This window comes from Pteronotus mesoamericanus, unplaced genomic scaffold (genome assembly GCF_021234165.1).
Source record: "Pteronotus mesoamericanus isolate MK-2021 breed Mesoamerican mustached bat unplaced genomic scaffold, CSHL_Meso_final contig_256, whole genome shotgun sequence".
Lineage (NCBI taxonomy): Eukaryota > Metazoa > Chordata > Mammalia > Chiroptera > Mormoopidae > Pteronotus > Pteronotus mesoamericanus.
The window spans coordinates 996,029-1,140,207 of NW_026555108.1; the positions used below are offsets into that span (position 1 = coordinate 996,029).

Here is a 144,179-nt window from a genome sequence, read left to right on the forward strand (position 1 = left end):
TCAGCTCTACTACTTCCTAGCAGTGTGATCTTGGACAAGTTACCTCACCTTTCTGCATCTTAGGTTTCATATCCTGTAACACAGACGTAATGATACTTACCACATACAGTTGTGGTGAAGTTACAATGAAATAACTTTGTATGCAAAAAGTGCTGTAACAAATATGTGGGGCTGCAGTTACCTCGTTTGCTCCTGATGAGGGGAATAGGGCAAGCATTATGAACTCCATTTTTCATAGACCCAGAGACCTGAAAGTAAATTTCCTAAGGTTATAGGATAAATAAGAGGCAGAGCCAAGTTCCCGGTCTTAATCTCCCAGGTTAGAAGATTGCTCTCCTTCGGGGAAGTAGAAAGGTTATGGACTCCACAGCTCCTGGCTCCTAAACCAGCATATGCGTGTGGTGTACTACCCTCAGAGAAGACTGGTACCTCATTGGCAGCATGCCTGGCCCCACTGAGGGAAATGGAGAGCAGTTCCCCTTTGTCCCCAGCTCCTCCTTGGCCCTGGGGTTCTTAACTACCCCAGCTTCTTAATCAGGGAAAAGGAGGTAGTGCCCTACTGTCTGAGGTTGGAGGGAGGAGAAATATAAAAGCTTTCTTCCATAAAGGACAGCTGAAGGATGGGCCTGCTCTGGGGGGATTCCGAGGAGAGCACAGGAACCACTGTATACAGTGCCTACTGTTTGCCAGCCACTTTCTTATGTGTACATTTATTCAGGTAATAAACATTTACTGAGTATCTACTGTTTGTCAGGTGCTGTGCTAGATGCTGGCAGTGCAGTAGTGAACGAGAACAGAGGGGCAGGGCACGGAGGGCAAACAGGTGATAACCATAAAGAGCACATGGTAATATTCTCATTTTATGGATGAGAAAACTGGGTCTCAGAGAGGGGATATAAATAGATCACAGCACACTATTGCTGGGATCCAAAATGCACGTTTGTTGTGTCAAACTTGCTATTCTTTCTGATATACCTTCTACTTCCTTGGAGCTGCTGCCTGTAAATCATTTCCTTTACTTTGATAAGTATCTTAACATTCAGATGGCACCTTTAGAAGGTACTCCTGTGAGGTAACACTTGCAAGAATTCCCTATCAACGTGTCATGACAGCATACCTGAGGGCCTGAGAACACATAAGCTGCTATTGGCATATCTCAGTTTATAAACTTTAGTCTAGTAGTCTCCTAACAGGAAGCAGAGGAGAGTGGGTTCCAAATCATGAGTCCTGATGAAGGGCAGAGAATATAGGAGGAAAGGTATAGTGGCTGGAAGGAGGCCCTAAATATATAGAAGTAAATATAGATTAATATTTTTATAACTCTGGCAGGACAAGGAAGAAAAAACAAGATGAATATTGGTAAAATTGACAATAAAAATAAAAAATGTTTTCTGTTGCAAAAATTAAAGTCAAATACAAAGGACAAACTGGAGACATATCTGCAAGATATTTGACACATGAGGGGCTGATATCTTTAAAAGTATAAAGAAGTTTTATATGTAAATAATAAGAAAACAACTCAGGAAAAATTGAACAAAAGATATGAATCAATAATTTTAAACCAACAAATATAAATAGCTAACTTAACAGGAAAAAAGGCTCAACATCACTAGTAACTAAGTAATTGAAAATAAAGACAAAGGGGATTTTTTTTTGTGGTCTAGCACATTGGAAAAGATTAAAATGACTGATACTCCAGCATATTGGTGGGATAAAAATACTTGCATGCACCGCTCATGGCAATAAAAGTTAGAACAGTATCTCTGAAGATTATTTGGCAACATATATCAAAATTTAAAATTTGCTTACCCTTTGACCCACCGAGTAATAAATGTGGACCAGTGTGTAGAGACACATGCATAAAGTTATTCATTACAATGCTGTTTGTCAGTACAAAATTGAAAACAACTCAAGTGCCTTTCGACAGTAGAATGATTAAACTTTGGTACAGTCATGCAATGAAACACTATGCAGCTATTTAAAGTGGTGAAATAGATTTATATTTGTTGACATACAAAGATGCCCATCAGAAATACTGAATGAAAAAAGCAGATTATAAATCAACATGTAGAGAGTGTAATTTATGGGAGATGTGTATGTGCTCTCGTGTTTATTCTGGATTATATTAATATAAATATCATTTCTAGAAGTTCATCTCTATATTGGGTAGCATTCTCCAGGGTCCAGCTTCAGCATGGCATATTACCAGGCACACAGACAAATAACAAACTGGGGTCTGTCCAGAAGGAATTCAGTAAGCTAGGAGGGAATGGGCCCAACTCATGGAAACAGTTGAAGAAGCTGAAACTAGAAAGGATAAAAATTACAGGGAAACTGATATGGTCTTAAATAAAAGAAGCTCTTCGAACACTCTGGTTCTCTTGTGATTGAGTAGGCTATACACCTATGTATAGAAAATGAGCTTTTCACCACTAGAGGTGTGTAGGGAGAGTCACCGAGTCAGTTAGATGGCTTCCAAGCCAGGTTCCTTCTAGTTTTTGAGTCTCAGACTTGACGAATGTTGTGGATTTGCACTGCCTGCCTGGGGCTGATGGGGAAGGTAAGAGCAGGGGACCCTGGCAGTAAAGCCCAGTTGGACCTACTGTGAGTTCAAGTAACGACCACAGTCAGCTGGTGTCCCTCCTACAACCCTTTTGAGAGATTTCCCCTTTCCCTGCCTGACCTCCCTGCTACATCAGCCCCTCTATTCTCCCACAACATCTGACCAGTGGGAACTATAGGACTTCCAGCAAGGAGATTGACACTCCCATAACTCTTCCCTCCTTTTGGATCAGAGAGTTTAAATTGGCTCTATTACTAGGCTGAATAGGGAGGTGGTTACTTAGGTGGTGTTATTACAAGGGCACTAGACCAACGCCAATCTCCCTATTTTAAGAGACTTCCCTGAATGCCTGATTTTTCACCGTTAGGGTTTTGTCCTTTGAATCTTGAATGCTTTCCAAAATTCCTTTGCAAAAATGCCAATAATTCCGGGAAGGGGATCACCTTAAGCTGCCAGGAAAAGGGGAGGGGTGGGAAAGGGCTTATGCATTCTGCAGAAGGCCTCTTCTAAGTGTCTAGAGGAAGTTTCGTATTCTGGGAGGCTGAGCAAGGCAGAAGAAGAAAGGAGGCTTTGGGGAAGATATTTTTCGAACCAGGGGCCCAGCCTATTCTGTGGTTAAAGCTTACAACAGCTAGACTCAGTAGTTCCTATGCCTGGCTACACAATAGTATCACCTGAAGGGCTTTTGAAAATACTGATGGCCAGACTTCACTTAAGCCAGAAGATTCTGGTTTAATTGGTCTAGGGTTGGGTCCAGATATGGTTATTTTTGCATATCTCCTAACTGATTCTAATGTGCATTTAGTGCTGTGAACTACTAAGCCAAGAGTCACACAGTCAGATGTAATCCTGCTTGGAGCAAAATGAATTAGATTAACCTCCTGGTCCCCGGTAAAGCAGGACCATGGGGGAAGGATGATGCTACCCCACTGGACCCCAGTTACAGCCCCTTGCTTCAAGAATATTTAGGGTCAAGATAGCTAGTTATTTGTGTAGATGATCAAACTTTCTGGTGTGCCTGGAACTTTTCTGGTTTTAAAAATGAAAGTCCTAAATGCCCACCAGTAGATGATTGGGTCAAAAAATTATGGTACATTTACACAATGGAATACTACGCAGCAGAAAGAAAAAAAGAACTACTAAACTTCACGACAGCATGGATGGAAGTCGAGAGCATTATGCTAAGTGAAATAAGCCAAGGGACGAAAGGCAAATACCATATGATCTCACCTATAAGTGGAACCTAACCAACAAAACAAAGATGCAAGGAAAATAAGAACAGCAACACTGAAAGGAAAAGAAACCAACAGAGACAAGAGGGAAGGAGGGAGGGGGGGCAGGGGAAAAGGAAGGGAAGGGGAAAGTCAAGGAACATAGAGCAAGGACTCATGGACAAAACCAAAGGGGAAGAGTTGAGGGAGGGAGGGAGGGGGCAAGGGAAAGTGGTGGAGGGGAGGCAGAGACAAATGTATTTGAAAAAAAAATTCTTTTAAATTAAAAAAAAATGAAAGTCCCACTCTTTGGCAAATCAGAAAGGTTTGTCCCCCTACACAGGGTGACTACAAGTATTTAAACCTTAAGCCTTTTGAGCACTGATTGAAACAACCACTTCTTTCTCAGTTTTCTCTTCTGTAAAACAGGGATAGCCTTTAAATGTTTGTTCTTCTTCTGTTACTGGCTACTGTAAAATGCAATAACATTAGTGGAAGGGCCGAGTCATCTGTAAAGCACTGCACACATCACACTACTGGATGGAATGTTATAAATAATAAGCAGTACCTGCCAGGCTGAAAAGGTCACAGGATTCTTGCCAGGTAAATCTGCAGCATTTATCATGGTGGTGGGCTGGCTCTAATTTTTTCTTTTCTTATTTCCCATGGGTCCCTTTACTTCTTTCTCCAACATTTAAAAAAATCGTAGGATATCAGAATTGGAAGGGACCACTGACAGCTTTCAGTCTTATTCCACCATCAAACAGATGGAGAGATGGAGGCAGGTTTAGAAAAGTAAAATAATCAACCGAAGATTATAGGACTCGTTAGTGGCAAAGCTGTGACTAAAATTCAGCATACCTTGATGTCCAACCCCTTCATTCCAAAGTTACGTAACATTGCCCAATCACCTCCCTGAATCCCCTGGGCCCATATGTCCTCTTGGAGGGCATTGCATTTTTAAAAAAAATATTTTTAATTATAGTTGGCATACATTATTACATTAGTTTCAGGTATACAATATAGTGATCAGACATTCGTATAACTTATGAAGTGATCACCCCAGTGAGTCTAGTTATTACAATACTATTGACTATATTCCTTATGCTGTACTTTATAACCCCATGACTGTTTTTTATAACTGGCAATTTGTACATCTTTTTTAAAAAAAGATCTTATTTATTTATTTTTAGAGAGGGGGATGGAGGGAGAATGAGAGGGAAGGAAACATCCATGTGTGGTTGTCTCTCGAGCACCCCCTACTGGGGACCTGGCCCGCAACCCAGGCATGTGTTCTGACTGAGAATCGAACCTGTGACCCTTTGGTTTGCAGGCCAGCACTCAATCCACTGAGCCACACCAGCCAGGGCACAACTTGTACATCTTAATCTCGTCCCCTTTTTCACCCAATAGGAGACATTGTATTTAATTTCTCCCTCAAACACTGAGTACAAATAAAAACAAAAAGAAGCTCAAGGGACTGTGGGAACTCAGAGCAGAGGAACCAAATTCAGCTGGGAAAGTGATGATGGTCAGGGAGGACCTCTTAGGTGAAGTCACCTGATACTAGAAAAAAAGTAGTAGTTCTTCAGGTAAACAGAGGAGGAAGCCATCAGGGGAAGGGCATTTTAGGCAGTGAGAACAACATATGTAATGGCTCAGAGGAGTCAGAAAACACGGCTTTTCAGTTCAGTCCAGTGTTTGGTGTGACTGGAGAGCAGGGTGATGAATAGCTGGACAGATGAGGGTGGTCATGTATGCCCTGCTAAGGAGCTTGGACTTTAGCCTGTAGGTGTCAGAACACCACTGAAAAGTTTTAAGCTTGGGTCATACACATAGTTAAGTCTCTTTAACCAGTTATAACTTCAGGACAAACAAAAAGGAATTAACAAAAAAATATGTGAAAGAGTTATCCCCGATCTCAGAACAAAGCTAACACTCACTTTCCTGGTCCGAGCTGCCGAGTAATGAAGCTGACACCTAGCCCTGACTCATCACTAGTAAGCCTAGCTCCAGTGTGGAGGTTCAGCCCCACCCTATCCTGTCTGGGCTGAGTCTAGGCTGAGACAGGTAGATTCTGGGCCCAGGCTGGCAGGCCTTCAGGCCATCCCTCTCAGAGTGAGCCTCCCAGGTTTCTCTGGGGCCTGGGGCCCAGGGGCCCAGGGGTTCCTCTAACCCTAGAAGGTACTGCCCCTGACATTGCATCCCCAAGGTCTCTTCTTTGATTCTTATTCCTATCTGCATAGCAGAATTTTTTCCCCATCAGTCTTTTGTGTTTCATGTAATTACCCCTCCTACTCTCAGGTCTCCTTAGCACAGGGTTCTCTTTCTTTCTCCTCCATGGAATTTCCCTGTTGCTCATTCATTAGCTGACAGTCTAATGGGGAAGGCAGACAAAAGTAGTTATTGGGTAGTGGGAGAGTCAGGTGTCAAAAGCATAGTGGGAGAACAGAGAAGGAAGAGAGTTTTTGTGGAGACGAGAAGGCTTCCCAGAGAAAATGATACTTGGCTTGGGTTGTGAGGAATGAATAGGAGTTGGTGAGGTAGAGAAGTATTAAAAAAGTGATGAAATAATAGGCTCAAAGGAACAGAATTTTGGACTTACCTGGGGATGATTAGGTGTGGTTTAAACATAGAGGAAATACATGGTGGGGTGAGGGAAGGCAGGAAATGTGGGTAGAAATGTTGACATGAGATGGCTCAACTGCTTCCTCTCCACTTGAATGATTCGTGGATACTCCAGATTCACCATATCCAAAAATATCATCATCATCTTCTTGTCTTACAAGCTCGTCTTATTCTAGGGCTTCTAATCACTAAGTTTCATCAGTTTTACCCCTTTAATGTCTCTTATCACTACCATTCTAGTTGAACTGAAGAATGACTATACCTTTTCCTGTCTATGATGAAAACTATTTATCCTCTTCTTTCCATTCTTAATACTACCATTCTAGTCAAAATGAAAAATAAATTTACTTTTTCCTGTCTACAATGAAAACTTACATGACTGATCATGTCTTCCTTTTTACAGGGACCCTAGGATGATCACAGACAAATTCACAGCTCAACTGTGTGAGGCCTAGTGGTTTCCATATCTGCAGTCTATTCCTACTGATATCTCTTCCTCTGTCACCATTATCAACAGGGTTCCTCAGTTTTGACTTCCTGATGCTGATGCCTGTTATCCGGATTTTAAAAGTGTATTTACTTATTTTTATAATTTTACTGTGTTTCTGTGGTGAGTAACCTCAGATCATTTGTAGAATTAGTTGAGAGATGGATGGATTGCGAGATGGTTGGCCCACAGGAGATAAAGTAGTTCAGACGAGATTGGGGGCGTTCAGGGTGGTACAGCCATAGACGAGATAAAGTAGTTCAGATGATCATTATTTTTGCCTGAACTGTTAAAATGGCTTCCAAACTGAGTTCTATACCTTGCACTTTATCTTATTCCTTCTAGTCTGTATCCTTCTGGCCTGCAACATTATCCTTTCTAAAAGCAAAACCTGCCCTGGCTGGTGTGGCTCAGGGGATTGAGTGCCAGCCTGTGAACTAAAAAGTGCCAACCTGTGAACTAAAAAGTCATCAGTTTGATTCCTGGTCAGGGCACATGCCTGGATTGTGGGCCAGGTCCCTGGTTGGGGGCATGTGAGACACAACCAATTGATGTTTCTCTCATACATCAATGTTTTTCTCCCTCTCTTCCTCTGTCTCTAAAAATAAATAAAATCTTAAAGAGCAAAACCTGATCAAGTCACTCTCTTGCTTTAAAACCATCAGCAATTCCTCATTGCCCTTAGGATAACATTAAAGATCCCTGGTGTGAGATGGAGAGGCCTTTGTGAACTTACAACTTTCACTTATTCATACCTATTGAGTACTAACTATACTATGTGACACTGTGCTAAGTACAGGCACTCAATAGTGATAAAAATGACACTGTTCCTGCCCATATGGAACTTATGGTCTACTTGGGGAGACAGATGAATCAATTCAAGACTCAAATAAATGTATACTTACAAACTGTGCTAAGTTTTCTGGAGAAAGTTTGGCTAGTTCTCTGAGAACATATGTCAGGGTGACTAAGTTTTAGGAAATTCTACAGGAATTTACATTTGATCTAAAGGAAGGATTGGGTTTGTGTTAATTAGGTAAATTGTAGGGGGTGATGAAGCATGTGCCCCCTGCAGAATAAATAGTATGCAGAAATTTTGATGGATTAGACAAACATGATACATTTTAGAAACAGAAAGAAGGCCAGTGTGGCTGGGATAAAAAGCAATAGGCAGAGCTGTTTTGAGAGGCTGGAAAGGTAGGCAGGAGCCAAACCATATAGAGCTTATAAAGGTCTGACAAAGATTAGGTTCTGCATCTTAAGAGCAAAGAGAAGAAACCATCAAAGATTTTTAAGCTGGGGAATGAAATGGTTAGATTTCCATATTGAAAAGATTTTTCTGGCTTCTTTGTGGATAATAGACCAGAGGGGAGCCAGAAAAATGTGGGGAGATCAGTTAGAAACTGACTAGGGTATTGACATCAGGGATGGAGAGAAGTGGGCAGATTTTAGAGATATTTAGAAAAACATCTCTCAATGGACTGAAATGGAGGGGATAAGGAAGAAGATGTGAAAATGGATTTGAGAAAGAATATCAAAAGTGTTTTTAAAAATGTTGAGTTGGAGGCATCTGTAAGGTAGAGCCTCTTTGCCACATGACCTTGTGCTGTAATCTCATCAGAAGTCTCTAAATTTCTGTGATCTTTCTTGCTTCCTTGACTTTGTAGATCCTGCTCCTTCTGTCTGATGCACCATTACTCCTCCTGCCCATCCTCACTTTACAGGAAGAAGAAGTAGGGAGACAAAGTCTCCAAGGTGTGGATGTGAAGTGTGTGTGTGTGTGTGTGTGTGTCTGTGTGTGTCTGTGTAGAATAACTGAGTGAGCATGGTAGTTAAAAGTGTGAGTCCTCTATCAGAGCATCTGGGCTAATATGCAGTTACCTCCAAGTGCTAATGACTTTGAGCAAGTTAGTTAATCTCTCTCAGCTTCCTCACTTACAATGTGGAGATACATTGAAATAAAGAACAACCTGACAGTAACCAGAGGGCAGGAGGGAGGGGGATGGGGGGGAAAGAAGGGGAAGGGTCATCAAGAAACATGCACGAAGGACTCACGGACAAAGCCAAAGAGGGGTAGGATTGAGGGTGGGAGGTGGGAGAGTGGTGGAGGGAAAATGGAGACAACTGCACTTGAACAACAATAAAAAAATAATACCTATGATTTTAAGTTGTTATGAGGATTAAGTGAGATATTAATGGACATAAAATACTTAGAAAGGTGCCAGACACATAATAAGTACTCAATAAATATTGACTGTTGACTGTAGTTAATATAGTTGTGTGTGTGTGTGTGTTTGTAGTGGTGGGGGGTGGACATGGGCAATGAAGACACTAGCATGACTAGGAAAATCCAACTGTATCAAAAGAGAGAGTTGGAGTTGGCTGTGGATTGGGAGGGAGAACCAAAGATCATACTGTCCACAGTTGCCACATGAACACTCGAACTTAGGCCGGGATGGAAAATCCTGTGATCTTTCCACTCAATTTATATCCCCCTTTCACTGGGAGGAAAAATGGAGAGAAAATGTATACTAAAAAGCAGGGTGCATTACTTCAGCAGGAAAAAGTTGAAATGCTCAAGATTTGGTTTAATGGAAGAGATGATAGGTCCACTGTCACTATGTTGTACATCTGAAACTAATATAATGCATGTCAATTGTAATTGAAAAAAGATAGGTCTACTATATGGGAGATTGTATATAGCGGTGGAGGTAGACGGTAGTTAAAAGAATAAGGCTATTACTGGGTTTGGTATCTGGAGAGCTGGATTCTAGTTACAGCTCTTATAATCACTCGCTCTGTGGTCTTGGGCAGGACTTATACTTTCTTTGAGGCTTTTCATATCAGGGCTATGAATCTCTACCTTGCCAAAGCAAGAAGTAAATGAGATAAAAAGACACAACATGTGAGAAAACAGACCATCACCACTACCATCTACAAATAACATGTGAGCAAGCTTGTGACATTGCACATGGCACATGGTGGCTGCTCCAGAAAAAGTTTTAAGATGAAAATCAGCATCTGTATATATGAAAATAATCTGTATAGTCTTGCATGAACAGACAGATGGGTGATATAGAATATTAGACCTCTTTTTCTGAGAAATAAAATAATGTAGATGTTGCCAGGCTTCCAGCTTTTCTATTACCAAACACTTGCTGGGAAGGTATTGGCTTCTTTTGGGCTCAGCCACATGGATAAATGGCCACTCCATGATGAGGAACATTATGGAGGGATGATGTATAAGGCATGACCAGCATGCATTTATTTATCTAAACAAACCAATATTACTTGAGATCCTTTTTTGTGTCAGGCACTATACTGCATGCTGGGGCTGTGATGGTGAGCCAAACAGTTCCTGCCCTTATCAAAATCATGGTGTAATGGGGAGTGGCACAGTTTTTAATAGTTGCTATAACAAATTACTACAAACTAGTGGCTTAAAGCAACATTAATTTATTCTCTTACAGTCCTGGAGATCAGAACTGTAAAATGGGTCAGCAGGGCTGCATTCCTTCTGGAGGATGAAGTGGAGAATCTATTTCTTGACCTTTTCTAATTTTTTGAGATTATTTGCATTCCTTAGCTTGTAGTTCCTTCCTATATATTCAAATTATGTGAATCCTCACCAAATAACTCTGACCTCCTGTCATGCTTCCCTATTGCACTTATGAGGATCCTTTTTTTTTATTAATTGAATTTCTTGGGATCACATTGGTTCACAGGTGGTATATAGGTTTCAAATGTACAACTCAATAAAATATCATCTGCACATGACATACTGCACCCATTACCCAAAGCAAAGGCTCTTTCCATTCCTATTTACCTACCTTTGCCCACCTCCGCCTGCCCCACTCCCCTTTCCCTGTGGGTATCACACTGCTGTCTGAGTCTATGTGTTTTATTATATGTTTTGGCTAATCCCTTCACCTTCTTTCATCCAGTTCCCCGACTCTCCTTTCCTCTGACAGGTGTCAGTCTGGTCCATGTATCCATATCTCTGTTTCTATTTTGTTTGTTAGCTTATTTTGTTCATTAGATTCCACATATAAGTGAGCTCATATGGTATGTGTCTTTGTCTGACTGGCTTATGTCACTTAGCATAATGCTCTCCAGGTCCATCCATGCTATTGCAAAAGGTAAGATTTCCTTTCTTTTTATGGTTGCATAGTATTATATTGTGTAAATGCACCACAACATTTTTATCCACTCATCTGCTGATGGGCACTTGAGCTGTTTCCAAATCTTGGCTGTTGTAAATAACACTGCAATGAACACAGCGGTGCATATATTCTTTCAAATTAGTGTTTCAGGATTCTTAGGATATATTCCAAAAAGTGAGATCACTGGGTCAAAAGGCAGTTGCATTTTTTAATTTTTTGAGGAAACTCCATGCTGTTTTCCACAGTGGCTGCACCAGTCTGCGTTGTCCCCAACAGTGTACTAGGGCTCCCTGTTCTCCAGAACCTCGCCAGCACTTGTTTTTTGTGGATTTGTTTATGACAGCCATTCTGACCGGTGTGAGATGATATCTCATTGTGGTTTTAATTTGCAGTTCTCTGATGATTAGTCACATTTAACATTTTTCACATGTCTATGGACCATCTGCATGTCCTCTTTGGAGAAGTATCTGTTCAGGTCCTTTGCCCATTTTGGTTTTAATCCTCACCTGAGGATATGTTTATTGATTTTAGAGAGAGAGGAAGGGACAGAGAGAGAAACATCGAAGTGAGAAAGAACATCAGTTGGTTGCCTCCTGTATGTGTCTCAACTGGTGATCAAATTTGCAACATAGGTATGTATCTTGATCGAGAATTGAACCTGCAACACTTTGGTGTACAGGGTGATACTCCAACCAACTGAGAGCAACCCCACCAGAGCCCTTCGCCCATTTTTCAATTAGGTTATTTGTTTTCCTGGTTTTGGGTTGTGTAAATTCTTCATATATTTTGAAGATTAACCCCTATCAGATGTATCACTGACAAATACGTTCTCCCATACTGTGGGTTCCCTTTTCACTTTGATGGTGGTCTCCTTTGCTGTGCAAAAGCTTTTTAGTTTGATGTAGTTCTGTTTGTTTTTTTTCCTTTGTTTCTCTTGCTGTAGGATATATATATAGGCAAAAATATTGCTGCAAGAGATGTCTGAAAATTTACAGCCTATGTTTTCTTGTAGGATTTTTATGGCTTAGTGACTTACATTTAAGTCTTTAATCCGTTTGAGTTTATTCTTGTGTATGGTGTAAGTTGGTGGTCTAGTTTCATTTTTTTTTTTGCCTGTAACTGTCCATTTTTCCAACACCAATTATTGTGAAGCAACTGTCTTTACTCTGTTGTATGCTCTTCCTTCCTTTGTCAAATGTTAATTGACTATAAAGGTATGGGTTTATTTCTGGGCTTTCTATTCTGTACCATTGATCTATGTGTCTGTTTTTATGTCAGTACCAGGCTGTTTTGATTACAGTGGACTTGTTTGATATCAGGTAGTATGGTTCTTCCAACTTCGTTCTTATTTCCCAATATCATTCTTGCTATTTGGGGCCTTTTGTGGTTCTATATAAATTTTTTGGAATATTTTTCTAGATTTATGAAATATGCCATTGGTATTTTAATAGTAAATGTATTGAATCTATAGATTGCTTTGGATAGCATGGACATTTTAATGATCTTAATTCTTCCAAGCCATGAACATGGTGTATGCTTCCACTTACTTGTATCTTCCTCAATTTATTTCTTCAGTGCTCTATAGTTTTCTGAGTACAGGTCTTTTACCTGCTTGGTTAAATTGATTCCTAAGCACCTTGTTTTGTTGTTGTTGCAGTACCGAATGGGATTGTTTCCATAATTTCTCTTTCTGAGAGTTCATTACTGGTGTATAAAAATTCCACCAATTTCTGAATATTAATTGTGTATCTTGCCACTTTACTGAATTCATTTATCATTTATAGTAGTTTTTTGGTAGAATCTTTAAGGTTCTCTATGTACGGTATCATGTCATCTGCAAATAATGACAATGTTACTTCTTCCTTTCCAATTTGGATGCCTTCTATTTCTTATTCTTGCCTGATTGCTGTGATTAGGACTTCCAGTACTATGTTGAATAAGAGCAGTGAAAGCAGACATCCCTGTCTGTTGACATTGGGGCCACCCAGATAATCCAGGATAATCTCCCTACTTTAAAGTCAGCTGATTAGCAACCTTAATTCCATCTACAATTTTAATTCTTCCTTGTCACATAATATTATATATTCACAGATTCTGGGGATTATTATGTAAGCATCTTTGGGGGAGGCATTATTCTGTTAATGTCTACCACAGTGAGGTAGACATTAAACAATTAAGTGCATAGATAAAATATATTATTGAATACATTATTGCAAACTATAGTAAGTGCTGTGGAGGAAACAAATCTCTGGGACTGAGAATAAATAATTTCTTAAGAGGGCAGGGCAGAGGGGATTCTATTTTAGAAAGAATGTACAAAGAAAGGAGTTATATATTTAAGCTTAAACCTAAAAAAAGGGAAGGAGCCAGCTATGCAAACAATCGAAGGAAGAGTGTTCCTGGAAGAGTGTACCAGGGGAAGGAACAGCATCTGCAAAGGCCCTAAAGTGAGAAAAAGTATGACACTGAACAAGAAATAGAGGTATCCCAAGTCTGGCCTTGTCTAAGGAGTAGAAGAGCTCAGGAAGGAACAAAACACCTTGAAGGGGTGAATGAGATGATAAGTAAATGCAATGAGGTAAAGGGGTTTCATTATCTTCACCTCTGTTCCCTATATAGTCTTTAAAGTCAGAGCCTTAGAAATGAGAAGCAGTCCTCCACCCCAGCCAGCAGGCAACCCCATGATCCATGCCGTATACTGTGCTGATTAAGATCCCTAGAAGATGGAAACAGCCAAAATGTGGAATACCACAGGGCTGGTGTACTTGTAATTCAAGGACACAGCCAGCCAGTGGGTGGATACAGACAGAAGTTTTTGCCCAGGAAGACAGGATGATCTCATTTCTATGGCAAGCATCATTAATCAGGAAGTCTGGAGCTGGGAAAGTTTCTGGGAGATGAGGAGAGAATTCAAGCCACAGCCCTTAACTTCAGGAGCTGTTGTTGGAGATCTGGAACTCATGTGACAAGAGAAATATGACTGCCCCAGTTTCTGGATCAGCCACTGGACAAGAGAAGCCAGCATTTTTTCTCGGTCTCAGATCCTACCCTGAACAATCATAGGTACTCTGTCCAGGCTTGCTCTTGGCATAGAGACCCATGAGCCAGGGTCTATGTCTTTATTTGTCTCCCTAAGAACCACTCAGTTTCTATTTTCAGGAGATGCCCCCAAAGCAACAGAATTATAGCAGCATTCTTTTCCTTCTAACTTGCTTGATCGGTGTTGCTCTTGAGTTTGGAGACCCAGTAGAAAGAATACTGGCCTTGGAGTTAGGAAAGCTTGATTTTTCCCTGAGCAAGTCCATTTGCTTCTTTTGGCCTTAGTTTCCTTACATATAAAATGGTGACGTATAGTGTAAATGATATTAAAGGTGTGTTATTCTAGGATTCTGATTCCTGTTTTCATTCCTTAACAAGATATGGGAAAGGTGGGGTTAGTCAATGATGAAGGATCCATCCAGCTCTAATATTGGGTGTTTCTATCAGAATAATTAGCTGGGTGTCTTTGGACCTGGTCATCTGGCAGCACATTTGATGCTTTTGTTTACATGAGGAAAGTAGAGCCAGCATTCTTGGCCCCTAATCCTAAAGCCTTGGAAAAACTGAGACTGAGGGATTTGGGAGTAGTATGTGTGTGAGGCATTATACCACTAAGCAGCACATCCTCTGAAGCCACTGGAGAGGTTCAGGAACACATGATCTGACTGGTACTAGGGGCATACAAAACCTGGCAGACAGCCCTGCATTTTCCCCACTGAGACAAATCTATCCATCGGTTCTCATCTGTAAGTTCACATATGGCTAGGTTGAACATAACCAAAGTGTGTTTGAGGAGTGGGAAGGAGGTGAAGGGTTCTCAAAATATAATTGGGAATATTTGAGACCTGCATTTCTTAGATAAAACAATGTTCTCATATTTTCTGCTCTGAAATTGGAGGTTAAGAAATGTGAAAAAGTGTTTCAGGTAGCTGAATCTACATATCAGCAACTTAAAAATAAACAGTAGGCCCATGCACACACATATATGCAAATGGACACACAAACAGGCAAGCATGGAACCATACAGAAAACACACACGTTGTAAAAGAGTGGCACATCTGGGCCCAGGAATACCCTGGTAGGAGAAGGAAAAACGAGCTAAGAATAGGAAGCTCTGTTCCGTTAGTTGGTTTTATCTCCTAACAGGAGAAATTGAGGCAGCATAAAAGGCAGCTAGGGCCCTTAGAGAATCTGAACAAAATACAAGTTGATAGACATGCGGGCTGACATGAGAATGGTAGGTTCTCTGGTGCATCTGAGCAACCTGTCCTGAGCTCCAAGGTCATGCCCCTTCTGAGTGGAACATGAATGTGATCCCTCTCTGGGAACAACTACGGTCCAGCCCAGAATGGGGAAAAAAAGCAGAAAAGCAGCAGTCGACAAGACAAAGCAGGATGTAGGAGGGCTGTCAGGTGAACACTGAGGACCTCGGGCCCTACCGGAGCCGGGGGAGGAAGAAAGCACAAGGAAGGCAGGAGAGATCAAGGGAGGACTTGGTGCGGAGACAAGAGCGGGCACACTGTGCTGGACCGTGTGGCGAGACAAGCCTGGCTCCGGGGGAAGGGCTGTGCTCAGGAGCTGTGGGAGGAAGAAGAGGCTGCAAAGGTTAAGTGTGCGTGTTGGGCGGAAGGGTCACCTGGTGGCGGAGCACGGGTACAAGGTGCACCTCTGAAGATCGCCACGGTGCCCGTGTGGAGGACGGCCATGTCTAGGGTGGCTGAGATGGAAGCAGGGAGACCAGGGAGCGCCGGTGGGGGCTGACCCAGGGCACGGGCCGTGGAGATGGCGGGGAGCTGTGATGGAGAACAGGGCTGGATGAACAGAGGGCACGGGTCAGGCAGAGGAGACTTAAAGATGACGCTACAGTGGTGCGCACACAAGACGGTGGTCACGACAGAACTGCCCACAGACACAGAGCCTCTGGGAAGGGAGAGGGCGAGCACGCCCTGCAGAACCTCCCGGACAACCGGCCACCGAGCAGCCACCTGGTCAGCCACGAAGGCGAGGGTGGGGTGCACAGATGGGTAGCTTCTTCCTGGTGCATCCAGGTTGAACAGTGGGCCCTTCGTGGAGGGGCCATATGTTCCGAGGGGGGCTGTTTGCTCTCTGCACCCCACAGGCAGACAGGCCACGTACGGGTGGTCTCTGGTCACTGGTCGCAGGGAGCAGGGCTCGAGGCCAGTGCCTCTGCGAGGAGACTGGGAGACCTTCCCTGCGGGGCTCCTGTCACATGCCCTCAGGACATGGGCTCAAATTGCATTGATGTTGGCTGGCTGGGGGAAGCTCTGGAAAAGCTGCCAGCTTTATCAGAGGAAAAGCCAGAGAGAAACACTCTTCCCTCTCACTGTGGTCCATTAGTATGATTAATAATGAATATTCCTAGGCACTTGACATTGGCAAGATGCCGTATCACCGCTGTTTCCTATTACCCACTCGCTCTCCCGAGCTGTCTAGCCTGCCCACTGAGGTGCAGGGCTGATGGGAATCTTAAAATGCATCTCCTTCCTCGGTTCGTCGGGTCACAGGTGAGGCTCATGGAAAGACGATGCCCTTCGCACTTGCAAGACCTGTGCCCAAATCTCTGCCCCACTGTCCACAAGCCATGTGACTTCTGGAGAAGTCACTTTGCTCCTCCTAGACTCAATTTTCTCATTTCAACCTCTAAAGATTCTTGTTAAATTTTGAAATGGCCTCCCCACAGCTCAGCACATGATATGTGTTGATGTTATCTTCTGCCCTTTTGTTCAAACCATAGCTTTTGTTTCTAAGAAGTGAGTGGAAGATTAAAGATGGTTAAAAGTAAGATTTCCCTACTGCTGTTTGCAATCCCAGCCATATTGTATCAAGAAGACCTCTTCATCTTGGGGAAACAGTGGTATATTCTTCTGCATACTGTCTTGTTTGTGTAAAGGACACAGATAGCCTAGTGCTTGGGCTCCTGTCCTGCGGGAAGGAAGAGAGAGAGAAAGAGAGAAGGCTTCAAGTCAATGTTTGTCCTCATCTCTCTGCCACATTTCTCTCCTCAGAATGGAAGAGAAGCGTGACATCAGAGTCTTAGTTAATATTTTCTCCAAGTATAAGAGAAGAGCAATTGTACAGAGTGAAGCAGAAGAGGTCTAACTTAGATATAAAGAAAGACTTTCCAACAGTGATGAAAATGAAGAGCAGCTCTCAGAAAGTACCTCTCACTAAGTGGCCCCAGGCCTGACACTAGCAGCAGCCAGTGTTGATTTGCAGCTTGGCCTCACCTAAGCACCTACAAGCCCAGCACAATTAGCAGCCATCTGTAGGTTGCTTTATAACTCATGCTGGATGGCACTGGGCAGAATCTGGGCAGTGACAGACCTTGGCCTGCACCTCCCAGAGACCCCAGAGACAGTGTGCATGGTGGACAGCTTCACATCATATCAAAACACCACCTCTGAACCATCTACAAAAGTAACATACTAAAGGGGCGGACTCAGCAAGCAATAGAGCTCTGCTGAAGTAAGTTCTGTTTGATGGGGTAGGCCCCTGCACAGCTGATCCTCCAAGGTGGTAACAGCCAATCCTTGCAGCTGATTGGCCTGGGGGTAAATCTATCCCATTGACCTGCTAACAGATATAAAGGCTCAACTACAAAAGCTCACACAGCTCACAAAAGGGAGCATGCACCTTGAGTACCCATGGTGGGTAATTGGGGAGACTGTGCCACTGGACCCTACAGGATGACACCTACTACATTATGCCTGGGAGACATAACAGCTCTACCTAATACATAGAAAGAAACACAGGGTGACTGTCAAAATGAGGAGACAAAGAAATATGGCCCAAATGAAAGAACAGAACACAACTCCAAAAAAAGAACTAAACAAAGTGGAGACAAGCAATCTACTAGATGCAGAGTTCAAAACACTGGTTATAAGAATGCTCAATGAACTTAGTGAGGACCTCAACAACATAAAAAAGAACCAGTTATAAATCAAGGATACACTAACTGAATTGAAGAATAATTTGCAGGGAATCAACAGTAGAGTAGCTGAAGCTAAGAATCAAAACAGTAATTTGGAATATAAGGAAACAAAAAAAAATACCCAATCAGGTCAGAAAAATGAAATAAGAATTCCTCCAAATAAGAATAGTGCAAGGAGCCTCTGAGACAACTTCAAGCATACCAACATTCGAATCATGGGGGTGCCAGAATGGGAAGAGAAAGAGCAAGAAATTGAAAACCTATTTTTAAAAAAAATGAGAGAAAACTTCTGTAACCTGGTGAAGAAAATAGACATACAAATCCAGAAAGTGCAGTGAGTCCCAAGCAAGCTGAACTTAAAGAGGCCCACACCAAGGCACATCATAATTAAAATGCCAAAGGTTACAAAGAGAGAATCTTAAAAGCAGCAAGAGAAAAGCAGTTAGTGACCTCTACAGGGGAGCTCTCATAAGCCTGTTAGTTGATTCTCAACAGAAACTTTGCAGGACAAAAGGGATTACTAAGAAAAATTGAAAGTGATGAAAAGCAAGGACTTACAACCAAGATTACTTTATCCAGCAAAACTATCATTTAGAATCAAAGGACATATAAAAAATTTCCAAGACAAGAAAAACCTAAAGGAGTTCATCACCACCAAAACAGTATTACATGAAATGTTAAAGGCTCTTTTTTAAGAAGAAGAAAAGAAAAAGATGAAAAATATCAACAATAAAAATGGCAATAAATACATATCTATCAACAATTGAATCTAAAAAGTGAAATAAATTAACAAGTAGAACAGACATAGCAGACACACACTCATAGATACAGGGAACATTTTGATGGTTGCCAGATGGGAGGGAAGTTGGGGAGTTGGGTGAAAAGATGAGGGGATTAAAAAGTACAAATTGGTAATTACAGAATAGTCATGGGGATGTAAAGTACAGCATAGGAAGTATAGTCAACAATATTCTAATGAATATGTATGGTGTCAGATGGGTACGAGATTCATCAGGATGATCACTTAGTAAGTTTATAATGTCTAATCACTGGGGTGTATGTGTGAAACTAATACAATATTGTATGTCAACTTTAATTTAAAAATAAAAATGATTTAAGAAAAAAACTGTCACTATTCAATGGATTGGGAGCAGGTGCTTCCTTATCCAAAATATTCCTGGGGTTCAGGACTGTTTCCTACCCAGTATCTCTCAGGTATTGCATCTCCTGAATTATTGTGTCCTCTGAAGAAAGAATGCCATATAGAATGCAGAAGTTTCTTTATTGCAGTGAGCTTAGGTCTTGGGCAGGAGGTGATTACAAGTCCAATTGCATTTCTCTCTTGAGCTTGGCATAGGCTTTCACATAAATCAGCCGTATGCAGTTTATGCTTGCTATTCCCTTGACTTTGACACTTAAACTTGCTGCAGTTCCAGATCAGTCTCAGCCCCCTAGGGATTCTAAGCCTTTTTACCTGCACCCCATGCCTGGCTCTAAAGCTCAGGTCAAATCATCTTTTTCATCTCCGATCCCCTGATTCAGATGTCCCCAGCTTCCTTGGAATCCAGCTTCAGAATGTCTCTGTACCACTCTTTGCTCTACTGGCTGTCATCTAGCTTTACTGCTTGAAAAATATTTGCCTGTTTCTTTTTGAACTTTCTGGATTCAGCTCTTCTAGAAACCCAGTTATTTTCATAGTTCTTATTTCCCACACCAAGGGTAGCCATATATGTGGGGATATTTAGCCCTTATTCCCATGCCTTTTCTCTAGAAACACTGGCAGAAATCTCATCATATCCAAATGTAATTGTGAGGATTACGCTGGTCCTAGGAAGACTGAGCTAACTCAGTTTACATGGGATCATAGTAAGGAGTGAGGTGGGGAGAGATCAGAAGTTCTGGCCATATGACATGAAGTGTTTTGCAAAGAGGTAGCAAACAAAGGCGTGTTTCTCTCGATATCTTGAAGAACAAGAGAGCAAGCACCTCAGCTGCCTCTGCTCTGAGATGAGTCCCTCCTAGCCAGAGAATTTCAAATCTAACCTTTAGGAAACATCAGCTTCTTGACTATAATCACCATATCCAGCTTCTGTTTGGTGAAGTGGGAGGGGAGACACTACTTCCCTGGTGCTAGCCTTCAAAATTTCCTGCTTGTGTTATTTCAACAGGTTAACCGAACTATTTGTCTTCTCTATTACCCCCTGAATCCATTATCCACACTGGTAGCCCAATCTTGTGTAAGTCCTTTCCTCTTTCTGATCCTCAGTCCCTTGACCTTAATGGAGGTTCTGATCACTTTTCATCACTTTGAATACTTAAAAGGGATTGGTAATCTCTTTTGGTCTATGATTTTCTTCCATTTCTCACTCTTCCCCTTCCCAGAGGACCAGTTATTCTCTTTCAGTCCTTCTTCCCATCAGCTTTCTTAGCTTCTCCACCCTCTGACCTCCCTTCCCCCACTAGGTCTCTGGTGCCCCCTTTCCCTTTTAATAGAGTATTCAGCTTCCTGATGTTCCCTAATCATCTCTCTCTCTCTCTCTCTCTCTCTCTCTCTCTCTCTCTCTCTCTCTCTCTCTCGCGCGCGCGCGCGCGCGCGTGTATGTTGTAAGGGGTTGTTGGAACATGAATGACACACAGGGGGTTTCCACTTTCCAGAATGGATAATGAAAGTTGGAATCTACAATCAACTGCCCCTCCCCCTTTAGGCACTTAGCCTAGTTCCAGGCCCTTGTGGGCTCTAGGAGAATATAAATGAGTGAATCAGTGAGTTCTTTGAACTTCTGGGAGAAAGGGCCATGGCAGTGCCAAGGAATGTGATTGGCTGCCATTGCTACCCCTGCTGCTGAGGCTTTCTGGGGAGTGATACTCTTCCTTAGGTCAACTGCTCAGCTCAAGGAAATGGTTTGGGCAGGAATTTCATTTATTCTAGCACACATCAATGAATCTTGGAAGTCATGAGAGAAACTGAGGCACATTGACTCATGGACACTATTGAGCTGGGAATGCAGAGAAGCAGGAAATAAGACTTGATTCCTGAGAGCAAATGCAAGGCCAGTCTTTATGCCACCCTACTAGACTCATCTATTTTCCTAGGGAGTCTACTCCATTTCTCATTCTATAATGTCAGAGTGAAAAAGGATGTTGGAAGCCCAGGAGTCCAGCCCTTTCTTGTTAAAAAAAAAAAACAAAAACAAACAAACAAACAAAAAAACAAAACGGAAACTCAAGTGCAGAGAAGAGAAGAGAAGGGACTTATCCCAAGGCCACACAGTGGTCACAAAGTGAGTTAATGACAAAGCTATGACTAGAAGCCAGGTGTCCCAACCACCCCTCTCAAATATCCTTTCTGTTGTCCTAAGTTGGCTCATCATCCCAGAGGTGTGTGGTGCTCTACTTTACAAAGGATACTCAGGACAGTTGTCAGTGGATAGGAGGAAAAAGGACTATGGCTAGTCACTTTCAAACTAAAGCTCAAACAACTGGTTAACTGCTGCAGTCTAGAACACTGCTGTCCTGGGATTCTGTTACCTTGACAAGAAATATAGAGGGGCAGGTGGACACATTTCAAGAGAATGGACTGGGGATACCTCTAACCTTGAGGAATTACAGCCTTATCAGAAAGTGAATTATGTAAATTGGTGAGTGTATTTGGGCAGGGGCTAAAGGATCAGGACATTGATTTGAAGAAGATGGAGTCTGGGATTTGAAGGAAAGAAAGTAGTTGAGGACAGATATTGGGAAAAGAAGCCCAATTCTGATGAAAATGACAAGTGAGCAAGGATAGGGAGGAAATATGATGGGAATAGGGATATAGAGTCCTACAGAAGAGAACAGAAGACATGCTGGATGAATTGAGGCAGTTTAGCCAAGGAGAGTTTCAGAGGGATAGTGGAGATGTTAGGGACAGCAGGGAATTTGTGTGGCTCGTGGGGAGCAGATGTGACATCCACAAGCAGAAGCCACAGAGGAATGGAGTTCGGAATAAACCAGGAGGAACTTTCTAAGAGTTGGAGCTGTCTTGACAGGGAACAGGCAGTTTTGATAAGTAGCGAGATCTCCATCAGCGGAAAGTTGCAGTCAGGGGCTGCTTAAGTCTCTGCCAGGGTGCGGCCCAGTGTCCGGTCCCCCTTTGGGGTGGGGCCGGATGGCCCGGATACGGAGGGCTAAGGGCTGTGAAGCGGCTGGGAGAGAGCAGGGTGGGTCTGTGTAGAGGGTGGGTGCTCCCCTTGGGGCGCCGAGGCCCAATCCGACCCCCACGTGGCTGGCGTTGCCCCGCCAGGGCAGGGCTGGGCTGGGCGGGGCGAAGCAAGCGGCCGGCAAGGAGGCGGGCACGAGGGCGGGGAGAGGCGCGGAAGCCGGGCCACATAAAGGAGCGGGCGGTGCGACGGGGGCGGCTCTTTCCTGGGTGGGGTTTGTGAAGTCGTGGCCCGTTAGCAGGAAGCCGAGCAGTCGCCCCGACGCTAGCGAGGGACCCAATCCGAGCCCTCGGACCCCGGAGTTCGACCCGTGTGTATTGCGTGTTCAACGCTGCCCGACAGCTCCTAGCCAAACTTCGCCAACTCCGCCGCCTTTGCCGCCACCATGCCCAAGACGGTGAGTGCAGGAGGTGGGCGCTGGTAGCCCCGGAGGCTCTAGCCGATCCGTTGACGATGGCCGAGGGCTTGGCCAGCCACCCAGCCCGCTCGGGATGCCGCACCCTCCGCCAAGGCCTGGGGTGGGAAGGGGCGTGAGTGGAGTCCCGGTCTGGCGCGCCTTCGAGGCGGGCCGGGGGGGCTGGGTTGAGGTGGTCCCGCACTAGAAGTGTGGACTGGGCGGGGCAGGCCTGATTATCAGATTCCAGTTCCCTGCGTCTGGGATGCGACTGCAGGGAAGGCTTCCTTAGGGGCCCAAGTTCTCCTCTTGTCCCTGACAGGCCACTGGCACAGGAAAGAAGACTCTGGTTCGGAGGGGAGCACGTCCCCCAGTCCAGGATTTGGCACCTTCTGGGGCAGGGGTGCCACTGTCCAGGAGGGGCCTTGGGAAGCGAGAAGCAAGGAGGAGGGAGATGTTAAGGGCGGATCCCACACCCCCACTCATCTTCCCCACAGACTCCCCAGGCAGCCTCAGCTGTTTCCCACTAGGACAGGAGGATAGTTGTGGAGGGACTCATCAGAGCTTCTTTCTTTTACCCAGGAGTGCTAACACTTAACTAGACACCATTCTGAGGGGAAGGTCTGCCCTATTCCCTAAGGGGAGAGCACTGGTTTCTTCCTTTTCTCCAGTTCCCAAATCCCTGCCCTTCAAGCCATTACTTAATGGCTCTCTATCTCTTACTTTCCTTTCTGGACTGTTCTGTGGAGTGCAGATTCTCTTCTGTGGGGCCACACTTTTCTAGAGTGGCGGTAGCTTCTAGGATCTGGTCTCCACCCCACTGGCTGTTACGAGGAGAGCAGAAGCCTCTTGGGAGTGGGGCCTAGGGGGGCCGGATGCCCAGGAGGGAGGGGCGGGGGAGGAGTGTGTCTGAATAATGAGCCGTGCTTGCTTTTGTGCAAGTCATGCCAAATGGCTGCTGGGGCCCTTCCCTTGCCCAGGGAGGCCTGGTGACCACCCTGGTTTGAGTCCTTTATGCCAAGCAGCATGTTGGGCTGGCCTAGGATATGCAGTTCTCATGGAACCCTCTCCCTATGACTGCCTGAGCCTTGTTAAGCTGAGATAGTGGCTAGTAGCCTTGAGAAGGGCTGAGGGTCTCTGGATGAGAGGAGTAGGAGAGAGGGGGCAGTTCTTTGGGGTGTGTGCTGAGCTCTGGTTGCCACGTTGCTATATTCCAGCCTTACTGCCAAGTCATTCTTGCCCTTCCCGAACCCTGTCCTTCAGAAAAACTAAGTTTTCAACAAGGATGCGGTTCTACCATCTCTCTCTCTCTTCAATTGCTTTTGGTTTTATGGTGTGGGGCTTTTCCATACTTGTCCCTCTGCCCCCACCACACACAAAATGGGAGAAAACAGGTTTGAAAAGAGAGGGAAAATACCCCACTGTTTCTGCCAACACAGGATTATAAAGAACCTTCCAGGAGCCTCCCCTTGGATTTAGCTCTCTCTGGTTGACTCCTTGACTCTTCTTAAGGTATGGCTTTGCCTAAGTAGGTGGGTGCATCCCTGGGAATAGACAGTGGCATTTCTCTTCTCTAGTGGCATTTCTCATTCTCAATTCCGTGCTCACATTTAAACACAACTTGAGGGTCTGGAAATTGTCTCAAAGTGGCCTGAAACATTCATTTCATCCTTAGTCAAAGTGGCAAAGAAGATGGTTGTGGTGATCCTTTTCTTGGGTGTGAAGAGAGACGAATATGAGCTGTTTGAGGTCAGACCTAGGGTTACTGAATGTTCCTGAATACTGAACGCATTTTTTATGCAGATTGACTGACACTGGAATCAGGTTGGAAGGAGAGGGCTGAATTTTGATGGACAGGAAGATCTGGATATTTTTCCATGTTATTTGGCTCGAGAAATAGTCAACTTCTAGGAGAAACAACTATATCATGCCTTTTAACTTGAAAGAGATCTCAGAGGCTATTGATCTAATAACTCAATAATGAGATTATTTAGGCCTACAGGAAAGGACCTACGCAAGGGCACATGGTGAGAACCAAGATTGGGGTTCAGCCTGTTTGATACTCATCACATTGACCCTCTATTCTGACTCAGGGATTGGGTCCTTAAAATTGAGTCCCTTTTTTACCCAAAGCAATTTGCCACCTTTTTTACCTTTTTTTCAGGACTTCCTGGTCCTCAGATAAAAAGAAGTGCATAATTTGGGTAAAGCAACCAACATTTGCATTTGTATGGTCTCTTGGTGAGTTAGGGGGTCTCACAAAGTACCTCCTGTTTTCTCATTCCTCATCTCAATGTTGAGGTGTCCAGGGGCATACCCTAGTTCACTACATACCAGCTAGTAGATTTAATGAAGGAATAAAATTTCCCTGTTCTCTACTTCCTCTTCACTAGTGTGCTTTAGGCTATTTCTGGAGTATGGCAGAAAGGGAAGGGTAATGAAAAAAATCAAATCCATTCATTCATATGAACCATGTCTACAGTGTTTCCAGGGTTAGTTTTCACTTTTGCAACCAATTGTCTCCCACAATCAGCCCAGCCTCCCCTAAATCTGTTAAAACATGCCCCTCTGCAGCAGGGGTGGGGGGCCACCCCTGCCAATTCTTGGATTCTGCTTCTAGTTGCCAGTTTTACTGGGTCTGTTTAGTAGCCAGAATGGAGAACTTATTAACTGCTATTTACACTTTCTGATGATTATAAGAAAATTGCAAAAACAAAACAAAACAAAACAAAACAGAGCTTTCTTTCTCCCTTCCTACATCTGTTAACTGATTTTTAGATCACAAAGTCTTTGGGACATTCTTGGATTCCCTAAAAAGAGATTGTTTTGAGGAACATAGAGCAAGGGCTCATGGACAAAGCCAAAGTGGGGAAGGATTGAGGGAGGGAGAGGGGGGAGGGGGGCAGGGGAAACTGGTGTGGGGTAGGCAGAGACAAATGTTTTTGAAAAAAAATAAATTAAAAAAAAGACGTTAGGAAAAGAAAAAAAGATTATTTTGAATTTTCAAGGTGTTCTTGAGTTTTTTTGTTTGTTAGAGTTGAAAAGGTTCTTCACAACTGTCAAGTCGAACATGTATCATTCTATAGATGGAGAAACTGGGACCTTCAGATAGGGAGGGACTGACCTAGAATGATGTAGCATGCCAGTAGTAAAGTTAGGACTTGAATCTAGGTCTTAGTTAGAAGATCAGTCTTGGTAAAACCTCTTCAGTTTGCTGGGTTTTTAGCCCTAGCTCAATAGGTCAGGGGAAGGGTGATTAAGTGGTCATTGATGGGACCATCCATGTCAGCAGACATAAAGCCCAGCTCCTCAAAGTATTTGAAGGTTTCTGGGTTTGCATTCAGCTAAACGTTAACAGGGGTTGTGTGGACTGTTTATTCTCCTGCCATTCCTAGCATTGCTTGAGCCACTCGAGTGGCACTAAAGTGGTACTTGGTGAATAGGAGGAAAAATCTCAGTCTTTTACCCCTTGAACTAGTCCTGCCTGCAGACTTTAGGGTGGGGCATCAGATCAGGAATGGAGGTTATGTGAGAGAAGGGTGACTCTTTGGATCCTGCATCCCCACTTTTTTGGTTCTCCAGTTTTCTTGGCCCTTTGTGAAAGTATAGGTGATAGAGATAGAGCAGGGACCAACTTGGAGATTTCTTTTTGAATAGCCCTCTGGGCAGGGAGGGGATGGTGGGACAAGAAGGCCTTTATGAGATCCTTGAAGGTACCAACTGATCTATACTCTCTCTTTTTTTTTCTGAACAGTTTTTATTACCCAGATGGGATGGGGCTCAGCCTTTCTTGGCTGCTGCCTTTCTCATGGCTGCAAGGACATTGCTCAGCTCCTCTGTCTTTCTCTTGGCATGGGTGTGTGTCCCCACCCCTTTCTTGAATTTCAGAGCCCTCTTGTCCTTAGAGAGCTTGAGCAGCTCCATGGCACGCCATTTGTAGGGGGTGAAGCCACACACCTCTCAGATCATGTCCTGCACGATCTTGGTGTGCTTGGTGAGACACCTGTGGCGGTGGCTGTGCCTCGGTTTGCTTATGTTCTTTGTTACTTTGTGGCCCTTGCTAAAGCCCATGGCTATGAGGTAGCGGAGAGTTACAGCTGCTGTTCTACACTGGCTGCCCTCTACACTCTTTTATGTTAGGCTTGGAAAAGGGAAGATTGCTCTGTGAGTGGGTGGCAGAGGTGGTATTGATGAGTAGCTTGCTAACTCTCCATTATTCTCTAGCTGCTTGTAACAATAGCTTGTTTTAAGGTTGTTCGTACTTTTCACTTTCTTTCTCTTTTCAGGGGACTGCTTTACTGAGTGCTGGATCTGTATGGGACATTTAGAGGTCATCTAGTCGAGCTCTCTGATTCCAAATTTAATTGTCTCTAGATGATGTGAGATGACAGCTACATATATTCTGAACTCTGTTCTAATAGTGCTCCTTGACAACAGTGTGTCTAGGTCTCTTTGTATTTTCCTGGGAGCCCCCCTCACTGGAATTTATAGCCTCAAGGTCTTCAGAGGGGAGAAGATCTAGTATACCAACACTACTAGGGTTGGGCCTTTCACGGCTAGAGTTACTGAAAATTGGCATCATTACTAGTTCAGAACAGTCTGTTTCTGATCTTTCAAATATAGAACTAAGTTTATCGTGTACATCTTTACCAACTCATAATCTTTTCTCCCTGCTACTCCACCCTACTGTTCTACCCCCATAGAAAAAATAGAATACAAGGGCAGTCTCTTTTGGGGCAGTCTATTGGTCAAGTGAATGAGGTGCTCCTGTCATAATTGACTGGCTTTGTTGTTTATCCCTCCTCCCATTTCATGCTTCATAGAGCTGAAAAACTTTAATTCCAGGTTCTGATTTGTGGTACTTGGAGGATTAGCTCAAGATTCCATTGATTTGGAAGGTGGGTATTAGGAAATGGCAAGTAACACTGACCTGAAAATTTTTCTCTTTTCTTTTTCTGCGTGAGAACATCTTCCCTGTCCTCAGTGAACTGATACAAATAAATGGGCCTTTAGGCAGGTCTCTGATTCAGGCCCTCTATCTCTCCAGCTTGTCATGAGGGAACTGTACAAGTAATAGGTATACTCTAGGGACCCTTCTGATACTGGTGTTCTTGAGACATTCTTTCCTTAAAATTTCAGTGCCTTCTCTGTACCAGACAGTGTATGCTGACAATACAAACTTGAACAGCACTTGCTAAAATACATGTTCTTGACCCCTTAACCTCTGGAATGTTGTTTCTTTGTGGGTACCAAGTTGAGGATGGAGAGTTTTTAGCTTGGGAGTTGGCTTATTTCATTGACTGAAGAGTCTCAAACAAACACTGAAAACTTCATCGGTTTCCCTCCCTTTCTTCTCACTGCCTGTAAGTAGCATAGACCTGTTGTAGTTCTGCTGACAGGTCAGGAAACTACAAGGTTATATTTAAGATTTCCTTTTAACCTCATGAATGTCGTTGTTTGATATTAAACTACTAAATAGTAGACATTATTAAACATTTAGTAGACCTTTAGTAAACTACTAAAGTAGTTTAAAGTAGACATTAAAAAGCTGGTAAGCATCAACCAAGCTCCTAAGGTATCTACCACCGGTGAACTGAGGGCTAGCTGTTCTGGGGTACAGCAATTCAAATGTCTCTGTACTTAGGATGACCAAGAACTTCCTCAGCCTTAAGCTTCCTTTTATCCAATTGTTCTGGATGGTCTAAGTTTCTCAGGAGTGTTTTGAGCCACAGATGAACCGAGCTGGTTTTAAATATTTTAGCTCAACCTTTATGTTTTAAACGGGGACAACAAAGCCCAGAAAAGGGAAGTGATTTGAGTGAATTGGTAATAGGGTTGGCTCTAAAATCCAACTTGGCCTGGCCCGTGGTATAGGGGAGGAACTTCTAATGTCTGCCTTTTAAATGGCACTTCGTGCAGGGTGCTCAATGTTTTCTTCCTCTGTGCTGAGGGTGACTTGACCATAGTGTTATTATGGTCATGGGAAGAGCAAGTCCTTGTTAGTGTGTAGAACTGACCTCAGAGGTTACTTTATATGGAGATAGTTCAGGCTCCAACTGTGCCTTTGGGACTCTTTGTAGCACTTCCCAGGAAGGTAAGTGTTCTGCCTTGACTGTGAAGGGTGGTGGAAGGCGGATGTGTGCACTGAAGGGAGGTAAGGAGAGGATAGAAGCAACAAACTGCTACTTGAGACTAGGTCTCACTGTCCTAAGAGTCTTTATAGAGTATAGTTATTTATTTTCTATAATTATGCGTAGAGGTCCTCCCCCAGCTTGTTAGGGATCACATGAAGTTAGTAATAGTTTGGGTAGGAGAACTTGGCTTTCCTGATTCCCAAGTCAGTGGTCTCTTGCTGGATTTGCTCTCTTGGAGCAATGACTCTTCACCCAGGGGACACAGAGTTCCAGAGAACTGGCTCTGTGGTGATTATATTAACAAGATGGCTGCAGTGGAGTTCCCCTATATAGCTTCTGCTGTAGAAGGTTTCAGTTAGTGAGTGACTCAGTTCTTCTGGGGCCTCAGAATGACTTTTTTCTCTTCCTTCCTGCCCCTCACCCAAATTCCCCACTTTCTTTGTCGTTTAAAAATTTGAGCTGTGACCTCTTTGTATTCTCAGTACTCCATCTTAATCTGCTCCTTGAGTTAGGAGGATTTTATGGTACTTTCCACTTTGGTGACAATATTTGCTGCTGTAGCAACCAGTTGAATACAGACTACAGTCTCCTGGCCTCAACCCTCACTAGTCACCTTTAGGTGTTGTAGGCAGGTAGCTAGCCAAAAAGTTTTCTCCAAGCCTTTATAAAAAGGGTGCATAAATTAGTGGTGGAAAGCATAGACTCTGGAATCAAACTGCTTGGGCTCAAAATCACAGCTCAGTGACCAGCTAGGTATGTAGCCTTGGGCAAGTTACGTTACTTTTGTGCCTCACTTTCCTCAACTGTAAAGTGAAGAAAATAACAGCTATCTCATAGTGTCGTTGTGAGGATTAAATGAGGCAATTCATGTAAAGTGTTTAGAATTGTGCCCAGCATCCAAAAAGTGCTATGCAAATGTTACCTATTATAATTACTGCTATATGCCCAACCCTTTTCTAGGTAAGATGGTGAGAAAAAAGGCAGGCAGCTGCATTCTCACCATTTATTGACTGGTTACTAGGTACTATTTACTATAAGCAATACAAATAAACTTGTGGAGGATACAGTTGCTGCCTTTGTAGATCTCCCTCCTTCATGTTTCTGTATGAGATAAACCAAGGAATAGAGCTTAGTGATTACTCTTTAGGTCCAAAGCCTAAAAACAGCTTTCAGTTCTAATGCCTTTGCTATGAGATAGTTATTTGGGATAGCATGGAAATAAGGGGAGGGTTTCTTAGTGTGTGGCTGTGATAGGTTAAGAAGTGTGACATTTTCTGGCCAAGGTCTATCTACAGTATCTGGACCTTAAACTTGGGGAAAGGGCCATTTCGGTTACTTTCAAGGCATAGTTCTTTGGCTTTGTGTAATGACAGAACTAAATTTCAAGCTTCTTTCAATGGGCTTCTTGTGGCATAAGGTAAGTGTTGACATAGCTCCTAGGCCTCTAGTGTAGTGACCTACCACTGTGCTTGCTTTGCAGTAATGTTTTGCCAGGTAGCTCCTGTGATTACTGATTTTGAAGGTTGAAGTTTCTTTTCATCCTGGTAACCATTTTACTTTGTGGGAATTTGATAAGATACTTTGTGTCGCCAGCCTATCAATCAGGGCTTAATGAAAGAGAAGTTGAGATGGGGGCATTTGGGATACAAAACAAAGTATAATTCTGAGGAATCCTTTCCTGAGTATATATTTGGGAGGTCACAGGGGCCAGAGCCTGGAATGGGGAGCAAGGCATGTGTATCAGGCTTGGTCAGCATTTTGTTCCCTCTCTTTAATCCTTGCCTCCCTTAAATACCTGGGAAGGATTAAGGCTTGCTTTTCTCCAGTGAAGTGTGTTTAGATAAGGCTCATGACCTTGCTATCTTGGTCTATTTTGCCTCCCCATCCTTTTTCAGAAATCTAAGCATGAAGGTTAGATGAAGTACAACCAGAGGCTCTTACCTGTTAAAATTTTTAACTGGGGTTGACTAACCGGTGGTATGGAGTTGGAGGGTGGGGGTCAAGGTAACAGCCGATTTGGGTGTCAGTAGTTAAGTTGTACAAATCGTTGCTATCTTTAAGGGTTTTAAGTGAGCTAAATTCCTTTCCAAACCTTGCACATACTCCTGGGAGACTGATGAACCGATAGCAGTTTCCTTGCTGAGAACAAAAGTCACTTAACCTCTTTGCCTTTGATTTTTTTCCTCTAACATGAAAATACCAACAATATGAGAAATATGTAGCCATAGTAGATCAAAGTCCCTCTGTTCAGGTACCTTATTCTTCTTGGCACCTGGCCCATGGTGGACCTAATGTATGCTTGGTGAGAATATGTGGCATTTTGCTTCAGGGATACGCTACACATCTTGGCTGGTACTTGGAGAGCTGTTCCAGCAGGGCCTGAGGTGGGTCTGGGAGAAATCTAGCCTGGTTACCTTTCTCTCTGCCATAGCCTGGGCATTTTCCTAAGGTTGGGTGTTTGCCTCCTGGCCTTAGGCCAGTTGCCAGAGGAAACCAATGACTAAAGGCTTCCTCCCTGTGACGTCAGCTTCTGGAACCTTTCCTGATGATTCCCTACCACTCAAGTATGCCTTATTTGGCTATTTTCTCCCCCCTCAAATGCCCTTCGCCACCTCAAGTAGTCGTCCATTCTACTTTGATACAGGGAACGCCTTTCTCAAGTTTATATAGTGTCACCTGCAAACTTTTCTCCTTGTTTAGGGCCTGTTTAGAGCAGGATGTGAGATACTTTGATGGGGGTAGGGTACAAGTGGGAGAGGAGAGAGGAAGATGGGAGAGCTCTGGAATGAATGATTTCTTTACCCTGCTTTCTTATTTCTCTTTGCCCTCTTGACCCTGCCCAGTCACTGCACTCTAGCTTCCTACCTTGATTTTTGATAGCTTAGGAGTAGTCTTGCTTGGCCTGAAAAGGCTCTGAATGTGGGGTTAGGGCAGAGCAGGGTTGGGCAGGGGATCTCTGCAGCTGAAACTATTCTTTTGGAGTAGGTAAAGGCTTCCAGTTGGTAAGTTCTTTGTGTGTGCCTTTTATACACCTAGGTTTCTCACTTGGCTTTTCAGTGTGGGCTGAATCCAAAGACCCTCTGCCTCCCATACCAAGTCCTAAACTGTCTAGCCCTAGGTTGGAAGAGCTGAGCTTTTGACACTTCAAGTTTGGGGCACTTGTGTAGATTTTTTAAAATGCTGTTTAGTAGAAATGTCACAATGAGAAGAATAGTAGACCACCAAATCAGGATACCTGGTTTTTAGTCTCTGCCTTTGTGCCCTTGGGCAAGTCACTCTTATGGACCTTCATTTTCCTATCTTTAAAATGAGAACATTGACTTTTTCCTGACTTCCTGATTATTTGTGCATAGTCTTTAAAAAGATAATAAAGGATTCTTGGAAAGAATGCAACAGAACAGAGAGCAGTGAGTATTTGGAGAAGGTACCCTCTCTTCTTTAAAATGGCACTGGGATTGTCATTTTTCTCCCAGCTATTAATGTGTAAGCATCCCTCTCTATTTCAATGAGCACTGCTTAGAGGTATTGGATCCACCTACTACAGAGCTTGCTCTGGTCATCCTGGCTTGGAGAGACAAAAGTTGACTGAGTGTTTGGGTGGTGCCTTACAGTTCAGCCTGAAAACTACAGTTGCTGGCTATTTTCGGTCATTGGTGACTCCAGGAATAATAAAAGACTCTTGGATTGGTCTTTTTTTCTAGCAGGGAAGGGGGAGATCAAGAAACAAACCATAAATGAATGCAAATTATATTTGACTTCCTCTGCCTTCTTCCCCCACAATATCTCTCTCTTTAGGGCTATGAAATTACTTTTGGTGAGTCTTAAATTGGTAAGCTTTTCTTCCTCTTCCTCTGTGTGAGTTGCTGATGTCTGTGTTGCCCTTGGATGGGGGGAGCTAGGTGATATGGGCTTGAATAGAGTGAAGGGAGGGATTTCTAGTGAGGGAGATTGCTACATGCCTAGTTCAGCCTTCAAATGATCCTGTGTTTTGTGAATATGACTTCTTTTGATGTTAGACTTGTAGATCAAAGGAGAGGGATTTCTGAATTTCCTCTGAGGGCCTGATGGGATAATGGGGCATAAGCATGTTCCAGGACATTGTGTACCCTTGGCTGGATCTGTTTTCACCCTTCTTCCTCCTTCATGACATTTTGTACAGTACTTGCTAGTGAATCAATGATCCCAGCCTGTATCACTACCAGCTAGGAGTTGGTCATGAACCTGATCTTTATCTCTCCTGAGCCTCCTGGAGGGAGAGTAAAATTGAGGTCTTCTTGACACCTGTCTTCCCTCCTTAGGGAAAAGTTCCTAGGGCAGTTTTCAGAGCAACCTTAGGTAGAGCCAGGTAATGCTTTTGCATGGAAGATTCTTCCCCAGCATTGAGCTGGAATGGCTTCTGGGAGCAGCTACTTTGGTGGCAGCCTTTTGTTCCCTGTGGGGCCTCACATGGGTTAAGGATTCCAACTGCAAGTGGTAGACCAGAATGACTGTTAGTGAGGGAGAGTAGGCAAGTAGGTGGAGGTAGGGGAGAAGGGGAGAAGGAAAGAGGAGTCAGATGGGAGAAGAGTTGTTCTTTATTTTTCCATTTCCCGTTTTTATAAAACCCAGCATGGTATATGACAAAGTTTAGCAAGTAGAGAAACAACTCTTCCATAAACCCACCATTTTAACATAGCAATTATTATTTATGTGTATTTCTTGTCACATATCATATATGTACCTTAATTTTCCATGGTGCAATCATGGTGTACATAAAAAATCCTACTCCTTTATCCCTACTTAATATTTCAATAAAAACTTAGGTAAGTATGACTTAGTTTTTAAAAATCAAGATTTAAAAAAATATTTATTTATTTTCAGAGAGAGGGGAATTGAGGGAGAAAGAGAGGGAGAGAAACATAAATGTGAGAGGGAATCCTTGATTGATTGCCTCCCATATGCACCCTGACCATGCACTGAACTTGCAACCTAGCCATGTGCCCTGACTGGGAATCAAACTGGCGACCTTTCACTTTGTGGAATGATGCCTAATCAACTGAGCCACACTGGTCAGGGCTAAAATTGAATATTTTAAAGGCTTTACAAAATTCTTTCCAATGGCTGTCATAATTTACTTTTATCATATTTTTTTTTTTACCATTTCCCTTTAGGGGGACATTTTTATTAATCCCAGAATTTGCCAGTATTTATAACCCTGCAGTGAATGTGAACAACAGAAAGGCTAAACCCCTTAGTATGGTATATAGGAAGAACAGTTTGATACATGGCTCTAGCCTAGCTTCTTCTCCATACTCAGCTTCCACTTCTCCTCATATGTGTGCTATGCTATAGCTTTGTGGGATCAAGTTTCCCCAAGTTAGCCATACCTCTTATATCTTTTAGCTCTAGCATATGTTTTTTCTTTCAGCTTGAAATGTCAAGTGTCTCTTCTTTACCTCCCCTAACTCCATGTCACCTGCAGTGGGAGCTTTATTTAATACTCCCAGATAGTATAAATTACACCATCTTCTGTGTGCCTGCTGTACTTTGTAAGAATTTCTGTTATCATATTTATCAAGTGGTATTGCAGTCATCTGGTCTCCCAGGGTTTCTCCTTCAGTAAACTTGTGTATTTTAAAGTTTCTAATCCCCCCACTCAAGAAAGGGTTATTGTCCATGTGGAGGTAGTTAGGGATGGACAGGCCTTTGAAGAACACATAATCAGTGATGGACATGGAGAGAATGAAGCAGCAGTAATGCATACAAAGGACTCAACAGTGTTGGATGAGCACCTGGTAGGACATATTAAGCACTAGTGATAGAGAAAATACACCTTGGACAAGGGAAGGGCGCATTAGCACCTAGAGGGAGGAGAGACCTGAGAGAGTCTTCCTGGCCTTGACCCACCAGAGCAAACTTCTTAAACCATTCCAGATAACAGTTTCCCATCTCTGAAATGAAAGAGTAATAGTACCCTACTTCTTAGGATTATGGTGAAGATTTAGGTACTAATGCATCTTAAAGTGCTCTGTCAAGTGTGGGGCACAAGGGAGGAAGGGTAGGCCCAGGATACCCCAGAATTTTTGTATCCAGTTGGCTTCTTGAAGTTCTGTTTTATGTTTCTTTTCCATGAAGCTTCTAAGCCCAGAATGCCAAATGCCTTCATTTCCTGGAGCAAGCATTTCCGTAGGTGCCTGGTGCTTTTAGTGCGAGGTATGCAGGGAGATCCCATCTTCCACTCATCTGTGCAGCCTGGCTCCAACTCTTCCCATCACAGGCCTACTCAAGAATGGCCACAAGTGGTTGGGGAGGGAGGTGCCACATTTTCCTCAGCTCTTAGCACCAAATGAGTGGTACTAGAGTAGAGGGCTTCCTAACATCCCTTTTGGTGACGGTGGAAGTATTTATAGAAGCTGCAGTGAAACTGGGCACTTTTCAGGTCTTCTGGCCTGCCATGCACTGTTAGAAGAATGTGTCTCTGTGTCTGCCACTGACTATATGCTCTTCAAAGCCCTGTCCATTCCACTTGTGTTGGGCATACAGCTCATGGGGAATATAAAAGCCAGATTTAATATCTTAGGATGGAGATTCTCCTCCATCAGGGGTTCTTTTTTCTTCATATAGTACCCATGGCTTCTTGCTGCTGTCCTGGCCATTTTGAAAACCCACAGTCCACCCCAGGGTTTTATTATATAAAGGAAACAAGTTACCTGAATCTATGGAAGATCTGTTGGTCAACTATAAGACACAACCATGGAAAGGGACTTGCTCAAGGTCACTTAGTGAGTCAGGGCATAAGCAGGTCTTGACTTCAAGATTCTCAGGTGTGTCTTCTTTTCATTCTGTCAGCTTAGCCCCCTAAAGAATGTAAGCTTCATGAGAACAAGGATGGTTTCCCACTACCCAGTGTATCCCAAGTACCTAGCATAGTGCCTAGCATAGAAGAGGTATACAACAAATGTTTGTTGAACAGATACTTTATTAATAGCTACTGTTGCCAAGTCAGAATTGTCTTTAACAGACTCTTTTGGCTAGGTCTTCTAGAAAGTCAAACAATTCTAGTGGCCCACTAGAAATTATGTAATGTGGACCCAGCTGGGCTTTGGCAGAATGGAGCTGAGTAGTGCCAAGGAATGGGGAGGAGTTGTCCCACTTGTGCACCTTGGAGAGCCTGTTTACCTGTAAGTGGCCAGCTTGTTCACAGCCAATTTCCATTCCCATTTCCCATGTCTTTACACAATACAGTAGTGTTCACACCAAGGGGCAATATTCAAATCAAGCATTTCAGGGGATTCTAACAGGCAACCATGCAAACATTTCTATCCGCCTTTGTGAAGCAACCCAGAGTTTGGCCCTAGAGTACATATTTGAAGCATTACTCAGTTTTAAAAATTTTTTTGTATGTGCACTGCTCATTATGGCATGGCCAGCAGGCAGGGCTGCATTGTATAACATAATCCTGAGACCTTTGTGCTTCCTAGGTTTAGGGATTGAGTTGGCTACTATGCCCAAGCATGGGCAGGGTCAGGCACAGATCAGGGGAGGACGGACAGCAGGGATGTCCTGTTGATCTCAGATTGGGGCACTCAGAAGCTGTGTTCTTCTGTGCTTGCTGCTGTTGCCACCATCACCCAGATTTCTTAGGGCCCAGAGATGTACATCTTTGCAGATTTGGGCACGTTTTAGTCAAAGTAGGCTAATTTTGGGAGCAATAGGAGGTACTCTTCCTTTCACCCATTTCCGAGAGAAGTCTGTGGCCAGCATTTTAGAGGTATAGGTTTTACATCTACTAGATGGGTTCTGTGCCCTAACATAGTGAGAGACTCTGAAGGTCATCTTGTCTTTATTTATTTTAAAAATGTTTTTTTTCTAATTTTTAAATTATACTTGACATTTAGTATTATATGAGTTTCAAGTGTACAGCATAGTGGTTAGACATTTCTTTTTTTAAAGTTAATTTATTTATTATTCCAAATACATTTGTCTCTGCCTTCCCCCCACCACTTTCCCCTGCCCCCTCCCCACTCCCTCCCTCAATCCTTCTCCACTTTGGTTTTGTCCATGAGTCCTTGCTATATGTTCCTTGACTTGCCCCTTCCCTTCCTTTTCTATAACTTATGAAATAATCTCCCTGAAAAGTCGAATACCCACCTGGCACCACACATAGTTATTACAATATTATTGACTATATTCCTTATGCTGTACTTCACATCCACATGGTGGTCATCTTGTATTTGAAGGAATTTTTTTTTTCTGTGTTGAGCTAGACACCATACAAGAAATGCTAATAGACAGTCTGTGCTGTTTGGTAGGGTAGACTTAAATACAGAGTTTTTTGAATTTTATAATTTTTTCATTATGGAATATGTACATAATTTGCTATAAGAAATGAAACAGCACTGAAAAGTATAAAAACCTCTGTCTTCTTCCTGTGACTATTCTCCAGAGAGAACCATCATTATTAAGCAGTATGTGAACTTCCTCTTTTTTAAAAGATTTTATTTGTTTATTTTTAGAGAGAAGGGAAGAGAGGGAGAAAGAGAGGGAGAGAATCATCCATGTGTGGTTGCCTCTTGCACACTCCCAGCTAGGAACCTGGCCTACAACCCAGGCCTGTGCCCTGACTGGGAATCAAACCAATGATCCTTTGGTTCACAGGTCGGCACTCAATCCACTGAGCCAGGGCAGTATGTGAAGTTCTTTTAAATGCATTCATACACATAGAACTTTAAACACACATATAAGACTAATCCATACTATTCTGCAACATTTTTTTCTACCATGTGGTGGCCATCTTTTTATGTCAAATTAGATTTTAATGCCTGCATGTTTTCATTAGTGGGCAAATTATCAAATGAGTGGAACACTTAAAATCTATATAAATGCAAAGGACCATATTCTTAATTGAGTGGAATATAAAGAGGACATTGTAAGGGCTTGCCTGACTGAAAGAAGAGGCTTTCTGGGGAAGGTGGGAGTTGTGGACCTTCATTTGGGATAAAGGATGGGATGATGAAAACTGTTCCCCTTTATAAGCTCAGTAGATCCCACATCTGGAGATTGCTTTGATTTCACCTGTGCCTAAATGATCTTAGTGGAGTGATTGGCCATAGGGTATACCACTTCTCTGTGCTTAATGTGGCTCCCTCCCTCTTCTGTGGTTTGCCATTCTGGGATAGTTTGATTCCAAACAGTACCTGAACCCTGTTCCTCAGAAGATCTCTGGCTGTTGTAGCTCTCTGAGGTTAGAAAAAGAAGCGCTGTGTGTGTGTGTGTGTGTGTGTGTGTGTGTGTGTGTGTGTGTGCGCGCGCGCGCGCGCTGGTGGTGGGGGTAGGGGTGGGCACATGCCTTTCCAGTCTTATCCAAAGAAAAACAGTGAAACTAGATTAGATTCCATCCCCTATCATACTTACCAGGGGTCTAGTCTAGGTGGCAGGAAAATAGAATATTGCAGAATAGTCAGCTGTAGTTGAGCCATTCAGTTGAAGAGTTGAGGAAGATAGAAACTTGTGATGTGAAAATAACCATAAAATATATTATGAAGAAAAATTCTAGCGCAGTGGCTGCTCCTGGTCTTAGAAGCTTGCTAGCTTGAGGATATTGATTGTGTTGAAAGAGCCAGGCCAGGCAAAGAGAAGCAGAATTACCAGAAATGCAAGCTCTCTTCTGCTCACTCATTGCATGCCCCACCTTTCTCTTGTCTTTTTAGTTCTCAGACTTTCACAGTGGGTGGAGCAGAGCTTCAGCTTGCCTAGCCTTTAATCCTGGAGCCTTGGCCACCGGAGGTTCACTTTGACTGTGCCAGGTCTACAGGCTACTGTAGGCATTATTTATTGCCTTCCCCTTTAGACAAACAGGAAACTTCAGACAAACAAAGTTTTAATGATTGGAGCTTTTGAATCCTTGTGGGGCAGAGAGAGCAAGGTTCTAAGATCAGACTCCAAAAAGGGAAGGGTGTAACATTCTTTTTTTGAATCATTTTTCATTTTTCAATTATAGTTGATATACAATAGTATATTAGTTTCAGGATGTACACGCCAGTGATTAGACATTATATAACTTAATAAGTGATCATCCTGATAAATCTCGTACGTATCTGACACCATACATACTTATTAGAATATTATTGACTATATTCCCAATGCTGTACTTTATTTCCCCCTGACTATTCCGTAACTACCAATTTGTACTTCTTAATTCCCTCACCTTTTTCACCCACCCCTCTCAACCCCCCTCCCATCTGGCAACCGTCAAAATGTTCTCTGAATCTACGAGTCTGTTTCTGTTTTGCTTGCTCGTTTATTTATTTATTTTTTTAGATTCACTTGTTGATAGATATGCCACTTTATTGTTCATATTTTTGATCTTTTCTTTTCCTTAAAGAAGACCCTTTGACATTTCATGTAATACTGGTTTGGTGGTAATGAACTCCTTTAACTTTTTCTTGTTTGGGAAGCCCTTTCTATGTCATTCCATTCTAAATGATAGCGTTGCTGGGTAGAGTAATCATGGTTGTAGGTCCTTGCTTTTCATCAGGCTTATTTGGAAGGCTTGGATCCAAAGTATCTCCATGCGTTTAGACCAGGCTTGTAGGAAGTTCTATGTTTCAATGCTGATTGGCTCTGTGACCTTGGGGAAGTCCCTTAACCTTTCTGAGCCTCCCATTGTTCATTGGTAAAGTGGTGATGATAATGTTTACCTCAGAGTTGGTGGGAAACTTGGGTAACAGAATATTGGAAAGCCCTCAAATATTAGTTCTGGAGAAAATCAAACATAGAGGATTCAGGTGCACAGAGAAGCTTAAATCATGTTTTAACAGCCTCTGTTGACAAAGCTAGTAAAGTGTGTCAGTGGATGAAATACTTCCACCTCACAATTAAGGATAGTTATGATTCTTAAAAGGGTAAGACTTTCTTTATCAGGAAAAGTTCACTTCCATGGGACAGCTCACAGACCATTTGGGATCAATTATGCATTGTTACATAAGCAGCTCTCAACTATTTATAACAAAATTTTCTTCTCTCAGCTACCTGTGGACAGCCTATTCTAAGCCATATGAGTCGAGGGAATGCAAACTCCCTTGGTTCTTCTGATAGCTCAAACAATATGTAATTATTTAGATAAATTATTTTTAAAAATTCCCAAAATAAAGTGGTGAGAAACAGCTCTGTCAAATGTGAATTGAAGGAATCCCTTTTACAGATTGTCTGGCATTGTCCTGCAATGATTTCCCAGTGTTTTTAGGTTTTTTCACCCCATGTCTGGACCAAAACAAAAGATACTCAATATAAATACTGATAATTCTCTAGATTTGTGGTATTCATTATAGTTGTCAAATTCCTTTTACCCCTACTATTATGTAAGTCCAGTTGGTACCAGTTGGTAGATTACAAATTATTATCTCCACTTTTTAATATGGGGAAACTGAGGCTGAAAGAAGTTAAATGACTCTGCAAAAATTACTCAGCTAATGAATAAGGGAGGCAGGACTTGAATTGGAAACAGAAGACTTCGGTTTTAGACTTTGGATAGGGTAGCGTGTGGAAGGGGAGATAAGTGCTGTTTCATAAAGACCTGGACTTAAGCTCTAGTCATGATTAGGCCAGGGTTCTGAGGCTCTAGAGGAAGTTTCCATTTTAAACACTTGGCCCTTTCCCTGTTCCAGTAGTTGCCCAACCTCCCTTCAGTTTTCTTCTTCAAAAATATCCTGAGTCAAGAATATAGTTTAGAGAGAGTTCTAGTAGTTGAGTCTGTGTGGATATTGTGTTGTTTGTGTTCTGCCTGTTTGGAGTCTGGCCTGAATCTTGTTTCAGAAGCTGGCTTCATGTGTCACCCTTCTTGCTGGAGTCAGACCACTGCCTTCAAGGCTAGATGAGCTTTCTACCTCGTTGAGCCAATAACTTACTTGGCTTTGCCTTGCTCCTGGTCAAGTAAATGTAGCTTGTTAGGAAGTGAGAAGTGTTTGGGGATTACTTAGACCTAGCTAATGTAGGGTCTTCTTTGTACCTTAGTGGGAGCATGAACATTGGTCCAAGCTGTTGCTGAGTGGAAGAGGTGTTCGGGCACTGTGGAAAGAGCACTTTTCTGATGTTGAAAAGCTGGAGTTTAGTCTGGGCTCTGCTGCTAGCTTCCCAGGGCAATGTTGGCCAATCCCTTGCCCCTTTTGGGGCCATGGTCTGTTCTATAAGGAGGTGGCTTGGCTAATCTCTGAGGGCAATTCCTGCTCTGAAAGTCTGTGATTTATTCACAAATGTTACATTCTGCCAGCAATGGAGGCTGATCTGCCTCATCTTGGGTAGGAGGTAGTGGTATACATCTCACAAATACTCTCATTCTGTGGGGAACTGGGTCAAATGGCTCACCAGCTCTAAGATGTTGCGAGTTGTCAGCTATGTGTGGCTTTTGGAGGTGAGACAGGGCCTTTGCATGTTCAGGAGCATAACTGGATGGAGGGTAGGCAGGTGAGGGTGGCAGGAGTCAGTCCATGTCTGACCTGAGTGAGGAAGGAAGAGGTGCTCCGGAAAGGTGGTTCTTAGGGAACCCACCAGAAATAGCCAATAGGATGATATCATAAGATAGACGGTTTAGTGTAGTTCCTGGCAAAATAGTCCTTGGTCATAAGTAGTTGGTAAGCCCTCAGGAATGTGACACAGTCACATGGGAATGTGTCACTAGAGCAGCCAAAGGCTATGGAAGCAAGAAAGGCAGTTCTTCGTTGTCACCATCCTCTTCGTGTAGGGTATGAAGTCCTTAAAGTTAGGCCATAGAGACCAGATGTGTCAAATGGATAAACACTGTTAATAATGGCAAATAAGCCTGGCTGTTTAGAAGAAGGAAAGGCCATAATACTTGCTTGATGTCAAAGTCTGTAAAGTTGAGTTTACTAGTGCTGATGCATTTTTTTTCTTATGGATTTGAAGTAATATTGGGAAAAGGAGGAAATTTCAACTTATGACTCTAGTGACCCTAGAAGCCAGAATGGAGATCAAGTTTAACTGTTAGTCTCCTACTACAAGAAAAGCAGTTCTGAGTTTTGCACTGGGCCAGCTAGGCTTCTTGCCTTGTCATCTACTGGGGAAGTCCAGCTTGCCTATACAGTCGGTCTTGTCCAGCTTGTAGAAGCACAGGTACACCTTGATTAATTGTCCTGGCTTTGGGCATGAGTATTTTTTAAGAGCTTCCTAAAGATATTCTAATTTGGGCCTCACTACATCCCTAATTGAAGCCTCGCCATGTTACTTGCAAGAAAGTCTGAGAAATAGGATGCCATGCCCATGGCAATACAGACTTGTTATAGCTGAGCTGAGCTGAGTCTCCTCTTTCCAGGGGCTCTTTCTACTCCCCTCTCATAGCTGGAGGTAAAGGTTTCCCTGAAAACTCAGTTGGGCAGCTTTTAAACTTGGCCATTGGGCTTAGATGAGATATGCACCACCATCAACCCAAGTGCTGAAGGAAGGAGTGGGGTTCAGAGTAACTACCTGGGCCCAAGGGAGGTAAGCATCTCTCTTTAGAGCATAAATTCACTGTCTGGGCATGTGCAGACCAGTGGTAGTGGGGGGGGATAGAACAGGATGGGAAGTGAGTAATTCTGTGGGCATCAAGGCATTCATAGTGGGAACATTACAGTTAGTTGGTGAGTAAGAGCCCAAGGATCTGGAGATGGCATTCCTCAGGTCTATATAAAGTGCTGGGCTGGGACCCTGCCCTATATTCAAGGCAAGGTGCTTGGGAAGTGAAGACTGCTTGTTCTCTGCTTCCTGCTTGGTTGGATGGCCTTTACACTTAACTAGACCCCAGCCTCTGCTGCTCTTACACTTTTCAGAGTGCACCAAGCTCTTCCACAAGCTCTGGCACCATATCACAGTGTGGTCTTTGATTATTTTTCCACTGTTTTATATGTGGCACCCCAATTAGAGAATAAGCTCCTTATATGGTAGGAAAGAGGACTTTGTTCCAAACTCTCCCAGAGGCACAAGAACATGTTTAATGTGGAGAATCAGGCAGCATCAGGAGGATGTCTTGGTTTCATTCTCCCACCAGACTCCAAAGGAAACTTTCATTTGGGGAGAAAGGTAGTTTTCTGGGAGTTTTAGGGTTGATATAACACACACTGCATTCTGAGGGGGTCTAATGATTATATTTTTTCATTACTAGACGGGGAACCCCTTGAAGTAAGACCTTGTCATAATCTCTGTATTCTCAGTGCTCAGTACTCTGCCTCACAGTTTGCAGGTACTTAGTAGCTGCTGAACTGATTTGAAGGCATTTCTTTTCCTGTATACTCCCTTGAGTCAGACCAGATTCCCTAGAAGTCCTCTATCTCCTGGGGGTGGAATCTGGAAGCAAATGGGGAGGAAAGGGCTACTTTTGAGCATTGGTCATCCATGGCGCATCTTGTATCCAGAAGCCCATAGTTCTTAGGTAGTAGTTGACTTTTAGGGTATACATGCTTTCATATGTACATGTTTTTCTTTTTTCTCTACAAGAGAGGCAAGTATGAGGAGCAGGGGCATGGTGTGGAAAGTTAGAAGGTAGGTAGTCCTGAATGCTTTTTTTTTTCCTTACCACTTCCTTGTGAGAGAGGTGCTAATTGGACCCTGAGGATCCTAGACCTAGTCCAGAGGAGAGAAAGCCTTGTGTGCAGTGTTGGCTATTAATGGAGGTCTTTAACCTTGGAGCTTTGTGATTGGCATTAGTTTCATTCTTAGCAGCTCCAACCACTGAATTTAGCTTCTCCAACTTGATTTCCTTTTATCCTCCAAACTTTTCCTAAGGGGATAGGGAGGGAAAAAAACAACTTATGTCCATCCCTTTATTTCCTGAACCCTTGATAGGCCAGTTGGGATCGTTTCATTTTTACTTTTTTCTTCTTAATGTATGCCTCTTGCTTTTCAAGGTTAGAGGTTGGAGCCAGAGGCCTAAGGGTCAGGCTCTTTATGGCTCAGCCCATGGCCTGGGCCCTGCTCTTGAGGGGGATCAGCTTGGCACAGGCCCTTTCTGGTATGTGAAGGAGGCTTTGTGGAAGATAGTTAGTGGTCGAAACTTATTATCTACTTTTCCCCACCCCCATGCCCTTACTTAAGTAGGGAGAAGGCTACTGTGTATTATTATCTGGGCCAGTTAACTGGCTAACTTTCAGATAAGACCCTTGCTACCCATTTTCTTTGGAAGGTAGAACGTGAAGAGAGCTATTAATCTAGGTTTGTGGCCCTACAAGTAGTGAGTGGAGTTACCAGCCTGCCAATATTTGGTCTAGTCTAGCAATTGGCAGACTTGCTTGCTTAGACCTATTTTTGTATGCATCGTAAGAGTAAGTTTCACATTTTTAAAAACAGGCTAAATTTACCCTATTTTTCTTGTATAAAATTATGTGGTGGCCACAACTGGAGCCTGGGTCCTCTGCACAGAAACTCTGGGGTGGGTTTTTACAATATGGTCAGTGAATTCCTGATAGGGAGACTTGCTGAACACAGTCTCTTTCCAGAGGTCAGGAGTGAGATAGATGTAGATCTTACAGCTAGCATCAAAGGCGGCCTTGTGAAGTTGCCCAGGGTGGCAGTGCAGCCCCTGGCCGAGGTGTAGCAGTTGTCAATACCAGCCATCAGCGTCAGCTTCTGGGCATAGGGGCTGAGATGATGCTAGTGCTCCTGGGGGCATCGATGAGGTGCACCAGCACAGAGCCACAGCATGTGGTCACCTTGCAAGGGATGTTGTGGGCCTTACTGACCTTGTTCACACAATAGTCTTGCTGCACAGGGTACAATACAGAGCTTGGCCAGGATGATGACTGCACAGATGGCAGTAACTACCTCATTGGAGCACTTGAAATCCAGATGGACATGTCCATTGTAGACAACAAATGCCTTGAACTGGGACCTCTGGCCGGCATGAGTTTACACCAGCACAATTTTCAGTGTCCCCAGGAAAAAAGTCAATGATCTCAGATTCCTCGATGGGCAGGGAGGAAGAAGAGATAGATTTCTCCAGAGACTTGATAGTCATGTCCTTGACCAGGCGGCCCAGCTTGGTGATGATGATCCATTCCTTGTCCTCTGCATTGCCTCTGTGAACTCTGCATCCTTGGCCTGGCCCCAATGTTGGCCCAGACACTGCTGCTGAATACTCCACAAAAGCCACAGCAGCATCCAATTCCAGGGCCTATCAGGCCTCCAGGCCCTCCTGCAGCAATGGTGTCATCCACCATTTGGTGTTTTTCTTGGAGAAGTCACATTTTAAAGAAAGCATGGTTTAAAAAGAAAAAAGAGCAATATGCAACAGAAATCATATGTGGCACACAGAAACAGTTCAACCCTCTGGTAGCTTTTACACTCCCAACATATTGTATACCAATTTCTTATAAACTCATGACTCCTTTATAGTCACCCCTTTTCTGAGCCAGGCACATGTTAGGCCTTTGAATCCTAATTTATGATTGGGCTGCTTGTTGCCAGCCCCCTCCATGTTGGTCACTAAGTAACCAAACCACTCTGTCTCCTTCTCATGTACACTTTGAGTAATAGTCACTGGGGTGGTTAAAATTAGAATTGTATCCTTCTTAGAGTAGAAAGAACCTGATAGATGATGCTTTCCTCTAGCTCACGCCTCCTATGTAAGATTTTGCTTTTCATCCCAGATGGCCTCAAATCTGATAAGTGTGCAGCTGCTGTTGATAGTAATTAGGGAGATTTGAAAACAAAAACACAACAGTCCAAAGCTATACTTACTAGGGGATTCCAGAGCTGGGCCTAGCTCTTCCTGTTCCTTCCCCCACATTTCATCCCTGGCTTTGCTGAGCCTCCTAAAGTCAAACTTGGCTTTTTGAGAAAGTGCCTCCTTTGTGTTCTTGTGAGACCATGCCTGAACACAAGGAATCCTGGGTACTTTTGGAGCAAGATACTGAGACTTTTTAGAGTTTGAGGGTGAGGGGTGATATTACAGCATAGCTTTATGATAAGCTTACCTAGGCAGGGAGGCATTCTTTTACACTCAGTGTTCGCGGCGGGGTGGGGGGCACACTGTGTTAGCACTTATGTGTTTATGTGGGCACATGCCTTTTTGGGCACCCATGCCCATTCATGCTAAGTCTTTGCGAATACTGGAATGGGGAGAGTGTGGTGCCAAGGCTGAGTCACTTTCCTGGAAAGGTCAGGGATTAGGAGGAGTTGCACGAGATCTTCTGTGGAATGCATTCTTTTCTCCTTTTTGCAATGCCTACCCTTCCCCAAACATACCTAGGATTCTAAATGGCCATCCGACTCCTGGCTAGTAGGCCCAGGAAACTCCACCACTGAGCTTTCTAACCAGGAATAACCAGAGCACAAGGGGGTAAACAGCACTCATCAGGGCTGTTCCTCCTCTCCCCTTCCTTAATGTCTACAAAGCCCTGTACCTCTCTCTAACCCCAATAGTGTAGAAGACTTGTTGAATATGCACAAATGTTTTTGACCCTAAGGACTGAAGTATATTTGTCGCTAGTCAGTGAGTGCAGTTAGCTTAAAAGGTTTTAAGGTGACAATTAATGGTGAGCATGCCAAGTAGAGTTGCCTTAGGTTTTCCCGTGACTATTTTGGATTGGAATCTGGTCAGCATTGATCAAGATGGCTTGAGAGAAAGGACGGTTGTAGCCATAAGATAAATGAAGTAGGCCCGTTAGGTACAATCATTTTCAAACATTATTTATAGTATTATTTATAGTTTCATGACCTTGGGTAAGGCATTAAACTTTTATGAGCCTTAGTTTTCCATCTTTAAAATGGGGATAATAATGATACCCACTTCCTCAGGATTTATGAGAGAGAAACAAGCTTTTGATTACAAAGGTACACCTAGAAGGGTGCCTGGCATATTGAAGGTGCTTGATAAATGCCCCATTTCTCTTAATTTCTTTCATCATATTTCTCCCTCTGTAAATATTCGAGATCAAAGGATTTTAGGACCCTAGTTAGGCTTGGCCTCTAATTTGTAAGTGTGGTCCCTAAACTGCAATATATCTGTATGATTATTTTAATAGATGAAGAAACTGATTTTTGAAACAGCGAAGCCAATGACTGGCCTAATTTGTGGTGAACCCCACTGTGCCTTTTGCTTCAGTTGAGAATCTGTGTGGGTGTGTCTGTTGCTTTGGGAACAGGAACCCCAGCTCCAGGGAGCCTTGAAAGTCCCAGGATGAGGGGATGGGAAAGAGTAGAAGAGGTATACAAGACCCAGGTTAGACAGGATGGTTATTGGGTGTGAAGAATAGCGGATGTGCAGAGGACAAAATGATTAGAGGAACCTTTGCTCAAGAGGGCAAAACAGTTTGTGAAATTAGTGGGTCCACGCCTCTTTGCAGAAGCCAGGCAGACCCACCCCAAGCCCTTGCTGTGCTGGTAGCTTTCACTTCCTCTTTGTGTGTGTGTGTGGTGGGGTGTGGGTACAGGGGGGCTTTTAGTCAGGTTGCCCTTCCAGGTCTATCTGTAGGTAGATAGGTTTTCCATATGGACTAGAAGTAGGTTGTGGTAGACTCCCTTGAGGTCTGGAGATTGGTTCCCCTAAGGTTTGTGGAAGCTGGGGTAGGGAATGCTCATTAAGTTAATCTGGTGCCTCAGTGGGGCTGTGCAAAACAGCCAGCTTCCTGCCTATATTTTGTACATTAGGCCACTTTGTCTGGCTTTGTCTTCAGGGGTTTCTATCTCTGTAACATACCTCTTCCTCATATCTGCCAAGCTAGTGCCTAATACTATGGTGGCAGAAATGTCTCAAATTTATTCTCTTCTGTTAGACTCTAGGGAAAGGGTCAGGGAGCTGAAAAAGGAAGCCTTGATTCTTAAGTTTGTGCCTTTGGGAAGGTTTTCAAATACTATATATTTCCCTATGGCATTTGGAGGGCATGCATTGTTTCTTGCCTCTGTGTCTCTGTACCTGCTCTTTCTCTCCCCTGAATACCATGAGCTTCTCTTTCTCTTTAATACCTTTGTCCTTATTTAAGTTTGTGGCAAACTTATTTATACTTTGGGACAGGTCAGTTCTTCCTTTAGAAACCTTCTGCCTTCCCACCTTTTCCATTATGGCCTGGGTCCCCCTTTGTATTTCCACAGTTCCCTCTGATTACCTCTATCACAGCCTTTCCTGTATGGAGTGGTTAATTCCCCATTCATTTGCCACTTGTTGCAAACAAAAATATTTTCACACACTCACTCACTTGCTTTCACACATGCACATGTATAAGCAATCATCTCAAGGCCTGCTCTATATTATGTGTCTGATAACTCGGTGGTACATGAACCAGCATGTGTGTATATTTATATGTCACTGTGTCAGGGATGTGGGTCCTCTCTAAAACACCTGAAGTAGGTAAGAGGTGGCCCTATTTGCTCTTCTAGGTCTTACTAAAATTGTAGGTAAAATTGTAGGGCTTGCTTTGGATCATAAAGCAATGTCTATTGCCTGGGTCATTAGGGAGGCTGCTCAGTAATTTCTGTAGAGATTTTGGTGTGCCTCTTTCCTGCTGCTATCTGATATGTGCGTGTGTGTGTGTGGGGGGGGGGGTGGGGGGCGAGTGGTTTCATGCATACTCACCTCAGCATTAGGGGGTGTGAAATTTGTGTTTATGTGGTAGGGGTGCTAAAAACCGTGGTCTTGTTGGCTGGATAGGTTAAACAATTTTTGCCAGTCTCAGTAAATTGGTAGCTGGTAGCTTGAACAGCAAGATGTGGCTTCATCAACAATTCAAAACATACAAATCCATTTTTTTAGAGAAGTTATAGCAACCTAAGTAGGGACCAAAGCTAATAAGCTGGGTGTCAAGTCCCTGTTCTCTTACTACCTCACACCAGGACTTTCCCAAAACAATCATAGATTCACAGGAGTTCAGAGGCATTATTTGGGCTCTCTATACCTCTGTTTTTAGGAAGGTGACCATGATAAAAATGAAGACAGAGCTAGTAGGTATAAACAAATTCTTAGGACAGGTGTAAGGCTACTCTTCAGCCTTCAGCATATCCACCGAGGCAGGTGCTGAGAACTGGCATTTTTTAAGGCCTGTGTAATAGACCTTGCTCCTTGATGGGGCAAGAGTTAGACTGGGCTGCAAGATTAGGTGTGGGGAAGCATCAGGCTGAGTGGGACTGGGGTCATCCTATTTCGGAGTGGCCAGCCAAAGCCCTCTATACATGCCTAGCCAAATATCATGCTGTATTGAAGATCTGCACTTGATGAGGCAGTTCTGTGGAATGACATCTGCCTTCTGAGTTCTTGCTCTGGATAACTGAGGAGGCCCTCCCTGAACATTCAGATTAATGTTCAGCCACATTTTTTGCTGCTTATAGTTTGGGAAGAGAAGGCAAGGGGAAGGGCAGGGGGAGTCAGCTGGTCAGAGAGGAGTGACGGGAAATTGAACAATGCATGGGTTCAGGCTGTTGTACCAGTTCACCATCTCTTCTTCTTGAGTTTATTGGGGGAGCTGTTCATATGGGTCTAAAGTAATTTGCTTTTTCCAAGTAGCCAAGCCACTGTAGGCCCATCAAAACTCTGCAAATCATGCTGCTATAGCAGAAATGCTGATATTGGCATCTAAAAGCCATATGTAGTGAGAATTGTGATGTTTAGGAAGCTTTTTTTGTTTTTTTATCCTTACCTGAGGATATATTTTTATTGATTTTAGAGAGACAGGAAGGGAGAGAGGAGGAGAAGGGGGGAGAGAGAGAGAGAGAGAGAGAGAGAGAGAGAGAGACAGGGAGATGTGAGAGAGAAACAGGCCTCCTATACGCGCCCCAGCCAGGGATTGAACCTGCAACCTACATATGTGTCCTGACCGGGATCGAACTCACAACCTTTTGGTGTACAGGATGACACTCCAACCAACTGAGCCACCCGGCCAGGGCTGGGAGCCTTTAAAAAAATAAGTTTATTGTATTTTTACATCTCCTGCTTCATTAATCAAGGAAGAGCATCGGCATGTTGTCTTCCAGTTTTCAAATGTAGGAGAAGTTGCCAATTTGTGTTTTTCCAGAAAATTCATTTTTCCAGAATTACTTTGGACCATCACCCTCTGTCTCTGCACATGGATCCTCTGATTGTGGAAGGTGCTCTCAGTGTTAACTGGTCACCTTCCTGTCCCTGTCTGTGAAACTGGGAGATTTATTGCAGATTATTCAGCCTAATCAGGCAGAGAACTCCAGCCCCCTCCCCAGTCAACCAAAGCCTCCTTTGGGGAGGGGAAGTGTGGTAAGTGACAGTATCTTTCCCCAGGCAGTCACGTGTTCTCTGAGAACAGGATGTGGGGAGGGCTGGGCCCCAGTCACAGGGTATGGGGGCGGGGGTGGGGGTGGGCGGGAAAGTGGGCTGGTGGTGTGGCCATGTGAGTTGGTGCCTGTCTCCTTGACTCTGAGAGGCATGAAGAACCGCTGTATTTTCTAGTGTTCATTCATGTGTACACCCACCCACCCACAGCATGTCTGTGTTCTTACCCTAAGAAAGAACTGTAAATACTTGTCAATGAGGCCCAGCTCTTCGAGCTGCAGAAATTCAGTGCAAGGAATAGGTGGGTCCAGGTTGCCCACTGTACCAGCCTATGCCTTGTGACTTCTGAAGTCACAGGTCATTTTGGCTAGGTTTTGACCTGGGAGCTGGGTCACAGTAGAGAATGGGGTTGCTTTGTTAGTCTTTCCCAGAGCCCTAGTCATCCCCCTCCCCCCAGATGGCTTCTTAGCACACTGAGGTGATTTGCATGTTCAGTTTCCTTTTAGGCCCCATCCTCTTCTTCTCCCTGCCCCCACTACTTCTGCTGGGGACCTTTGGAGATGTTCTGCCTGGGGTGGGGAAAAGAGGATGTAGCTAGCTTCCTGTGCAAGGGAGGGTGTGGCGCCCGCCTTCCTGCCTGTCTGCCCACCCGCCCAGACGCCATTTACCCAGTACTTGAGGAACTGTCTAAAGAGTTCAGTTCAGTCACTAGAGGCTGAGGGGCTATTTGGGGTTTAAGAGTGGGGCTTTGCTTTTGTTGTTCTCTCTTCACAGTTTTATACCGTGGGGACTGCCAGGATCCCTTTTTTTTTGGAATCACAACGCTGAAAGGGCCATTAGAAGCTGACTGGTCCAACCACCTCAGATTACAGATGGGGAAACAGGTCTGGAGAGTCCTTTAAGTCCTACAAGGAATCAGTGGCAGAATTAAGATGAGTAGAATTCTGGAAAGTTAGACCTGGATCTTCCTCCTTCCCCTAAGCTTCTAGTTCAGTGATTTGCAAACTGTATTTGGCTGAGCTAGGTGGGGGAGCTGCAGTCTGCCTTCAACCAGAACAAATCTACTTTTATATACTCCGTATTCTGAAGTGCCATGCAATTTTTGGTTCGGGAGAGTACAGAGGCGGGAACGTGCTGGGAAAGTAGCAAAACTTAAAACCACTGAGGAAGACAGTACAGCTGGGGGCACTCTGACATAGGTTCCTGGGACCAGACTCAGAACAAATTTCCTGATTGGTTGCTCCCACCTAATGGTGTGACACCCTACACTCCAGGAAAGACAGTCTCTACCCTGTGCTGCCTTGATCTCTTATCCCAAGGAGAGCTCCTCTTGTAGCACCCTGAAATAGCTAGAAGCCAGAGGTCATTAGATTTCTTGAATAAAATAAATAATAGCTAAGCCTTTGGAAGGTCCCTCTTGTGACCTTAATAAAAGAAACTTTGAAGGGCAAAGAACAGTATACTGGTAGTTGGGGAGACCTGGGTGCTAGTATTGTCTCCTTCACACTTGAGCAATTTGATGTTTACTTCATTAAGCCTCTATTTCTCCCTTCTATAAAATGGTGCTTCTATGCCTTGCCTTTCATACAGAGTTGAATTTGATGAGACAATGCATGTGCACAAATGCCCTTTAAACTGTAAAGAACAGTGCACATGAGGCTAGGATTATTGTTCTATAAGTGTAAGCCAGAGGCCCTGGAGGCATCTGGGTTGGATAATGAGGTTGCAAGAGAAAGTAACGAAAATTTATCCAACATCTAATACATGCTAGGAGATCTTTTGCTATAATGAAGGCTAAGTTTGTCCTCACATTTACTTACCACCATTATACATGTAGGGAAACTACAGCTTCAAGAGAGCTAGGACATCCCAGGGTTTCCCTCCAGAGCCCACAATCTGTTTGATATTTGTGGAGAGACCTTAAAAGTGTGCTGTAGTTTCCACTGGGGCTTTCCAAAACCATTCCCTGCCCCTCCAGCCTCTCTTGTCTGATGGGAATATTGCATTCATGTTTCAGTTTGTGGCTCTTTAGCCCCAGATTTCCTTGGTGCCAAGGAAATACCAAGCGCACCAGGTGCCCTTGTTTTATCTTTAGTTTTTGGAGGAGCCCCTTGAGTCAGCCACTTTTTCCTTGACAAGCGGGGCTTCCTACTCTCATGGAAAGCTGATACAGAGAGCCAGAGATTTGTTGCTGGTCAGATAGACATGGCTCTCCACCAGGGTCATGCAGTTGCTTTCCTTTATTAAGACTCACTTTTCTCATTTGTAAAATGGGCCTAAGGATGCTTACTGTACATGCATTTCATGTACTGGTAAATATTTAACAACAAACTCTGTGGTGAAACCATAATTTATACTGTTTACTGATCAATCCCTGTGGTGTAAATACCCTCGTCATGGCCAATTTCAAGCTACCAATACATCTTTGAAGGAGGAGTTGTGAAGAGATGCACATAATCATCTCCAATGTGAGGCAGTTCCAGTGCACCATTATTAATCACAGTTATAGACTCACGTGCTTACCTCCCACCCCAGCCTGCTCACATGTATATTCAAATGCAGGACCTCTCACCATGTCTCTTCTCTGCCCTAAGTTCCTAGAGCATCCAGGAAAGGGACAGTGCCATTTAAAGTCTTCTCTTCCCTCTGCTGCTTGCAGAGTCCACTCTGCTGGGTCCTAATCTCCAGGTCCTTGTAATGAGGATCTCGGGGACAGAAAGCCTTTTGGAGGACCAGACCTCTGGTTCTACCTCTTGTCTCATATTAACAGCATCTGTGCCAGGTGATGTTTCTTTAAATTTCCCAGAGGATAAGAGTCATCTGGGGCAAAACTACTAGTTTCCAAGCTCCTCCTCTAGAAACCCTGTTTCAGCGTGTTTGGAGTGGGGTTCAGAAATCTGGGTTTTTAAACTAATGCCCCAAATTGTTAAGTTTGGGACACATTGCATTAGCACTGCACAGCGTTCTGCCAGGTTGGCGTCATTATGCCCATTTTATAAGTGGGGAGGTCAAGAAATCATGGCTTATTATTGGTGAAGCTGGACCTTGCACTCAGGTTTTCAGAATACAGGGTTTTCTCCTACAGTATACACATTGCTTTAGTGCACAGTAGTATCTGTAGTGGTGGGAGTGACGATACTAGGCAGCGAGCAACAAGGATAATCGTTGCACTGCTTTACAAACAGGGAGACCAGTTGAAGAGGGGTTTGGGGGAAGTAGCAGATCTGATTGCATTCATGATCTTCTGTGGAGGCTGACTGTGTTCAGCTTTGGGCAGCTGTTTTTCCAGGACCAGAAGCCCAGATCTCTTCGCAGTTGCACTCCACTTTCTATGTTTCCCTTCTAAGAAGCATCCCTTTAGCCATGTGAATACCAGCCCGTGAGAGGCTGGTTGGTTCAGGATGCTGTATTCTGTGCCAGACATTCCCGAGTATAGCTGGGACTTAGATTCATCTGAAGCTGTCAACTTCTAATGCCTGAGCCCTGCTTCTCATATAATAAATCAGAATCTCTGTGGGTGAGGCCAGGGGATTTGTATTTAAAAAATTTCCCTAGGTGAATCTTATGAGTAAGTTCGCAGACCCAGTTTGTGATTTTCTGGGTATCAGCTGACGGAGCTTGGAGGTCCTGGTGGGTTGTGTTGGTGGTGGGTGGGGGGGACTTATGTATATTGGTAAGACATGATTGGAGAAAATGGCAAGGCAGAGCCAAGATAAGTAAAGATTAGGCACCTTTGAAAAAGGACAAGGTAGCATAGGCGCTCTGTTGCATTCTGCCTCCCCTCATGGCTCTGCTTCTTAGGGGAAATCCTCCTCCCTCTCAAGAGAGAACACATTTAAAATACTGCAAGTATATGTGTGTGTGTCTGTTTGATGTGCATGGTCTCACATGGTCTAATGAACTAGAATTTCAATCACATTTTAGAGTTTGCTGAGCTTAAGCTGAGGCTCGAATCAATTCCAGTGTGCTTCAGAGATGTGATGCTGTAGGTTGCTGGAATGCATTACTGAGCAGAGAGAATAGAGCCCTCTTCTGGTGCTCTAGGCAGCACAGGCATCTTAAGGCTATAAATGATCTGTTTCCAGTCTACAAGTACCTCCTGTGAAACTCGTGGGCAGGAAGCTGGGTCAACCAGGAAACTGATTCAAGAGGCTGAAGCCCAGCTGGGTGTGGCACCTGAGAGGTTTAACCCATTTGGGAGACTTCCTTTAATGATGGGTACTCTTTCCTTTTATTTCATCAGTTTCAAATTTTTTATGGGAATTGAAGAATCTGTTGTTCTTGGCTACCTGGGTATAAATCTGTTCCTCCAATCCTGTGCCTCTTTCCCTGATGCACTCCCCTTTCCTCCCTCCTCTGTTCTCACCCTCCCTAACCTCCAGCTTGGGTCTCAGCTATGCCTGCTACCAGGGACCTTCCCAATCAATTGCTAGCCAAGATTTGGCAAACGAAGTGTCCTAGAAACGAAAGATCTTTGAATTTCTTTCAGTGTTGTTATAAAAGGTTTAGTCTCCCTAGAATGGGTGGTGGTTAATGTCTCAGAGTCTGAAAGTTGGGCCTGCTCTTTACTGAAAGCTAGATTTCCAAGCATTGTTAGTTTTGAGTTTTTCATGGAAGCAAACTGAACCGGCTTCCTCCACCTAGTCTTTCCAGATCAATAGCGGTTAGCCTGAAGAGTCTACTGTTTTCCAAGTTTGAGAGTGATTCTATGCTTATTAAGTAGGATAGTTGATCAAGAGCCAAGTTTTTCATTTATGTTCTCGCACTTGCCTAGCACCTGTGTGACCTTAGGCTAGTACCTCTCCTTCTCTGGACCTCAGTTTCTCCTGTTGTGTATTTCAGAGTTTCAATCAAATGATCTATAAAGCCTCTTTCAGATCTGACAGATTGGGATTCTGGGCTGTTTATTCTCTTGGAGAATAGGGATAAGTTCCGAAGGGTATTGTTTTGGAGGAGCCAGATGAGAGTCTAGGATGAGTGGATTGAAATCTTGAAAGTGTAAAGAGGAGGAATGACTTGCTAAAGAAGTGGTGGGGCAGCCCACATGCCTGGAACAGAGAGATGAGCTGGGGTGGAGAAAAGGGGAGTGGATGTTGTTTGCTCTTGTGGTATGGTTTGGCTGAGCTGATTTTGAAAGTTAAGTCCTGGAGTTAGACACAAATGGTAAGGAGCTAGTTTCCTTTCTGACTTTCATGTGTGGAGAAGAGGGGAATCTTAACCTTGTCATGGGATAAAAGGCTGTGCAATTAAGGCTGGATTAATGGGAAAGCTACAGCTTTCTAACATAATCTCACCGTTTTTTACTTTTTCAGCTTTGGCTTCTGCTGTGAGCTCTTTTCCTATGGTGACAATGTAGTTATGTTATCACTGCTAAAAGGGGTTAGTTATGTTTGGAGTTACTCCCTTAAATATGTGCTAACAGGAGGAGTAACAGTCTCCAGCTGCCATTGTCTCACAGTTGAAATGGTTCTTGGAGAGCTGGGGGGAAATGGGCTAACGCAAGTGAAAGGGGACCCTTGTCTCCCATACCTTTTGCAGCAGTTGGAGTGGTTGAAGACATTGCTGACCCATTAAGGTATGGGTATACATTGGGTTGGGTGTGGTTCTCTTTTCTAGAAACTACTGGGAAAAGGCACAGGCCTAGGAAGGGTTAACCCCAGGCAGGTCTTGCTAGTTGTAATGGTTTGGAAATGGGTAGGAAGAGGTCAGAATAGATAACGGTTGTTCCAGGTACCACTTCCAAGTCAAAAGGAAGAGGCTGAGTTGCTGAGAATTGAATGAGTCAGTGGAGGAGGAGGAGAGGGTGGGGAAGAGAATGTCTCCTAGGCTAGAGATTCAAAGCAACCCTTGTTTTCCCCCTTATGGAAAACAGCTGCTTGAGGCAGTGCTGTCATCCCAAGAGGCAAGACAGACTAGGCCCTGCCCTGCTCTCGCCCCAGTTCTGGTAGCAGGAAATGGTGGGTGCTGGAGCCTAAATAATTGGGATAGGCAGTTTGGATAACACTGTGGTGACTACTCTCTGTCCAGTGAAGAAACTGAAGTTTTGGAATTGCCCTGGTAGGGCTTGTCCTACTTCTGTTCCCCCTCCCCCACTTACCTTTGCTTTCTCCATACCAGTAGCTCCACTGAAAGCCCAGAGCGGGTGGGCCCTAAGGGAGTTTGGGGAGGTGGCAGATGGGGGAAGGGCATGAGGTCATTGAGCTCAGACCCAACTGGCTGACTCATAAACTCTGCTCTGGCGAGTTGGCCTTCCCAAGCAGTGCTTCCCAGATGTGCCTGGGCTTCCTGTGTCAGTGTTTGGACCTTGGCCAAATTAGTTGCCAAGGCGGTGTCTGAAGACAGCAGTGAAATCAGCATGACCAGAGAAGTGGGTGGAATCATGAAAAGAGCTACAGGAATGTCCAGAAAACCCATCTTCACAACTTGCTGGTTCAGTAAATGTGGCTTCAGTGATGTTAAGTGAGACAGTGGGTGATGGGGCTTGATGCGTAGTTGGGTAAATGTTCGTTTCCATCCTTATGTCAACTGCCTGTATATACTTCAGTTTCCTCACCCATGAAGTGGTACCAGTAATGCCAGTTTTCTCTGGCTTACAGGTCTGTGCTTCAGGCAAGTTACCTGTGACTATTCAGCTCTTTCAGCTTTCTCCTCTGTCTTGCCCAAACTCCTCTCCTGGAAAGAGCCATCCTGATGTTCAGGGGCAACACATTATTCATAGGGAACGCATTGCCCTCATCTTCTCACTGTGACATGGCTACTGCTCACCTGGGTGTTCCTAGCTCTAGGAAAAGAGAGGGTCCATTATTTGAAGCTGCCCAGGCCCATGGACCAAAGTATACTGGCTGCTGGGGCCAAGGCAGAGGTAGCATCTGGCCTGTTTTTTTTTTCCCTAAGATTTTATTTATTTATTTTTACAGGGAGGGGAAGAGAGGGACAGAGAGAGGGAGAGAAACTTTGATGTGGGAGAGAAACATTGATTGGTTGCCTCTCGCATGCCCGCAACCAGGGACCTGGCCTGCAACCCAGGCATGTGCCTCAAGCAGGAATCAAACCAATGACCTTTTGGTTTGTGGGACAATACTCAACCCTGTTAGCTACACCAGCCAGGGCCCTTGTTATTTTTGTTTCTTAGGCCAGCCAGCTCAGGAGAGATCCCAGTTTTTTGAGAACTTTAGATGGCAGATCACTGTGATGGACTTGTTAGTCCAGTGAAGCGCTTCGTGTGGGAAGTGTCTTTGTTCAATTGTTCAATAAATAACACTGGATTTATTGTTCTTGGGCTGGGGGTGGGAGGGCTAAGTGTGTTTGGGAGGGTGACACCCCCCCATGACCACACCCAGACTTTATTTTTTGTTCCTTAAACCCTTAATGTTCTCCAGAGACAGTCTTTAACCTCAGTCTGTGCCTAAGTCTTCAGGGACCAACTTAGGCAGGGATTATGTTTTATGATGGAGACCATCTTGAAATGTTGCTCCACCCAGTCCAGCTCCTCCACTCTTAACAAGCTGAGGGGCTGCTTAAAACTTCTGACTTCAGAGGATCTATTTTCAGGGCTTTGCTTGAAACTAGATCACCCTCTTCTTAAGATTGCAGAGGCCAGGCCCAAAAGGTTAGTAGGTACCCACCAGGGTGAGCATCCAGTGGGCCCTGTGTGGCTTGCAGCTCATCTTACATACTTGGGTCCCAGATTAGTCTAAAGGGAGACCAGGAGATCTTCTCTTATCTAGACTTCTGCTCTACCTATCACCCTGCTCCTCCCTACCTCCAACACACAGAAAACGGGGAGCACAGATGCATGACCCTGTCCTCATGACTCACATTTTCTTTTGAGTTAAGTGGTGGAAAGAATAGAAGTCCCTTTGTGTTTGCTTTTCTATTTTTTTAATTTTTAAATATTTTATTTATTTATTTTTAGAGAGGGGAAGTGGGGGAAGGAGAGGGAGAGAAACATCGATGTGTGGTTACCTCTTGCACGTCCCCTACTGGGGACCTGGCCTGCAACCCAGGCATGTGCCCTGACTGGGAATTGAACTGGTCACCTTTTGGTTTGCAGGCTGGTGCTCAATCCACTGAGCCACACAAGCCAGGGTTCTTTCTGTTTTTTTTTTAATGTAAGATTATTTGTCTCCACAGTGAAATTCAGGAAACCTCTTGCTGCCCTCCCTGGAGAAGCAGCCACGGTGGAATGGCAGGAACCCTGAGCAGGGATTCTGGGGAAGTAGGTTCCGGTTTGGTTTCAGCTGGACATCTTCAGATTTAGTTCTCTGCTGAGAACTTTAGAAGAGCCTTGTTCTAAGGGAGGATGTGTGGACAACACTAGCCTCTCTGACAAGTTTATTCCTAACCTAGGCTGGGTGCTTTTCTATTGATTGACTTATTTAAAAAGCATTTCCTTTTATTGTTATTTATTTATTTTTTGAATACAATTGACTTTCAGTATTATATTAGTTTCAGGTGTACTGCATAGTGGTTAGATATTAATGTAACTTACAGGTGAACTCCCAATACGTCTAGTATCCACCTGGCACCATACATACAATTATTACAATACAGTTATTACAGTATTATTGACTCTATTCCCTATGTTGTACTTTATATCCCTGTGACTGTTTTTTTAAAAGATTTTATTTATTTTTAGAGAGAGGGGGAGGGGGAAAGAGAGGGAAAGAAACATGTGGTTGTCTCTCTTGCACCCCCTACTGGGGACCTGGCCCACAACCCAGGCATGTGCCCTGACTGGGAATTGAACCAACAACTAATCCACTGAGCCACACCAGCCAGGGCCCTGTGACTGTTTTGTAATTGCCGTTTGTACTTCTTAATCACTTTTCTGTAACAAATATTTGAATTGAATATTTGGGTCTGTGGGCTAAGCCCTGAAGATGCTAAATTGACATAATCTGTGATTGACATGCTATGCAAAAGACAGTGGCTTATTTCCTTTGAAAAATCTTCCTAATAGTGTGAATTAAAGGGAACTGCTAGGCTGTGGAATGTGGCCCTGTAGTCCCACCCCTTTCCTCAGTTTCCTCCCTGGGTACTTTCTTCCAAAAAGCCCTGTTCAGATTCTGTCCCACCCTGTTTAGGACCTCTAAGCTGGCTGTCCACTGCTGACAGGATTAAGGCCAAGCTTTCTAGCATAGCCTTCAGGGCCCTCCACATACTCAGCTTTTTGCCCACTCTTCACTCTGCTGGCCTCATTCACCCTGGAGTAGGCCTGCATGCTTGCTTCTAAGCAGACCATCTTCATAGCTGTCTCCCCTGGGCCATCACACATCTCTACCTAGGACACCTGAGTACTCTTACCCCCATTCCCATAGTCTCCCTTTTTCAAAATCCAGCTTAGTCTTAGAGACCAGTGCAAATACTACTGAACTGTGTTTTTTTTTTTTTAATTTCACACAAGGCTTTTTCTGTTCTACGGCCCTTCTTAGGATGTCTCTATTTTTTTTAAAAAAGATTTTATTTTTTATTTTTAGAGAGGGGAAGGGAGGAAGAAAGAGAGGGAGAGAAACATTGACGTGCGAGAGACATTGGTGTCCCTTCACATGACCTGGCCTGCAACCCAGGCATGTGCCCTAGCGAGGAATTGAACCAGCAACCTTCCGGTTTATAGGCCAGTACTCAATCCTCTGAGCCACACCAGCCAGGATAGAATGTCTCTCTTTTATATTACAATTTTCTGTGATTCAGTAAGTGCCTTGGGGTCAGGGCTTGGTCCAACAACTCTATTCTAACCATAGTTCCTTAAACACAGTGTTCCATTAATATTTGGTGAACTGAAATTTATAGGAAGCTCCTTAACCTGGAGTCCTTGAGCCTCTATGGATTGAATTAGAAGTGTGAAGGATACACTTGAATGGAGGAGAATAACATACTGGTTTTCACTAATGTCTTACTGAAATTTAACCCCTCTTTCAATTATGAATGTAGTTTAAAAAAAGTAGTAGTAATAGTAATCACTACTACTATAGTAATAGTAATTACTATTAGTAGTAGAAGTAGTAATGCCAATATTTGTGACTTTGTCACCAATGGAAGTCAAAGGTACTTTTATATCATGATTTAGTTAATATAGATTTCTCAAAATATTTATGCTCAACACAAAGTTGAAATTATGGCAGTAATAACTAATAAGACCCACTGCTGGGTAATTACTTAAAATGACAATAAAGACGTACATATTAAATTTTGATAACTATTTCAACATAATTGGCTTCTTTTTATCTACTTTATTTCGTGCATTTACAAATATTCTGAGGAAGATTTCACCAGACTTCCCAGAAGGGTCCATGGCACAAGATGTAAAGTGTTCCCAGTTTTGAATCTGTGTGCTATGCTATATCTGTCTCTTATATCCCCTTGCTTAGTACTGTTCATTTAGTCAACAGCTTGTGTGTATCCACTGAGTCTTGGGTATCGGAGTAGTAACTCTAAGTAAGACAGAATCCTTGAGATAAGAATGAAGTCCAGTGTACTAGAAGACACACTATCCCTTTTTCACTCTTTCCTATCCTGTCCATCACTAGTGTTTTGAAGTCTCTCCTGACTCAGCTCAAGGGTGGGTGATTTGAGGCTAGATGTTGTGGCCAAATTCCAGCCCATTGGGCCTCATTCTCCCTACATCATGAGGCCGTATTCTATAGAGGTCATTGGATTGGCAGAAAGCCAATCCACAGTGAGGATGAAGAAGTAGATATCTGTTTAAATCTAGTAACACCAAGTCTAGGTAGCTAACCTTGCCCATTGCCTCTCATTGGGGTACTTGCCTTACTTGTTCCTGCCTTCAGGGCCTTTCCTGTTCCATTGTCAATCCTGAAATAGATTTCCTCCCTGGATCCCTGGCGAGGTTTATTTACAAAGTTGTTCCCCAGGCCTGGTCCTCATTGGAATTGTTTAGCTAGTAAAATGGCTGTCTGGCCTCCTCTTCCCCGCTAACTGACCCCTGTGCTCAGGAAAGGCCCAGAGGTGTGAAAGACTGATAAGGCTTAATGTTTTACCATTCCATTGGGATTTGCATATTTGACAATTCTACTTTTAGTCTTCCTCTCCCAGTAGTATGAGTAGTATGTGAGCATCCTAGAAAAATGTAGAACATACTCATAGGATCACCACCCCAAAACCAATCCTAACACATTTGGTTGGACGTGATTCCAATCTTCTCTTTATGCATAGTTTTTACAAAATTGAGCTCATATGATCTTCTTGCTGACTCTTTTTCACTTAATATTACTGAGGTATTTTTCCTGGGCATGAAATAATCTTCATAAATATTTTATATGATCATATAACAAGCCATCTTGTAGCTGTACCATATAGATTACTTAAGTAAAATGTCCAACAATTTAAAAAGACTTTATTTTTAGAGAGAAGGTAAGGAGGGAGAAAAAGGGAGAGAAACATACATCTATATGAGAGAGAAACATCAATTGGTTGCCTCTTGTATGTACCCTGGCTGGAGACTGAAGCAGCAACCCAGGCATGTGCCCTGACTGGGAATTGAGCCGTAAACCTTTTGTTTTGTGGAATGACACTGAACCCACTGAGCCACATGGGTCAGGGCTGATTTCTTTTAATGGAATACATTTTACACTTTGATGTAAGAGGTGTTTAGCATATTGGTTTAAATTTGAGGTTTGGACTTGGTTATAAATTCTCACACCATGTCTTTCCCACTTACTGGTGATGTGACTTTAGACAGATAATCTATGTCATCACCCTCACTGTGGACATGATACTCTCTCCTTCACAGGGTGAGTATTGATATTAAATTGGGTGATGCATACTGAATAATAAGATTTCATACATGAAAGCTGCTGCTTACCATTCCTATTACTACTATTACCACCTGAATACTATGAAGTTTTCAGCCAAAGGAACAAATCTCTACTGAAGAAATTTCAGCTATCATTGACCTGGGCTAGGGGATCTATTCGTAAAGATAGAGGATACTTTTTTTAGTGCCTGTGAAATCCTGTGTGTGGCTACCTGCTTTTTTTTTTTTTTTTTAATCTGGACCTCTTTTTGTTCCTTTTTTCTCTGCTGACTTGGCTTTGGTAGAACCTCTATGATACTGACATCTACCTCTGCTGAGGCTTCTTTCCTCTCTTGTGCCTAAGGAGACCAGTGAGTCATAAATACAAGAAACATTAATAATGTAAATTAGTATACAGAACCATAGACATCAGTACCAAAATGGTCCTTGGATATCACCTAGTGTAATTGACTCCCCCCATTCCTGCTCTTAAACAGATTAGGGGAACTAAGATTCAGGGAGGGAATAAGACTTATCCAAGGTTGTAGATAGTACTAGTTATAGTACTAGGCTTGGAACCCAGTGTTCTTTATCCTGTCCTTAAGTTGGCTCTGCAAAGACCAGCGCTGCAGATAATCCAGGCTGTAAATCAGAGGTGAAGACAGAACACTGTGGGCTTGGGGCTGGCTGGAATAGGTGGGGAAGGCTTCCTGGAAGAAGTACAGTCAGCACTCTCCCTCTTGATAGTAAGCTGATTTCCATTCATTTTGTTTGCCCCTTGGTAAGCATTGCTCTGTTGCTGTGCTTTTTATCTTCAGTAGAAAGGTGGTTGGAAGCACAGGCTGGGTTATTGTTTGTTTGCTCCAATAGTCTCCTCTTCTTCCCACCAATATCTAAGTTGCTCAGGTTCTTAGCATCCTAGTTCCCTCTTCTGTTGTTGAGCAGAGACACTTGTCCCAGCCTCTGCTGAGCACAGAGCCAGACAACTAACTTGCTTCCTTTGATCTCATCCTAGATCAATGTGCGTGTGACCACCATGGATGCAGAGCTGGAGTTTGCCATCCAGCCCAACACCACCGGCAAGCAGTTGTTTGACCAGGTAAGTGACAGACTCGTTGCCCCTTAGACTCTTTCACTTTTCCCAATTGCTCTCACCACAATGCCTGCTTCTTGGGAATTTCTTTTCTTATTTGCTCCTCTAAGACAGGTCTTAATAACAAAGGAGGCAAAGTTTAACTTTGGCAACCTGTACCTTGGATGGCTCTGATCAATTCCATCCTTGGATATGAACATGGCAGAAAAGAGAAGCAAGTTGGGTATGATTCTGTGCTAGATGCTCTAAACAAGGGAGGGGTTGAGGTGCTGGGTGAAAAAGGTGAAGGGATGAAGAAGTAGAAATTGGTAGTTACAAAACTGTCATGGGGATGTTAAGTACAGCATAAGGAATATAGTCAGTAGTATTGTAATAACTATGTGTGGTGCTAGGTGGGTACTTAAAATATCAGGGGAGCATTTCGTAAAGTATATGATTATATAACCACTATGTTGTGTACCTGGAACTAATACAGAATAATATTGAATGTAAACTGTAATTGAAAAATAAAATAAAAAAATTGTGAGTGCATGGAGCCTTCCTCTGAACTCTGAAAGATGTAAGCTAATGGTAAGGCTCAGAATTAAATAACTTAATTCATCTAGCTGGTATTTGTCTGGGATTTAAACCCTGCATTCTTATCACTGTATCACATGGCCTCTGTCACATTTATCTGGTTGTTGTTTTCTAGTATACAGAAACTGACTTAGTGTTTCTTAGGTTGCCTACTTTATATACATTTCCCTCAAAGGAATATTAGGATTTAGGATACCTCTGAGGATGATGAATGCAATAGGAGGGTGTTTCATCTCCTGTAATCATGCCATAGAGATGATACTGATGCAGCTATTCCTGTGTCCAACGCAAAGGGTATCCCTTTGCTGCAAGGCATTATTATCAGAAGGGATGTGCTATGGAATAGCCAGGTGGAGGCCATAGAATCTTTCAGCATTCAAAGTCTCTCCAGGGGCCAAGGGAATGTGCTGTCTGTGACCAGAATTTCAGAAGTGAAAATGTGGCTGGGGTTCCTTCAGACGGGCCATTCTGACATTGTCCAGGATGTTAGGACCCTGTATTACCTTGATAGATTTCCCAGGTACTCCTGCTTTGCTTCTTCCTTTGCCCTCAGAGTCCCTCTACGATCTGAGAACATCCCTTAAATTGGGAAGGGTAAGGAAGAAAGACAAAAGAGGTTATATTCAAATGAAATAATCCTATTCCTGTGAATACCCTAAACTGGTGAGGGGAAAGACAAGGAGAGGATGGAGATGGTAAGGGGCTGATTTCTCTTTTTTAAAAAGATTGTATTATGTATGTATGTATTTATGTATTTATTTATTTTAGAGAGAAGGGAAGGGAAGGAGAAAAAGAGGGAGAGAAACATAAACGTGTGGTTTCCTCTCATGCATTCCCAACTGGGGACCTTGCCTGCAGCCTAGGGACATGCCCTGCCTGGGAATTGAACTGGCAGCCTTTCGGTTCACAGGCTGGCACTCAATCCGCTGATCCACACCAGCCAGGCTAGGCTGTTTTCTACCCAGGTCTCTCTGTAAAAGGCAGGATGGGATGGCTAGATATCTGAGGAAAGCTTAGTAGAGCATGCCTCTCTGAGTTCCCGATATCACATGGTAGACTGAGAAAATTTTTTATGGCTAATACAGATGGGAGTTAACATTTGTACAAGACTTACTGTATGCTAGGTAGTGTGACAGGCATTTTGTACACCCTATCATTTGACTATCACAAAGTCCTTTGAGTGTAGAAATTAGTATCAGCCCCATTTTACAGATGAGGATACAGAATCTTCATTTTCCTAGCTAGGCCTTGTGAAAATTGTTGAACCTCTCCTGGTTGGCATTTTCATTAAAAAAAAAGTTGGTCTAATATGTACCTCAAAGGCTTTTTGTGAGGTTATGAATGAGTATATTATTTATTTATCACTTGTTACCCCCCCCAAAGAAACTTGTTATAGTGGTTTATAAGGATACATAAAATTCAAAAAGATAAATTAGAAATAGGTGAGAAAGACAATAAGAAAATAAAAATAGGGAAGCAAGTGTTATGTGAAGCATCCAGCATGTAGTAGAGATATAATAAATATACCACCCAAATGTCATGATTCTTCTTGTTTTGTTAATCAGATAGAGTGGACAAATAGGCTTGAAGATCCTCAAAGTATCCAACTTCAAATTTAGTTGGAACTTGCTTCTTCTCTGGAGTTTGTTTTGCTTCTTAGAGTTTAGGGTAATCATTAATATTTAATTTGTGAAAGTACAAACTAGTCAGAGGAACATTTAAACACACATTTACTACAATTAAAGTAATATGCTGACATTCACATAGTTTCCAAGTGATTACAATGCTAGTCTGGAATGACTGCATTTTGATTATACTGAGGCTTTGAATTCTCCCTTTGTATGCAGGTTTTATTTTATTATTTATTTTTTTAAAATGTATTTTTTAAAAGGTTTTACTTATTTTTATTTTTAAATTTAAAAAAATTATTTATTTTTAGAAAGGAAGGGAAGAAGAAAGAGAGGGAGAGAAACATCAATGTGTGGGTTGCCTCTTGTGTGCCCCCTACTGGGGACCTGGCCCACAACCCAGGCACGTGCCCTGACTGGGAATTGAACTGGCGTCCCTTTGGTTCATAGTCCGGCACTCAAATCACTGCGCCACACCAGTCAGGGCAAAAGTTTTATTTATTTTTAGAGAGAGGGGAAGGGAGGGAGAAAGAGAGGCAGAGAAACATCGATGTGCAAGAGAAACATCAATAGTTTGCCTCTTGCACACCCCCAACCAGGAACCTGGCCTGCAACTCAGGCATGTGCCCTGACTGGGAATCTAGCCGGTGACCTTTTGGTTGGTGGGACGACACTCAACCCACTGAACCACACCAGTTAGGGTTTGTATGCAGGTTTTCTGTTGGAGAGCTTTTAAAGGAATAGCCCAGTAAAATTGAAAGGGCACTGGATAGAAAGTTAGAAATCATGGGCCCTAGGGCTGGCTCTACTACTAACTCTCCTTATACCTTACACAAACCTTTTTCTTCTTTGGGCCTCAGTTTACCCATCTATACAATGTCAAATTGATCTCTCAAGTCTGGTTATCTTTCTTTTTTATTGAATTTATTGGCATGACACTGGTTAACAAAATTATACATGTTTCAGGTGCACAACGCATCATCTGTACACTGTATTGTGTGTTCACCACCCCGAGCCAAGTTTCCGTCCATTACCATTTATGGTTATCTTTCAGAAATTTATCTCCAGCATTTGTTTCTGCATTCTATATCTTTCCTGTTTCTAACTCCACTGTTTTGGAGTTCGTATGATCCCCTTCTATAAAAAGGAAAGAAATGCCTCACTTGAGTATGATTAGCAGTTGGCCTATGTGTGGGGGAGGGGAAGATACTTGGCATGCAGGACATCTGCTGGACAGGTTTCTTAATGTCTTTGGGACAAAAGGAAGAAGGCGTCTATACATTATGAAGGCTGTTTGGCCCTTTGCTTCAGAAAGCAGTATCATTCTGTGCAGCAGCTATAGAGGGGAGAGTATCAGCCAGTGGGTTTTGTGGTGCAGCTGGGAATGGGAGGTTTCTTCAGGCTCTACTCAGACTCCTTTGCAGAGCCCTGGTTTTACACCCTACCCCTCTCAAGGCAAATGACGCCATCCCTTGCACTCAACACTGGGGGCTTTGTTCATTTGCATTGGAGGGGGATAGCTGTGGAGGGTGAGGAAGGCATAATTTAGAGCCCTGAGCAGAAAAGTCCTTGAACAAAGAAGTTTATTAATTTCAAAAAGCCCCAAGGCCTAGTAATTCTTTGTTAGTGTTGATTTGGTTTGCGTACTGTGGGTGTGGTTCTAAGGGAAGCCCATATGGTAGGGATCTCTGGCCAGATTGGTATGCTAGTTCTGAAAGCTACTGCTCCCCAAAGAAAGTCCTTAAGAAACTTGCATCTTTCATACTGGTGGAGGAAAGGAAAGGGAGAAAACGAGGAAGTTCATGACTTCCCGTCCTGAAGATCAGTGTCGTTTTGAGAAATATCATTTATTGAGTACCTACTATGGAGTAGCCCTGGCTAAGTGCTTCAGTTCTCACAATGATCCTTTCTATGAGCGGTGAAAGAACACACTTTAGGTTATGTAGTTAGTAAGTTGTGGTATGGAGTTCCAAAAATAAAGCTTTTCTCCACTGTGCTACTCTGTTTAGAGTTAATAAATCTGTTTCTTGTGGAGAACTCTCAAGAGGAGATGTGCCCTGGCGAGATAACTCAGCTGGTTAGAGCACCGTTCTGACATGACACAAGGTTGTGGGTTCGACTCCCAGTCAGGGTACATACAAGAATCAACCAATGAATGCATAAGCAAGTGGAACAAATCAGTGTTTCTCTCTCAAAAATCAATGTAAAAAATTAAAAAAAAGAGATGTGTTCTCTGTGTTGGAATCTCTGAGATAGGCTGCCTTAGCAAGGAGAGGGCAGTTGTTCTGTGAGATCAAAAGGGGCAGAGCTGGGACCCCATAGGTTAAAACTACAAGGAAAAAGATTTGAACTCAGAGAAGGAATTGGACGTCTGGGCAGTTTTGGGGCCAAGGACAGGAATCCACAGAAGTATGTGTTCATAGGCTATTGGGGGCTATAATCTCTTCCAACTAATTGTTGAGGCATAAGGGAGGAAGTTCATTCTGTCTGGCCTCAGACTTATCATTCCATCAGGAGGGAACTGGGCCTAGGAGGAAGGAGCTTGACTTCTTTGGAGGAGTTGATAAAAGCTCTGGGGCCATCCTAGAACCTAGCAACTACCTGGCTGATGGCTAGAGAGGAAGCCAACTGGAGAGGAAGTACCCTCGTTGGTACCAGCAATAAATAACAGACAACAATGGGAAGCCATAGCTTGAGGAAGCCCAAGGACTGGTGGGAAATGGAATTGAGGCCCCTAGTTCCTCCAGTTACCTTTGTTTCTTATGAGTGTGCTCACATGTAGGGAGGAGAGAGAACACGTTTTTTAGCAGTGTTGTCACCTCCACTTCTAAAGCCTGAGGTTCTTCAGAGGACTCTTAAGTACCTAGGTGACACTAGGGGGCAGTATCACCACAATGAATTCCTCTTTGAAAAACCTCTACTTGGCTCCTCTCCAGCCAGGAGCTCCAGCTGTAGCTCTAGTCTAACTTTACCTGTCCCCTTCCTTCAAGATTTTAAGCTGTAGAAAGGAGATGAAATCTCAGAGCATCCTTTCATTCATCTCTTCATTAACTGATTCAATATTGACTGAAGGCCTGCTGTGTCCCAGGGAAGATCCCTAGTCTATCAGATACTACCTCTGCCCTTAATGAAAATACCTGCAACCCTCCCACAAAGAATGAAAAAAATGCCTTTGAAGATTAGGTTGCGTATAGAGGTGGTATATAGAGCATGGGATTTGATGTTGCCCTTGGGTTCAAATTCTGTCCCTCTATGTCAGCAATTTTCAACCTTTTTCATTTTATGGCACACAAAAACTAATTACTAAAATTCTGTGTCACTGCAAAAAAAATAGGTTTTTGCCGATATGACAAAAAAATAGGTATAATATGTATAATTTTGATTCATTCACACCAAACAGCTATTGTTGTATTGGCTATTTTTTTTATTGGCTATTGGCTATTGTTGACAGTCTAAGTAATGGAAAAGAGGGCTGTGCTCCTGGCTAAATAGTCAGGTATTGCATGTCTTAAAATTTTTGTGGTACACTGGTTGAAAATCCCTGCTCTATTTAGCTGTGTGAGCTTGGGTGGCTCATTTAACCTCTTAGGACTTTACTTTCCTCAGTAAAATGGTGATCATACTAATCTCAGACATTTTTGTAGTCTTATTTGATCTCCAAATAAGTGAAGTACCTGGTACATAGCAGGCATTCTAATGTTGGTTGTTTTTATTGAGGGCTAAACAAGTAGGTGGAGATTGCTCTGGAAGTTCAGATAATGGAGCCATGAAATCATGAAGCTTTTCTGGCTCAGTAAAATCCTTAAGGTTTGTGGACTCTGCATTGAAGGCAGCAGCCCTTTCTTCATTTTATTGCATTTGATTTTATAAAATAACTGATATCTAATATTATAATTACAGTGTCTCCATCTTATCGATGAGGAACTGAGGCTTTGAGAGGGGAAAGATGTTTAAGGTCAGATAGCTAGGAAATAGTATAGTGCCTTGAACCAAGCCATATACTACTTCCACTTCTTTTGTCAGTTGTGTCCTCTCTGGCCTCCCTTTTCTTTGCCTGTTTCCATGGTGAGTAGAGGCAAGTTTGGTCCCTAAACTTAAAACTCTAGGTGAGTTCTGTGCTATAAAGGAGGTGGCCACTTGAGCAAAGGCAGTGTGGAATAGCATAAGTAGCAGTGGTGGCAGCCCCTCCTGGAACTTTACAGTTGTGCATTGATTTGCTTTTAGGTGAGTGGCTGATGTAGCTGCTGCTAGGCCTGTAATGGAATCTCAGTGGGCCTCAGGTGTTTGGGCATTGACGCAGTTTTGCACATAATTTCTCATGCAGTTTTCCTCTTGGGGCTCCAGCCTTGCTTCTTGATCCTTTTCTGGGCTTCTGAAGTGGTAAATTACGTCACTAATTTGTTTACTCAGATAGATGCATGGGGTATAGAAGGAGGGGGTGCTCTGTGCTCCAGAATTGACCTGATCTCCCCTTCCCTCCGCAGACTTCAGATATGGGCAGGCTTCATATGCAAAAGAGAAGAAGGGGGTTCTTACATCCAAGTGCTTCTGCTAATTAGGGAGGATTTTCTCAGAGGCAAATCTCTTTCTCTTACTGGGTCTTAGTTTTCAAGTTTATGCTGCTTGGACTGTATAGTGCTCCACAGTCTGTTTTGCAGGTTTGTATTGTGGGGCTGAATAGAATCCACAGCCAGTGTCTTACAAACTGAAGCTATAGTCCCTCTAGGTGTATGTGGCAGTTCTAGGCAGTACACAGAGCTGTGGAATGAATGGGATTTAGTATCTTGGAACATCAGTTTTACTTGTAGGTGCTCTCTATTTCATTATTAAAACAATGATTTAAGGAGTAGAATGTAAAATTTGCGCAAATGATTAAGACTAAACCTGTGGCTTCAAAGTAATTCTGCCTTGCAAACTTCTACTTGTATTACCCCTACCTTACTCCATCCTTGTGGCCCCTGGGTATATGCACCCATTATTTTATGCTGCTTAAGGATTTCTTCCATGGCAGCTTTGAGAAATACTAGCTCAGGTCACATGAGCTGGCTGTTTGGGTCAAAGGGAGCCAAGAAAGAATTTTTTTTTCCCTTGGGGGTGAAGCCATTTCTCAGAGTAGAAGGATAGGATCCTACTCACTGGAGCTACATATGTTGTTCCTGGAACCAGGATCTAGATATGTTCTCCCACTAGAAAATCAGGTTTCTCTTTCCTCTGGAGTGGACATATCACCTGGAAGCAAAGCTGGAAGTAAGCAAAGCTTGGCCTGTTTTCCAAGACTTGAGATTTCCTTATACCCTAGGGTCCAGGGGTCATCTGTTGTATCCTTTGTTCTTTTTCAGTCTTAATTCTGATTTCAGGCCATATTTCGTCCTCCTGCATACACCCTTACTTCCTTACTTTGGGACTTCAGTAGACTGAGAGACATTGCTCATCTCTCCGAGTGCTGGAGCCTAAAGGAGTGTAAAATTCATATGCATCCGATTTTTCTATGTTCATAAGGGAAGACACAGTGCTTAGAGAGATTAAAATTCCCTACTGATTGTAAAATCTATTTTTTTGGTAGCACTTTAGCTATTACTTGGTCCAGCTTCTCCTCAGAGATACTCCAGATCCTAGAACCAGTTTGGCAGTCATACTCCTCTTCTCATCACACTTTTACCAATCTCACTAGTGAACCAGAAAATCTGGTGCAAGAGGGTAAAGAGGTCACTCCTGGAACCTCTGGAACTGGTGGTGCAGTCTGTGCCTGCTATACTCCTTTTTAGTTCTGGGGTGTCTGAGCCTCTACAATGGAGCTGTTGAAACAGGTAAAGACGAGTTGCTGCTCTTCCAGCTCTCTTTCCAGTTTGCTTTACCCTCATTCCCTGACCTAGTATCCTGGCCCTATTTATTGATCTTCAGGATTTTTGGTGGGTCTCTTTCTGTCCTGTAACTTCTTCTCACTGATTGCACCTGGACACAATATCCTTCTGCAACCTTGTGGAAAATGATTAGAACTGTTAGTTGGTCCCTATCTTATATCTAGGGTGAGAAAGGTGCTTTAAACAATCTTTCCTGTTTGCACACTCCCCCTCTATTCTCTGCAAAAAAAAAAAATAGCCAATACCACATTTCAACATTAACATTATTTATTCTCCATCTGAAACCTGCTGGCAGTTCTTACTACTTATTGACTTAGTCTCAGGGATTCACCTTGCCATTGAATCATGGAAGTCTTTTGATCTTTTCTCACACCCCACCCCCATCCTATCTTTTCTAAACATGTTCCTGGTTACCATAGTCAGCAAGAGGTAGAAGGGAAATGAGATTGTATTTCTTAGTCATTTATAAAAATCTAATTAATAGAATGATAAAGCTTGAGAGAAGAAAGAGGCCATTTATGCCACACCATTTGTAGCAGATAGGGAAGCAAGATAGATGGGGAAGCTGAGGTCCAGAGAGGGAAATGCACTGCCTTGATATCACACAGCAAAGTGGAGACAGAGGTGAGTCTTTCAGGTTTCCTGATACCTGCTTTAAGATACAAAAAGTAAGGTCATCAGTATTTACTGCCCCAGTGAGCAGTGAAGGTTGATGACTTGGGAATGTGGCTTCTCCCCAAAGTGGTTGTGGGAAAGCCAGAAACCATATATAGATGCGTAAGTAATCAAATTTCATCAGTTGGATAGGATATCTAGACTAAAACTGAGACAAAGCAGTTAGTCAGTTGAGAACCCTAGGGCTCCTAAATTCCTATGAACCTTTGGAATTAGGAGAAAGCATGCTAGAGAAGAAAGGGTACAGGTTTTGGAGTTACGCGCATCAGGAGTCTAGTCTAGGGTCAATGGTTTTAGAAAGATTGCCTCTCTAAACCTCAGTTTCCTCCTTTATAAAATGGAGATATTATAGCTATCTCAGGGTACTTCAGTGTTCACTACTTCACATATATAATAGGGACCTAAAAATATGAGCTACTTTTTTCCTTGGGGCCTCTGAAACTCTAGATTGTAAGGTCTGAGGGTGACTATGGGTCCTGGCTTTGGATGCACAGTAGAAACTTTGTGGATACAGTGGAGGTGTGTGTGTGTATGTGTGTATATGTGTATTTTGAGGGGAGATAGTGATTTATTCACAGGGAAGGACGTCAGCAACACTGTGTCCTTGTTCCCTGTTTCTGTCTCCAGGTAAATTTCTTCATCTCACCCCTCCACCTCTATTGCCTTCCACTTTCCCCCTGCCTCTGCCCCCACCCAAAAAATAGAAGATAAAGAAGACCGCTCCATGCCAGCATGACCTCATTGGGATGTGGCTCAGCTTTATTGCCTTCATCCCCAGTGGTAGGCATGCTGGGTTTCAGACGCCAGCCAGAACTATTAACATGCTAATGTCAGGGACTGGAAAACAGATCCCATCTGTCTTCTCCTGGCTGGCCTCCCTTTCCTTCCCACTGCTCAGGCAAGAGGCCCAGAACATCAGGGGGCCCCTCAGCTACGACACTGAGGTACTCACTCTGTTTCCACCCTCATTCCCACTTTTAAACTGAATGATTGGTAACAGAAATTGTGACTGCACTCTAATCAGGGCTGGAAAGAAGCATCTCAGTCCCCAAACATGGCCCAGCTTTTGGATATATAGATACCACAGTCCCTGCTCTGTCTCCTCAAAGGTTCTTTCTTGGGGCATTGTAAATGAGACTCAGTCTGAAGGTCGTGGGCATTATTTCTAGTTGCTAAAGATAGAAGAGTAATCCAGGAGAACAAGATGCAGGAGTGAAGCCAATAATCTCTACCTTCAACCTTTAATCCATCCTGGGAGTGGGAAGCCGCATGGCATAATAGAGGGAGGGAAGTGGCAGAAAGCACTGGATTTGAATAGGTTTGGAGTCAAACAGATCTGACTCCGCTACTGACTAACTGAACCTCCACTTTTCTGAACCTTACTTTCACTATCTATAAAATGGGCCTGATTGTAATTATATCATAAAGCTCTTGTGAAAATTAAAGGAGATAATAAAGTTATTGGTGTGTGGTAGTGCTCGTAAATCACAGATCCATCCCCTACCTCAGAAGTACTTTGTGAAAAAGAGATGCTGACATCATGTCTTGGTTGCTGCTCAAGTGTAGTTTCTTTTCAGACCCTGGGCACCTTATGTCCTTTAAGGTTAGGGACTAAGTGAGGCGTTGCATTTGTGTCCTTTGTGCCTGGCACAGGCAAGGGCATTCAATCAGTGGTAGTTTTGTGTTTTCTCTTGCAGGTAGTGAAAACGATTGGCCTGAGGGAAATTTGGTTCTTTGGTCTGCAATACCAGGACACTAAGGGTTTCTCCACTTGGCTGAAACTCAATAAGAAGGTAAGTGCTTACCCCACTCTCAGGTTTGGAATTCATTCCTCTTCCAGGTCTTGCTCGGAGGTGGGGTAACATGTGCTAGCCAGCAAATCCAGGGCACCTAGGGCTGTGTTTTTCTGGGCCATCTGTTGACCAGTGGATCAGAATAAGGGAAGAGGACTCAGCCAAGGCAAAGCTCTTGTACTATTTCCACTTTGACTTCTCACAGCAAGAACGACCAGGGTCCAAGGAGGAACATATCTTTCCATTCCTATCGGGAGCTCTATCTTGAACTTTGGCTTAATTTAAACTATAGCCATTAGTGATTCTTCAGGAGGAGATTGGTATTATTTTTTTTTTCAAACTCAAGGGCTTTAGGGAATTTTTTAAAAAGACGGTCACATACTCTTGAACTGGAATCTCAAAGGTCTCATAATCTTACCTTGTTTCTTTCCCAACCTGTCAACTGATGCCTGAATGCCATATATATGTTCTTTCTTCATTTTCTATCTCAAATTGATTTCCAAATGGGATGATTTGAGTATAGGTCCATTCAAGTTCTCTACCTCCAAGTAGCATCTCTTCAGGGACATGGCAGTCCTTCATCTCAATACCCTCAAATTGGCTAACTTTGTCCCTGAAGGTCCTTGCTCTGTCCTGTGGCTTGTTTTGCTGATTGTGTCTAGGGGATAGGTGCCTCACTTTCTGGCTGGCAGAATCTTGTTTTCACAAAGAGTGGAGACTTTTGCTGGAGAAATGTGGAACTGTTAGGAGCCAATTTCAGGCTTTAAAAGACAACCTAGTTTGTTCTCTTACCTAGCCAATTCCCAGGCTTTAGTCATCCTGGTCTTTCCTAATTCATGGAGTTGGGGGAGCCTTAAAAGAGGAGCTCTCTCAAGCCTCCCCTTAGAATTTACAGGCAGTTGGACATATGAGGTTTGTTCAGAAGGTATCCAGCCATGTAGTATGAAAAATAGAGACATTTATTGAAGAAGACACAAGATACAAGAAACATTGTACACAGGACAATGCCACCTCAGTCCCTTTCCAAGGAGGCACCTAAGGACCTCACATAGTTCTCCCAGTCGCCATCAGCTTCCCCGTGGTATTTTCCTGAAATCTCTTCCCTTTCAAGGGTGATTTTAGTTTTGGGAAAAGCCAGTTGTCTTAGGGCACCAAATCTGGGCTGTAGGGGGCTGAGTCACCTGGGTGATTTCATGTTTCGCCAAAAACTCTGTACAGGACTTGATACATGAGCAGGCACGTTGTCATGATAAAGCTGCCAATCACGAGTTGCCCATAGATGCAGTTTTCTGAATAGTCAGAATTGTTTCAGCAGAGGAATGTTAAAGCTTCATGCAAAATTGGATGCAGATTCTTTGCTCTATTTCCTCAGTCATTTCAAGTGCGATGCCCACACAGTACACATGCTCACTCAACGATGTCTACCGCCCCCACTGACTAGTACAGTTAAGTCATCACTGTTCACACATGCACATTCCAGTTCACTCATCTTGGCTGCCAGGCTACACTGATGTCACGCAAACTGTTCTTGTTATATTAACAATGGCTGAAGTTTTTCTGAACAGACCTTGTACTGTAAGATGATGATTTGGGAGCTTGTGACCATCTTCATTTCAGGAACAAATGCTCAGTAGGAAGCAATTGTGGACATGGGATTCAGTCCCCAGTGAAAATAATGTGTCTCTTTTCTGAATTACTGGGAGAGTTGCTCCCTGGCTCTTTGGGATTACCCAGACTGATGAACTTTCAGTGTCTTCTCCCCACCCTACAGCTACTTTCCCACCCTAAAGTCTACTTTTTTGAAAACCCATAACTCCTTGTTACTTCCAGGTGACTGCCCAGGATGTGCGGAAGGAAAGCCCCCTGCTCTTCAAGTTCCGGGCCAAGTTCTACCCTGAGGATGTATCTGAGGAATTGATCCAGGATATCACTCAGCGCCTGTTCTTCCTGCAAGTGAAGGAGGGCATTCTCAATGATGACATTTACTGCCCACCTGAGACTGCTGTGCTGCTGGCCTCCTATGCTGTCCAGTCCAAGTATGGTGACTTCAATAAGGAAGTTCACAAGTCTGGCTACTTGGCAGGGGACAAGTTGCTTCCGCAGAGGTAAGGTTGCACCTGGCTGTCTGTCCTGGCCAGGGGGCCTGTGGCCCAAGGCTGATCAATTCCTATTACACAGGGGCTGCCAGATACGTTCCTTCCTCCTGAAGACCATGTTGTTATGGTAGTCAGAGAGGCATATTTGCATATGGCACCACACCCTGCTGTTGTTTCCTGGGCTCTCACAATAAAAAGCTTCGCCTCTCCCCTGCCTTCTGTTTGTCTGATTATAGAACTTCATTACCCTGGAAACAAGTTCATTTATTGAGAACCAGAGATGAATTGATTTTTCTATTCTCCCTGGTTCCATTTTTCTTAACACTTTTTACTGACTTAGACCTCTTATATCAGAGGTTCACAGAGGAGCGAGGCAAATATGCAAGCCAGGGACATGGGTAGCTCAGTCTTTTAATATTGGTAACCAGTGGCCAGAGCTTTCTGCTTTTGTAAACTTCAAAGCTGAATGCTCTAAAGCACTCATTATTTTTGTTTTAGCATCACAACAACACACAGAATGAATGAGGCAGGCAATTATCCTTATTTCCTGGCTAAGGAAACAGAGGTGCAGAGGTGTTCTTACTCTGACTTGCTCAATATCTCACAGCTCATTTGAGGCAGAGCCAGACCTGGAACCCTAGTTTCTTGATTTTTCAGTCTTGAGTTTTTTGCCACTGCATTCAGTGGCCATTTTCATAGAATTTCTTTCTTTCTTTCTTTCTTTCTTTCTTTCTTTCTTTCTTTCTTTCTTTCTTTCTTTCTTTCTTTCTTTCTTTCCTTCTTTCTTTTCTTTTCTTTCTTTCTTTTTTTTTGTATTGGAAGGAAAACTTCTGCTTCATTCTGGGAGCCTCTTTCCCATTGGAGCTGTGGCATATGCACAATTCACCCGAAGGTATTGGGGATAGTGGTTGTGCTCTGGGACTCTACCTGAGTCACTGCCATGATATCTGAGATCATATATTTGAAAAAAACAGCCTTGTTTATGATCTAGATCTGAGAGGTTGAGCCTGTTAGTTTTTCCCAAAGCCATTTGGGGGCTCAGTTCTCTGTTCTATAGCCACAGGCTATAATTTCATCCCTGAGCAGTATTCTCACAAACACAAACTGTTGGTCCCACAAGGATCTAGAAGAGAGTGTGCATCCTTCTTTGAGGCCCATCCCTACTCTTAGCCACACAAGTCAGAACAGACTCTTGATACATTACTGCTCTACTTGGGGACCACGGCATTATTGGATTTTCTGGCTAAAGGTATAAAAGAAGGTGTTCCCATTGTTTTGCTTGGTCACTCATTCTTGTATCTTTCCTACCTCTCAGGCTGTTCCCTATGTCTAAATAATACCTCTTGCTGTAATTTCAGTCCACTTCCAGTTTCATCTCAGTGGGCTGACTCTACAACCTCTTTGCAGCAACACCTTAGAGAGATACGTGGGCTTTCCTTAACCCCTGCAGTTTGGACTTTGTGCTTTAAACTATACATTTCCCATTGTCTTTCCAGGGTACTGGAGCAACACAAGCTCAACAAGGACCAGTGGGAGGAACGGATCCAGGTGTGGCATGAGGAGCATCGGGGCATGCTCAGGTAAGCTTGCCCTAGCAACTATGGGCTTCTGCTGCCCTTGCAGGGAGGATGAGACTTTGTTCTGGGGGATAAGAGGCCGAGGGCTAAGAACATTGGATGTTGGGGAGAGAAAGAGAGAGGAATGCACTGTACAAGGGAATTTAGAGAGATAGAAGGATAATCAGAACCATTATAAAGCTGTATTTTTTTGTAAATGATGGCAATTGATGGCCCAAACAGTTTTGGCCATAACAAAATGGAGGGTCCCTTAGGATCCCTAGGGACCATCTGGGCCACTAGGGGTTCCTCCCCAAGAAAGTAGCAGGGAATGAGCTCTCTCATGGCAAACCATTTGGGGGCTGTTTAGTTGAGGAACAAGTCTTGTCATTTTGCCATCACCACCCCATGTAGACTCTGTTAAGAATGTGCCCGTATAAGAGGCTTCTATGACAGCTAACATACTAGAGGATAAGCAAGCTTCAGCTCACCCTTATTTCCCTTGGGAACTTCAGACATCATGCTTCATGTTGTGCTCTATTCATCATCATCTGCTTGCTTTCCATCCCCTTTCCCACCCCTAATGGCAAGATGCTTGTCAGAAGTGCACAACATGTAGGATTTCTTTCTCCCTAGGTCTGATTCATACGTTCCCTTCTGTAACTTCTGACTCTGTTGTTTAGGGAGGATGCTGTCCTGGAGTATCTGAAGATTGCCCAGGACCTGGAGATGTATGGTGTGAACTACTTCAGCATCAAAAACAAGAAAGGCTCAGAGCTGTGGCTGGGGGTGGATGCTTTGGGTCTCAACATCTATGAACAGAATGACAGGTATATTATCCTAGGGGTCTCTTGGATTATTTGAGCCACTTTGACACTCATCACAGAGTAAGACTGTACACAGTACTGGGTCCCACCTGGGTAGTTGTTTTTCTACCTAGTTTAGACCAGCCCATATAATTGCACAACTTCGCTCAAACCTGTAAGTCTTACATTGACTAGACTTTTACTATTCATCATGGTAGCTCTGGCTACATGTGGCTACTGAGCACTTGAAATGTGGCTATAGTAGACTGAGATGTGTTTTAAGTATAAACTGCACACCACACTTGGAAGACTTAGTGCGAAAAGCAGAATGTAAAATGTTCCATTTTTTTGAAATATTGATTTGCATGTGTAAATGATAGTATTTTGGATGTACTATCCAAAATGAACTGTTGTAACAGTTCATTTCACCTATTTCTTTTTATTTATTTTTATGTGGCTACTAGAAAATTTAAAATTACATGTGTGGCTCTTATTATAACAGTGGGCTAGAACCTTTTTTTTGTCAGGATTTGTAATTAATCCCACTCCTATATGATGATAAACTGCCTTTTGGCCTATAATCTCTCACTACAACCTTATCTCATTTGCTTATTTTTTCCCCTTGGTCTGCTCTTGGTGAAGATGCAGATCAATAGATTATTGTTCATGTAACTTCTGAATTTGGAGCTCATTATTTACTTTCTCTTCAACTTTTACAGCCTTGGGAGGAAGAACCCCAGTTAAATAAGCCTGAGGAGTCTATGAGAGATTGTTACAAGGTCCATGCCCTGCAAAAAATATACTAAAACAAATCTCAGAGTTTGGAACAAAGAGTGCCATGTAGTATTAAGAGGTCCTTTGTGCAGCCTCAGAGCTGGCAAACTGACCTGGTGGCATGTCATGACACTGACTGAGCTTGCAATAAATCTACCTCCTGAAAGGAGAAGTTGGTGGGGTGGGGAAAGGCACCAACCCTCTATGTTCTTCTTGTTTTGCCCTTGTTCTGATGTTCTTGGTCTCCATTTCTACAGACTGACTCCCAAGATAGGCTTCCCTTGGAGTGAAATCAGAAACATCTCTTTCAATGACAAGAAATTTGTCATCAAGCCCATTGACAAAAAAGCCCCAGTAAGTAATTCCTCCCACTGGCCAAGACAAGTACGTGCCAAGGTCTGGATAATGGTAGAAGTAATCTCATAATTAGTTTTCTGTCGTGTGTGTGTGTGTGTGTGTGTGTGTGTGTGTGTGTGTGTGTGTACAGGAGGCACAAAAGGAGATTGGTGATGGAAAGAGATGTTGATGTCAAGAAATGGCTAGGAGGTATTCCTGTGCCTGTGCCACCCTGCTACCTAAGTCTTAGGGGAGAGCCACAGGCAATCTAAGTGCTGTGTCTTAGCCACTGTCTTCTGCTGCCCTGGGGCTCTGGGGTGAAAATAGAGTGTATCTTATCTTTTAAAGCTTCTAGGCCCCAGAAGGTAGAAACTGTTCATATACAGGTAGGGCAAAAGTTGATTTATAGTTGTTCATATGTAAAGTAATACAATAATTAATAATAATTCAAGAATGAACTCTGTGTAGGCCCTTCCAGGGTAGTTCAGTTGGTTAGAGCACTGTCCCTATACACCAAGGTTGCAAGTTTGATCCCCAGTCATGGCATGTACAAGAATCAACCAGTGAATACATCAGTACATGGAACAACAAATTGATGTTATTCCAAAAAGATTTATGGGGTTGGGTCTAGGGTATGCTTTTAGAAGATTACAGAAACAGTCCAGCCACTCATACTGCACTCATCAGGGTGTTATGCATGGATTATTGAGCCTCGAAGAGTGACCCCTGAGATCCAGAAGGATCCCTAATTAGCAGATAAACTCAGTTCCTAATTTTTAACTGGACGGAGGGTATTTTAGAATGCAAAGGTTGAAAGAAATTGTGATTTCGTACAAAGAGCACTGATTTCAGAGTCAAACCTGGATTCTAATCCTGGGTCTGTTAACTAACCTGTTTAATCCTAGGCAAGGATCTTCATCACTCTGATAACTAGCCTCTCTATCTGTAATAGAGAATTCAGTGACATATTTTGCCGTGTATAATGCACACTTCTGCCCAAATTTTTGACGGAAAAATAAGGATGCGTATTATACGTGGGTATAATGATTACATACAATGGGTGTAATAATCCCCTTTATAATGCATACAAAAACATTGGTGCACATTATACACAGCAAAATACAGTAAATGATCTTTCTAGTTCTTTTGGACTTAAGTTCATCTTCACCTCTCCCTCAAAACCTTTTTTTCTTTTTTTTGATTTAATCTTTATTGTATTTTTCCTATTACCATTTAGTCCCCTTATACCCATCTCCTCCCAGCAATCACCACACTGTTGTCCATGTCCATGAATCCTTTTTCCTTTTTTGCTCAATCCCTCCACTCCCTAACCTCCCCATCACTACATGTCATCCTGCTCTCCATCTCTGAGTCTCTCCTCATTTTCCTTGTTCTAAACTTTTTCTGATTGCTGGTTTCCCTCTAGGACTTTGTCTTCTATGCTCCCCGACTGCGGATTAACAAGCGGATCTTGGCCCTGTGCATGGGGAACCATGAGCTATACATGCGCCGTCGCAAGCCAGACACCATCGAGGTGCAGCAGATGAAGGCACAGGCTCGAGAAGAGAAGCACCAGAAGCAGATGGAGCGGTAGGTGATGTGGAGCTCAAGTAGGGACCAAGGCTGGGGTAAAGATACTGCTCTAAGTTGCCAAGTCTGCTAGAAGCAGAACATGAAGCCATCCTGGAACTGGGGGAAGGGAGAAGGAGCAGGGAGAGAGAGAGAAAATGAGAATGTTGTACAGTAATGAGATCTCATCCAGGAAGCAGGCATCAGAAGCTTAGGCTTTCAGAGGTTCATTTCATAGCCTCTGAAATGTGGTCATAAACCACGTTGTTTATGATCCTCATGCTATTGCTCTTCTAGGCAGACTCTGGGTTGTTCTAGGTTATCTGACCAGTATATTGGCATTAGCATAAGGCTCCATGCACATTTAAATTTAGACCCTGTAAGGGTTTTTTGGTGGAATTAGGCAGAGCCACCAGAATTTTCCCTACAAAGCCCCTGTGCACTGGAAGTCCTTGCTACTCAAAGTACAGCAAGGCTCAGCAGCATCAGCATCAACTTGGAAACTTGTTAGAATAAGGAACAATCTGAGATTTTTATCCCAGACCTGTTGATTCAGAATCTGCATTTTAAGATCCTAGTAACCATTTCTCCAATGAAGATATCCTAATGACCAATAAGCACATGAAAACACCTTTAGCCATTAGGGGATTATAAATCAAAACCACAGTGAGGTACCACTTCATGCTGACTAATATGGATATAATAAATAAAAATAACAGCTGTTGGCAAGGATGTAGAGAATTGGAACTCATGTTTGTTGCTGGCAGGGATGTAAAATGGTTCAGCTGCTATGCAAAAGAGTTTGATGGCTTCTCAATAAGTTCAATATAGAATTACCATATGATCCCACAATTCCACTCCTAGGTATATGCTCCAAAGAATTGAAAACAGGTGTTCAAAAAGCTATATGTACACATGTATTCATAGTAATGTTATTTACAATATCCAGAAGGTGGAAACAGCTCAAGTGTCCATCAATGAATGAACGGATAAATAAATTATATATCCATACAATGGAATGTTATTCAGCCATAAAAAGGCATGAAGTACAGATGCATACTACAATGTAGATGAATCTCTAAAACATTATGCTAATTGAAAGAAATTAGACACAAAAAGTCACATATTGTATGATTCCATTTATACGAAATATCCAGAATAGTGTAATGTATAGAGACAGAATGTAGATTGGTGATTGTCAGGGGCTAGGGCATGGGAGATAGGGAGAAACTGCTTAGTGGATGTGGGTTTTTACTTTGGAGTGATGAAAATATTTGGAACTAGATAGTATTGTTAATGTACTAAATGCCACTGAATCGTTGGCTTTAAAATGGTTAATTTTATATTAATTTCACCTGAGTAATTTATTTACAAATAAGATCCCAGGTGATTCCTATACATTCTATAAAGAGCTTGGAACTTCAGGAGGCTTCTAATCTAATAGGCTGGAAAATGACACCATGTATGAAAAATTAATCACCTTTGTTCAGAAAAGCTTACTGAGATTGGGGGCAGTTTATAGAGCTGGATCTGGCAGAAATCTGCCCTTAAGGACATCACAGTCTAGTAGGAGAAAGAGGAAATACATAAGTATTCAAGGTACAAATGCTGTGTCATTTGTTCACTTGATAAGTATTTATTGAGCAATGAAAAAAAAAAAGACAAAAATCCCTGTTCTTGTGAAGCTGTCATTCTAGTGGAAAGAGATAGACAAAACAAAATTATACAGTATATGGAATGGAAATATTGACCTTAAATAGACAGCCAGATGTTTCTCCAGCAGAATGTGTTTATTTGGGAACAACAAAGAACTGAAATTTAGCACATGCAGTCCAATGGTGAGGCATATGCAAGTCCAGAGAAGCAAAGAGGAGGAAAGCTCTTTTATGGAGAGGCTATTGTAAATGAAGAGTTCAATGGAGGAAACTGAAAGTTCGAAGTATGTTGAGTTTTCATTGGCTTAGTTATGGCAGTCTCCATTGGCTGAACCGTTCCTGGGCAGGGAGGAATCTTTCCTTCCTCCTGCTGGGGTAGTAATATAGTATCACTTCCTGTTGGAGATGCAAGGTAGCCTCTTCCTGTTAGGGTCAGTAATATGTGTTGAATGATATATGCATGAGAGTTCTCTGTTCTAGCCTCCTGACTCAATTTTAAATGAGGTTTCTATTAATTAATTCTCACAGTACGAAGTGCTGTGGGGAAAAATAAGAGGGAGAAGGAACAGGAAAAAGGATAGTCCAAGTATTCTGAGTGCTCAGAGAGGGAAAAGACATCTAGCCAAGGGCAAAAAGTCTCCTGGAAGGGGTGGGGGGCAAGAAAAAGAAAATATTTATTCTAGATTTGCCAAAAAATTCTCGGGAGAAGGAATAGAGTTGGGCCTCAGAGAACCAGCAGAGTTAGGCCTGAGGACTGATGCCCTAGCCACAGAGAGCACCAGACTTGGAGCAGAGTATCCCAGCATGGAGCCAAAACTTGTCTCCTTACAACTCCGTAAGGTTGCCAAGGCAGAATTTAATAGGCCATTTTACAGATAGGGGTACTGAGAAAAAGTGCAAAGGAGTGACACAGGTAGGGTCATCCACTGGCTACCCACTAGTTAGTGGCAGAGCTGGAAGTCTAGTTTGGATCTCCTGAGTCTTTGAAAACTGATTGAGCCTTGAGTGTACCAGCCCATATGGTACCATGATGTAAGGACAAAGATGTGGAGATAAGGAAGAGTGATCCCAGCTCACAAGCTCTGGATGTGTTATATGGGTGGGGACTGAGGGTCCAGGGTCAGGGAGCCTTGGGGATCCCAATTTTTCCATGTGGGCTTGCTATCTTGTTTAATCCCTTCTTTCTCCTTTCCCAGTGCTCTCCTGGAAAATGAGAAGAAGAAACGTGAGATGGCAGAAAAGGAGAAGGAGAAGATTGAACGAGAGAAGGAGGAACTGATGGAGAAGCTGAAGCAGATTGAAGAACAGACTAAAAAAGCTCAGCAGGGTGAGGCTTGACATCACCTTGGAGAGTGGGTTTTTCCAGAACCTAACTATGAGCTGGAGACCCTCTGCCTGAACTGCAGACTCAGACCACGTAATCTACATGTGACTACAGAATAGATAAATAGATGGGACAAGAAGAAGACTGTTCAGAGCTTTCTGCCAGCTATGTCCTGGTGTGAAACATTCCTAGGAAGGTAGTTAGGTGTCTCTTCTTTATCTTTGCACCCTTCATCTCCTTTTCTCTACCTTCTCTTCCCAGAACTGGAAGAACAGACCCGCAGGGCTATGGAACTTGAACAGGAGCGGAAACGTGCCCAGAGTGAGGCTGAAAAACTGGCCAAAGAGCGTCAAGAAGCTGAAGAGGCCAAGGAGGCTCTGTTGCAGGCTTCTCGGGATCAGAAGAAGACCCAGGAACAGCTGGTAAGGCAAAAAAAAATGGACTGGGATTGAAGGACCTGTCTTCCCTTTCTGCCTACCTACTTACAACTACCTCTGCCTATAGGGCTGGCTCTTTCCAGCAGGGCCTCCAGCAGGTAGTTCATTGAGAAGCAAGCTGAGAAGTCATTGGTTTGGCCCAGAGACCTTTGCAGTCTTTATTAACCCTTACTTTTACTCTATTTTCTTAGTCTTTGGGGACCTGAGCTGATGATCTGACAAAGGAAAGAGAGGGAGGAAGAAGTGAAGGGATCCACACTTGATTAACTACCTACTGTGTGTTACAAACTGTGCTAACAACTTTCCCCTTTTCCTTACTTTCTTACTTCTTCCAAAGAACTCTGTGTCATTAACCCATATTGGAATATATGTCCAAACAAGGAAACTAGGGCTCAGAGAGGTTTATGAGACTTACCAGAGGTCACTCAGCTGTTACTAAGGATGAGAACCCATTTCTGCCTCGTGGAAGGGAGTGCTCCCTAAAATCATACTTAAAACTATGTGCCTATGCATTTTTAATGGGAGGAAGGTGAGAATCCATACTTTCACTATAACTTCCAAGGGTTCTGTGACTCAGAAGTTAGGAATCTGTGACCCAAGTTCCTTGATATATGTTCTTCTCCATACTATTTGCAGTGGGAGTACAGGGAGCTAAGACCTAATTCTTGGGGGGAAGTTTCTTCTAACAGAGGTGTCCAACCTTTTGGCATCTCTGGGCCACACTGGAAGAAGAATTATCTTGGGCCACACATTAAATACACAAACACTAATGAAAACTGGCGAGCAAGAAAATAAAAGTTCTAAGTAAATTTATGATTTTGTGTTGAACTGCATTCATAGCCTTCCTGGGTCACATGTGGCCCATGGGCGACAGATTGGACACCCCTGTAGGAGTTTTGCCAAAGATGTGAGAGTATGCATAGGCTTTTTCCCCTTTTTCATATTGCGTTGTGACACTTGAGTGTCTTTCCTATACTTGTCCTGGGAAGAATCTTAGTGGAGCCCTGAGTATCCTAGGATAACAAGGAAGGCTCTGCCACTTCAGGCAGTGACACACTGATCTCTAAAGCCCTAACTACACTGTTCAGTGGGCAATACTGAGAGGAGAAAGGACTGAGGGATGGGGATGAAGGGAGGGTTGGAGAGGTGAGGAAGAGACAGAGATGATATGCTATTTGTCTTCAAGATGTCTGTAGTCTAGGTGGGGAGCTCTAATTTATAAGGAAATGGTTTGGAGTTAATAGGGTACTATAGTAGACTGAGAATAAGAGTAGTCCTCTGGGATTCCTGGAGAAGGTGGGGTAAAAAGAGCCAGCACAGCAAGCAAGTAGAACAGTAGGTTGTCCACCTGAGTCTTTAGGACCTAAAGGCCAAGCTCTCACAAGCTTTCATTTTATCCATAGGCCTTGGAAATGGCGGAGTTGACAGCTCGGATCTCCCACCTGGAGATTGCCCGACAGAAGAAAGAGAGTGAGGCTGTAGAATGGCAACAGAAGGTAAGACACAGAGCAAAGCATTGTGGGAAGGGGTACCACATGCATAGGTTCTAGTTCCGTAGATGCCTTAGGTTTGGATCATTCCTTGACAGCAGGCATCATGAGAGAAGAAGCTCAAAGCTCTCTCAAATAACTTCCTAGAATTTTTCCGTACTCCAGGGAAACAGGTACAATTGCTCCTCTTATATAGCCAAGGAAACTAAGGATCAGGGATGAATTGATTTGGCCTACCTGGTGCCTGCTTTCTTCTGGGGAATTCTAGGCATGTATAGGATGCTGCAAGTTAGCCTGTTCTAACTGCCTGTCCTTCTCTCCCTCTGTTACTGGACAGGCTCAAATGGTACAAGAAGACTTAGAGAAGACCCGTGCTGAGCTGAAGACTGCCATGAGTACTCCTCATGTGGCAGAGCCTGCTGAAAATGAGCAGGATGAGCAGGATGAGAATGGGGCAGAGGCCAGTGCTGAACTGAGGGCTGACGCCATGGCCAAAGACCGCAGTGAAGAGGAACGTACCACTGAAGCGGAGAAGAATGAGCGTGTGCAGAAGCACCTGAAGGTATCTAGGCAGAGCCAAAGGGTCAAGGAGACCATGTGCATTGATTTAGTAGCACATGGTCTTCCTTAGATCATCATGGGGGAGTAGGTGGAGGAGTCTGTCTCAGTGCTGTATGGAAGCCTGAGCTTTTCTTAAGTGAAAACTTTAACAAGAGGCACCTCTTATTTATTAATCAGACCCTGAACCACCTCTTCCTTTTTAAAAAAATTTTTGCCACATTCTCCACCCATACTTCATTTACTCTTATATTCAGGAAGTACTTAGCTGACACAATTTCTACCTGAATCTTTAGTATGTTGTTCTACTCTCAGGGAATACTTGTCATCAATTGCAATTGGCCCCCTAAGTTTGTGGTTTTATTTTTTTATTCTTGACCCACTGCAGTCCAAACAGGGCTGGAAAAGGCTCTCAAAAATGTGTGCGCACACGCACACACACAAAGGGGGCAGAAGGAGGGAAGACAGGAGGGAGGGGGCAGGGAAGCACCAAGGAAAGGGAGAGGAGAGGGGGGAGAGAAGGGAAAAAGTGTTTAAAGAAGCGGGGGTAAAATGAGAGGAAAGCCATTAACCCATCATTCCCCTGCATTCTCACAGGCCCTAACTTCAGAGCTGGCCAATGCCCTTGATGAGTCCAAGAAGACTGCCAATGACATGATCCATGCTGAGAACATGCGACTGGGCCGAGACAAATACAAGACCCTGCGCCAGATCCGGCAGGGCAACACCAAGCAGCGCATAGATGAGTTTGAGTCCATGTAATAGGCACCCAGCCTCTAGGGACCCCTCCTCCCTTCTTCCTCGCCCCTGTACTCCTATACTCTCGCCTAACTCACACTGTGCTGGAGCCACTAACTAGAGCATCCCTGAAGTCATGCCATGTGTTCATTGTAGCCATGGGACCAAACCTAGCCCCTCAGCCCTCATTCACTTCCCTGGGCATAGAAATGGCTCACTTTGGTGCCAATGGGACCTTCCTTTCCCTCTCTATCCTGTTCAGTCTAGCTTGCTAGAACAGACCCCTTCTATAGCTTAGAGGCACTTCCCACTTGATTTGGAAAACATTCCCACATTTACTGTTGTTGCAAGTGTGGAGTAGGTTGAAAACTAGCCCCCACCACTGCCTTCCTCTTCAGGGTCCTGTGATTTGAAGAATTGGAACATCACAGGGTTTAGGGAAGGAGGCAGGGCCCTGGCTATATGCTTTAGGATGTCAACTGACCTAGGATTAGGCCTCCCAATGCCCATTCTTTTTAGAGAGTTATATAGGCTTTATAATGATTGGAGGCTAAAAAGATGTTCAGTCATTCTCTCTACCTCCCAGATTGGGCCTGTTACAAACTCAGTCCCAATAAGCCTTGTCCTTGACTTCAGGGACTCAGTTTCTCCCCAGGTTGAGATGGGGAAAACAGTGCCTTCAAGAGGCTTTACCAACATCCTAGAAGGCCATTTGCCCTTCTCTTGAGGCAAGGCTGGGTAGAAGATCCTTTCCTCAATGCCTTAGGGGAGCCTAGGCCTGTTTCAAGTGAGCTCTATGGGCAGAAGTATCCCTTATTATTCTGGGTTCCTCCTCCCTTTTTGGGATTTACTCCTCCTGATTCCAATCCCCAAATTCTCTCATGCTAAAACAATAGGGATGGTTACCCAAAAATCCAACCTCCCACCCATCCAGGACTCTTGCTAGAGGGAGGAAATATTCACACCTGGTTTCTGTATTTCTCTGCCATGGGCCCCAGGCCACTTCTCTTATCAGAGCTACTTGGGCCACAGCTTCTGCTTCAGGGCCATCCAGGCCTTGGTATGGTGAACCTTGGATCTTGATGCCAGTTGGCTCAATTGGTGAATAGATAGAAGAAGCTGAGTGTGGTGAAGAGAAGTTCATGGCCTGGATCCCACAGTTTACTTGACTCCATCATGTGCCTAATAGCCCCTTTCCGTCACCTACCTCCAAGCTGGTGACCTGGCCCTGCCTATGTTTGACAAATTTCTAACCCAGATCTTGCCACCAGCTGTGCTGTCCTTTGGAGCTGCAAACCAGAGAACTGCTGGGGGTTCTGGCCTGGTCCCTTCCACAGCCCTACTACCCCTTGCACTTAACCCAGGAGTAGCCTCTTCCTCCTCTCTGTTGCATGTGTGTTCTTTTTTTTCTACCAGTATTATATATTCTAGTGGCATCTAACTAAATATTGATTTCTGCATGTCTTGCTAATGCACCCTTAGAAGATATTAGTCTTGGAGCAGAATCATTTTGGCCAAATTCCCTTACCACTCCCACACCTGGGAAGCATATACTATATTATAAAAGAACATTTTGCCAGAAACATTAATGTAAGAAGCTTTCAGTATTGGTGATATCACCTGTCACTATAGGTCATACAATCCATTCTTAAAGTACTTGGTATTTGGTTTTATTGTTCCTTTTTTGCCTTCTCCCCAGAGTTAAGTTCACAACTGGCTATACTGTTCCTGCATGAAATGCCCCTAGCCCAGAGCCCATGGCTTTGATCCTTCCCCTACCTTCTCCACCCTACCTGATCTTGGGGAATTTCATGTGCATTGCTGTGAATTATATTGACACCCTCTTGGTGATATGCCCTATGTTAGCTAAATTTAAACCTGGAATTGCGGGGCAATCTAACTGCCTTAAGAGCAGTAACCCACCCCCAGGAGGCTGGGGAGAAAAGTTAGATTTTGTATTCAGGGTTTTTTGTGTGTATTTTTGGGGTTTTTAAAAATTGTGTTTTGGAAGGGTTTATGCTCAGCCATGTTCTATTTCAGTGCCAATAAAATTTAGGAAAACTTCACTGTGAATTGATGTTTCTTTCTGGCATTAGTGGGTGGCTGTAAGATACTTCATTGTAATTTTCACCCTATAGACCACCATCCCTGGTCTCATTTCATTCTCACCTCAGTCCTATGGGGAGTAGATATGACTATCTTCATTTTATAGAAGAGGGAATGGACATGAAAAAGTACAATTTCTGTCCAAGGGCACAGAAGTAGCTGACTTAATAACCTATGTTCTTTTCACAGCTCCATGCCAACTAGGTGGGCCCTGCACATGGTCAATGTGATGCTTCCAGGCTCGCTTAGCACTGGAGTTTGGGGGCTTCTTGTGAGGGGTGGTTTATATCTCTGAACTTCCGGTGTGGTCAAGCTCTGTCCTGCCTCCTTGTCAGCAATGCCTCCAGGCTTGCTCACTTACTTCCCTCATTTATTGCAGTGCCAATGAAGGTTAGTTAAATTACCTTGAGCCCCATTGCAAAAGACAGTGGGGGATGAGTGTAAAGTGAGGGTGAATTGTGTATGTATGTATAATACCTGCTGGGCAGTATTTATGGTTTATAAAACATGTCAATTTTGTAGCCGAGATATGGTTATCCCAATTTTACAGATAAGAAACTGAGATTCAGATAAGACATCTAGGCTCTTTTGAACCTGGCACACTCTCTCACAAGCTCCATTTTTGGTGGGCCAATACTTGCAAGGAAAAGTAAGTTACATAATCTGTGAGCCTTAAATTCTTACAATAACCCTTTGAGGCAGTGACTCAAACTTGTCTGCACATTAGAATCCAAATTGGGCTTAAAGATTCCAAAACCCAGATTATGTCATCAAATCAAATTATAATCTCTAGAGGTGGCACACAGGCATCAGTATAGTATTTGATGATTATAATGTGCAGACAAACTTGGGAACCACTGCTCTGAAGACGTAGTGTTTTATCTCACTTTACAGGTGGAGAAATTGAGGCCCAATAAGATTAATTAGTTTGTCCAAGGTCACAGAGATTAGAAGTAGTAGAGTCAGCAGATGAACACAAGCAATCAAGTTTATGAGCCTGTACTCTTAACCACTATGCTATATTTCTTCCTAACATTCCCACCAGAGGGGAGGATGGGCATGTACTGGGTATAGGATATTTCAGTTCTAAGGTAGCAAATAGAATTCTGGGGCCCTAGAACACCAGTGTAGGAAGTGGGTTTAGCAATTTCTGCTAATGATAGTCCCAACTGTTGCCTTGGGGAATGAAGGAGCTCTAGGTCCCCTCCAACGTCAACGACAGGATTTTTTAAAAATTGATTTTAGGGAGAGAGAAAGAGGGAGAGAGAGAGAGACATACATTTGTTGTTCCATTTATTTATGCATTCATTGGTTGATTCTTGTATGTGCCCTTACCAGGGGTCAAACCTGCAACCGAACCTTAGCGTATCAAAATGACGCTCTAACCAGTTGAAATACCCACCCAGGGCCAGAGGATGTTTTATGTATGCTTTGTATATTATGTTGTATATGTGTGATTAGTTATCTCTTAAAGGGGAAGACAGAGGGACTTTCTGCTTCCAGGACAATGTATGTCATAGGATAATGGCACCTCAAAGGTGTACATGTTCTAATTCATGGAACCTGTGAATATATTACTTTATGTGACAAAAGGAACTTGGGGAAGTGATTAAGGATTTTAAGGTGGGTATGCTGGATTATCCAGGTGGGCCCAATGCAATCACATGGATCCTTAAAATGATGCGAGAGGGTAAGAATGAGAATTGAAGATGCTATCTTGCTGGCTTTGAAGAAGAAAGAGGAGGCAATAAGCTAAGGAATGCAGGTGACCTTTACAAACTGGGAAAAGCAAGGAAACGGATTTCTTCCCCTAAAATCTCCAGAAGGGACACAGCACTGCTAACATCTTCGTTTAAGCCCCAATTAAACCTAATTTGGACATCTATCTGACCTCTAGAAATGTAAGGCAATAAATTTGTGTCTTAAGTCACTACAACGTTGTTATCCACTTCTCAAAATTCTCCATTTTTTGAAATGCCAATGTTATTAAAATGGAGAACTGAACAGGTTGCTAGCAGTTAAGGAAAGGGAGTGGGGTGTGAAAAGTAAGTGTGGCTATAAGAACAACATGAGGATTAGTTGATTAGGTTCCAATTATAGGTGAGATCATATGGTATTTGACTAATCAACAAAACAAAGAAGGAAGCAAACTATAATCAGAGACTTTGAAGGAAAGAACAAACTGACAGTGACCAGAGGGGGAGGGGGAGGGGATAATTGGAGAAAGAAGGGGAAGGGTCATCAGGGAGCATATATAAAGGACCCATGGACAAACCAACAAGGGGTGGGATTGAGAGTGGGAGGTGGGGGTCAGTGGGGCGTGAGAGAGCAATGGGGGAAAATGAAGACAAATGTACTTGAACAATAACAATGAAAAAAGAGAAGAAATAGTACTTCAAGAACACAGTCTCAGGAGCAGGGGTATTCATTGCTAGTAGATTGTTAACTTTAACACTTTGTAGTGAATGAGGCTAGGAAAGATACATATATTTAGGAAGATAAAAACAGATAAATCCTGAATTTATAGTAATAATTTTTTATTAAAAATAAAGTCCATCAGGTTATTAATTCTTTAGGTTTCTGTTTGCTTTTTTTAAATTTTTAAATCCTGTTTATTCTATTACAGTTGTTTCCATTTTTGCCCCTTTGCTCTCCTGTACCCACCCCACCCTGCCCGCCTCTCCCACAGTCAGTTCCCACTCTGTCGTCCATGTCCATGGGTCATTCATACATGTTCTTTGTTTAGTCTCTTCTTCTTTCCACCACTGTCCTTCCCCACAACCTCTGGTCACTTTCAGTCTGCTCCATGTTTCTGTGCCTGTGGTTTATTTTGTTCATTAGTTTATTTTGTTGAATAGATTCCGCTTATAGGTGAGATCATATGGTATTTGTCTTTTACCAGCTGGCTTATTTCACTTAGCATAATATTCTCCAGTTCTATACATGTTGTTGCAAAAGGTAGGAATTCCTTCTTTCTTTTGTTTTAAATGCAGATTGATTTTATTTATTTTTTTAAATGTCAAAATCCAATATAAAATACCTAAAAATTTAAACCCATTATAAAGTCTCAGCAATTAAAACAACATGACACCAGCACAGAAATAATCAAGTAGATCAATGAAATAAAATGAGCATTCTAGAAACAAACATATACATCTGTCTAAAAATGTAATATATCATTCAACTGATATTTCAAATCAATGGGGAAAATAAGGCATATTCAACAAATAAGATGCATGGATCACTCTTACGTGAAATAAAACAAATACAGAGCCCTATTTCACACATTATACAAAAAATATTTCGTGAGTTAAAAATCAATATGTAAAATCTAAGGAGTTTTAGGACAAAATACAAAATAATATTTTTCTCTAGGACTTTTATGGTGTTGCAACTTATATTTAAGTCTTTTATCCATCTTGAGTTTCTTTTTGTGTATGGTGTCAGCTGATGATCCAATTTCAATTTTTTGCATGTAGCCATCCAGCTCTCCCAACACCATTTGTTGAAGAGGCTATTATGGCTCCATTTTATGCTTCTGCCCCCTTTGTCAAATATTAGATGCCCATAGAGACCTGGGCTTATTTCTGGGCTTTCTATTCTGTTCCACTGGTCTATGGGTCTGTTCTTGTGCCAGTACCAGATTGTTTTGAGTATAGTGGCTTTGTAGTAGAGTTTGATATCCGGTATTGTGATCCCTCCTACTTTGTGTTTCTTTCTCAAAATTGCTGAGGCTATTTGGGGTCGTTTATGGTTCCATATACATTTTTGAAATGTCTGTCCTATTTCTGTGAAATACGTCATTGGTATCTTAATAGGGATTGCGTTGAATCTATAAATTGCTTTGGGTCCTATGGACATTTTGATCATAATAATTCTTCCAATCCATGAGTACGGTATATGCTTCCATTTATTGGTGTCTTCCTTAATTTCTTTTTTCAATGTTGTATAGTTTTCTGCATACAGGTCTTTTACGTCTTTGGTTAAATTTATGCCTAGGTACTTTATTTTTCTCCTTGCTATATCGAATGGTATTTTTTCTCTGATTTCTTCTTCTTCTATTGCATTGCTGGTGTACAAAAATGCCTTTGATTTCTGAGCATTATGCTAAGCGAAATAAGCCAGGGGGTGAAAGACAAATACCATATGATCTCACCTATAAGCGGAACCTAATGAACAATACAAAGATGCAAGGAAAATAAGACCAGCAACACTGAAAGGAAAAGAAATCAACAGAGACAAGAGGGAAGGAGGGGGGGGGCAGGGAAAGGGAAGGGAAGGGAAGGGGAAAGTCAAGGAACATATAGCAAGGACTCATGGACAAAACCAAAGAGGAAGAGCTGAGGGAGGGAAGGAGGGAGGGGGCAAGGGAAAGTGGTGGGGGGGAGGCAGAGACAAATGTATTTGAAAAACTAAATTAAAATAAAATTTAAAAAAAACCAAAAAACCAAAATAATATTTTTCTTACCCTGAGGTAAAAATATTCTAACCCAGAAGATATAAAGTAAAATATTGACAATATGACTATATTAAATGTTTAACACTATATAGTAATATACATATAAAAAAGCTAATGGACAAGTAATAGCATAGGAAAGTATTTGCAACATGTCTAAAAAGGGGTTAATAGATTTTTTTTTTTAGGGAAAAAGTTCTACAAACATTTAATCAAAAAATGGATAAAGAATACCAAAAAGTCATTTAAAGCTTTTTAAAAATAATAGAAATAGGCAAGAAATATACAAAAAAGGTTTCATATCCATAAATAACAAACAAAATAGCACATCATTGTCACAATTAGATTAATAAGTTTAAAAATATTGGTAATATCAAGTATTGCCGACTGAAAAGAACTGGGTATTGATAGACTCTTTTTCTTCATCTTCCTAAAGCAGTCCCTTTAGCATATCTTGCAATGCTGGTTTTGTGAAGGTGTATTCTTTTAGCCTTTTCTTGTCTGGGAAACTCCTGATTTTGCCTTCCATTTTAATGGAGAGCCTTGCTGGGTAAAGCAGTCTTGGTTGCAGGCCTTTGCTTTTCATGACTTGGACTATTTCTTGCCATTCCCTTCTGGCTTGTAGTGTTTCTGTTGAGAAGTCAGATGCTAGCTGTATTGGGGCTCCCTTATATGTTACTACCTGTTTCTCCCCTGTATTGGGGCTCCCTTGCTGCTTTTAGGATTCTTTCTTTGTCTTTGATATTTGCCATTTTAATGATGATGTGTCTTGGAGTGGGCCTCATTGGGTTCCTCTTGAATGGGACCCTCCGTGCTTCCTCGACTTGTGTGACTTTTTTCTCTCCTGCAAGTAGGAAAGTTTTCCATCATTACCTTTTCAAACAGGTGCTCTATCTCTTGATCCTCTTCTTCTCCTTCTGGTAACCCTATTATATTGATATTATTACATTTCAGGTTGTCCTGCATTTCCCTCAATGCCTCTTCATTCTTTTTGAGTCTTTTTTTTCATCTTCTTGCTCTTTCTGGGAACTTTTTTCTACCTTATCCTCCAGCTCGCTGATTTGATCCTCTGCTTCATTGAGCCTGCTTTTGATTCCTTCTACTGTGTTCTTCAATTCAGAAATTGTATTCTTCATTTCCCCTTCTCTTATTTATAGTTTCTATGTCCTTTTTCATGCTGATATAGTTTGCATAAGTTCCTCGTAGTTTCCCTGTAGTTTTTGGTAATTCTCTCTGAGCTCACTGAGTTCATTGAGCTTCCTTAGAACCATTGTTTTGAACTCAATATCTGATAGTTTACTTGCCTCTATTTCATTTAGTTTTCTTTCTGGGGATTCCTCTTTTCCTTTTGACTGGGGAGGTGTTTCTTTGTCTTCCCATTATTTATGTGTTCTTTTTTGCTTCTGCTTCTTAAATTTATCTGTCTTAATTTCCTAACTTTGTGGTGTGAACTTCTATGGTAGGAGACTGCTGTTTTTTCTTTTTGGATCTGCCTCTGATGATGTCAGATGTTGACCGTGTCTGACCTTAGGCAGTCTGTTTGAGACTTTCAGGAATCTACTGTCTGTGGCTGTCTCCTTCAGCTCTTCATGTAGTCACTCTGCACTCAGCAGGCCAGATTAGAGACACCACAGGGTGGGCAGAGTCCCTCCTGGGGGGTGGGGTTATTGGGTCCTCTTATGCTGCTGCTGCTCAGGGGAGTGTTCTGCTTGAGCAAGATGGCTGCTGCCATATGGGGCATGAGTCAGCACCAGGATTCCTTCAGCTACTCTCTCAGTTCTCTCCCCAAAGTCTTCTTCCCCAGACTCTCCTCAGATGTCTCCAGCCCACACTGTCCCCGCCTTTGCCAGAGACCAGGGTAAATGGCTGCAAATAAAAATTTATGCGTTAGCCCTTTAAACAACTCTTTGCATCTCCAGCTGCCCATCACTGGCAGAAAGCAACCCTACTGCTTTTCGCAGCTGGCTGTTATCTGTGTCCTTTTTGGGCTCTGATGCTGTGGGCTGGAGATCTCCACTTATGGTTTAGACCCCGCTCTTCTCAGGGGGATCCCACTGGCAGTTTCAATTTCCTTCTGCTGCTGCTGCCCATGGGCACCCGGCCCACCTTCTTGAGTCTCTACCACACTCCTTACTAGTTAGGTTGTGCTAAATCTGATTCCTCTGTCTGTCCGAGGTTATAAGGCTCCTCTCTCACCATTGTTCAGTTGTTTGCTCCAGGTAGTTTCTCCACAATTTAGTTGTAATTCCACATTGGTCCTTGGAGGAGGTCAGTGAGACTTCTACTCACTTCTCTGCCATCTTGATTCTCCTTGTTTATGCTTTTTATTTTCTTACTGTAAAAATAATTCATTTCCAACAGCCTTAATGTAATTATTTGATTCTATATTAATACATACATATAGATATTAAATATTATATACATACACTATTGTTATAGCTTCAAAATAACAATATTAGTACAAGTAAAACCAACTGAATTAAAAAAGAGAGAACAACATGAGGGATTTTTGCTGTTACATTCTATCTTGACTGTGTCATTGTCAATACCTTGTTTGTGATATTGTACTATAGTTTGCAAGATGTTACCATTGGGAGAAACTGAGTAAAAGATACTTGAGATTTCCCTGTATTATTTCTTATAACTTTATATGAATCTATTGTACAAGGATCTAAAAAATAAAAAAAGAAATAATTAAAAAGAGGGAGAGTGTTCCTGGGTATATTTCCAAGAGCAATGAGTGCATCTGTGCATCAAAAGAAATAGCAGTATTATCTGCAATAGCTCCAATGTGGAAACAACTGAAATACCCATCAACTAGAGAATGGACAGGATTACAGCATATTCATATAATAGTATATTGCTCAATGACAGAAATAAACAAACTACTGATGCATACAACATTATGGATGAATCTCATAGGCAATATGTTGTACAAAAAAGGGCAGACACATAAGAGAGCATTGTATAATTCCAGTTACATAAAATTCTAGAACAAGCATGGTTGTCTGTAGCTGGGGTGGGAGGAATTGACTGGCAGTAGGTACAAGGAAACCTTCTGGAGTCATGGAAATAGTCTTGGTTACAGGATATAAATATGTAAAAAATTATCCAGTTGTATGTAAATTACAACTCAATAAAAAACTTTCACTGCAAAAGTTTGGAAATATCTAGAACAATGGATCTCAAATTTTAGTGTGTATCAGAATTACAGTGGACTTCTTGAAACAGATTACTGGGTTCCACCCTTTGAGTTTCTGATTCAGTTGGCTTGACGTAGAACCTGAGAATGTGCATTTCTAACAAGTGCCCATGGGATACTGATACTGCTGTTTTAGGGACTGCACTTAGAAAGCCACAGCTCTAGAATATAGAGTAGACCAAGACTTTCCTGGTAGAGATGGAATCTCAGAGAAAGAAAGGACTCGTATAAGGTCACACAAGCAGTTGGGCAGATAAGGGTCTAGAAATTGCTTCCTGACTTTTTTCATGGCCTTCTCTGCTATCCAGGAATAGGACTCCATTGTCTGCTTTCTTATAGCCCTTAATTATAAGGCCTGAACAGGAAGGACTCAGATATTCATGGTTCTAATCCTTTCTCATGTTATAGAGTGAGAAATTGAGACCCATGAATTAAAGGCACTTGTCCACAGTCACAATGTCAAGACTAGACCCTGACCTATTTCCTGCCTCTGCCCCAGTCCTGTACCCAGTCTACCATGGGGCACCCTTAGTGTCTCAGGTGCTTTGCCTCCAATTCTATTCCTAAAGAAAGCTTCCACCCCGCCATTTACATATCTGTGTACAGAGGATATTTCTTGAAGCTTCTAGTTAAGATCGTAAGGAAACAGGCCACACTGCTTCTAGATCTTCTTCTAGAGCTGAAATGGAGGGTTACAAGTCTGTTGATCTCTGTGAACATGCATTCCTCCCCTGAGCCTAAGAAGCATTTATGGCTCCTCACAATTTGCTTTGTCTTATTTTTCATTTTTCATTCTTTTCTATCTCCCCCTGCCCAGAGCTTTACATTACAGATATAGTAGACTCTTTCTAGCCCCTCAACATCTCAGACTTGCTCATACTTACATGCCTTCGTGATAATAATTATAATTAACATTCACTAAATGCTTATTCTATGCTAGACACTATTTAGTGTGCTTTACAGTCATTAGATCATGTTACCTTCACAACATCTCTGAGGCAAGGGTGATTATTACAGATGAGGGAACCAAGGAAAGAGAAGATAAGTAACTTGCCCAAGGTTACACAGGTTGGAGTTACAGAGGCATGATTTGACTTTTTCTTAGTAGCTCAAGCTCATAAAGTCTAATAAACAAATATACCCTCTCTATTCTCACCCTACCTACTCATCCTCTTATATCCCCCTCTCATGTGGCACTCTTTTTCCCAAAATAAGAACCTGGATATTTTTACTTGACAATCCCCCCCTGGTCACTGTCCCTGGTCCCAATCCTCCTGCCTTTTGATTCTTCTCCCTATATAGCTTTTTCATGCTGCATGTATTTATTCTTTCTCTGCTGCTGGGACCATTACCATATACTCCTCACTATAACATTGCTCTGTCTTTCTGCCCTCTGCTGTAGTCACCTGCCAGAAAACCCTACACTCTTCCCATCTTCTTTTCTCAGCTTTCCCCACCAGGTCAGTCCTGGTTATTATTTGTATTCCATTAATATCCCATGCTCATTCTGGTATCAGGACTTTTAAATGTCCCACTGTCTGGAATGGTCTTCTCAGAAGAATTCCAATGGCCGGCTCCTCATCATTCAGGTCCCAGCTCATAGGGGCCTTCCCTTACCACCCTATCTAAAGTAGTTCCAATGTTGTGACTTTGGATCCTCCTTTTCTATCTCCTACTCCTTCAAGACCTCAGGTTAAAGGGTTAAAGCCTCTGAATCTTGGGGAGAAGGTAATATAATGAAAGGGAGGAGATCATGCCCTTATGGAGTCTTTTTAAAACTTAATAACAGTTTGATTTAAAAAATAAAAAAATAAAGTAGTTTCTACCTCCCAACACACACATACATATCTATAATAACTAACACTTATGACTTTTAGTGTGTCACATACTGTTCTTAGTCCTTTATATATTAAATCCTCCTCACTATGCTTCTATGAGTTAAATACTTTTATTATCTCATATTATAGATGAGGAAGAAAACTAAGGCACAGAGAAGTTAAGCAACTTTCTTAAAGTTGCACAACTAATAAGTGGATGATCCATGATTTGAACCTATTCTCTATATCATTTATCCTGTTTTAATTTTTTCATAATATATCTTATTAACTGAAATGATACAATCTATTTCTTGATGACCAGTTTATTACCTGTCTTGTCCACAGCTGTATCCTCTGATGTTGCCTGGCACATAAGAGGTACTTTCAATGTTTGTTGAATAATTGTATGGCTCCCCACTGGGAAGAGTGGTTTTCTGTACTTGGAATGAGGTCCTTTTTTCCTCCTGAATTTTGGAGGGGAAGAAATAGTTTTACCTGACCCTATTAGGCTTCCTGGATGGTTCTAAAAATTAAACTGGCAGACAGATTAACAGAAGAAAATCATAACAATTTATTATCTTTTAGATGTACATGGGAGTCTTCACAAGAGAATGAAGACCCGAAGGAGTGACCAGAGCAGAAAGCTTTCATATCTTTTAGACAAAGAAACAATACATTTGTGATGAACTGACAATACAAAGGGACTTGGCTAAGGCAGTAAGTGGTGAAGAAGTAACCAGGAAGATAAGGGTTAGTTTAACAAGGTTTGTTTATACAGATTTCTGGGTCCCAACTTTCCCGACTCTGATGATAATAATGTCTTCTTTCTTCCCAGGACATGGAGAGTACCTTTCACTTGATAGTTGTATGACTTCTTTCAGGGAAGAAGAGGGGGAGAGAAGAGTGAATTTTCCGTATCTTCCATTAGAAAAATCTTCCATTTAATATGTTTAATTTACCAAGGTGCCATGTTTGGGATAGCATGTCCTGAACTCCATCAATTCTAGCATCTAATCTTCCAGGACAAGCTTCAGTTTCTTTCTCCTTCAGAAACCTCCTGCCTTCCCTCCCCTCCTTGCTCCTATACTGTATTGTCTACTCTTCTCGTGACTTAAGCTCTGGTGTTACACTTAGTGGTCCTTGTTTATATGTGAATCTGTGTCGTGTTTTACCAACCTGATTGTACAATCCCTCCACACAGGGGCCATGTATTTCTTATCTTGGACTCTTCCATTGCCAGACCAAGCTTAGTACATAGGATCTACATAAATACTTGCTGTATGAATTAGCAACTAAATTTTACTAAATGCATTACCTGGCTCTTCAGAGCACTTATAACCATGCAAATAAAATTATAGACTCATGCTCTGTAAATGTAAATAAGCTAAGGAGCCTCTGGGACAACCTCAAACATATCAACATTCAAGTCATAGAGGTGCTAGAAGGAGAAGAGAAAGAGCAAAAAATTGAAAACTTATTGGAAAAATAATGAAATAAAACTTCCTTAATTTGGTGAAGGAAATAGACATACAAGTGCAGGAGGCACAGAGAATCCCAAACAGATGGACACAAAGTGGGCCACACTGAGACACATCATAATTAATATGCCAAAGGTTAAAGATAGAAGGGAATTCCAGTCAATATGGTAGAATAGAGAGACATGGCTCACCTCGTCACACAACCACATCAAAATTACAACTAAAATATAGAACAACCATCACTCAGAACTGTCAGAAATGGAGTTGAATGGAAGTCTGACAACTATGAAATTAAAGAAACCATATGCATCCAGACTGGTAGGAGGGGTGAAGACATGGAATGGGCTGGCCTCACACCCATGTGTGGTGGATAAAAATTTGAGAGGGATGTCTCAGGAGTGAAGAGTCCTAGCGCCACACCAGGTTCCCCAGCCCAGGGTTCCTGGGTCAGGAAGATAAGTCCCCACAACTTCTGGCTGCAAAAGTCAGTGAGGATTGAGTTGGTGGAAGAAACTGCTGGAGCCCCAGAAGTTCCTCTTAAAGAATCCACAGATAGACTCACCTACTCAGACTCGATCCCTCTGAGCTCCAGCACTGGGGGAGCAGCTTGAAATGTACCAGTGGTATACAGGAAGAAACGGAAATGTCTGGCATCAAGGTGAGCAGAGGCCATTGTCCCTTTTCTAAACCCTCCCCTGACAGAGCCACTGAGCTGCAGGCAGCAAGCTGGTGCCATATCTGAGACTCCATCAACCTGGCTAACACTGTTTGACTCACCTTGGAGATCCCCAGAGACTCCTCCCTACCAATTTATGGGCCCACCCAAGCTGCTTTTCCATATGAATGGCTGGTCTTGGCTCATGCTGCACATCTTCCTAAATCCTCTCAAACAAGCAAGAGCTGCCCTCAGTGAGCCCCAGGCTTGGCACTAGCAGTAGCCAGTCAAAATTCTTTGGCCAGCTTGGCTTTGCCTGGGAATCTCCAAACCCAGCACAACTAGCAGCCATCTCAGATTGCTTTATAGCTAAGGCAGAGTAGCCTCAGGCAAAACACACATGGGGGCTGACCTTGGCCTGTACCACCCAGGAAACCCCAGGGCCAGCACACCAGTGGACAGCTACAGATCATGTCGGAGCACCACAACCCTGCCCCTGCAAAGCTGATCCTCCACAGAGGGCAGATATTGGTGGTCAGGGGTCATAGCCAATCCTTGCAGCTGACTGGCCTGGGTAAATACCTTTTATTGATCTGCCAGCAGCAACCAAGTCTCAACTACAAGAAAAGGGTGTACTCAGCCTGCACAAAGGGCATACCTTGAGTATCCAGCTTGGGTCATGGGGAGGCTGTGCCACTGGACCTTACAGGACACCTATTACATTAGGCCAAGCAACCAAGACAGGGAGCCATAGCAGCTCTACCTAATATATAGAAACAAATACAGGGAGGCTGCCAAAATGAGGAGACAAAGAAACATGGTCCAAATGAAAGAACAGATCAAAACTCTAGAAAAAGAGCTAAATGAAATGGAGATAAGCAATATATCAGATGCAGAGCTCAAAACACTGGTTATAAAGATGCTCAAGGAACTTAGTGAGGACCTCAGCAGCATAAAAAAGATCCAGTCAGAAACAAAAGATACACAAATTGAAATAAAAGACAATTTAGAGGGAAACAACAGTAGAGTGGATGAAGCTGAGATTCAAATCAATGATTTGGAACATAAGGAAGCAAGAAACAACCACTCAGAGCAACAAGAAGAAAAAAGAATCCAAAAAATGAGGGGAGTATGAGCAGCCTCTAGGACAACTTCAAGAGGTCCAACATTTGCATCACAGGGGTGCCAGAAGGAGAAGAGAAAGGCAAGAAATAGGAAATCTATTTGAAAAAATAATGAAAAAAAAAAAAACCTTCCCAAATTTGGTGAAGGAAATAGACATGAAAGTCCAGAGCACAGAGTCCCAAACAAGATGGATGCAAAGAGGCCCATGCCAAGACACATCATAATTAAAATGCCAAAGCTTAAAGATAAAGAGATAATATTAAAAGCAGAAAGAGAAAGGCAGGTTAGTTACCTACAGGGTAGTTCCCATTAGGCTGTCTGCTGATTTCTCAAGAGAAACTTTGCAAGCTAGAAGGGACTGGTAAGAAGTATTCAAAGTGATGAAAAGCAAGGACCTACAACCAAGATTACTCTATCCAGCAAAGCTACCATTTAGAATGGAAGGGCAGATAAAGTGCTTGCCAGACAAGGTAAAGCTAAAGGAATTCATCATCACCAAACCACTATTACATGAAATTTTACAGGGACTTATTTAAGAGAAAGATCAAAACTATGAACATTAAAACGGCAATAAATTCACAACTATCAACAATTGAATCTAAAAAAACAAATTAAGGAAACAAGCAGACCAGAAACAGAATAATAGATATGGAGATCATTTGGAGGGTTATCAGTTAGGAAGGGGAAGGAGGAGAATGGGGAAAAAGGTGCAGGGATTAAGAAGTACAGATTGAATACTTACCTGGCAGGGGAGACGCCATGATCAAGAAGTACAGATTGGTAGGTACAGAATAGACAGTGGGATGCTAAGAATAGTATAGGAAGTGGAATAGCAAAGAACTTATATGCATGACCCATAGATACAAACTAAAGGTAGGGAATTGCCAGAGGGTAATCAGTACCTGGTAGAGGGGCAGAAAGGGGGAAAAATTAGGACAACTGTAATAGCATAATCAATAAAACATATTTTTTAAAAAAGCTAAAGGAGTTCATCACCACCAAACCAGTATTATATGAAATGTTGAAGGATTTTCTTTAAGAAGGAAAAGAAAGATAAAAATATGAATAATAAAATGGCAATTAATACGTATCTATCAATTGTTACTTTAACTGGTTAAAGTAACTGGTGAAATGGTTAAATGCTCCAATCAAAAAATATATGGTGACTGAATGGGTAACAGAACAAGTCCCTTACCTACGCTGTCTACAAGAGACTCACTTCAGATTAAAAAGCATACACAGACTGAAAGTAAAAGCATGGAAAAAGATATTTCATGGAAATGGAAGTAAAATAAAACAAAAAGGTTGTGGTAGCAATACTTATACCAGACAAAATAGACTTTAAAAAAGTCTATAACAAGAGACAAAGAAGGACCCAGCAACTTCACTTCTGGGTGTTTATCTGAAGAAAGCCAAAACACTAAAGTTAAAAGACATATGCTCCCCTATGTTCATTGCAGCATTATTTACAATAGCTAAGATATGGAAGCAACCCAAGTGTCCATCTGTGGTTGAATAGATAAAGAAGTGGTGCATATACTTTCATACAATAGAATATGACTTAGCCATAAAAAAGAATGAAATTGTGCCATCTACAACAGCATGGATAGATCTAGAGGATATTATGTTGGGTGAAATAGATCAGACAGGGAAGGACAAATGCCAGGTGATTTCACTTATAGGTGGAATCTAAAACAACAAAATAAGTAAACAAGCAGAATAGAAACAGACTCAGAGAATATTTTGACGGTTGCCAGATAAGAGGGGAACTGAGTGACCGGGTACAAGAGGTAAAGGAAATAAGAAGTATGAATTGGTAGTTACAGAATAGTCACAGGGTATAAAGTACAGCATATGAAATATAGTCAATAATATTGTAGTAACTGTGTGTGGTGTCCAAATTGTTGGGGTGAACACTTCATAAGTTATATAAATGTCTAATCATGGGGTTGTACACCTGGAACTAATATAATATTTTATACCAACTATAATTTAAAACTAAAAAAATTATTGGGCACATATTATGTGCCAGTCACTGTGTTAAACCCTTTACATGCACTATCTCATTGGTTTCTTACAACAATCTTACGTGATAGGCATTATTAGTTCTGTTTTATAGAAGAGAAAACAGAATGAGAAAGGTTAATCAATTTTTCCAAGGTCATATTCTAGTATGATAGGATTCAAACACAAGCTCTTTGACATCATGACCCATGCTCTTAACCATTGTGCTCCGCAGCCCCTGAAATAATTGTCAAATTGGGATATATGAGGGGGACCCCCCAAAAAACCCCAGAATTATCTTCTGGATGGCAGGCCCCTGTGGTACAGGCTTCGCCTGCTAAGTCACTGTTCTAGGAGCCCATCTCTATCAGTGCATCAGCTGGTGTTGTTCTGGGGGGGCTGCATTCAGCTTCAGTGAATTTTTTTTGAAGAGTCTTTCAATGTGTTTGCCCATTTCATGAAGGGTGATTTATGAGCACATTTGCCCACACCACGATGAGTGTTCAGCAGTTATTAACCCAAAATGGCATGACACCCATGTCCCTCCCTCCCTATTCACCTGATCGTGCTTTGAGTGGCTTTTTTTTTGCTTCCATGGGTAAAAAGACTCCTCAAAGGGAAATATTTTGCCAATGTGGAAGAGGTGAGCCAAAAAAATGGAGTTCAAAAATGGTTTTCAGCAGTGGAAACAACGTCTTGATATGTGTATTGCATTAAATGGAGAGTACTCTGAAGGTGACTGAAGTTGAACCATATATAAGAATAAACACACAATTTTTATAAATAAATTACATTTTGGGGGTATATACATATATACACATATTTGGAGAATGGTGCAAGGAGAATGTCAGGTGCTAAAGGATGTACAGTTTGGCAGGATAAACACCAAATTCCTTTGATTTTACTTATAGGTTTGGGGAAAATAAAATAAACTATTTATTTATTTATTTCCCAATGTGACTTTTTTATTTTTTAAAGTCTTTAAAAAATTATTCTTCAATTACAGTTGTCCCCTATTTCTCCCCATTACTCTGCTGTACCTGGCTCACATCCCCTCCCATTTTCAACGCCATTCCCCCCATTGTCCTTGTCCATTGGTCCTTTATACATGTTCCTTGACTTGACCCTTTCCCTTCTTTCTCCATTATCCCCCTCCTCCATCCCCTCTGGTCGCTTTCAGTTTGTTCTTTATTTCCATGTTTCTGGTTCTGTTTTGCAGACTTATTTGTTTTGTTAATTAGGCTTCACTTATAGGTGAGATCACGTGGTATTTGTATTTGACTGCCTGGCTTATGTCACTTAGCATAATGCTCTCCAGTTCCATCCATGCTCTCACGAAGGGTAGGAGCTCCTTCTTTCTTTCTTCTGCAGTGCATTCCATTGTGTAAGTGTACAACAGGTTTTTGATCAGCTCATTTACTGATGGGCACTTAGGCTGTTTCCATTCCAGCACTTGGCTATTGTGAATAATGCTGCTATGAACATTGGGGCACATAGGTTCTTTTGAATTGGTGTTTCAGGATTCTTAGAGTACAATCCCAGCAGTGGAATTGCTGGGTTAAAAGGAAGTTCCATCTTTAGTTTTATGAGGAAATTCTGTACTGTTTTCCACAGTGGCTGCACCCGTCTGCATTCCCAACAGTGCACTAGGGTTCCCTTTTCCCCACAACCTCGCCAGCCCTTGCTGTTTGTTGATTTGTTAATGATGGCCATTTTGACCTGTGTGAAGTGGTATCTCATTGTGGTTTTAATTCCTATCTCTCTGATGGCTAGTGATGTTGAGTATCTTTTCATATATCTCTGGGCCCTGTGTATGTCTTCCTTGGAGAAGTGTCTGTTCAGGTCCTTTGCCCATTTTTTAATCAGATTTTTTGTCTTCTAGGTATGGAGTCATGTGAGCTCTTTATATATTTTGGAGATCAAACCCTTGTCTGAGGTATCATTGGCAAATATATTTTCCCATACAGTTGGTTCCCTTTTCATTTTGCTGATGTTTTCTTTAGCCATGCAGAAGATTTTTGCTTTGATATAGTCCCATTTGTTTATTTTTTTCCTTTATATCCCTTGCTCTAGGGGACATATCGGTGAAAATGTTGCTGTGTGGAATATCTGAGAGTTTCCTGCTTTTGTTCTGCTCTAAGACTTTTATGGTGTCACTACTTATATTTAAGTCTTTTTTCCATCTTGAGTTTATTTTTGTGTACGGTGTAAGTTGGTGGTTGAGTTTCATTTTTTGCATGTAGCTGTTCAGCTCTCCCAACACCATTTGTTGAAGAGGCTATTTTCACTCCATTTTAAGCTTCTGCCTTCTTGGCCAAGTATGAATTGACCATAGAGACATGGGTTTATTTCTGGGTTCTCTATTCTGTTTCATTGATCTATGTGTCCATTCTTCTTTTTTTTTTGATTTTTTATTTTTTTATTTATAAATCATGTTAATTCTATTACAGTTGTCTCAGTCTTTCCCCGTTTACCCCTCTCCACCCATCCCAGCCCCATCCCCTGCTCCCACTTTCAATTCCCAGACTGTTGTCCATGTCCATGGGTCATTCATATGTGTTCTTTGTCTAGTCTCTTCCCCTTCTTTCCACCATAGTCCTCTTTCCCCTTCCCCTCTGGTCACTTTCAGCCTGCTCCATGTTTCCATGCCTGTGGTTTACTTTGTTCATCAGTTTATTTTGTTGAATAGAGTCCACTTATAGGTGAGATCATGTGGTAATTGTCTTTCATCAACTGGCTTATTTCACTTAGCTTAATATTCTCCAATTTCATCCATGTTGTTGCAAAAAGTAGGAGTTCCATCTCTCTCTCTTTCTTTCTTAAATGTAAATTGATTTTATTTAAAATAAACAATTTAAAATATCTTAAAACAAACATGGCTACATCAAAGAAAACAGAAATTTGCATGAACTCTGGCTGGTGTGGCTCAGTGGGTTGGGCATCATCCTGTAAAATGGAAAGGTCACTGGTTTGATTCCCAGTCAGGGCACATGCTTGGGTTGCTTGCGAGCCAAGTCCCCAGCTGTGGGCATGGGAGAGGCAGCAGATTGAAGTTTCTCTCTCACATCGATGTTTCTCTGCCTCTCTTTCTCCCTCCCTTCCCCTCTCTCTAAAACATAAATAAGTAATATCTTTAAAAACAAATTGCATGAATGTTTAATACATGACATAAAATTTCAAAGAAATTTTGTCTTGTAATTACCTCTTTTGGGTTGCAGCCCCAGGAACCCCCAGAAGGACAAAACATCTCCCTCAGCCTCTTGGATTATTAGAGAAACACTGGCTTAGAGAGCTATGGCAAGAGGGATAGTGGATGTTAATTGTGAAGGGCATGAGTGATGTAATGGTGTACTGGAATGGTGGCAATTAAGGTGACACTTCATGGAACAACAATGACAGTTCTGACAGCCATGATGATGCTAGCAGTGATTGTGTTTGTGACAGATGACATTAGAATGGTGAAGATGGACAATGCTAATCACAATCGCAGTAGCTATGGTTAATCATGGTTCAGCTTCTTGCCAAAATCTGGTTAACCTTCAAAATCAAACTGAATTGAGAGTGATTATTTGTTTTTCCCTTATCCAATTTATGGGAGCCCATTAAGTTAGCCATAGTCATTTTGCAAAATCCTGCCATTTCTCAAGAGTACATATTTAGAGTCCCATGAAGTTCCCTCTATGTGGATAGCCTGTCCCCTTTACATCCACTTCTCCAACCTCATTCATTTATGAAGCTCTTTTATTTTTCAAGGCTAAGCTTTAGAATCTTCTCCCACAACCCCTCCCAACCAGGTGAATCCAAGTACTCCTGCCTCTGTGTTTCCATTTGAGTATTTATCAAAAATTGGACTTATGTTTTATCTTCTACCCTTGACAATCAGTCCTTACTGCATTTTGCTTTCGACCAGCCTTGGAATGTGGAAGAGAATGATGGATTAATAGATTATTCTTCCCACTGTAAGATTGCAGTTTGGCCCAAAAGTCATTGAACAAACAGGTGGATATACTGAAGACTCAGAATCCTATGGGATGGCTTAGAGTTTCTTGAGAGGTAGGTTGATAGATTCATATGATCTTTAAGGTACTATTTCAGCCCAAGAGTTTGTAGCAGTCTTGCCTATGCTGGGGTGGCCATTCATTTACTCAAATCGTACATATTGAGTCTTCAGGAAACCTAAGGCTATGCTGACTGACTCCTGCAAATGGAAAAGGAGTTAGTCTACTCCTCCCTAGAACCTGCCAATATATCACTCAATAGACACTTATTAAATGCTCACTTGGAGTCAAGCAAAACATTAGACCTTTTCTATATGGCACCAAGGGGTAGAATTTAAAATTATGGGGAAGCAGATATCAGCTTAACACAAGGAAGTACTTTCTGATAGTTAGAGCTGGTTATGATTAGAACAAACTGCCTAAGGAGGAAAAGAGTTATCCATTTTTGGAGGTGTGCAAACAGGAGCTGGGGCCTTGAAGTAAATATCTAAGGTCCATCTGAATATCTGAATCTGTTCTTTTGTCCCTAGAAAGAGATATGAGTCCCTCCCATCTGCACCCTCACTGTCACTCTCAAATACATATTGGCTCCTGGAGACATATCTGGCCCTAGGTCCTTCTTTTATTTACTTTTTTCGACCCCTTTATTTACTGTTTCCAACTTTTTCTCTTCTCTCCATTTTATTCTATGCCTCAATCTTGAGTCAGGAGTGAAAACAGGTGGCAAAAATCACTTTCTTTATGTGGCTGCAAAACTCTTGATTCTTTACCATTTTGAATGGAGCTTTATAGTTTGCAAAGTACTATCACATGTATGAATCTGTTCAAGACACATTAACTGAGCCCTCTTCTGTGTTATGTACATGATCTTATGGCATCCTTACAACAACCCAGTGAGGTAGGTTGAGGGGGACCAGGGCCTAGCTAGGGACTCTGGACTCAGGTCACTTGGCTCGTGAGCAGCATCAGAGAAGACTGGGCCTGAATCCCTTGGCTCTCTCCAGTCTTATCAGATGGTTCCCAAATCTACTCCTAAAGAGTCATTGCTTCTCTCAAAAAAGAATGGCAAAAAAATTAGACAAGCTTAGAGACAAATTGGTTTAAAACCCTACCCCATCCCAGTTGTTCTTCTGTTCTGAGAAAGAACCTTGGGTCTCTCCCACATGTACCCCTGCCCCACTACCTTCAAATGCTTATTGGTCCTTGGGGAGTCACCTGGCTGAAGGTAGGAAGGCTTCTGCCAAAACATCAGTCAAGCAACCTGTATGTCCACCTTCCAACTTTGTGGCCTGAACAACGAGGGTGAATTTGGAGTCTCTCGTTCATGGACACAGGATCAGAGGCCAGAATGGTTTTGGGATAGGAAAGTTGCAGACCCTCAAACCATTTACACTGCAAGAGAAAGCTCCTTCAGAAATGTAAGGGGTCCAGTCTTTATACTGCAGTTGGGGAAAAAAAGGAACTGCTCACATCTGCCAGGGCTTTGCCCTGGCTGTCCTTACTTCCTGCCCTACACCGTTAATTCCGATATTTCCTACACTGAAATCACCTGAAAAGAAAAAAAAAACAAAAATAAAAAATAAAAATATGCATAACAGGGCAGGTAGCTGAATTTCAGTTGGTGATCAAACTTAGGAAAGAAAGTTAGACATCTTTTACTGATGTTTATACTTTCCTCCTGTTCCATTTTCCTTCTGTTATTTTTAGTGACACCAGAAACAATACTTGTGCTGACTTTCTTATTTCAGTGACAGCCATGTGCCTCTTAATGACAGAGATACATTCTGAGAAAGGCATCGTTAGGTGATTTTTTCATTGTGTGAACATCAGAGTGCGCTTACACTAACCTAAATGGTATAGCCTAGTATGCATCATATAGTCTGTTGCTCCAAAGCTACAAACCTGTACAGAATCTTACTGTATTGAATACTGTAGGTGATTGTAACACAATGGTAAATATTTGTATATTTAAATATATCTATAAATATATTTAAATATATAAAAAGTACATTAAAAATACAATATGAGATAAAAAACGGCACACCTGTATAGGGAACTTGCCATGAATGGAGCTTGCAGGACTGGAAGTTGCTCTGGGTGAGTTAGTGAGTGAGTGGTGAGTGAATGTGAAGGCCTAGGACATTACTGTACACTATTGTAAACTTTATAAACATTGTACACTTAAGCTACACTAAATTAATGAAACAACACATGATTAAGTAAAGCCTAAGAGAAAATGATGCAAGCAAGAGATGCGGTTAAACACAAGATGTATGAAGGTGCTGTTGGTGTACACAGCATTCTGTTTCACAGCAAACATTCTTATATAAGTAGAAAGAGTACACTCTAAAATAAGGATAGAAAGTATAGTATAGTAAACAAATAAACCAGTAACTTAAAAAAGTCTCCAGTTCCATCCATGCCGTAGCAGCTCGCTCTTTCTGCTGTGTAGTATGTATTGGAACAATAATTTTTTTTAAATCTGTAAGCAGATAAATGTGTATGGCTGGAAGAAGATGGAGGGAGTAGAAGCTCTGGGGGTATGGTCCTGAAGAAGGGTCCTCAATACCACAAGGAAGCAAGCAGAAAGGAATAACATCATTCCATGTGCGCTTGGGTAAATGTCCAAGCGCAAATGGGCTGATGCCAATTCTTCCTGCTCTGAACTTGGTGGAGATAGGGTTTTTCAGACTCAAAGTAATTTTACCAACCAGTCTACCTACCTACCACTCACCCATCCTGGTCACTTTGACAAGAGTTGCCTGGAGGCCAAGGAGGGAGCTGGATACGGGACATAAAGGCAAGTAGAGGGCATAGTTCTTGTCCTCCACAGAACAAGTGCTATGTTCTGATTCCTTACTCTCGGGTATTGTGTTGGATATTTTGCGTCCTCAACTCCAAAACTGTGGAAAAAAGGAAGGCTAGGGTCATAAGCCAAAATTTACAAATGGGGAAAAAGGACTTGGAGAGTTGAAGAGGTCTGCAAAAGCTCACACAGTAAGTTGCTCTAAGAGCCAAAATGAGAACTAAGCTTCTTAAACATCCAGTTGGCTCCAAGCATTTTCAAGGATCTAATCTCTAATCTTAGAATTTGTTTCTACTCCAAGAGCCACTATGTCAAGTAAATAGCTCTAGTGTTCCTACAATAATGTCCTCTCTAGTGCTGGTGCTACTGTGTGTGTGCATGCGTGTGTCTGCAAAACTGATGTGCTCACAGACCCTTTCTATAGCATTTAGGGAAATTAGAATAAATGAATGTTGTTTCATATCACTTTAGTTCTTGGAAGTTTTCTTCATTCATGCCAATGTTAACCAGCAATGTAAACTATACTAGTTTTAGCTGAAATATGAACACACAAACTTGTACAACTGACCTTTCAAACTTACCACACTCATATTTATATCTAGGAACAAACACACTGCCATTCGCATAATTTATATAAAAGCCACAATAAAACAATAAAGTTAAGTATTTGCCTCCTTATGGCTGTTCCCAGGATAAAGGATTGCCACGATGACATGTACAAACCAGAACACAGAGCCTAGAGGTGATTCTGAAAAATCAACATCTATAAATAGATCTCCTGTGAACATACAACGCCTGTTACCCTCAAAACCCCCAGAAATTTCAAACATTTATTACTCATTTCTTTCTTGTGAGGAAGACTATGCAGGCAGCCCACAGTATCATAATCCTAGAGAAAAAGGAACTGTTTTCCAGGAAGAAAATGCAGTACAGAGGCCAAGGAAAGTGATAAAAGAGAAACTTGTTGAAAGCTCCAGTTTCCATAATAAAAGCTTCAGATAACCAAGGGTGGCCTGGGGCAAGGGTGGTGTGGGAGGAATAAAATAGTAGAAGTGTTTACCTTGGCTTTTTATCAGCCCTCCCTAAGAAGTAGCTGTTTCAGGGCTGCCTTCAGAAGGAGGGCTTTGTGGGTAGGGGTGATACACAGAGTTAACTGCCTGTGAAGGGGAGGGGTCAAACACAAGCTGAAAGGGATTTTTAAATGTAAGTCAAAATGAAGATATTATCCATGTTCTTTTTCCTTGGGCCCCCTCCCACCTTGTTCCACTCCACTCCCCCAACTCCAATATCTTGTTCAGCCTTCTATTATTATCAGATACCCTAGACAGTATCTTGTTAGGTTTATTACTTTGGTTAAGGATAGCTTTGTCCTGAGGTCCTCTTTTCATGGGTAATCCACCTGGGATGAATTGGTCCATCACTGTAGAGTCCTCAGAGTTGTGTGGAGGAGTGGATAGAGAGATCATGCTGAGAGAGGAGGAAATGATAATCCAGGTTCTACACCCTATTCTGCCACTAACATTGTAACTGAAAAAATCTTTTTTTTTTGTCTCAGTTTCCCATCTATAAAATGAGGACAGTCTAGTTCCCTTCCAGCTTTGAAATCAATGAAGGTATTGTGTTTGGACTCACTCTAACTAAATGAAGGGTGGGTAGGGGAGGGAGGTGGGGGAAAGGTGAAGACTAAATATTAATTATTCTCTCCAGTTTGAATAAAAGTAGAGGCTGGGTGGCCTCTACTTTACCCTAGTGGTGTTTTCCTTGGGAGGGAAAGGTGGGGAGAGGGTTGGTTTATTTTCTATGCATCCCATGAACCTTTGGGTACAGCAGGCATCCCTCATTTCAGCTGAAGGTGTGGGAAGGAAAAAGATACCTGGGACAGAATGTGGGACAATACCACACTCTGTTTGGCATTGTTTGGAGCTGAGAAGACATAGGGGACATATTCATGGGGCAGTGTGGGTACTTTGTTATTAGTGGGTAAAGAGTGTGCCTAGGGACTAGTCAAGCTCAGGATGTCCATACTTTACACAGAGTACTTACCGTAAACTAAACAGCAGTGCCAGTCTTAAAATGTTACCCACATAATTCCTAGACTTTTAGGTTCCCCAAGAAAATCTATCAACAAACCACAGTACTGGGTCTCTCTCCCTGGGTGTGTGTCAGCAGCAGCAATGAAGTCCCTCACAGGGGCTCTTACTCCTTGGTTCATACCACCAAATACAGAGATCCTGGGTAAGGCAGCAAATGAACAAGGGAAGATGGAACTTTCCCATTATCCTCTGGAAAAAAATATGGCTGAGTTGACCAATTTGAAAAACTAGGATTCCTGTGGTATGGGAGCAACTGAGAGGTCACTGCACTCTGTAGCAGTGTAATCCTTCAGAGACCTTTTCTTGCCATACCGATTGAAGATCCTTGGAGTTCTCCTGAGGCCCTACCTAAAGGCACTTCGCTATGACCTCAAGATTAAAGATAATGGGGTACCCAAGGACACTGACAGTCTGCCTCTCAGACACATAGTATTTCTTCTGAGCGGTGATCAGCAGGCATCAGCAATCAAACAGTCACGTGTCTCACTCATTGACTTAATATTGGGTGCAGGCATCAGTGACTGTCAGACCACCAAGCCCAATAAGAAAGCAGAATTTTCTTCCACCTGCACAAAATCTTGGATTTCCAGAAGTTCTTGTTGGCCCAGACAGGACTGCTAGTATGATTTGATAATGAGACTACTCAGGGAGCTCTCGGGACTCTGCTATGGGGAATAGGCTGCTTTGATTGCCTTGATTCTTCTAATTGAAACCCTGAGGTGGATGAGTAAATGTGCTACCCAGAATCACATTTACTCATCCACCTCAGGGTTTCAATTAGAAGCCCTTCTAATTGGTTTATAGAATCACAGAATGACATAGAGTATTTCAGGTGAAGAAACTGAGGCCCAGATGGGAAAAGTGAATTATTCCAGCACACTCAAATTCAACACAGGATTTGAAAATATGGCATTTTTAAACATTGTCTTATTACATAATGCCACTTCTCTTAGTAGATTTATATTTTAAGTTGTGTGCTGACAACAGTGATTGTAATGATAATAATAATGATATGTTGGTGAAATAGTGAAAACAGAAATAAAATGAGCCTTAAATGAGAAGAGATAAAAAAAAAAACACCTCAGGCTAAGCAGCAGAAATCTGGAAAAAAACAAAGGTCCCTATGTCAAATTTCACTTAAAACTTAGTGGCCTCTAAGCCTGTTAGGGTGTGTGCCTGAGGTAAAGGAAGAGAAGAAGCGGGGACAGGGAGGGTTTTAATTAAGATCCTGAGGCAGGGGTGGTGGCCTAGACTAATCCCCTCCCTGTGGATTCCTTTATCTATCATAGCCTTAAACACAGGCAGCTCAGCCCAGCCCACTAGGGAACAGAAAAGGTAAAAGACGGAGGTCAGACTGAGGTTTCAGCCTTCTCTTAGGGTGATATTCCTTCCCTAAAAGCCCCTTCTTTAGTGACCACACTGTTCTTCTAGGATCTTGCCATCTCTATTTCCCAGGGGACACTTCTCTCTTGATCTCCTAAGGATCCACTTTTTTTTCTGGGTACTGATCTTTCTTTTAAAGCTACTTTCTTCTCCAAGTCCCTGGTAGCCTACATTTTTATGAGATACCTCCTCTTGTCCTGCATCTCTTAAGCTCTATAATTACTGTGTCTTTTATATGTTTACCCCTACTTTTTTTTTTAAGAATATCATTAACCACTCTCCAATTTCGTAGCTATTTTCTGAAGTCCTATAACTACCTTAAAATTTCATGGTCCTCAAATTTCTGGGGTTCATCCTCTCAACTGATGTTTCATTCCCAAATTACCTGAGTTTCAACTAGGATTAAAAAGTGGTATTGTAATAAATCTAACTGACAGTAACCTTAGAGGGTGATTTGATCATAAATTCGCAACCGGGCTGGTGATGATGGGTAGTCACATCACAGGCAAATGATTTCTTCAATAAAAAAATGTATCTTTGCCTTCAGCAAGCCATGTCCATTGTTTCTGTGCATCTTAGTTAACGTGCCTTTGAAATGTCTCTTTTTCAGACTCCTCACAAGTGTAACTACCTTCAAGAGAGCACATAACATAATCTTGTTAACTATCCTGTAATACCATCCCTGCCTTGCTTTCTCCCACTTTCATGTTGTCTTTCTTACATTCCTGCGTTAATTCCAAATACATAAAAGAAAATACAAACTGTCATTCTCACAAGCATTTGAGAGCTTGCTTCCTGACAATGTTGTCATTTTGGCTCAAATAAACTTTTAAAATTTCTCTACAGGTTTGAACATTTCTTAAGTGGACGCAACTCTTATTGAAAATTCTATCTTTTTCCTAGGGTCCCCTCCCTGTAGGCTTGGGACTCCCCTACTTTTAGGCAGTTTTGTTTCTTGCCTAGAAATCTCTGCTTACATCATTATGCTTTCACACTTTCCCTGTAGTCCTTTCTTCAACTAACTTGCCCTAAATTACTAGTTCCCTTTTTTATGTCCCACCATTTTGCAGGGCACAGTTTCTTAGGTCTTACATCCTTCATGGTGTCTCCTCACTCTATATCTAGGGCCATCCATTTTGTGAGTCCAGATTCCTTCTGTGGCTCTCCTTCCCATGTCCCTAAGTAAGTCAGCCCTTCCTGCCTCCTTCTCTCCCTTCCTTCTCTCCTTTTTCTTTTTCTATCTATCTATCTATCTATCTATCTATCTATCTATCTATCTATCTTTCTTTCTTTCTTTCTTTCTTTCTTTCTTTCTTTCTTTCTTTCTTTCTTTCTTTCTCTTTCTTCTCTATGTACACACACATATACATAGATACATATATATACACACATATACAGACATTATGTATAAACACACATATATAGTATCTCAATTGAGACATCATTTAGAGTCTGTAAAATTAACCTATTTAAAGTATATACTTCAGCCAGCTACCATCATGGGTGACTGTAGGGGGCTCTCACCTCCGGCACCACAGTGAGTACCTCATGGGCTTCTAAGCTCGGGGTGGGTGTTCCAGGAATGTCGCACCAGGGCAGCAGTGCACTGTGCCTGCTGTGGGCTAGCCACAGCTGTGGTGAGGTGGATGTTGGTGGCAGGATCACAACAGTTATCACCAAAGAAGCAGGAGGAGAAAGACATGAGGCCTGTGGTCCACATGACTGAGGCACCTGAGAGGCTGAATAAACAAGGGAAACATGACAGATGGGGGCGATGTCATGCTTTGGGTTAGTCACCCCGGAAGCAGCCCCTGGGAAGGGACCCTGTTTGAGTTGTTCTTTTGGGAGGTGAAGGAAAGCATCCTTAGAGGGGTAGTCAAGGGAGCTGGGCAAGAAGGCTGCTGCCATCACAGTTGCACCCAGCCCCTGTGGGGGTCAGGAGCTCAATGCCCAAAGAGTCGGGAGATGGTGGCATTACACATCCCAGGCGTGGACTGCTTCCGGCCTGACTTACCTGGGGGCAGAGCAACCTTCTACGGCTACAGGAAAAGGCCTCAGGCAGAGAGATGCAGTTGCTGGGGGCTGGAGCACCCTGAAGGGGAAGGCCTGGGACTGCAGGCAGAGGACCCACAGCATCTGCTCCAGGGAAGGGGGAGAAGGGAGAGCTTTGCTTCCTGAGAAGAGCGGCTCCCACTCCTCATGCCCCAGTTTCTTTGCTAATGCCTCCTGTGCGCCCCCACAGCAACCTCACGAGCCATGACAAAAATCAAAAATCAAAAATAAAATAAAATAAAAGTGCACTTCAATGTTCTTTACCATAGTCACAGAATTGTGTAACTGTCACCATAACACTCACTTGTAAGAGTCTCATCACCCTCAAAATAAACCCCATATTTGTTAGCAGTTATCTTCTTTTATAGAGTCCAAAGTTTTTCCTATGATTTGCTTTCTATGTCAGGGTTTCAACTTATATCTCTCCTGGGGACGCTTAACCTTGTATCTCTGAAGCTGTACCTGCTTTAGAAGTCTTCTCTTTCTCAGGGCCTTCCCATATCTTGGGACTATACCACATTTCTGGTGTCCCCTTCCTGCGTCTTTGCAGTTCCATCTGTTTTCTTTGTCCCTTTCTTCTGGCATCCCTAACTCAAATTCCTGGATCTACTTCCCTTTTCTGGTGTTCCTCCAGTGTAAAGGCCACTCTATTGAAAGGTCCTATCTCATTCCTAGACCACTTTACCATTTATATGTCTGTCTGTTTCTCTTTGGGTCCTAATTTTATGTGGGCTGCCACTCCTTCATCTTTCCTTACAGCTTCACCTTTTTTTCTAGGACTTCTCTCTCCTAGGGACCACCCGTATCTATATCTCTTGATTTTTTTCTTGTGTTCTTTCCTAAATCCATGGCACTATGTCTTTCTACTGTCCTTTCACAGTTTTTCTCTCTTTCAGGAACTCTTATCTCTTTCTACTTGATTTCATATCTTTTGTGCAGTTGTTTCTTACAGACCCTTCCTTGCATCACTGGGGTCCCGCCTATTTTCTTCCCGCCCATCTCTCTCCTGTGATCTCCTCCTGGCATCCTCAAGCCTCCACCACTTTCCTGAAATCTTCTCCTCCTGGGTTTCTGCATTTTCTTGTTCCCCTATATCTCTGTGGCACACATTTTCCCTCCAGCATCTTCTCTAATTCCCTGAGGTTTCACCTTTTTCCTGGGATCTAATATTTCTTGAGGTCCCCCTGTTCAAATTCCTGAGACCTCACCTCTTTTTCAGGTTCTACCTCCTTGCTGGCATCTCCTCCTACTTTCCCTGCAATTCTTCTCCTTGGATTGATTTAGTCACCTGAATGTATCCTCTCACTGGCAAATTCTTGTTTTATTCTGGACATTTCCTGCCCATCCCCACTTGTTTCTCCAGCTCCTGTCCCTGAGATAATTAATTCAGCTTGATTTGTGCCTACAGCGTCAAAAATCTGACCCCACATGAAATGTACCAGATTTCTATCACACAAAAGTTGAAGGGTCAAGAGAAAAGAGAAGTAAAAGTGACTGGCTACTCTGTGTCAAGATCTGTATTGTGCTTTCATACACATTACCCCCTTCATCCTCACAGCAGTGCTCTACGTCGAATTTGTTAGCCCCATCTAACAGATGAATATACTGTAGCTTAGTGAAGAAAAGCTTCCAGAGTCAGATGGGGCAAATCAGTGAAATTCGCACATTCTCTGAGTGCTGGGTGGGGGTGGGGAATCAACATCCCGCACTGTGGCAAGGAGGCTTGCCTCTGCTGCACTGTTGCACTGCTGCCTACCCAAATACTCAGAGCCTCCTTGAAGCTTACCCCCGTAGGGCCTGACTCCCCAGTGGGTAATCCTGGCGGGTCAGAATAGAAGGAAGTGGAGTTGACATCCATACCTCCAAGTTTGAGGTGGGAGAGCCGGGCTTTGGTCGAGAGTCAAAGCCACCACAGATGGAGTCAGCAGGAGTTGGAGAGCTCCATTCCTTATCCCTGAGCCCCCAACACACCCTAGCATGCGAGCCTGGCCATGCCTAGGACACGATCGGCCACCTGTTCCTTCCTTTGCTGCCCCACTACTTACCTTGCTTGCTCCGATCCTGCTGCTGCGTCCAGGCTCAGAGGATGACAATCTGACAAAGATTGGCTGGATCTATCATGTGGGTGGCCAGCGGCGAGGCTTATCTTTCACTGCCTTCCCCTAAGGGACAGAGGAGGCAGGCATGAGCCCTAAGGTTGTAGTCCTAGCCTGTGAGAAGCCCATCACTGTCCAGGACAGTGCTGGGTGGGAAGGGACTGCCGCAGCAGCGAAGCTCTCTTTGGCAATGCACTGCCCACCTCCCCGGTGCAACCCCAACGGGTAGGAGCATGCAGAGGGTTGAGGAGTGAGGCTGGGGGGGGGGAAGAGAGAGAGAGAGAGAGAGAGAGAGAGAGAGAGAGAGAGAGAGAATATGAATCACAAAGGGATGGAACACACCTGGGCTCGAAGGGCTCTGAGCAGCCCAGTGAGCAGAGACTGTGTGGTCTTGCAGCTGGCTCTGCCAGAGGGTTTCGAACCTCCTGGTAGCCACCCAACTAGGCTCCTCCTTGCCTGCTAAATAAGGGCATTAGTCACTGGGCTAGTGGGACCAGACTAGAATGGATTGGACGGGGCTGGGCTGCGGAGAGCCTCTGGCCCTAAGACCGCCCTGGGAGGGGCTACAGGAGAGCTGCAAGGGGAGGGGAGGAGTCGGGTGTAGATCCAGTAGCTCAGTGACTGGGGCATGGTGGGGGTGGGGGCTACAGCAAAAGCTCTACAGAATTGGGCTCCAAAGTAGTTAGAGGGGCAGCCAGTAAAGAGGGAGGCAGTGTTGGGGCCCCTGCACAGACAGAGGCCGGGATTAGAGCATTCAGGAAAGACAGGGACTAGGGATCCTGAGAAGAGAGGAGAGGCCAAGGCAAGGAAAGACCTCTAGCTTGAGTGATTGTGAAAGGAGTGGGGAATTAAAGGAGGAGGTCACTGGAAGATAAGGGCATGAGTTGGCAAGTTTGGGGAGAATTTCTGGCCAATTTGCAGTGACAGGATTTATGGCCCAAGGACACGAGGAAGGACAAGAAACAATGATTTGGATTTAGAGCTTAGTGCCATTTTCATTCACTGACAAACATCACTGGATCTTCTCAAGCTTCAAGACCTTGCACTGATCGCTATGGGGAATCCACAAGTGCCAAAAAACACAGAGAGTCCTGTTCTGAAGGAGTTAGTGGAAATATTACACCATACACACAAGCGTACTTAAGGGTATGAGCCAGCAAGGCTGAGGGGTGTCAGTGGAGGGAGAATACTTTGGGATGAGAGAGCAAAGGCAAATAATTCAGGATGCTCCAGATCTATACCCTGCTAAATGCTGATAAGGCCTGGAAAAGGATGTGTAAGGGCCAGATGTTCCCTCTGCAAAAGCACAGACAGGTCCTGGGAAGGACTTGGTAGGGATGAAGAGGTTCTGGAGATGCTGAAACAGAGGTAACTGACAGTAGAGCTTGGTAGGAAGAGGACTGGAGTCAATCCTTACTGTGTCTCTGGAAGAAAGAGCAAGGCACAGTGAGCTAGGCTCCCTATTCAACTAGTACCAGAAGAAGCTGGCTTCTGGATGATAACCCTGCTCTAGCAGACCCGTGGACACACTTTCAGGCTTTCATCCTTGTTGCCACAAACAAGTCCCCATTTGGACAGCCCCCTGAGCCTGAATCCTGTCTGAGTTAGCTGTATAGTCCTGTCTCCATTCCCACTTCCTCCAAGAGGGGTTTTGCTTTCTGCCTCCTCCACCTGAGCCCCATCCTCTGCCTTATTGACTAGGTATCTGTATTTAGACTACTCAGGCTGCTCAGAAGTCCTGGTTTTATCACCTCATGTCATACCACATGCTTTTCCCTCAATGTACAATGCTTTTCTCCCCCTTTTCCACCAGGCCAACTATTTAACATTTAAGATCCTACTCATGTTATCTCTTCTCTAAAGCCTTCCTTTCAATCTCCCCCCTCACCAACTACAACAAAAATACTACGTTTATTCCATTTTTTTATGTTTCTACAGACTTTCATTGCTTCCTACTTACCACTTGTCAGAGTTTATTTTTACATTTATTTTTCATCTGTATTTCTGAGCTAGATGGTGGGATTCTTAAGGGAAAAGTTACTGTTTTCTCTTTATGGCTACTCCAGTGTACAAGCTATCAAAAGGGCTCATTAAGGAGGTGAGTGTTTGGTGCAGGATGTATCAGAGGAGTGAGAGAGAGGAGGCAGGAAGAACAGTTATTACAATAATCTGGGTCACTGATAATAAGAGCTTTGACTTGGGCATTAGAGATAAAAAGGCACACAGTGATCTCAGTTTCGCTTCAGTGAAAGAACTGACAGGACTGTGTGATTGATTTGATGTGGGGGAGGGCAAGGAGAGAGAGAAGTCTGGGACAATATCAAAACTTAGAATCTTGGGGATGGGACAATAGAAAGACTGTCTATAGAAACAAAAAGATCACATTGAATTTGAGTTGTAGGTAGATATTTGTATTTGAAACATAGGATGGAGCTGGTCATAGTAGTGAACCTCCTCACTTTGATTATTAAGTCCCAGAATCCTGCATGAGATCCTGCCAACTCCCTCATTTCCTCAGATACATCTATTGCAGAAGTGAAAACTGATCAAATTTTTGGGAGGCTGTGGAGCAGGATTTTTGGCCAGCACATGGAGGGGAGTGAGATGAATTTGAGAGAAGTTCCATCTTTGGAAACGAGTAAACAAGAGTATGGTGATTGAAGTGTATCTACAGTAGTCTGAAATTCTTCCAGAAACTAGCTAACTTCATAGATGTTGGACAGCAATCTAGACAGCACCTTTCTTTAGAACGTACATTTATTTTTCTTTACCCCATCAAAACTTATGTGTTTTTTGTCCTCAGGATCCTGCTGTTTTCCAGCTAACTCAGTGAATGTCTCTCCCGCTTCTCTTTTCCTTTCCATTTTCACCATCAGTTTCCTAGTATGTGTTCTTATTCCATGTAACCAATTTTAATAGCTTTCTATCTGATGTCCTCCCCACAATTTTCCTCCAATTCATTCTGTATATACCACCAACTGTCTTCTCAATTCAGTTAATAAATGTAAATTGTTTGACACAGAGGTTGGCAAAGAATAAGTGCTCCATAAATTGCAGCTTTTATTCTTTTTCTACATGTCCATAAAGTGAATGGTATGGTAAAAAGCACTTAAATGGAAACCAGAACAGTTCTGCCACTGTGTGCCTTTGGCTTCTGTCTTTTTCTTTTTAAAATTGGGGTAATGAGTCATGATCTGGCTACCCTACAGGGCTATTGTGAGATGCAAACTTAATGAAATCTTTGGTCTAGGACCAAGCACAGGCACAATAAGTTGCATATGTGGTTGATTGTGATAAGTAATAAGGAAAGTGAGAAGAAGGGTGAACAGCATATGTACAATATTGGGGTCTATTTTGGTTGGGGCAATCCCAGGGAAGGCTGTGGTCAGGATCACTATACTTGTATGTGGAGGTGGAATAGGGGGAGCAGTTTCTCTTCATACAGTTGTGCTGTATGGTACACATATTTGACTTATGGGCATTTAGTTTTATGTTGTTAGGCAAAGGGAGAAAAGGTGTTCTATTTACTTTGTTACTCCTTCCCTAATTTAAATTGGTTTCTACTGATGCCAGGAGGGAAGAGAGGGCACAGCCAAACTATAAAGCAAAACAAATAAACAAAAATCTTGCCTTTGAGCTTCTAAGTGCCCACCTAGGTTTGGTGATTAAAAGAATTTTTAAGGGATATTTTTGACCAATCTCAATTTTTCCTTTACATGCTAACTCCAGAATTCAAATTTTGTTAATTCTACATAGCATGCAACTGCACTGTTTTTCTCTACTTCGTCATGTGATTCTGATGCACTACTCATTGAAAATCATTGACTCTATATTCTGTTCCCACCACCTCCTTCCTCTCATTGCTGGGAATATGATGAACCCTCTTACACTTGTTGAAGATTCTGTGAGAATCCTTGGCTAGATGGTCTCTAGACACCTTTGCAGCTGCATATTCTAAATTCAGTGATATTCTTATTGCTTTCAAGAACTTCTCACCTATAAAGTATTGTGGCCTGAGCCCTTAGATAGTAATGACAAGTTGGTGACTGAGGAAGACTAAAAGGAGGGATAAGGTTGGCTGTCTTGGGGCCCCTGAGCAGCATAATGTATTGGAAGATAAGTCGAGAGCCCAGTCCCAGCTCCAGATATTGGGAAAGTTACTTCTCTTCCCTGAGCTTCAGTTCTTCCATTTTAAACTATGGGGGTTTGCAATTGTTATTTTAATCTATAACGAATACTATAGCAGGAATCTGGTAAAATAATGGATGACAAGACCTTTGCAATGCTGAGAATGTTTGGCTGCTTTTACCTGAAGTCAGCACTAACCTAATGCCAATAACTGGTCTTTGCAGTTTTGTGGAAACTAGGGTACCCTGTAGACACTGTATAAAGGGATAAAGGCTGCTAAAAAAAGTCTATTTCCTAGAAATTTCCTCAGATATTAGCAGCACTATGGGATGAGTTCATCCTCAGAACTGTTCTGCACCCCTTGTTTTCGCTTCCATTCCTTCCCTCTAAACTTTGAAAGGGACCTAAGATATGGTCAGTAGAAAACAAGATTATTTTTATAGCTGTCAATTTTTCACTCTCATTGTCATTTCATGGAAAACTCCTGCTCTGTCTTCATGGGATAGCCCCTTCCCCCAGTCACTCCACATCCTTCCGGCCAGATCTAGGAGGCCTGTTTCTTTGTAGGCAGAGGATGATAGATAAGAACAGGGCTTCCTTTCTAGGCAGAGGTGAAATGGAGAGAGCTTAAGGCCAAGGATCCCAAGGAAGAGGGCCAGGAAGTAGGCCTGTTCAGGTTTCCTAGAGTTTTGGAATCTTCTGCTCAAAAGAACCTCTGCAGACCAGATAATCTAAAGCCCACATGTTACAGATGTGGAAGGTGTAGATCGGAGAGCAGCAAAGATTTGTCTAAGATTACACGGTGCATCAATGGAAATGATGAGCCCTGAAGGGCCTAAGAGGTTTCTTACTGTCTTCTAGTTGAGGAGGTATTGCTGGCTAGCTTGAATTCCTTCCTGCTGGTCAGATCTTGGAAAATTGAGCTGGTTAGAGGTCCTAGATTCTCCTGTTCCTCTCACCTGACAATAGAGGACCACAGAAAAGGGTCCTTGTCATACTCCCCTGGGGTATCCCACTTCTTCTTACAACTCTTTTAGCTTCCACTACAAGGGGTGTCCAACCCATGGCCCATGGGCTGCATGGTGGCCCAAGATGGCTATGAATGTGGCCCAACACAAAATCATAAATTTACTTAAAGCTTTTTTTTGGCTTATCATTTTTCCTTAGTGTTTGTGTATTTAATGGGTAGCCCAAGACAACTCTTCTTTTTCCAGTGTGGCCCAGAGGTGCCAAAAGGCTGGACACCCCGACTCTGTTTCCTGCCTCTAAGCCTGTTGAGTACCCTCCTCATTTGTACCCTTTAAGCTTCACAACCCCTGTTTATGTCATTTAACTACCCAATATCAATTTTACCTCACTTTATATTTCTTCATAATATTTTATTCTATTTGAAATATCTTACATTTAATGTTTATTATCTATTTCTCCCCATGGATGCACCACAAAGATATAGTGATTCACAAGATAAGATCCTGATAACATGGAGCTTATATTTTCATGGAAGTAGTATACAAAGAATATGTCAAGAAATAATTAAATAAAATAACTACAGACTATAACATTTATGAAAAAACTGAACGAGTTGTTGTCATAGAGAATAACAAGGTGGGACTCTACTCAGGGAAATCATGTATGCCTTCCATAATGAGGTGATAATTAAGGCAATTATGAGACGAGCAGGAGAGACTGGGTGGGAAGGAAAGAAGGAGAAGGATGTGTGAAAAATTTTCAGATGTTGAATCAATTTTCCTGAAAAAGGCTTTGTTTATTTTTTAATTACTTTTTTTAATTTTAGTTTTTTTATTACAATTTATATTGAATATTATTTTATATTCAATTTATATTGAATATTATTTTATATCAGTTTCAAGCATAATGGTTAGACAGTCGCTTTACAAAGTGTCCCCCCTGATATTTCCAATACTCAGTTGGATGGACCTAAAGAGCATGATGCTCAGTGAAATAAGTTAGACAAACACAAATACCACATGATTTCACTTACCTGTAGAATCTAAAGAACAATATTGCCCTGGTTGGTGTAGTTCAATAGATTAAGTACTGGCCTGCAAACCAAAGGGTTGCTCGTTCAATTCCCGATCAGGGATCATTGGGTTGTAGGCCAGGTCCCCAGTAGGAGGTGTGTGAGAGGCAACCATGCACTGATGTTTCTTTTCCTCTCTTTCTCTTTCCTTTCCCCTCTCTTTAAAAATAAATAAATAAAATCTTTTAAAAAGTAAAGAACAATATAAATGAACAAATAAAAAGAAAAACAAAATCAAAGATATAGAGAGCAGACTGATGGTTGCCAGGGGGGAGGGGAGTTGGAAGACTTGGTGAAAAATGTGAAGGGATTGAGAAGTACAGATTGGCAGTTACAAAATAGTTACAAAATATAAATGATAACATAAGAAATGTAGTCAAGAAGGCTTTATTTATGTGGGTACATTTTGCAAATATTTCTGCCTAGAAGGAGAGGGATGGTTTTGATAATTCCAGGCACCTTTGCAGTTTGAGGTGTCTACTTATTAGTTGTGTGAGTAATTTATTCAATATTTTCCAAGTACTTACTATGCATTAGGGTGTGTGCTGAGTGCTGGGGATAAGATAGTGAATAACAAGGTTAAAGAAGTTCAAAGTGTTCTGCTTTCAAACAGCTCAAACTTCAGTGAGAGATGTAATCATAAGCAAAGGTATAATTTGTGATAAATGCTGTAAAGGAAAAACAAGATGCTAAAAGAAAACAAAGAGGAAATATGTTTGCCAATGACACCTTGGACAATGGCTTGATCTCCAAAATATATAAAGAACTCACATGACTCTACACCAGGAAAACAAACAATCCAATTAAAAAATGGGCAAAGGTCCTGAAGAGACACTTCCCCAAGGAGGACATACAGAGGGCCCAGAGATGGGTGAAAGGATGCTCAGCATCAGTATCCATCAGAGAGATGCAAATTAAAATCACAGTGAGATACCACTTCACACTGGTCAGAATGACCATCATTCATAAATCAACAAACAACAAGTGCTGGCGAGGATGCAGAGAAAAGGGAACCCTAGTACATTGTCAGTGGGAATGCACACTGGTGCAGCTGCTGTAGAAAACAGTATGGAATTTCCTGAAAAACTAAAAATGAAACTGCCTTTTGACCCAGCAATTCCAGTGCTGGGATTTTACCCTAAGAATCCTAAAACACCAATTCAAAAGAACCTATGCACCCCAATGTTCATAGCAGTGTTATTTACAGTAGCCACGTGCTGGGAACAGCCTAAGTGCCCATCAGTAAATGAGTGGATCCAAAAACTATGGTACATTTACACAGTGGAATACTATGCAGTAGAAAGAAAGAAAGAACTCTTTTCATTCTTTCTTTTGTGGCAGCATGGGTGGAACTGGAGAGCATTATGCTAAGTGAAATAAGCCAGGGGGCGAAAGACAAATACCATATGATCTCACGTATAAGTGGAACAAAAACTAATCAACAAAAACAAGTGAGCAAAATGGAAGCAGAGACATGGAAATAAAGAACAAGATGACAGTAACCAGAGAGGAGGGGATGGTTAACAGGGGGAGACATGGGAAGGAACATGCATAAAGGATCCGTGGACAAAGACAACGGGGCGGGGGAAGGATTGAATGTGAGAGGCAGGGGTGGGTAGGGCAGGTGAGAGCAATAGGGGGGAAATGGGGACAACTGTAATTGAACAGCAATAAAAATACTTAAAAAATTTTAAAAAACCAAAAAAAAAAAAAAAAAAGAGAGAAAGAAAATATGGTATATCCAGATTTTAATGATCTTACTTTTTTAAAAGTGCATCCAAAAATTGATGAAATACAGTCCTGGCTGGTGTTGCTCAGTGGACTGAGAGCCCGTCTGTGAACCAAAGGGCTGGTGGTTCAATTCCCAGTCAGGGCACATGCCTGAGTTGCAGGCCAGGTCCCCAGTAGGGGGTGTGTGAGAGGCAACCGCACATTAATGTTTTCCTCCCTCTGTTTCTCCTTCCCTTCCCCTCTCTCCCTAAAAATAAATAAATAAAAATTAAAAAAAAATTGATGAAATACTTCCTTAATAGAAATTGACTTGAAGATAAATTTGTTGTTATGAGGATTAAATGACTTAACATATGCAAAGATTAGAGTACTCATTCAGAACCATAGTAAGTACTCATTGAACATTAGCTATTATTATCCTCATTTTCTAGGGCTATTTGGAGGAGTTAATGCAATGAAGTTGCTTAGTGTACCTGGTACAAGATTTAGTACTAGTGGAAAACCCATGCATGCAAAAGGTATTAGGAGTGTGTAGGTGTAAATTTATGGCTTGACTCTGTGTCAGTTGAGGCTTTATGCTTTATGCCAGATGATTTGGCCAGAACCAGAGGAAAAAAAAATGTTCAGGGCACTGTTGCCATGAGTTTATATTATTGTGGGGAAAAAAAAGTAACTTCGCTCTTGCCACCTTACTGGGCTCTTCCCATTCCTTTCTTTACTATTTGTTTTGGGTAAGTTAATGAAGCTGAGACATCACTGGCCATAGGTCTGGACCCAGGACTCTTATCTCATGGACTCTAGGCAGACTGGGGGACTCCAAGGGAAATTGCCAGCTTTGAGGCTTTCTTTATTTTCCAAGAAAGAAAGTAGTAGGCAAGAGCCAGAGAAGGCAAAAAGATTTTAATGACACAGAAAGTGTGGTGACAGAGGGAGGGGACTAGAACAAACTCAGGCTATACTGATGTCTCACTGGTATCACAATGTGGTTTCCTTTAAATGAAAATATAATTCATTCCACAACTTTCTAAGCTACTTCACTGTCTTTGATACATTTTCAGCCCCAATCTGAAGCATCTTTTGGAAATCATAGCCCACAACTTTGCTGGGTTGCTCAGTCAGTATTTCTAAGGTTTTATCCTGTTCTGCTCTTGCTAGTCCCCCAAAATAGAGGGATCTAAGTGCACTTAAAGGGACAGTAGAAACAAGACAGGACATGGTATCAGAACTCTTAGGTTCCAGTTCCAGCTCTGATACTTGCTGGGGTGTGAACTTTGGTAAGTCATTTCAGTTTTATCATCTGTTTTACTTGGTGGCAAGAATATCTGGACCTCATGAAGCTGGTAAGAGAATTAAATATGATAATGAAGATTCTAGCAGGGGCAGCTACTGTTAAGTCTTTGGCAAAATAATGGCCCTGTTGTTTGTGAGTAAGTCATCCTCTTCAACGAAGGAAGAGTGACACACAGGAGATGGAGAATAATAAAGACGAGTCAACCTTGAGGAACAGGTCAATGTGGTTACGGATACCTCATAGCCAAATGAGGTAATGTATGAGAAGGTGTATAATAAGCAGAGGCTGATGTAGTACGTTCTTAAGAAGTGCTAATTTCCTTCCTTTCATGCTTCTTTTTTCAGGGAAATATAACTATTTTAGAACTTCTTTCTTCCTGCTATCTTCCCTTGGGAAGTTCAGATAAAGCCATTAAGCTGCTTTATTAGTGTATAGCAGATTAACTGAGTTGATTGGCACACCTCATTATTGAGGCCAACAGTCTCAATTCAGCTCTCCCATGGGTCATTTACCTTTGTTGTTCTAATTAACCATGGACCACAAAGAACAGCATGTCAACTTATTTAAAGGGATAGAAATGCATATCAGAGGTGGAAATATACACACTGTAGGTGTGATGGGGGCTGTTTTGGTGTTCCCCTTTCTCATTGCTGTTCGAACACCAAAACCAACTTCAGGATGAAGGGGTTGTGATGAAAAAGTATCAACTCAGAAAACATAAAAGTGTAAAGGGATCTCAGAGATCACCCAGTTAAATTTATTCTCTCATTTTTCAGATGTAGAGACTCAGGCCTAAAGAGAGTTTGAACCAAGAATTCTACAAATTGTCAATATCAGATCTGAGACTCCTAGTTAACTACTCTTCTCACAGGCCCATAGTACCTCTTTGCAATTAGGTTCAGTTTCCAAAATGGCACCTAGTTATGCTCTAGGAGTCTTTTGAGAGCAAGAGATTGTTCTTGGCAACCAATGAGGGGTTTGGTTGCCATGGGTATCACTTCAGTCTCCTCGGACCCCTTATGGGTCTTGATAGTTCCAGTAGAATAAAAATATAAAATAATTTAGTAACAAATTTTAAAGATGTTTATTCTTAAAACACTATTTATTATTAAAAACTACATTAAATAAAATGAAAGATAGCAGGAGTTTTCTGGGCAACTTCCCTGGGTTAGACTCTCCATACCCACTTGGGGAGTATCCCCTGGTGTCTATTTCTTTCTCTATTTCTCTTTACATGGGGAGGAGGGAAGTAGCAACAGGCATGAGAAATCAACTATACACTGTGATAACAGAATCAAATATATCAGTATGAAAAAAATCTATGATCTATAATCTTATTTATGAGATGTCCTGGGCCCTGATTAAATAGAGGTAATAAATGATAGGTGAAGCCCAGTCCAGGAGAAGGCAGCCAGGGACAGATACTAATGGCATAAATAATCTTTCTAGAATATAGGGGAACTGACTATAATTTTGGTACTTATTGACTCAATCTAGCCTGGGAAAGTTGTACCAACATGAGTAGATCTGGCTAAGAATTAGAGTTTCTTCTACAGAGAAAAAAGACTGTATTTGGCATGAAGGCACAGAAGACTAAAATGGTAACTAGACAAATTAAAAACTAAAATAATCTGTAGAAATGTCGACAAGGTAAAGAATCTTAGAGGCAGATTCAGCTTCCACTTTGCTTCTAGATTAAAACCCTAAAGTACAAAGCCAATCATATTGTTACTGAACAGGGACTGGCCTGGAGCAGATGTGCCTCAGGCCGGCCTGTACTGTGTGTGTTCTTGACTTTGCGTGGGGAAGCTTTCACAATATGAGTCCAGATGATTTTGAGAATATGTTTATTAAAGCTGGGGACAGGGGAACAAACGAAGGAGTAAGGGCAGGAGAAGCAACAGGAGAGAGCCCAGGCGAGGCTCTGCTTCGGCTCCTAGAAACACCGTAGGAAAGGATTGAGCCAAGGAGAGGCTGCTGTCAGCTCCCTGGGAAGGGAAGGTCGCAGAGACAGAAGTGAGCCACAGAGGGTGGGACGTCAGAGAAAAGGGGGGTCTTGGAGACAGGATCAGAGGGTTAGCCTGGGACGAGCTGCCAGATGCCCATTGTTCCCCTGGCTGCAAGTCTTGTGGGGACCGTGAGAGTTTAGGAGGAAGTAAAAGGCGAGTGGCCAGGGAAGGGCATAGGCATGCTCTGGCTGAGCCCATCCTGAGCCTTTGTCCTGAGGGCTTTATCTTTTTTCAGTGGGTGAGAATCCTAGGGGAGGATTGCAGTAGAATATTCATCGGCTTTCCACGTGCATCTTTAATATGCTGATGCGTCAAAATGAGCACATAGAGGGGTTTGGGAGTATTCTTTGGTCTGCTTTACTGTTTCACTTTTATCTTGGGTCTGTCTGGCTTTAATGGGGTTTTTGTTATTTGTTTCCCTGACTTCATCTGTCCTTGGATTTAGCTGGAACAAATGTCCTTAATTGGGTCTTTGTTCTTTCTTTTCCCAGACCATGGAGATTTAAACTATGTATTCTCTGGTTAGGGAGGAGAGGTAGGGACTATTTGCTCTCAAGTGTCCTTAGTTGGGTGAGATAAAGTCTTGTGATTCACCAGCTGGCTGTAACAAGTTGTTCAAACTGTTAGCCTTATTTAATTTTCTTGTCTCAGTTTCCCTATTCCACTTGCCTAGGAATTTTCCTCACTTCTCACCACCCTGAATAATAAAATTAATTCTTATAAAGCCCAAAGCTTAGCATTCAATAACCTTTAGGAAAACACCATTCTACCACATTCCTTCACAAAACCTATGCCACAGATATGTTTTTTACCAGTCATCCTTCTTAAAGTATGTCCTTATTATCTATGCTTCTATACTTAGTAGGACTGGTAGAACCAGGACTTGAACTCAGATCTATTAACTCCAGATCAGTGTCCTTTCTATTATAAGATGCTTCTTGTCTAATTTACTTCTGCTTTCTGGTCATTCTTCATTATATAAATTAATAACAATAATATACAATTGTTAATGTTCATAGAGGACTATGTTCAACGGTCTTAATACATGCATTGCCTCATTTAATCTTCACAACATCCCAAAGAAATAGGTGCTATTTTCCAGATGAGGAAACTGAGGCTCAGAGATGTTATATAATTCACCCAAGATTTCATGCATAGCAAGTTGTGGAAGCAGGATTCAAATCCAAATGTCTGAATAAGTTCAGAATTTGTGCTTATAATTACTACTTTATGTTATCTCTCAAAAGATTGTTTTGACCCACCATGCAAAGAGCATATGATTTGTCTCACATTCCAAAGAATGGACTATATAGGCAGTAGTGCATTATGATTGATGGCAAACAAGTTTGAAATAGATGCAAGGACAGAAGTGAGTGTATTTTTTTTTTGGGGGGGGGAACCTAATTCTCTTTGTTGGAATGTATCTGCTTCCTAGGAAGATGTAATCCATTCTCTGGTTTCAATAACCTGTATTCTACTCCTAATCCAGAACATATGCCTCAGAAAACATTTGTGGAATTAATGGCCAGCTGTTGCAGAAATTAGAGATTCCAAGTAGCGAGGGACTGTAATGTTATACATAGCCCTAAGGATGCTTAAGATCGGCTTGTGAAACAAGAAATACTACAGACTCCAAATACAGGAAGTCCTACCAATTCACCATTGGTAAGTTCTAGTTGCTTTATGAATTCAAAACTAATGGTATAGCCCTGACTGGTGTGGCTCAGTTGGCTGGGTGTCATGCTCCTCACAGTGCCCTTTACAGATAAGATATCTCTCCAGATTTGCAACCCTTGCACATGGGTGCATAGGCAGCCTGTTCTATGTCTCTGCCCTTCCATCAGTCTCAAAGTGACTTCTTCCCTATGTTCTTGGTTATAAGACTTGCGTTCAGCTAGTCTTCAGTTGGTTATTCAGGCTGATAGTTCCATAATTAGCTGTAATTTTGATTTGGTCCTGAGAGGATGTGAATGTCATTGAGCATCCTTATAACCAGTGTTTTGAACTCTGCACTGGTAGATTCTTTGCCTCCATTTTGTTTAGTTCTTTTTCTGGAGTTTTGTTCTGTTCTTTCATTTGGAACATGTTTTTTTGTCTCCTCATGTTGGTTGCCTCCATGTGTTTGTTTCTATGTGTTAGCTAGAGCTGCTACTTCTCCTGGTCTTGGTAGAGTGGCCTTATATAGTAGGTGCTGTGTGAGGTTCGCTGGCACAGTCTTCCTGGTTACATTAGTTAGGTGCTAATTAGTTAGGTCCCTTGAGTGGGTTTTGTGTGCCGTCCTGTTGTTGAGTCTTGGTTGCTGTTGACACTTCAATGGAAATAACTGACCCTCCTGAGGCCAGTTGACACAAGTGCTGGGCTTCAGGCTGCTTAACAAGAAGTACAGGACACACAGAGGCCAGCTGCTACTTGTTTGGGGTTTGTGAACTGCTAAGATATTTTAGGAAAGCCTGTAACACAAGCCAAGACAAGTTGTTTGTATGGAAATTCCACTGGAAACTGCTTGGGAGGGCCTGCAAGTTGGGTGTAATGGGGTCTCAGGGAATCACCAGGGTAGGGTGAATGGTGTTAGTCAGGTTGATGGAGACTCAGATATGGTACTTGACTGTGCCAGCAGGGGGAGGATTCAGCAAAGGAACAATGCCCTCGGCCAACAATTCTGGTTTGGAGAAAGCTGCCCATCCAGCCCTTACCCTGAAGTTGAATAAATAAATTTCATCCTTGTATGTCCCTGGCAACTTTTAAGCTCCTGCCCCAGCACTGGAGTTCAAAGTGAGTCTCTGCTGGCTTTCACATCCAGATATTATAGGGACTCCTCTTCCTGGCACCGGAACCCTGGGCTGGGGCGCCTCGTGTGGAGCTGGGACCTCTCACTCCACAGAAAGGGACTTCTAAAGTAAAGATATCCCTTTTAATTTTTAACCACATCACATGTGTGTGGGACAAGTGCATTTCATGTCTGCACCCCTCCTACCAGGCTTGATGTTACTTTTTCTGTATGTCCTTATAGAACTTCCATTCAGTTAGATTTCATGGTGTTCTTATTCATTGCTGTTATAATGTTGTTTATTATAACATTATAATAAGTTTATAACATTATAGTAAGTTTACTGTGTTTTGCCATGTATAATGCGCACCACGCTTTGTGCGTGTGATACATGGGATTATTGTACCCATTATCATACCCATGGTATGTAATCTTTATATCCATATAAAATGCACATCCTTATTTTCTCTCAAAAATTTGGGCAAAAATGAGCATTATACATGGCAAAATATAGGTAATTGTAATTTTGATGTGCTCATGAAAAGAGGCCAGTCCAGTGTTTACCTACTCTGCAGCCTTGACTGGAAACCTTTTGAATTTTTGGTTCATAGGCTGACACTCAGTCCACTGAGCCACATCAGCCAGATGAATTTTTTAAAAAGTATTCCTTTTCCTTTTTTTTTAAAAAAAGCAAAAGTATGCCTATAAAATGACTTTCAACCAAAACCAATATGCCTTTATGGCTTAATCCTGGTTGTATGAGGCATTATCTATGAGGGTAGAAAAGATGCATCCCACCCAGGTCCAGAATTACTCACAGAGTTATCCAAAAGAAAGACTTGGACAATTTTGATGCGAGCTGACAACAGTTGGTAGCATGCTAGCTGTAAATGAGGTGTGAGCCACATTTGTGTTAAGCCATAATTGTACCCCATCCTTGATAGCTCAGCTGCCAGCACACCTAAGAACTTAAAATTTGTGTGCTCTCAGAGCTGGAAAGACAAAGCCAAGTTCTCAGGACACAAAATGAGACAAACAAGAAAGCAATGTCTGTCACTAGGGGAGAAGGGTAGATAACCAACGGACATCCTAAAGCACATTTATAAGAGTCTGAATTTGAAAAGGGAGGGTTAATATAAAATTTTACATTCCTCTTTTGACAGGGCACTACAGAAATCTGGGAGAGCTGACTGTATTAAGAATTTTTGTTTTTCGCTCTGACTGATGTGGTTCAATGGATTAAGCGCTGGCCTGCGAACCAAAAGGTTGCCAGTTCAATTCCCAGTCAGGGCACATTCCTGAGTTGCTGCCATGTCCTCAGTAGGGGACGCGTGAGAGGCAACCACCCATTCTCCCTCTCTCTCCCTCCCTTCCTCTCTCTCTAAAAAAAATAAATAAAATCTTTGAAAAAGAGAAAATGCCTAATATGCTTTATAATTTTTTTTTACTGGCATCTGCCAGTTTTCCCAGGCCCCAAAAGTGAGTGGAGTATGTCCTAGCAGACCCCATATAAGTTGCCAGAAACTGAAGGGGAGAAAATACAATTTTTCTTTTACCCTTCTGAGTTCTTGGCTGAGACTCCTTTTTCTCTAAGGTACCTTATAAATGGACAAATTTATCTAGGCCAAAATCTTTTCAGCATGGCTACTGTAATTCCCACCAAAAATAATCTTTCGAAAGGTTAACTCACTAATTCAAACAAATTACAGGTTCGGGGGCTGTAATTTTTATTAATTTAGTTAGCCAGAATCCCAAATAGAGGAAGCCCAGACTCTTGGACTTAGAGAAATTCACTTTTTTTTCCCTTAAACAAATTTATTTACCTGAGTGTTTACACTGAACCCAGTCCAGTTTAAAACAGACCCAGTTCAACCCCATACTCAGTCTGACTCTGTACCTACTTTGATCAAAGAAATGCTCAGATAACAACTGAGCACTCATAATGCAAATGCTGTGGAGCTCAGATATCTGAGAGGAACTTACCTGAGACCTCCAGATGCTGTGAGAAAGCAGTAAGCAAAATGCACTCAGAGTGTATCTACACCTGCTCACTGCTCATTGCTCCTGGGGACCATTGGGAGTCTTTTGCAGATCCCCCTTCTGACACCAAAACTCTTAATAGACAAACTGAGGCATATTAAAAATTTTAAGAGGTTATTTGAGCAAAAATCAATTTTAATCAAGCAGTGGTTAGGAACATTCCATCAATATGAACTAGGAGGAAAAACCTTTAAGTGAAGAGGTGGAAGCAAAGCAAGGAAATTTTTTGACTGGCTGTAGTTTAAATGGTTGACTTATTTGAAAAAGTCTAGTTGGCTATTTGTGATGTGTTGTAATTAGGCTTTCATTTTTTAGCCATGAAGAATTTCAAGCTTAAGTTTTCATATGCCTGCATGGGCTACTAAAACATTAAAGCCACCTCAGTCTAATGGTCTCATTTTTAAATTAATTTAACACAAGCCAGGTTGCCTACCTTGTATTTTGCATTCTATATATCAATTGTCTTGATATCTTTAATAATGCTAATGTTGCCCTCACTGGTGTGTCTGGGTGGATTGAGTGAAAGATCACTGGTTCAATTCCCAGTTAGGATACATGCCTGGGTTTCAGGCCAGGTCCCCATGTGGGGGCATGTGAGAGGCAACCAATTGATGTATCTCTCGCACATTGATGTTTCTCTCCCTCTCTTCCTCTCTCTAAAAATAAATAAATAAAATCTTTTTAAAAATGTTAAAAAAGACTATTGTTGTTTCAAAGATACAGGCTAAAATATTTATGTGTAAAGTTTCATGATGTCTGCAGTTGACTTTTTAAATGGTTTGCTAAAAGTGTTTGGCTGTGCATGCATGTGTGTGTGTGTGTAGATAGGTAAATGAAATGTGGATATTAAATGTGCTACTTTTCAAATTTTCTGTTAGTTTGGAATTTTTCAGAATTAAAAGTTGGGTTGGGGGAAAGGCCTGCAAGTTGGTTCCACAGTGTTTAGCATATAATAGGTGAGCAAAAAATATCTGGGAAAAAAAGATTGTAAGGCTGGTTTGGCTGGGGCTGACATTGGAGTACAAGAATAATTTGTCATTGCTTATTCTTTTTAAAAAATTATTTTATTTATTTTTAGAAAGAAGGGAATAAGGGAGAGAAACATCGATGTGTAACATCGATCGGTTGCCTCTCACAGGCCCCCAACCAGGCATGTGCTCTGACTGGGAATCAAACCAGCAGCCTTTCAGTTTGCAGGCTGGCACTCAACCCACTGAGCCTAGACCCATTGCTCATTCTTTATAGCTATTTCAGAAAAGCTAATCTCTCTGAGCACTTCCTTTATCTGTAAAGTGAGAGTATTAATCTTCATCTTTCAGGGTGGTTGAGAAGCTGTTTCAAAAGAGTAAATTCTTTCTAGGTACAGGCACACCTTGAAGATGTGGGTTTGGTTTCAGACCACTGCACTAATGTGAATTTCTCAGACTGAGTCACTTCTTTTCGCTTCCCAGTGAGTATAAAAGTTATGTTTATACTATACTGTACTCTATTAAGTGTGCAATAGTATTATGTCCGAAAAACTGAGCATACCTTAATGTAAAAATTTTGTTGTTAAAAATGCCACCCACAATTTGAGCCTCTAGCAAGTCATAACCTTTTTTTTTTTTTTTTTTTTTTTTTTTGCTGGTGGAAGATTTTACATGCAATTTGTGAAAAATGCAGTATCTGTGAAGAACAATAAAGCAAAGCTTAATAAAATGAGGTATACCTGTTTAAGGCATAGGTAGTAGACGTTCCACATGCTGACCTCGCAGACATCACCATCTTTCTAATGGGTGCAATTGCATGCCTGAAATCCAAAGTAGAGCATTTATGTCTCTTTGTTGGGCAAGATAAATTAACAAAATGTCAGTGGGCCAATGTTCTGGAGGTTAGAGAAGACAATACAGCTGTTGCTAACAAAGCAGTGACATCAAGACTCTCTCTCAACTGGAAAACATGTAATAGTCCTGTGTTTTTTGATATATGGTAGGTCCACCATTAACACTGGGCTCCAAGGTCAACTACATTCAACTATTTTGAGTTCTCACCAATCAATCACCCTGCCCCTGCTTGAATATGAACAGGATAGGAGAACTCAATTTCTGTCAAAAAATTCATTTTGACTCTGACTTTAAGAAAGTTCTACCTTATACTGACATGGAACATGTTTTCATTTGTTTTCTTTCCCTGATCCAAGGAAGACTCTCATAAGTGTGAAGACAGTGACCTCATTCTCTTTTGGTTTCTCTGAACCAAGTTAAACAACTCCAACTTACTCCTCAGACTCTTTTGTTTGAGGCCTGGGTTCCTTTCCCAGCCTGCTCAATCTCTTATGGCTACTCCTAGTGTGTCTATAACATACTGTAGGTCCTGAAATGAACCCAAATCTGGCAAGTTTTGTCACCTCACTTCAGTTCAGAATCTGGATATTTCTAAGAATTTAAGCATACAGGTCCCATTCTCTAACACTTCCAACACCTATAGCTGAGAAAACAGAACATCATTTGGCTTCTTGGAAACTGACAAGATATGAGGAAACCAACACCTAACTGACTGTATCCAAACAGTGGCTACAAATTGCATCAATAAATTATGTGCCCTTTGCCCACCTCCTTCCCACAGGGCCATCTGTCCTCTATAAACAGGAAGCGGTGTTGGCATTGCAACTGTGTCCCTCACAGCTACCCCAAAGCATTGCAGCTCCACCCACTAGCCCAGCAACACTTCCTGAATAGATCTGCCACACTGACAGCTGGGTGGCAATCTCCTTCCTGTCTGTTGGGCTGGCAGGAGGGGCCAGAACTGTATGCAAGAGACCAGCCTCTGAGTGTATTGTAGCAGGGATTGGCTCGTTCATAGTGTGTGAATTCCTGCTTCTTCCTCCCCACTGAATTCTCTTGCCTTAGCGGTCTCCTTCCTTGTTGTGCCTCTTGTAGCACTGGTCATGCTAAAAAAGGAGGGAGGAGAGACAGAAAAGTTACTCCACTTTCCCAACCTGGCACAAAGTCTTTTGGCTAATACTTGAAGAGTGTACTGGAATCAACTTCAGTTAGGAAGAGACAATAATAGGTTGGCTTCTGTACTTTTCCTTTTGAGTTGTCACACCAATTAATCCAATTAATTTATGCAGCATGTGAAAGAGAGCTATAAAAGAGACTTGTTACTTATTTGAAATAGTCCACAGACAAAGATAGAGGGACTAGGGGGAGTATCAGGTATGCTAATTGATTAGAGATAGTACAGCATAACTAATGTTACTTTTATTTTTTAAATATTTTATTTATTTGTTTTTAGACAGAGGGGAAGGGAGGGAGAAAGAGAGGGAAAGAAACATCAGTGTGTTGTTGCCTCTCGCACGCCCCTCATTGGGGACCTGACCCGCAACCCAGGCCTGTGCCCTGACTGGGAATCGGACTGCGACTCTTCGCATGCTGGTGCTCAATCCACTGAGCCACACCAGCCAGGGTTAATGTTATTAAAGATAGATTAACTAAATTTAGAAGATAGCTGAAATTTAACTTTAAAAAGTTGGGGAAGATTTCACATTTAGAATGCTATTTGCAGTGGTTTTGGAACCAGCTTGCCAGGGATATAGAAGCAGGGATAGAACATGGTGGTATATTTAGGAAACATCATGTGCAAAGGCACAGAGGAATGAAAGGACATAGCAAATGGATAGTCATTTGTAATTGCCAGGAGTTAAGGTATGTGTCAGAGGGAGGATGGAAGAAGGTAGAAGGAGTAAATATGGGTAAATTGTTTGAGATTCAAAACTGATGTTTCACTAAGTATTTGGCTTTATCATGTTGATGATTGGAAATCATTAAATTTTTATCAGAAAAGTGATGTGAACAGAATTAATTATCAGACAGAAAGATAGAGGATGAATGCAAAGCTGTAGTTGAATTCTTGAAAGGGAATTTTGTTAAATAAGAGTGATTAAATACAGGCATACCTCAGAGATATGGGTTTGGTTCCAGACTCTGCAATAAAGTGAATATCACAATAAAGACAGTCACACGAATTGTTTGGTTTCCCAGTGCATTTAAAGTTATGTTTATATTATACTGTAGTATATTAAGTCTGCAATAGCAGTATGTCTAAAAAACAATGTACATACCTTAATCAAAATACTTTAGTTTGAAAAAAATGCTAACCATCATCTGAGCCTTCAATGAGTAATAATCTTTTTTGCTGGTGGAGGGTCTTGCCTTTATGTTGATGGCTACTGACTGATCAAGAAAGTGGCTGCTGAAGGTTGGGTGGCTGTGGTAATTCTTAAAATAAGACAACAATGAAGTTTGCCACACTGATTGACATTTCACAAACGATTTCTCGGTAGCATGTGATACTACTTTAAATTATACTTTTAAAATTAGAGTCAATTCCTCTTAAATCCTGCTGCTGTTTTATGAACAAAGTTTATGTAATATTCTAAATATTTTGCTGTCCTTTCAACAATCTTCACAGCATCTTCACCAGAAATAGATTCCATCTCAACAAACTACTTTCTTTGCACAACCATGAGAAGAAACTCCTCATACATTAAAGTTTTATGAGATTGCAGCAATTCAGTCACTTCTTCAGGCTTCATTTCTAATTCTAGTTCTCTTGCTATTTCCACCATATCTGCAATTACTTCGTCCACTGAAGTCTTGAACTTCTCAAAGTCATCCAGGATGGTTGGAATCAACTTCCTACAAACTCCTGTTAATGTTGATATTTTTGTCTCTTTCTATGAACCATGAATATTCTTAATTGTGAATCTTTTCAAGAAGGTTTTTCAGAGTTTATTATGCTCAGATCCACTAGAGAAATAACAATCTATGGCAGCTATAATCTTTTGCAATATATTTCTTAAGTAATAAGACTTAAAAATAAAAATTACTCCTCGATCCATGGACTGCAGAATGGATTTTGGGTTAGCAGACATGAAACAACATTAATCTCATTGGCATCACCATCAGAGCTCCTAGGTGAATAGGTACTTTTTCAATGAGCAGTAACATTTTGAAAAATATATATATTTTCCCAAGCTACAGGGTTCAACAGTGGGCATAAAGCATTCAGTAAGCCATGTAATCAAAGGGGCACAGGTGCCATCATCCAGGCTTTGTTATTCCATTTATAGAGCACAGGCAGAATAGGTTTAGCATAATTCTTTTTTTTAAAAAATTTAAGTATATTTTATTGATTATGCTATTACAGTTGTCCTATGTTTTCTCCCCTTTCTCCCCCTCCATCCTGTACCCCCCTCCCCCCAGCATTCCCCACTCTTAGTTCATGTCCATGGGTTGTACATGTTAATTCTTTGGCTCCTCCATTTCCTATACTATTCTTAACCTCTCCCTGTCTATTTTGTACCTACCGTTTATGCTTTTTATTCCCTGTACCTCTTCCCCACTGATAACCCTCCAGGTGATCTCCATTTCTGTGATTCTGTTCCTGTTCTGGTTGTTTCCTTTTTTTTTTTTTTTTTTTTAGGTTCAGCTGATAGTTGTGAGTTTGTTGTCATTTTACTATTCATAGTTTTGGTCTTCTTCTTCTTCAGGTTTAGCATAATTCTTAAGGATCCTAAAATTTAGGGATTGCTAAATGAGCACTGGCTTCAAATAAAAGTTGTTATCCCTTAACTAGAATCATCCTGTTCATTGAAGTTTTGAAGCCAATCTTCTTTCTAGCTATGAAAATTTTAGATAACATACTCTTGAGATATAAGGCTTTAAAAATATACATTGAAAATCTCTCTCTTTTTTTCTCATTGCCATTGTTTTATTTTATTTTTTATTTTAATTAATTTATTTTTCCGAATACATTTGTCTCTGCCTTCCCCCCACCACTTTCCCCTGCCCCCTCCCCTCTCTCCCTCCCTCAGTCCTTCCCCACTTTGGCTTTGTCCATGAGTCCTTGCTATATGTTCCTTGACTTGCCCCTTCCCTTTCTTTTCCCCTGCCCACTCCTCCCTCCTTTCCTGTTGTCTCTGTTGGTTTCTTTTCCTTTCAGTGTTGCTGGTCTTATTTTCCTTGCATCTTTGTTTTGTCTCTTTTTCTATTGTAACTATCTTTTCTACCCTCTTCTACTTCCTCCTGCCCCCATTTCCCTCTGGTTATAAACATACTGTCATTTGTGTTTGAGCTTGTTTTCTTTTTCTTTTTCTTTTCTTAATCCCTTTACTTTTACCATCCAGCCCCACAATCCACCTCTGATCTGACAGCTGTCATTCTGATCTCTATCTATGGGTCTGTTTCTCTTTTGTTCATTAGTTTATTCTGTTCATTAGATTCCACATATGAGTGAAACAATATGGTACTTGTCTTTCTCTGAGTGACTTACTTCACTTAGTGTAATACTCTCAAGGTCCATCCATGCTATCACAAAAGGTAAGATTTCCTCTTATTTATAACTGAGTAGTATTCCATTGTGTAAATGTACCATAGCTTTTTTATTCCACTTATGTATTGAAGGACAACTGGACTGCTTCCAAATCTTAGCTGCCATATTTTGCTGTGTATAATGTACACTGATGTTTTGTATGCATTATACATGGGATTATTATACCCATTATTATATCCATGGTATGTAGTCATTATACCCATGTATAATGCACACCATTATTTTTCCCTCAAAAATTTGAGTAAAAAGTGTGCATTATACATGGCAAAATATGGGTATTTAAAATAACACTGCAATGAACATAAGGGTGCATGCGAGGTCTGTCCAGGAAAAGTCCAGCTGTTATTAATATAACAAGAATTGTTTTCATGACATCAATGTAACCTGGCAGCAAAGGAGGGAGGACTAGAATGTGTATGCATGAACAATGATGACCTCACTGTAATAGTCAGTGGAGATGATAGATGCCATTGAGTGAGCGTGTGTACTGTGTGGCCGTTGCAATCAAAATGGCTGAGTGAGCACTGGCTGGTGTGGCTCAGTGGATTGAGCAGTGGCCTGTGAACCAAAAGGTCACAGGTCTGATTCCCAGTCAGGGCACATGCCTGGGTTGCCAGCTGAGAGGCAACCCATTGATGTTTCTCTCACACATCAATGTTTCTCTACCTCTCTTTCTTTTTTACTTCCACTCTCTCTAAAAATAAATAAATACAATCTGTAAAACAAACAAACAAAGGAAAAAACCAAAATGACTGAGCAAGTAGAGCAATGAATCTGCATTGAATTTTCCGTTAGGCTTGAACATTCCTCCATGGAAACTATTCAGATGATTCAGAAGCCTTTCATGGATGATGCAATGAGTGCAGTGCAAATAAAAGTGTGGCTCAAACGCTTCAAAGATGGTCGAGAATCTGTTGAAAGTGATCCCCATCCTGGAAGATATGCAACAAGCAGAACACCTCAGAATGTTGAACATGTACAGGCTGCTATCAATGAATATCGGCAGCTGACAGTGTAAGAACTAGAAGCTGATCTGGGGATTCCCAAAACTATTGTGTCCAAGATTTGGTTGCAGGATCTTGGCATGAAATGTGTTGTGGCAGAATTAATTCCATGGCTTCTGGTACCAGAGCAGATGGAACATTGTGCTGCAGTTGCTAATGACACTGGGCGAATGTCCCAAGGTGCCTACTTCAAAGGGGACTGAGGTGTCATTGTCCTATGCTTGTTTTATCTTTTTCAAAAAATGTCTCTATTTTTCATAGCACATGGCTTGATAGTTTCTGGACAGACCTTTGCATATTTTTTCAAATCGGTGTTTTAGGTTTCTTCAGACATATTCCCAGAAGTGGAATCACTGCATTATAAGGTAGTTTCATATTTAATATTTTGAGGTAACTCCATACTGTTTTCCACAGTGGTTGCACCAATCCGTATTCCCAGCAACAGTGCACAACTGTTCCCTTTTTTCTGTATTCTTGTGAACACTTGTTGTTTAATTAAAATTGTTAAAAAATACTCACCCATGGGTATGTTTACTGATTTTGGGGGGTGGAGAGAGAGATTAAGAGAGAGAGAGAAACATCAATCAGTTGCCTTCCATACTTGTCCTGACCAAGGATAAAACCTGCAACCTAGGTATGTGCCCCACCTGGCAACTGACCCTTCAACAGTTTGGTGCATGGGATGACACTCCAAATAACTGAGAGATCCAGCCAGGGCATGTTGTTTGTTGAGTAATTATTTAAGTGATATGATCCTTTATTCTATTTTTTCCATTACCATTTAGTCCCCTTACAGCCCCCTCCCCTCAGCAATCACCACACTATTGTCCACGTCCATGAGTCCTTTTTCGGTTTTGCTCAATTCCTCCCCCCCCTAACCTACCCCCACAACTAACTGTTATGTTGCTCTCCAACTATGGGTCTGTCCCCATTTTTCTTGTTAGTTCAGTTTGTTTCTTAGATTCCACTTATGAGTGAAATCATATGGTATTTGTCTTTCTCTGACCCCTTTATTTCACTTAGCATAATGTTGTCCAGTTCCACCCATACCGTTGCAAAGGGGAAAATCTTCTTTTTAATGGCCGAGTAGTATTTCATTGTGTAAATATCCTGTAGTTGTTTTATCCACTCATCTATTGATGGACACTTGGGCTGCTTCCCAATCTTGGCAATTGTAAGTAACACTACATTGAACATAGGGTTGCTTATGTTCTTTTGAATTAGTGTTTTGGGTTTCTTCAGATGTATTCCCAGAAGTGGATTCCCTGGGTCAAAAGGCAGTTCCAGTTTTAATTTTTTGAGGTATCTCCATACTACTTTCCACACTGGCTACACCAATCTGCATTCCCATCAACAGTGCACTAGGGTTCCCCTTTCTTCACATCCTCACCAGCACTTGTTTGTTGATTTATTGATGATAGCCACTCCCACAGGTGTGAGATGGTATCTCATTGCAGTATTGGCATTTCCCTGATGATTAGTGATGTTGAGCATATTTTCATATGTTTATTGGCCATCTGTATGTCCTCCTTAGAGAAGTGTTTATTCATGTCCATTGCCCATTTTTAAATTGTTTGTTTTTTTGGTGGTGAGTTTTGTAAGTACTTTTAAAATTTTTGATATTAACGCCTTATCAGATTATCATTGGCAAATATCTTTGATTAAATAGGTTGTCTTTTCATTTTGTTGATGGTTTCCTTCATTGTGTAAAACCATTTTAATTCGATGTAGTCCCTTTTGTTTATTTTTTGTTATTTTTCACTTGCCCAAGGAAACATCAGAAAAAAAAATTGCTATGCCAAATGTTTTTACTGCTTATATTTTCTTCTAAGGTTTTTATGGTTTTGAGTCTTACATGCAAGTCTAATTGGATTTTGAGTTTATTCTTCTGTACAATGTATAAAAAGTTCTAGTTTCATTTTTGAACATATTTGTCCAGTTTTCACAACATCATTCATTGAATAAGCTTTCTTTATCTCATTGTATGTCCTTGCACATTTTGTTAAGTATTAATTGACCACAAAGGCATGGGTTTATTTCTGAGCTCTTTATCCTGTTCCATTGACATATATATGTCTCTTTTTATGCTAGTACCATGCTGTTTTGATTACTGTGACCTTGTAGTATAATTTGATATCAGATAGTGTGATTCTTCCAACTTTGTTCTTTCTCAAGATTGCCTTAGCTATTTGGGATCTTTTCTAGTTCCATATAAATTTTTGCAATATTCTTGTTCTTTTAAATATGACATTGATATCTTGATAGGAATTGTGTTGAATCTATAGCTTGCTTTTGGTTATATGAACATTTTAATGATGTTAATTCTTCCTTTCTATGAACACGGTATGTGCTTCCACTTATTTAAATCTTCTTCAGTTTCTTCAGTGTCTTACAATTTTTTGAGTGCAGGTCTCTTATATCCTTGGTTAAATTTATTCCTAGGTATTTTATTTTCTGGTGCAATAATAAATGGGTTTGTTATCTTAGTTTTGCTTCCTGATAGTTTATTATTGTTGTATAAAAATGCAACTGATTTCTGCATATTTATTTTGTATCCTGCTATTTTAGTGAATTCATTGATCAGTTATAGTAGTTTTTTGTGAATACTTCAGGGTTTTCTATATACAATATCATATCATCTACAAATAATAACACTTTTACTTGTTCTTTTTCAATTCGGATGACATTTATTTCTTCTTCTTGTCTGATTGCTGTGGCTAAGACTTCCAGTACTATGTTGAGTAAGAGTGGTAAATGTGGACATTCCTGTCTCGTTTCCAATTTAAAGAGAAATGCTTGTAGTTTTTGCCTATTGTGTATGATGTTGGCTGTGGGT

The 144,179-nt window shown here is 42.1% G+C and overlaps 1 protein-coding gene and 1 pseudogene across 1 annotated transcript; one reads left to right on the forward strand and one right to left on the reverse strand.

The window, feature by feature from the left end:
* The first annotated feature begins 22,435 nt into the window (after nucleotides 1-22,435).
* Nucleotides 22,436-88,727, forward strand: MSN (moesin). Its single transcript, XM_054574250.1, has 13 exons — nucleotides 22,436-22,636; nucleotides 62,737-62,820; nucleotides 73,252-73,347; nucleotides 75,178-75,452; nucleotides 76,940-77,023; nucleotides 77,683-77,829; nucleotides 78,837-78,933; nucleotides 80,342-80,505; nucleotides 83,336-83,466; nucleotides 83,725-83,885; nucleotides 85,304-85,396; nucleotides 85,728-85,952; nucleotides 86,546-88,727. Exons 1-13 carry the CDS (start codon nucleotides 22,625-22,627, stop codon nucleotides 86,708-86,710), a joined length of 1,734 nt encoding a protein of 577 aa, XP_054430225.1. The 5' UTR covers nucleotides 22,436-22,624; the 3' UTR covers nucleotides 86,711-88,727.
* Nucleotides 26,367-44,349, reverse strand: LOC129071047 (60S ribosomal protein L36-like; annotated as a pseudogene).
* Nucleotides 88,728-144,179: the final 55,452 nt, after the last annotated feature.

What these genes read in the sequence shown, in the direction of transcription:
- MSN (XM_054574250.1), top strand. An exon ending in GGCTGAAACTCAATAAGAAG is followed by an intron (nt 73,348 to 75,177) that starts GTAAGTGCTTAC and finishes TGTTACTTCCAG; the next exon opens with GTGACTGCCCAGGATGTGCG. An exon ending in CCATTGACAAAAAAGCCCCA is followed by an intron (nt 78,934 to 80,341) that starts GTAAGTAATTCC and finishes GTTTCCCTCTAG; the next exon opens with GACTTTGTCTTCTATGCTCC.